Here is a 121,896-nt window from a genome sequence, read left to right as displayed (position 1 = left end):
GTCATTGTCCCTGCATTTTCTCACTTGGGAGAGACAAGAGGCCTGTAGTAATAATGAAACAAAATTAAACTGAGCTATTAAATGAATGAGTGACCTTATTAATGTGAAAGAAAATGATAACAGCAACAACCATGGCCAAAACAACTGCAAAGCAGATCTTCAGATAGCAAGAATTACTACATTATTACACTTTTAATTTCTGATGAACCAACATTTTCCTATGAATTACTGACCAAAACATATTCAAATTCTAGGGCAGGAAGTCCTTCTAAGCTTTCCCTTAGTCAGTGGTGCCACTAAACACATTCAGAAGACGTTTGAGTTTACACTCCTTTCTTCTCTGACCACAAGCGCGTACAAAAATCCATACCACAACGGGCTTGCATCAGTGGGAGTTTTGACCAAGTAAGGGTTGCAGAGTCAGGCCCCACGATGAGTCCTAGACACAGCCTTGCTCTAATTTGGGATAAAAGTGAATGCATTTTGATGAGCTAAGCAACCAAACTGGGTTAATATCCAGTTTGTCAACAAACTTGTTTTGGCATGCTGGCTAGACCATGGCTGTTTACCCTGAGTAAACCCAATCTTGGATTATTTTGTTCCCAGAAATATGAAGGACTCTGAAATTGCCCTTGCAGTCGGTAGTGCCAGCTATGTGAAGAGAGAGCTAGGAGCTCACAGAGGCCCTTGCAAGGATTTGGGAGGCTTTGGGCTGAGGACTAGCTGGGAACCTCTATCATTCCAGACAGACAAATCATGCTTGCTCAGAGCAACGTGATGCTGAATGTGCAAAGAGCGAGTCCAGTCACACTGCTTGTACAACATGGGGATGTTCTCTGCCTGTGCCTGCATCAGCTACGGAGGAAGAGCTGTTTTCCCAAACATCTGGAAAACTCCGCTGTAGGCTGACCAGTGCTGAGGAGCTGGGGGCACCTCTTGAATCACGCCAGAACTAACACAGCCAGAACTAAATATACTCTATGTAGTGTGTTTACCTATGAACATAGGCGCATATATATATTACCTCTCTATATAGGTAATAAATAACAATCCATGCACTTTCGCAGGCACCTAAGGGCTTCCTGGAGACAGACATACAACCCATCAGGTGCCTTCCATTTTTCAGAAGGAAGGTCTCTCAGAACAAGGATTGTGTTTACAGCATTTATGAAGATGTTTACAGCCTCAGCTACAAAAATCTGTCAAAATACTGCAATGGAAATTCAGGCACATTGTTTTCGGTTTTGGTGCAGGGGAGGTTATTTTTTATTTTTACAGATTTAGAATTTGGTGAAGGGTTTGGCTGGTTTTATAGCAAAAGCTGCTGTCATGTAAACACTAGTAACTTCTCTAAGACAAAAATGTGTGTATGGTTCTAATTTTAAGTACATGAGGTCACCGATTAAGCGTTCGAGGACCGCGTGCTGGTCGGACATGAGCGGATAGATGCGTCGCACAGAGTCTTGTCGATCCGATCTCAGCTTCGAGCAGGTAAAGAAGGCTGGCTGTCTCAGGCGCACAAATAAACGGCTCGATGTGCAGATGCTGACACGGGGTTTCACGAGCCTCCAGCAAGTCTGTGACTCATGGACTCGAAGCCTCGAAGCCGTGCGGGAGGTGGCCAGGACTGCCCCACCACCCTTTCTAAGGCCGACTCCTCGTCACGGGCGAGTCCCTGTGGCAACCCACTCGCCAAGCCGCAGCGGGCCCCAGCACCCCCGTGGGCCCCGTCCCGCGTCCCTCACGCAGGGGGCTGCGGGCTCCCCAGGCGACTGACTCCCCGAGCCCCGCTGGCCGCCTCCCGAGGGGCCCCCCATCCCGGCAGGCTGAAGGATGCGGCCGGCCCCGCCGGCGGGCCCTGACCCAGGGGCACCGGGACGCCCTCCCTCCTCGGCCTCCCTCACGGAGCAGCACACCTGCCCCGGCCCACTTCACGTCGGGGCCCGGGCCGAGCGCGCCCTCCCGGCCGGCCCCCACCCCGGCTGGGCCCGGCTCGGCGCCACCCGTGACGGGTGCCCGGGCGGGAGGGACGGTGGCGCCGGCGGAGGCCGCCCGCCCGCCAGCCCGCCCGCGTTTGCCGCGCCCGCCCGCACCGCCCGGCGCTTCCTGCGGCGCGGCGGAGCCTGGCCGGCGGGGCCGGGCCCGGCGCGGCGGGGCGGGGAGGAGGAGGAGGAGGAGGACGGGAGGGGAGGGGAGGGGAGAGACGGGGCAGGGAGCGCGGGGCAGCGGCGGTAGGAGGAGGAGTCGGTGCCGCCGCCGGATGCTGCGAGGAGGCGCCGCGGCCCCCCTGCGCTGCCGGCCGCTCACCTGAGCGGGCAGGAGGGAGGAGGAGGAGCCGGCGGCCGAGCTGCGCGGAGCCCGGCGGCGGCGAGGCGGGCGGGAGCGCGGCGGGCGGAGGGTCGGCCGGGCGAGGCCATGGCGCCGGGCGCCTAGCGGGGCCGGCAGCGCGGCAGGAGGCCCGCGTCCCGCCGTGTGCGCCCGGCTGCCGGCGGGGGCAGCCGGCGGCCTCCGCCGCGGCCTAGGAGAGCGGGCGGCCTTCCCCTCAGCGCGCCGGGCGCGGCGCCGCCGCCGCCGCGGCCCACAAGATGTCCACTCGGACGCCGCTGCCCACCGTCAACGAGCGGGACACGGAGAACGTGAGTGCCGCGCCGGGCCTCCCTCCGCCGCGACCCTTCCCCCGCCCGCCGGCCCCCCCCCCCCCCCCCCTCCGCAGCCGCCTCTCCCCGGCACCTGGCGGCGGCCCGGCCCGGCCTGTCCTGCCGCCCAGGCCAGGTGCCCGCGGGGTGGGCGGGCCGCGGCCGTCGTCTCGCCCGCCGGGCCGGGCGCTCCCCAGCGCCGGGCCGGCACCGCCGCCTGTCCGCGCCTCAGGCTCCTCCATGCGGCGCTGCCGGGGCGGGTCCGGCGCGCTGGGCTCCACGTCGCCCCAGCCCGCCCGCGGCCCCGGGCCTCCCGCGGGGTCGGCGGGCGGCTGCCGCTCCGCACGGCGGCCGGGCAACCGCTTCCGCGCCTTGTTGGCCGGGCCGGGCCGGGCTGGGCTGCCCTTATATGTACTCGGCTGGAGCCGGCGGCTGTAGGCGCGCACAGGCAGTTGGCTTCGGTCCCCCGCCGGAGAGAGGCCTCTAGCCCCCGCGGGCTGCAGGCCGGGCTGCCCTGCCTTCACGTGTGCCCCACGCCGGGCACCCCTGCGCCTGGGCCGGGGCACCTACTCGTGAGCCTTCCAGCTGCCTGGTGCTCGGCCCCGTCTCGCCGTCTGGGATTCAGCCGTACTTGCTCTTTGTCTGGTTTGCACCTCGAGGATGGTCCCCGGCGTTGCTGTATTCCTTCCTCTGGTTTGCTTTGTGTTGTGTCTGAGAGAGGCTGTCGTCGTGTCCTTGGTACCTCCCGAGTTGATTGTTTGTATCTTCCTTTGTGCTCTGTTTAAACATCCTTGTGCTCTTCCTCTGCTCCGCCCGGACTTGGTGGAGTAGAAGCATAGTGGTGTTCTCCGTTGTGGTGGTCTCCCCACAGAAAATAACCAGTCTTGGTTACGATAGCGTACCTGAGAACTCTTAAAGTCCTAGACCGTGTCTGGTCCTGTCCATCGGTGGTGATCCTTTAAATAGGTGGTAATATGGAAGGTGTGAAATTTTCATCTTAGGTGAGGGGACCAATATTGAAAGAGCTACGTTTGGAACGTGTGCTAGATATTGTTAGTTGCCTTTGGGAAGGTGGCAGAAGGCACAGGAGGGAAAAAGGAGTCGTTCAAAATTTAACGCATGCAATCACACCCAACTTCTACTTGGGTGGAAAGTGATCAGTAAGAAACGAAGGAAGATGGCCTGGTGGGTTGAAATGGGTTGAAGAAGATGCTTGTTTGTATTGCACCAACCTATAGAGGTTCTGGCCAATAGTAGGAGCTCATAATGTTTGTTACTGTACAAGCCAAAGCAGCACTGTCTGCTGAATAGATTATTGAATTATATGAAATGAAAAGTGAATATGAGAAGAGGGTTTGGAAGACAAAGGTAACAGAAATGAGATAATATAGTTAAAGAAGTGAAACCCTAGCTTGATGTCTTATTATAATGAGCTTTTAGTATCAGTCGCTCACTGGAAGTTTAATTGACATAGCAATATCAGTCTGGTTACTCGTTAAAGCTCAAAGCAAGTAGACGCGTTTGGTCTGTCCTTATTCTTCATGGACTGATGAGTCCTGTGTTAGTGTCAGAACGAAAGCAAGTCCTTGAGATTAAAATGAAAGTTTAAATTAAATGACAAAGTCCAGGTTTGAGTGATACATGTTACTCATGAGTCTCCATTTCAAATATATATAGGAATGTAGATGAGAGATAGATGACAGGAAGGGATAAGAAATATTTATGCATATATCCAGTAATATAGTACATCAGACTTGCAAAGTACATTTACACAAGGCAAATGGAAATATTCTCAAACATCATCAACTTCTGTAGAATGAAAACTTCAATTAAAGTGTTAGTAGTTCATTTAGAAGATATTGTGCTACTTTTGAATGCTCTATTTTGACACCTAGAGATGAGTAAGGATTTTTTTTTTTAATTATTATTATTTCAGAGAGTGCATTGGGTATCTAAAAAAACCCAGGTTTGTACAGGATATCAAAATACTCAAAATTGCATATTTGCTCCTGAAAATCTTGGTATAAGTCTGCAGCCTGATACTAATGAATATGATCCTCCAGTCAGATAAACAGTAAAGAGCCCTGCAGTAGTAAGTTCCTAAATCTGCACAAAGTAATTCTAGTGCTGTGATTAGTATGGCATCTGCTGGGTTTTGGAGCAGAGATGTCGAGGTTGTCGCTTCTGCCTGTCAGGGAGCCTCGGGAAGCCCTCTTTGCTACCTGTGGTCTCCCTTACGTAAGACCTTTTGCTAAAGCTGCAAACATGAGATGGAGGAGGAGGTGGTCCGTTGCTGACCTCCCGAACAGCAGCATTCCTTGATTTAAAATGGATTCTGTCAGGGCGAGGTGAGACTCTTAATTTACTTTTAATGTGCTTTCCCCTGCTAATAAACACTAATGGACTGGGGAAGTGTTTATGCTGATAGGTCTTGATGCACACAGTTCAGCTAGTAAGCTCTGAGTAACTGAGGAGGTAAGAAATTGCAACTAAAGGGAGAAGTTATTGGAAAGAGTGAGGAGTTAGAACAGCCTAAGTATGACTGGGTTTGGCCTGGTAAGTAAATCTATCTTTGTAGTGCATATTTCCAATTCCCGAGTAAGTATATTAGCGCAGCTCTCCCAAGTTCTGCAGCTAATGGTGATCTTCAGGAGAGCGCTCTTTTCTTCCATCTCATACGCGTGGCTATCTCAGCAATGTTGCTCCATTGTGTGGCTCTCAAGGGACAGACTGTAGCTCTGTATCCCGGAGCAAGCTGATTGATGGTTCTGAGTACAAACCTATGTACGCGTCCAGCTGTGCTTTGCACGTGGCGTGAGGCCGTTGCATGAAATCATGGGGAACTACCCTACCACCACCACCCCCTGTCTCTTGGCAGCTGCTTTCAGTGCTCTTTAAAATAGAAAATAAATAAAATTTCAACGTATGCTTTTCTCAGTGAGTATGCAAGCATGTGTTCTGTCACTTGGAAAAAAAAAAAAAGAAAAATCATAATAATTTGATATAGCACCTATCATAAGAATATACATTCCTTGAGGAATTATGGGTGTTCCTGGTGGGATGGGTGAAAAATATGCATATTTCCATAATTCTTTGTGCCTTTTATCCCACAGCACCCTTTGAAAATAGTCTAGAAGGGATAAGATCATGCAGCAGATTACTTGATAAGGTCTTATCAGAAAGCTGGAGTGAAAGGTACAGGGACTGCTGACAACGCACAAGCAACAGGTGGAGGGAAACTGGTTGTGAAACAGTCAGTATGTGTGTAACTGATAGGTCTGTGTTATAGAAATTCACGCCCTTTTTTTTTTTTTCCTTTTTGCTATTCTTTACATCTCCCAGTGCTGTGTTTAACGTTTCTAGCATATGTCCATAAATATTTTTCATGGAAATGTTATTTCTCTTTCATGAAAGCTATGTTTAAGGAAACAGAATATGATTGTCAAACGCTTATTCCTAATGAACAGTTTATTGGGAAGCTTGGGGAAATTCATGGGTGGAGGCAGTACAGTAAAGATTATTTTCATGCCTATTACCGGATTTATTTCTTTCAAGTGAGGGGTAAGAGTAGTATTCAAAATCATAATTTTCCTGTGTTTTGATTTTGTACAATGTAACTATTTACAGCTTCCTCTTGATACATTTTACGTAGGCTGTGGTAGGTGATGTTTCAGTGCATTCAAACACTTGCAGTTGGGGTTAGTTTGGGTGAACTGAGCTTCCCATCTCTGCTGAGGCTGGAGGAGGAGAGGGACAGGAATCAAAAGCTTTGAGCTAGAGTAGCTCTTTTGTTTTCATTGAGTTGGTATTAATTGACGAAAGAGGGGCTTTTATGTTTTTCCCTTCATACTGTGTTGTATTGTATCATGTCATTAAATTGGGGAATGGTTTTCCTGAATTAAGGCAAAAGAAAAAAAATACGTTGGTAATACATTCTCTTAAATGTTTTTGGGGAGCTCTGTATAAGAAAAGGCTCATAGAGATTCAACAGTTGGCTCTATACAACTTGCTTTAATAAAATTAATAAAAATGAGAATGCTGTAGTTTGCTTTTTCTGACATAAGGACCTCTTAGTCTGGCATAAGAATACATATACTTTTTTCTATAGTAAGTGTAATTTCATCTTTTGAAGGCATTACTGTTATTTGTGAAGGTATTACTATTTACTTGTATTGTGGTGTCACCCATCTAGCTAAGTTTTAAGGTATTACTTTGCTTTGTACTTTTCAGGCACATAAAAGTTGGTTAATTCTGCTGCAGAGATCTTGCATGTTTACAGTGGAAAAAGGAACAAACAAGGCAGGAGTGCTGGATGATAACACTGGCCAGAGTTGAGGAGGAATGTGGGAGTTGTGGTTTATCTTACCTAGCCAGTGCCGTATGAGAATGATTAAGAGATGTTATGGCAGAGGGAGTTTTAAGGAAGGGTAATACAGTGACCTATGATCATGTGATTTCCTTCATTATCATACAAGTGATTATAATTTTGACACATGCACACCCATTTGCAAGCTAGGGTGGGAAGGGTGATGGCGGATGCCAGCTAAAGTGAGTGTGGTTAAGGATGACTTTCTGATAGGGGAGGCTACTAGACAGCTGCATTTTAAAGAGGAAAAAAAATTGAACAGGGCAAGAGATGAGAGGATGGAATGGAGCAGTCAGGTTGGGGTAATAATAATTATACCATGTTTAATTTCTTTCTGTTTTTTTTTCCTTCTGGATTTGCTTTTGCACAATAAGAACACATGGTTTTGATTTGGACAGAGGGGGCGTGGGAGAAAGTATCTGACAAGAATTCTTTCATTCAGTGCCTTAAGCAGAAGAATGGCCTAATTTCCAAACCTTATGGGTTCAAGAGTACAGCTGTATCTTTCTTATCCACAGGAGATGGGCTTTAGCAAAGTGGAGAATGCCTGTGTTCTTTCCTTGTGAGATTATTTTCCTTGATCATAAATACACCATTTGGTCATACGTTTGTTTGAATTATAAGAAGAGGGTATGTTCTAATCTTGTTTTGAAGGTTTGTGTTTTCTCTATGCAGACTTTTTGGTTTTTTTTGGTTCGGGTCTTGAGCAAGCTCCGATGTTGTGGGGAAAAACATGTTGAGCTAGAGCATTATGCATGGAGAGAGGAAGGTTCATTTTGTTATGAAGTATGTTGTCCATTTTGAAGTTAACCTTCTGTGTGAATCGTAGAGAGTCATGGGAGAGGTGATACAGATGTTTAGTTTCATTTTCCTTCTGTAAAGAGAAATATTTTGGAACAAACGAGTGAAAATGTAGCTTCATGCTTCAGTGTTTTTTCTAGGCATTGTAAAAGAGTATATAGTGTTAAAGTTCAGAAAGAGTTAATGCAGTTTGATTGTACTACTTGTTTCATTTCATACTTCATGGGGTTTTTGAGGTTCATAGGTAAACATAAAGTCGGATTGTTTTTGGTTGGCGTTCTGAAAACTGTACTTACATGGTCAGTGAAGTTAAACGCTGAACTAGGACAAGGAGATTATGTTCCATGGAGCCTTGTTATTGGTGGGGTCTCTACCATCATATTTTTGTGATCATGCAGACTTACTGTTTATATTAATATAGCTTTTTTAAATTTTCTAACTCTGCACTTAAAATGTTTTAATCATCAGTAAAAGCAGGATTTTTTTTTTCCCTGTGGCACTCAATTATAGTTGGAAATTAATATTTCTACTATAAATGTGGTAAGTTTGTACCATCGCAATTGCTGTTGTTAGCAGGAGCTCCCTCTGCTAAACTTCTAATTGATATCAATAGTTTAAACACAGAAAAAGTAGTAATTTTGTTTTTCTTTTAAGTGCAGATACAGTGATTTCTGTAAAATTATGTTCTCGATCAGTGATTTGTATTTGCACTTGCAGAGTATGTTTTTCTTATTCTGAGAACTTAATATAGACCTAGCCTTAATAACTTACTGATGTGAGAGAGAACTTTAAACACTGTTTTCCAGTAGAGCAGATTTATTGAGAAACTATCCTGTAAAAAGGATGGACAATTTTACTGTTAATGTGGAGCTAGAAATCTATGGTGCAACTAAAGCCCTAAGACAGATTTCTTACAAACTGGCCTGCTAACAACTTGAGAGTTTGAGCAAACTTTTCAAATGTTGTGATATCGGAGCGAAAGCATTTTATTGCTTCTGTTTAGATACTATCTTTTAGTAGCTTCAACCTTTTTTTTTTTTTTTTTCTTTTTAATATACATTTATGCTCTGTGCTGCCCTCCAGGTTAAATGTACTACTTGTACGTTGCTGCAGACAGTGACATTTTTCGAATTTAGCTTATTTGTGTTGTTGTCATGACATGATCTATTATTTTTTTTGCTGTTGGATACACAATGCTTGCTTTTTGTGATTGGTTCGTTTTTTTTAATCTTTATGGAATTTCAGAATCACTGAAAAAAATTGTTTTTATGACTTCACAATTTTTTCTGGGTCTTCATTCTCAAATGTTTACTCCTCTCTAGGTAGTGGTAAATTAAGAAGAAATGTTCTCCACACTTGACTGTTTCTGAAAAAAACTATGAAAGCAGGAAAGTTCCATCAAAACATTCACATTGTTCAGTGTAATGAATATAATGCAACTGAATCTGAGTTTTAATAATAAGCTCTTTCTCCACATCAACTACCAAGCCTGTTTAGTTGTTAACATTTTTCTACTTTTTTCACATTCAAAATTAATATTTTTTTGTGTTCTCTCTGCTCAGTGCTAAACTGAGCTTTAAATTGGGCCAGCTGTATTTCATCTAAGAAAGAAAATTTCTCCTTTTTTTTTTTTCTGTGAATAACTTAGTAAAATAGTAAAAGCAAATGATTGCTGAGTTTGCAAGGTCAGTTTAAGACTTCGTAGCTGTTATGTGATGATGCAGCATAAACAGTTTTGGTAAGCATCCTGGCAAATCTAAGGTTAAAAATTCCAAGAGGATAAGGTGGTCCTTGTTCTTAAGGCAGGCTTCCCTGTGCTTGTTTCATCTTATTTTTTCTAAGTAGTGACCAAACATGCTATAGCTATCATGGTAAAATAGTTCAAGCCAGAAGCATTGGAAAGTACTCTCTGTGTTTATCATAATCCTGCTTCTTTCTGAACTGAGATGGCAGTTGGAAAAAAAAAAAAATAGTTTAGTTGTTTCAGGTTTTGGGTTTGAGGTGGTTGTTTTTTTTTTTTTTTTAGATGAGCATTTTGTCAGGGATTTCTTTATATATGTTTTCAAAGGAAACACCAACTTATGTTGAAAGACATAGGTTCACAGTCGTAGTAAGGCGTCTGCACAGTTAAATTCAGTTGGGCTACAATTAACCTTTAAAGCAATGAACTGGACATGCTCATGGGAATGATTGATCAATAGAGTGTATTTATGTAAAACCCAAAAGCACTGGTTTTCTGTGCATCTCTGTAGAGTGGAAGATCATATGTTATTCTAAAATTCTCTATCTTACCAGGACAGCTGATCAACTGTCACTTTATATCCCTTAAATCATCATGGAAAGCAGGCTGTCTTCTGCTAGAATGAATGCATTGTCTGTGTGTTTTCAAGTTCTTGTATTCTGTTGTTTGTTGTATATGGAGCCAGAAAAAAGTAATTTTCCTTCTTTTACCTTGCCGTTCCTATGCTTGTGGGACACCTTAGGTGTAGGCTGTGGCTGTCACAATGAGAAGTGGTCTGCACTCCACTTGTTTGGTTAGCATTAACGTGGCTTATGATCAAGATGACTTTTGTAAAGACTTCTGCTGGGCTGTATTCTAGAAACCTACATTTGTAATACAGTAATACAACGTTTTGGGAGAAAAAAAAAAAAAAGGATTTTCTTCACACTTGCATTCTTCAAAAGACTGGCAATATATCAGAAAGAGGACTCTCGATAACAGTAAGCTTTAGCCAGTTTCATTGTTTTAATTTCCAAGCTGTATACCAAATCTAAAGAAGCACTTGCAAAAAAAAAATTGAGCGGTAAATTGTTCTTTAAATTCTTCAGTCATTTTGAGTGCCCAGTAAGTATAATACCCTGAAATGTGTGTTCATAGTCCTAATGGTTTCTCAGGTAAGGATTGATAAACATAGTTGAGTTATACTGGGGAGAGAATGAAACATGTTCATGACTTCAGATCAGTGTCTGCCTTGTTCACCATGACCCTAGTGGTGTGTTGACATTAAGCAGAATAATAATCCTGTTTTATCTTTAAACATGTGGCCTGTAGATTTCACAAAAATAGAAAAATGTTAATCATGTTAATCAGAGGAGAGAATGATATCCAAACTTACTATATATTTTAATTGACTCAATGTAAAGAGCTTTGTCCAGTTGTGTTGCAGAACTGTATTTTAAACATACGCACTTGTGATATGGATAGCTTGAATAATAAGATAGAACTTCATTTCACCTCTGATGAAAGCACTTGTGTAGTACATCAATGTTCACATAGCTGAACATACAGAGTTCCTGGATAGCCCATGGCAGTCTTTTGCAAGAGCAGATAATGATTATATTACTGGTGACAAAGTCTAATTGTTTTTGTATTATAAAGTAATAGTAGTGCATGATAACTTTTAAAATCTCAAGCAGAGACAAAATTAGACAAGGTTGTTAGAGAGAAGTGATATCTTTCATTAGACAGATGTGGTTGGAGAAAACAGATTAGATTTGGATAGATAGGCTCTAGCAGGGCTTACTGTAAAGGCTTCTGCCCAAGGCTAACCTCCTGGTAAAACCTGTAGTGCCTCTGCTCCGCCGTGCTTCTGTAGGAGGACCCACGCCTTACTCATGATGCAGTAAAAGACGCATCTTCTTGTAAGACACAGCCTTAGTCACTGTGATTGAGTGCTATTTTCAGCTCTTTTGGAAGCTTTCCTCCTGGCTTCCTCCTTTCCCCACTGTTGGTTCTTATCTTTTCCATCTTAGCCCAATACTTAGGAAGAAAGTAAAAGAAAAATAAAGTAAAACATCTTTGCTTGTCTCCAAGCAGCTCCCTTTTTCAGAGGGGAAAAGGCTATTTATTTGTAATCTTAAAGGTTATCATGTAGACAATTTTTCTTTAGTCCCTCAAATATTTGACCAATTTCGTTTTAAACCTGATGATAGTCTATAACGTGCCATCACAGCAGCTTCATCCTTCCATACTTCCCAATATCCATCTTTCTGAGATTCCATTTACCCATGTTCATTAAGTTGCTGGCCATTTCATACCTGTAATTTCCTACCTTATCACATTCTTGCCCTGACCCCCCTTGTTTTCCCCTACATTTTGCTTACTAATGTGCTTTAGTGCTTGAGCTTGCGTACTTGTTGCCAACTTCCTTATGCTTCTCACTCTTTCTGGGACCTTTTCCAGTTTTGCTCATTTAATGACATAAGCAAAACCAATACAAAGCTTTACTAAAGCTACGTAGTTGTAGCTCCTGTTTATCCTTCAAGTAATATCCTTTTGTATGAATCCCAAGGAGCATTTTAGTATGGGAATAATCTGAATTGTAAAGTTAAAGGGAGTGAAGAAATGCTTTGCTGTGGGTGGGTTGCGGGGAGTTGTTTCTGTTTTGGGGGCTGCTCTTGAAATTATTAGCAAAAAGGGTTGTTATAACTTCAAATAGTCATCAGTTAGACTATATTTTCCTGTGCATTTCCTTCCCTCCCCCTAGTAAAGTTACTGTGCTTTCTTCCCTCAGATAACAGCAGAGGGTAACCAAAGTTTTATAATGATCACTTAGAAAGGACATACAATTTTATAATGTTCTTTGTAGAGAGAGATTTTCTTCATAAACTCAGTAGATGCACAAGGAATTTAACGTGCGAGAATGGCAGTTAAGGAAGCAAAGTGTAGGGCGCACTGCAGTATGTGTGTGTAGCAGCAGTGTAAATTACTTGTGCTTAAACAGTAAATATCTGAAATTCCTTTTGGGAGTGCATGCTTGGCTTCAGTTGTATATAAGTATTTTTCTAATTCTTAGATGTTTCTGTCATTACTTAAAATAAGCAGAGGCATAGCTCAAAAATTCAGAGAATCTTGCGCGTTAGGAGTCTGATTTTAGCCATGGAAATTACCTTAGCCTGTTAAATGCTACGTTGAGCTCTTCCAGAGGATATGGTTGTTTTCCACAAATGGATTACATGTGTAATGTATTTACTCATATCTCTATTCCAGATAGTATTATCGATTGAAGGTAATAGAATTCTTTAAAGCATTTGGGTTTTTATTTAGTAATTTTTTTCCAACAGTAATCAGATTTTCTACCCCCTGCAATTATTACAGTAAGGACTGTCTACCAGAGGCTAAAAAAAACTCAGAAAAATGTCATTACTTGGTGAAGGACTAAAATAGTATTTTCTCCTTAAGATCAGACTCCAGAAGGAATAACAATTGTAATCATTCAATACAATGAGATGTATACAGGAAATATTAATAATACTGTCTCTGAGTCGTCTTTACCAGGCATACCTATGTATAATAGCTTTTCAATTTTGTTTTTCTTAATTTGATATTAAATGAACAAAGCTGGCTGATTTTTAGAGTTCTTTCTTCCAGTGATGGACATAAGATGCACATGAACAAAGAAAATTTATGAAAGCACTTCACAATGAAACTCTTGCTCCATCTACTGCATAGTCCAGAGAAATCTTATCTACAGAAAGTTGGTATGAGCAATGAGGGCCGATCTAATATAGATGCTGCAATTAGTCAATGGAAGACATAATTTTTATCAGAGAATGTATGCCTACAGCAGTGTTCTTAGACAGGCTAAGCGAAATCTAATCCCTCAACCTGTGCAAAGCAAAGTGGACTGATAAAATAAAAACTGCATTTAAAGGTCCTTTTTAAGAAAACTATTCTTGCTTATCCAGTGATTGTAGAAGTGTAGCACTCATATCAAAATAAAATTTGATGTTTTCAAAATACTACAAGATAAAATATTGGTGATTATTATTATTCTTGCTGTTGTTATTTGTGTGTGTGTGTGTGTGTGTTCAACCTTTTGTAAAACTTTATATTTTGGTATTGTGTACAAGCTTTTTCACCATTACTTGTTAAATCCATTTCCTAGTTGTGTGTAATTTTTTGTTTGAATAGAATTATTTTCAAAGTGAGTGGTGTCAAGCCTTCTGGAGTAGCATGGGAGAGACAAACTGGACTCCTCTATCCATCTGTTTGTTTTCATTCCCTTCACATAATAATTACTAACCTGAAGAAGCTGAATTAAATATGGCACTTGACTATTAGACAAAAGTTATTATGATAAAGTGAAATATTAATGGTGCATGAGCCATTTTCCCAATATTGTCTTGATTTAATTGAAGATGTTTCTAAGACTAGGTCAGTGGGTGACAGAAAAAAAGAAGAAAGTAAACCAGGAGACTGTCAGGTATATTGGCAGGTAATACAGTTGTCATATATTGGAGTTAAGTTTACCTCCAGATAATTTCTGAGAAGGAGTAGAAAGCTGTGCCTGATTGCAGGTCAGCTATTGGGTAGTAGGAAGATGATAGAAAATTAATAGATTCTTTGTTAGCTGCCTGGTGAAATGAGAAAGGTATTTAATGCAATAGCTTTCATCCCCTGGGATTGGAAGGGTTCTAGTTGGTTTGGTAAATTAAGGGAAAAAATTACAGATGGAGTTCCCAGTGAGCCTGTGATAATTTAGGGATCGCAACATTGCATAAGGGGATATGTGATCCTCGGTCCTACAGTGCAGTGGTTTTCCTCATCTCTGAAGAGGCAAGGAACATCTTAGGACTGTGGATGGGAGAGGGACCATTGGCAGGCTGATGGTGGAAGAGAGAACATAACATTGCTGTCTGACCATCCTAAGACTTGGAATAATTCAGTGATGTCCATTTGGAATCTGCATAAGGATGATGCTCCTTTAAGGTTTTGAGGGTGGATTGCCAGTTGCTGGTAGGGAGACTGATAGTCCCTGTCACCTGCTGACGTTGTCTTCAGGTTCCCATGACTTCTCTGCTTTCCTGACTTTCCCTTCTTTAAGACTGAATCGAATTAATTCCTGTTTCAATATGAAGCAGCATCTGATTAAGTAAGCCACCTCAGTTGGGGTTTTCCAGACTGTAAGACACATTGCTCTTGTGTTATCCAAACTGTTTTGATGTCCAGCTCAGGACAGAACCAAGAGTTGCCACTGCTAATAGTAAGTTGGAGGCCACCATTGGCTGCTACTGGTTATTTGCTGTACCTCATCATCTAGATATAGAAGTCTGGAAATGCCTGACTTTGACAGCTTGCAGGCTGGGGTACAGTCTGAAGACCATTGCTGGGGATCTGGGATTCCTCACCCACTGATTGTCAAGGACTCAAGAGAGAAAGTCATACTTTTTTTTTTTTTTGTACTTTTTTTCTTATTGTTGGATTGGCTGCTTGTTTTAATGACTGTATTCATTTTTAATATATATTAGTTTTGTTCAACTCTTTAATCGTAGATTCTTTGGCTTGTATTCTTAAGCTTTAACCATACGTATGTGTACATTATTTCTTCCACATTTTCTTACCTTTTTATTTTAATGGACTGGGTAAATCCAGCATCTATTGTTTTTAATATTTTCTTTGTGTCCTGTGATGTTTTTTCTTTCGCTTCCTTTGCTGACTTATCTAACATGGACTATTTCATTCGTTAGTTCATTCTTTTTCTTGTGCTTGGTTTTACATCTCAGCTATACTCACACATGATTTCTGTTTATGATTTGAACTCAGTACATTGACAGGTAACCATGGTATATGTGTGTGTGATTGTCAGTATTCATTATCTACTGTATTACTGGATCTGCCAGTTTAAAGCGTATAAAGAAATATATTTTTTTTCTAGCTATATTACATTGCAAAATATTTGAGGAGTTTGCTTTTTTTTCCCTTTTTTTCAATTTATCTTCCTAGTTGCATATATTTCTAAAGTGCTAAATTATGGTAGTTTGTGGTGATAAATAATTTAAGCCCAAAGGTTAATATAGGTGGCTGCATGAGTTTAGAAACAAGGGGCTCCAAGGAGATTGTAGTCTGAGCTCTGTGTAGAGCACATTCTTTGATCATAAGATATGAGCTGGTCCAAGGGGCATACAGTGTTTGGATAACTTAAAGTTAAGCATAAATCTGTGCAAGGTTGGGAATATATTTGCAAAGTTGAAATGTGGTGTAGCATTATCCACATGAAGGTAAATAGTTACTACAGCCCAACTGAGGACATTTTATTTGATCTGTTAATTAACACTTACATGAAAAATAGGGCAGAGAGCACTCAGCAGAAGACTCTCTTCATTTTGCTTTATTTTTTTTTCTTTCAGTTCACCATGTCCCACTATACCAGCTGGCTTGGATACATCATCATAATCTTGCTCTGTGTGTAAAACGTGGTTTACACTTTCAGAAGACCAAGTTTAGTGGTGTCCTTGTAACTTGATCTACAGCTCCTACCATCAGATCAGACTCGGCTAGACTGTTTTCAGTAGACAAAACCACTGTAACTGAATGCTGCTTGAGTGCAGGCTCATTGGTAGAAGTGTCTTACGCCATCTCAGGTGCTTCCTCCCCTTAGGAGGGTGGCTGGTTTTCCTGTGCCAAAATATGCATTACCTCTCAAAGTCAACCTTTGTATCAATGCTTATGAAAAAAATTTGTCTGCAGAACACTAAGTCTGATTATATCCTGGCTTAAATATTAAAACTGCATCTCCTTGGCAGATGGGGTCCAGTAGGCACTCCACACTTCAGTCTTCTGAGGCAAGACTTGTTAATGACATCAGAAGGCCTTGCTGCAGAGAAATGGATCAGAAAATATTATCAAGCCTTGAAGCTGAGCATACTAGCTTAGTTTCTTCTAGTGCAAGAGGCCATGACAGTGCTTCCAGGTCAGGAAGGATTCCCTGCCCTTCCTCTGAAGGCTGCAGCTCCTGTGAAAGGGCATGAGATAGGCCCTAATAGTCTGCCGTAGGTCCATGCATTTTTTTTTTCCTCTTCTAAGTCTCAAAATTAACTGATTGCCCAACTACTTTTAGATACATTTGTGTTGTATGTACTGTATTGTATGAAGGGAAATATTAAGATGAGTCTCCACACCCTTTAGATTAGACTTCCAAGATCCCTAAAAGGTATATGTCAAAAGAATATTGGAAAATCCTTCTGAATATTGGGTAACTTCATTTGAAACGTAGCTTGACATGATCCTCAAACATCGCAGTCCTGCACTCCCCTACAACTTCTTTTCTAGGACATGTGTGCATCAATTAGTATGTATTGCTATCAGGTTGGATATTCTAATTGGTCATCTCACCACTTTTTAGAAGCAGGCTTTACTTCAGAAAGTTAATAAGACCTTGAGGTAAAATAGTCTTCAAAATAAGATGGTGACCTGTCTTGATGGATTCATCATTGGATCCATTGGATGAGCCCACTAATGGGGATGTAAAGACTTTAGAAATGCTGTCCAAGTTGCTAAAGGAGTAACTTAATTTTCTCTTTCATGTAGCAGAAATGTTAAGGGTCCTTTGTCCATGGATGTCACTCCTAAAGGGTAGCTTCTTAAGCTCGCATTGTGTGCTTTTCTGTCTCACACACCCAGTGCAGGTAAACAATACAAATAAGCAAGTCTACTTATTTGTTTGTGGGATTTCTTTGGTTTGGTTTGGGTGGATTTTTTTGTTTTGTTTCCCCAGTCCTTCTGGGTTTTTTTACCTTGTTGTGGAATGGGATTAAGTATCTCCTAGCTAAAGTTTCACTACTTGTGTCGATTTGCCTCTGGATTATCAAAAGTGGTGTGATCAATTTCTTTTCCATGTTGTTCCTGTCCTGACAGTGTGGTTCTGCGCGGGCTTAACATGGAGCTGATGTGGCCCCATCTTCCCAGTGCTGGGTGTTCCCGTTCCTCCTTTGGCCTGTGCTGATGCTTGGGAAACTGTCTGGGGGTACACGTGTTCCGGGAGCTGGAGGTTACCCTGGCAGAAGAGTTGCTAGGTTTTGTCTGGCTTGCCTTCCTGCGTTGGCTGTCTGTCCTGCTGCCCCAGTGGTAGTGCGGTTGTAAGTGGGTGTGGGCATGGGAGCAGTGTTCAGTCGGCTTCAGCAGCCATCGTGCCACATGTGGACTCTTCCAGAGTTATTTTAGGTATATGATGGGCAAGGACAAAATTCCCATTTCATAGACTTTGAGCGAAAGAATGAGTTGGGATTCAGAGCCTGGTCCCAATTAGCTCTGTGTATGCTTTCCTTCTGTAGAAAAAAACCTCAGCTGGCCTAGAAGACTGGTTGTTTGATCGTGAGTGTCAGAGACACTTAGTGCTGTAATCTGGTCGCTCTTTTGTGAGTAAACCTTGCCTCTTGCTGCTGTTCTCCTCGTCTGGAGGCAAGCCTCAGGTTTCCAGATTGTAGTCTACAGACTGTAGAAACAGCCCTTACCCCTCAGTTTTGAAGTTTGATATTAAAGCATTTTCCACTTCTTGTACTCCTGCAAACATTTGAGAAGCTCCATGTGCTTGACATGATCCTGAACCGTAAGTTGTTTCATGTCTCTTCTCCTGCCTTTCATCAGGCCGGTTGAAAAATGATCTGGCTGCATCATTTATAAGTGCAATAAAAACTCCTGCCAGTTTCCTTTGCCAGAAGTTTCGCTTTCTGGGTGTGTTCCTGTTCTTGTTTGGTTAGTTCAATTAATGATCACCATGAGCATTTTGTTTTCTTTTTGTTTTACTGAGGGGTTTTGAGCAAACTGTGAGTGCCATGGCATTCAGCAGCAGCACCCCGTAGCTGCCTGCATCTCCAGGTGCTGGCAGGATGTCGTGGGTGAGCTGGGAACGCTCACGGGGAGCTCTGTGCTGGCAGGTCTGAAGATCTCATGAAATAAGTCAAAAAAGATTGGCAAGGTTAAACTGATCACATCCTGGGGAAAGAGCAATGGCTGGCAAGAAATGTCGAAAGAACTCTCAGTGTGAAGGGCAGTGTTTAAATGTGTCCAGGAGGCTGCAGCAGGAGTAGCCTTTCTCCTTTCCCCCTCCCATAAGTGCTTTTCTTCAAAAGCATGGTTTTGTGTTAGGTTTCATGAGTGAGGGACGTTAACCATTTTATTATGACAAGATAGGAAATGTTTTACTCTTTTGCTTGGTTGGGCTGACTGTAGCTTCTAGTACTATACCAAATGACAAATAAGAATGAGTAAATGTAAGAGGATTTTAGGAAAAACTTTTTTTTTTTCTTTCTCTCTCCTCCCCTTGGTTCCACCTGTGGTTTACTGCAGCAGCTTTTAGTTGGCTTGTCTCAATTTTCACTGGGGCTACAGGGAGGGTTTGGTTTTGTCATAGCAATTAATGGAGATGATATGGGCAGACTGTCCTGAATTAGCCCTGGAAAATCTTGTTTGTGTGTTAGGGATGAGTCAGGAAAGAAAGTGCCAGGTTGAAATAACTGTGCCAATTCTGAGTGAAATGGAACAAAGGCAGGAAGGTCCTGTTCTTCTGCACCTGCATGCCTGGCTGGGCTGAGGTCTTCAGGCCCAGGGAGAGGAGGAAGCATGTTAGCTGAGTTTGGGTTACAAGACCTCATTTAATGCTGTGAAGGTATTTGTTTTTCTGAAATGTTTTGACTGACTTCTCAGGGGAGGACCAGTGCATTACTTTTTTTTAACTTTTAAATAAAAAGTATCTGTGATTCCATGTGATAGTGAACTCCACACTTCCGTATGACACTACTGCTGTGATTTAAAAAAAAAAAAAAAAAAATTGGGAGCAAGCTTACTTTAACATGGACAGGTTTTACAACAGGTTAGTGTCACCATATGAAAATTACAAATATTCTGAAGAACCTTGTGTATGAACTTTTGAAACTCATGTTAGCTGTGTATGGTGCTGCACTGGTAGATCATGGGCTCTGTTTTCTATCATAGATTGCTTCAAGTACAGAGCTGTAAACATTGCACCCTGTGTAGTTTGTGATGTGAAAAACAATTTTGTCTTGAAGTTGGCAAACTTATTTGTGATATGTCTCACAAAGCTATGTTGAGCACTTAAAAAACAAACACCAAAAAAACCCCACCAAACAAAAGACCCCACCAAAATGTCTAAGAGGCTTAGATACCATAGTAACAAGCACAGAATAAGATTTACCCAATGCTCGGCGTAAGTTTACCTATCACCAGCATATATGTATGCTTTTCAAAAGGAATCTTTATTGTGTATTGACATCAAGGGATTGTATTTTACCTCGCAATAGAAATGTTTTACTATTAGCTTTGAATTTTTTTGAAATACAGAATATTGGGAAGAAAAGGAAAGAAATACTAAGAGATACTATATATATATATGAATCCAGTTTGGATTTTTTTTAAAAGAGTTTTTATATAAAATGGTTTTCAGAGTTACAGCATCAGTTAATGAAATGTTTCCATATGCTTGACTGAGGTCAGCTTTATTCAAAATCATTGTTTCTTATTGCTGATAGCTTCAAGCTCTTTCAAAAGTTCATGCTTGGGATTCCTACATACTATGTAAATCTGATATAAACAGAAAGGTGCACATGCATGCGTTTCATTATTTTTTTTGTGCACTTCTGGAAAGCCTGTGTGAGTAGGCTCAGGGCATGGGTACAGGTTAAAGACAAATGTCACAATTTTCTCTGATTCTTTCCTGTCTCTGCCATGCATTGATCTTGGTATCTGATTTAAAATCTGTATATACTTTCTCTTTCACTCTGTGTGTGCGTTTGTTTCTTGGGATTTTCTGAGCTGAGTCCTGCATATTACCCTTTTTCAGTGGAGTAGGTTGATTGCTTTGGATTTTGGTTGGTTTTTTTAATAACAAAGTTTCTATCATGTATTCCCAATCTAGTATGCATTTAATTGCTGATAAGAAATTATGAAAAGAATCATGTGTGCATACATTCAGTCTTTTTAATTACCCTGTCCAAATCACTTTTTCACGTGTCTGAGAGATGAAAAATTAGAGTAGATGGTGCTCTATTAATGTTTTGATTGAGATCAGAGGTGCTTTAGTAATTGTAGTATGATGCAATGGGTACATGTGGCAAGAGTAAGCTGTGGTTTTGTGCAGATGCGAGGCTTACCTGGAAGAGGAGTGAATCCCCTTCTTCTGGCAGTAGCTGATGGATCAGGTACTATCATCTTGTGCAGTTCAGAGTTGCACCATGCTTCGTACCTGTAAACCTGGACCTCTGGGTGGCCTTGGTACATGATGCAGAACAAGCTGATCTGAATATTTCTGTTGGTTTCTATATTGAGATTTACCAAGATCTTTCAAAAAATTGGACTCTTCTAGTTTAGTTTGATTGTTACTTCAGCAAAAGAAATTTACTTGCTTGATGTGGTTTGCTAGAAGCTCCTAGGTCCTAAAGGAATAGTTGCAGACAGCAAGCAGTTAAAACCTGAAAACAGCTGAACATGCAGGACATAACTTCTCATCTTTCTCCCCTTTCCTTCTCCTGTATTGTGAATCAAAGCTGTTGCAGATCCAAGCTGTTTAGAAGACTGTCTTCTAAACCCTTCAGACTCCCTCTGTCTGGGCTAGCTGTTTTGACTACCTTGCAAAATATGACAGCTGTTACAAATGTTCATGTCTATGGCACGTGCTTGAAAATATTTGGAGTTATGAACATAAAAATTGGCTGCAAGAAACTTAAGTTCAGAACGGGAGACAATATTGAGAGAGGAAGTGTGATGATGTGCCTTTTCTAGCACCGCGTGTGCATACTTTACTTCCATGGGCTGACTGTACCAAGGAATTTGCCTTGTGGGAATTCAAGAAGGGGAAAATTCAGGACTAAGATGTTTGTTTAATCAAGTGAGGTGTGTTTGTAGGTAGATTGATGTGTGGAAGTTACCCTGTTACTTAGAAGGACTATAGAGGCATTCGGTGTTGTTTGATTGAGAAAGACTGTGTGGTTTGGTGGCCAGAATGGTTTTGGGGACTTTTTAAGACTAAGCTGTAAGAGCAGTTAATATATGTGATGATGTAAGTTTAATTACAGTGTATAATCTGTGAGAATACTACTCCAGTGGCTAGCTGAGTGGCTAAAGAATGCTGAACAAGTAAAGCAGTGGAACATACACTTTGTATCTACTTGGTAGAGTTAGTTCTTCTGCACTTTCTCGAAGATAACGTGTCTGGGCATCAGGTCATCTTGCTTTTGCAAAGCTGCCTTGGGTAAACAAGAAAAACGATAGCTTTGAGTCTTGGGGAAGCAATGGGTCAGGTTAACTCTTGTGATTTTAGTACCATTGACTTTCTGTAGTAACTAATGGAATGTGTCAGAAATAAACCTAGTTAGAAGTAATAAGTGTTAATTGAGCTCCCTTCAGTTGCAATCTAAAATTGAATGCTAGAATTACTTCCTTGAGATTTCTGAAAAGGTGGTGAGTTTTGGTTTTATATGGGGTTTTTCTTGGTTTTTCTTTTCTTTTTTTAAATACTTGACTAATGTGCAAAATAGTATATTAGAGCAGCCATTTAGGTGTTTCAGCTCTAAACTTTTGTTACTGCTGCACCTTTTTTGTTTAAAATTGCATTTTATTTTAAGAAATACCTAATTTTATATGTTGATTTGTAGACAATTTATTTAACACTGACATAAACTGAACATACAGGGAGTCATGTTTATGATGTACTAGCAAGGTAATGTTTCCCACTACATTATATATATATATATATAAAGATACATTATCAAGGTATCTAGAGAAATACCAGAATCCCTAATTAAAATCTTGTGTAGGAAATGCAGGTTATCTGGAATTGTTTTTAGATGGCAGTGAACTTCAAGGATAGTGTTGGGGTTTACAGCCTGCATGTTTCCAGCACCCTGAAAAATTTCTCAGAATTTAGGGATTGTTCTTCTGAAATGGTATTTTTAAATAGCCACGTAGTAGCTGATGCATAATGAATTAACATATTGTAATGTACCAGAAAGATCTTAAAACTATGTAGCCTGTCTTTCTAGACAGTGTGGATATTGCATGCTTCTGTGGAATTCAGCTTTAGCATTGTTTGGAAATAATGTCTGAGATTACTGTTATTTGACCCAACTTGTTTGGTTTTGGGGTTGGTTTTTTTTTTTTTTTTTCCCAACATCTTAACCTTGTTATGTTTCAATTTCGTTGAATGCTGATTTTTAGAAGTTGATGAATTTGTAGTTTAAACTCCTCTGTACTTTCCAACAATAGCAAGCTGTTTATGTGCAAAAGAGAGGCCTATTGCAAGACTTAAGAAGAATAATTTGAATTTCGTTCAGTGCTGTTCAAATTCAGAAATTATATATATATACATATATGCGGCTCTCAAACTAAGAAGCTTGACCTTTTTTATGCATGTTTTCTGTCATCCTTGGGCATAGCTGGGGAGAATGGTTGACTGAAGATAATCTGTCTAAGAGGGAATAATTAAGAAACTATCTGGAGGGGCTTATTTTTTCTGTGCAAAAAGACCAAAATCCAGAATCGTCATGACCATGTACTTTTTTTTTCCTCTTCAGATTTGGTTCTGTGTTATATTTTCATTATGATTAAATAACTGCTTTCCCTGTTAAATCTGCATTAAAATGATCTAGCCTGTGAAGCCATCTTTTGCTTTGCCTGTGGCATTGGTTTTGCTTGCCTATCCAACTGTTTATCTAAAAGATCCCTTCAAGTATCTACTGGAAGTAGACTAATCCTATGAAGCGTATGAAATTGGCAATTGATATTAGGGTTGCTAATGCTTCTGGTAGGCATTATATTTCAAGTAGTGAAGATCTAATTGTGTGCATAAATAGGCTCAAAGACTTAAAACTTGCTTGTATAGCATAGTGCTGTAGCTCTGGACGGAGTTCTAGGTACAGCTATAATATTCATTATTAGCACCACACAAGTACTGATCTTGTGGGGTATTTTCTTAGGTGAGACTTTTATTTGGGCTCTGGTTTATCACATGTAGGACTAGTGTCCAATGTTGAAGGAATGTTTCAAAGCCTTTTTGCCTGGAGCTGTCCTTCTGATCCTCTTTCCAAGTCCACAGAAACTATTTTAATTATGTGCTTCTAAAGGATAAATACTATTGCTAGCGTGCTATTTCATCATTGAATAAATTTGTCTGATATACGGAATCTAAACATGCCTGGCTTGCTTGGTTCTGCAGTAATTTGGAAAATGGTTTAGCAGTGGGGGTAAAGTAGTATTTTGCAGAGAGACTCAGGTAATGAAAAGACAAACAGAAAATTATATTTAGGACCGTTCTCTTGGCCATAGTGAATAATTAATAATGCTGGAGGTGATGTAAGCAGAGTTGTGCTACATTTGGGAAGAACATTCTGGTTGTGGTATACTCCTTGTTTTTTCCGGTTGTGTTGCAGCTGTTTGCTAGTTTTCCCAATTCTACTAGTGCTTATGTCCTGAAATAACTCTGCTCAGCTCAGTGGGACTATCTGTAAGCCTGGGTGTTTACAGGAGGTCATTGACTTCAGTCTATAATAAATGCACACTGAAGTTGGAAGCACTGCTTTAAATTCCATTTTGTATAAGAAAATAATTACTTGCATAAGGAATGATGGGTGAAATCAGCATAGGCAAACCTTAGGCTGGGTATTGGGAGAAACAGTGAAACCTCCCACTGCCTTCTGACCCTGCTTTCAGCTTAAGGTCAAAGATCTAGAAACCTCTGGTCTGTAAAGAAACAGGCTCGGTTAGTGCTCTGTACAAAGATTTCAAGATAGCACGTTTTGATTGAAGCAGCGAATAATGGGAAAATACTAAGGTGTCTTTTGAGTTTTGTTGGTCCTTTATGCTTAGCAGGAACTGAGTGAGCATGCCTTTTTGTTACAAAATCTAAAAACTGGTCTGAGAAGACACTGTTTCTACCTACAGTATTTGCTTGCCTTAAAATCTCTAACTTAAAAGATTAGAGGCTAAATTTTACCTGTTAAACTTTTGTACCCATCTGCCACTAATGTTAGAAAGCATTTGAAATACTGAAACACTTAACACCCCTCAGGCATCTTCCGTTACTTTGGTTTCTTCTTGGAACATTTCCAGGCCCCATCTGTATCTTGCCCCTTATATATACTTGGAAGTTAAAAGAGTACAGAAGCACTGCAGATTTCAGTGACTAACATTTAATGTGGGATGATGTGTTGGCATGCATTAAAAATAACATCCCTTTAGTTCTTCAGACTTTTTGAGATTTCAAATATATTTATGAGATATCATGGAGTTTTCTTTTAAAAATAATAATCTATTCTTAAAATAAAAATGTAGATTGTTTGTTACTGGAATGAGAACTGTGACTTACAAAAAGATGCAAACTGGTTTGGGGAACAAAGATTACTTGAAAAAATACTTTTCTCAATGTTATTTGAGTGAAGAAAGTTAAGAAAAAAATAGAGTGAAACCTTGTTTCCAAATACGCCAAAGTACAAATATTTTTTGTACTGTGTATTTTTAAAAGACTAGATTTGGTTATGATTAGACAAGTTTATTTGCAACATAGTGGTGTAGCATATACTTTGGCATAGTGTATACTTTGGCATATTAAAAAAAAAAGTCTGTAATGTTTTTTTCATTACTGCTTAGGTGTCTCTAGTTTTACTTTTGAAGCTGGTAAAAAATCTTTCTGCAGACTTTTTTCTTGAGACACGCATCAAACTCTGCCCAAAGACAGCATGTTCTGCTTAGGCTACCATCGAAAGTTATCAGTTATATTGTAAAAGTAAATAAATTACCCCCCTCTACACCTTTTTATGCTTCTAGTCTATTCTGCTGCAACTGTCTAAAATCCAAGTAGCTAAATTCCCAACTATTTTATCTGCCTTCTAGCACACCTCAGTGGATGGATACACTGAACCACATGTCCAGCCTATCAAGTCAAGTAGCAGACAAAACATCCCCCGATGTAGAAACTCCATTACATCTACCAATGAAGAGCATCCTCACATTGGAAATTATCGGTTACTGAAAACAATAGGAAAAGGAAATTTTGCCAAAGTGAAACTGGCAAGGCATGTGCTTACTGGAAGAGAGGTAAGCCTTTCAAAAAAAAAAAAAAAAAAAAGCCTGACTGTGTTTTATATTCTCTTTGGCTATCTTTGTAATGAGTTTTTCTACTATTCTTTTACCTTTCTCTTCTGAATAAAAAAGCACATTGTTTTTTGTCATCATAAAGGAAGATACAAAGATGCTGTTTCAGGATATAGGAAAAGTTACCTGAGGTGCCCCGCGTTTTCTCTCTCTGACCACTCACCCCTTTTTTTAAAATGTAACTTCTTGGTGAAGAGATCAAAAAGGTTTTTTTGTGCATCAAGGGGGATTCGGGGGCTGGGAGAGGGTCTGTTCATCCCAAAGCATTTCCAAAACCATAGAGAAATTTGATAGATAGATTTCATTGATATTGAAATCTACTGATAAATAGATCTTGTGTTTGGAGGGCCTGGTTTTGCAGTGGACAGGATAACGTTGTTCTGTCCAAACACTGACAGAAGTATAAAACTGATTCCTTGTTGGTACCACCTGGTGGCAAAGTTCTGAGCTCCTGCTGGTAGATCCTGATAGGTGAGGAAATTCTGCTTGATGAAGTACATAAAAGCAGACATATATGCATGTCTTATAGGCACATCTATGCTTTTGCTCACAGAGATGTAATATATTTCTGTTCAAACATTTTTCTGAGTTTAATAATCCATGGTTGGTTGTTTTTCCCGAGGTTGCTGTGAAAATAATAGATAAAACCCAGCTTAATCCTACTAGTCTGCAAAAGGTAAGAATATACCATAACATCTGAAATTCTATAAACAGTTGAACTGTGATCTTTTATTTACTTGACAAAAATATTTGGTCCGTTTATCTTGCTAAACAAACATCTTTGTCTATGTATGTCCTTGGGAGACAGTGGTATCCTACTGTCTTTGCTATAATGCACATGTGCAATTTGTCTGAGGGCAGTTACTGTATGTGGTTCCTATCTAAGCATTGCTGCTTTGCTCTTCCTTCCTCCTCCAGCTTTACTCTTTGCTGACAATAAAATTTGTATCTAATTAGGTACACAAGTAGTTTGTCTACTTAGTAAATTTAAGACGTAATGGTGTAAAGGGTACTTTTCCTGGATTTTGCTTTAATGTAGTAATTGGGTTTTGTGGACTTAAAATGGCTTCAATTTTTTTTTAACCTTTGTTTTTATATTCTTTCAACTTTAATAAAATATTTGTTAAACTCAAGGGACATTTGGCAATTACTTTTTGCGTGTAGGATTGACAAAATGATTGAATGTAATCAGAGCATTCTTGTTTGTTTGTGCTTGTAGATAGAAATTCAGAAGTCCTTCATAACCATTGTGATAAGTGTTTTAACAGAACCCTGGCTTTTTTTGTTTGGTTTGGGGTTTTGTGCTATTTAACTATGCATATATTTGGTTTTGGCTGAAGCATAGAAATGTTGTATTGTCCTACTGCAAGTTGTCCATTATAAAAATTTGGGACATTTTTTTGTTTACAAATACTAGACTGCTGCTGTCTGCAGCTGTAGAATGAGAGAAAGAGGCTAGGGCTTACTGCTGTTCCATTATCTCTGGCTGCTGTTACATTTATTTTATTGTGTAACTTTGGTTATGGGGAGTTATAAAGAATTTTGCTTTGATTTCTTTTTCCTTTGATTTCTTTTAATTCTATTTATTTGCTTTAATTTCTCTTCTGTAGTATTTTTGTTTGGGTATGGGTTCTTCAGGATTTTTTTTTTTTTCGATTCAGCCTGCTGCGCAGACTCTATGCAAAAGCTTTGCTATCCTTAAGTCCTATATCCTATATTAATCAAATCTCTTTGCTAATATTTGAGCTAGTGAAGAGAGACCCACAGAGGCAGTACGTGACCAAGCATATTGGGCAAATCCAGTGCTGCTCACGTAGCTTGTTTCCTACCTAGCTTGGTATTTATACTTGGAAAGCTAGGTGAGTTTGTTGCATTGTTGAGCAATGAGAGGGTAAAAAACATTAAAACTTTCTGGAAAACTAAGCACGAAAAACTTACTATTGGGATAATTGCTTTAATGATAAATAAGGTGTATTTCACACAAAAATATTCAATAATAATTCAATAAATCATTCCAAGTATAAATGAATCTTCCATAGCCTACAAAAGATGCTGTTACACTGCACAAGTAGTACACAAAATACTCATGTAATAGGACATTGCTGCTGTTATTTGGGTTTTGAGTGGGAAGCTGATAACAGGAGAAACATTTTTAGGTACAGTTAGAAGCAGGGTATAGCAGAACTAAGGATAGAAGTTAAATTTCGTGATTTAACTACAATTCTGTCCTTCAATAACTTTTAGAAATACTTATCCCATGCATCTTCTGCTTACACTGGAAAGAGTGTGATAATTTGTTGGTATAAAGTTTTCCTTTGTAAAGTCTTGATTGTCATTTTCAGAAAAAATAATCTTGGTTTTGAAGCTCTAAATGTCTTTTCGGCTTCCTACAGTTTTCTGAGAATTTTGAGTGAAACTGAATATTGATTTCCTGAAAGCTTTTAAGTAAGCTTAAGCACAGTTTTTGCAGTGTCACTCAAACAACTGTAGGTTTTTTTTAAGCAAATAAGGATGGGAGGATGGTTCATCAGCATGCTTAGAATTACTTCTTTTGTTAGTATTTTGATAGGTCATTTGTGTATTCTAAATAAAGCAAAAAAAAATTCTTGTTCTATGAAATCAGTCATCTTTATTTTTCTTTCTGCACTGAACTATTACATAAAGTTTGTGATTCTTTATATACTGTATAGTATCACTGTAATGTGAATTTTTACAATTTTTTTATCACGGTTATACTGTACGTAGGACTGTTAAGGAGTCAATTTTTTCTTCAAGGGATAATATTGGGAATGGGAAGTGGTGATAGTATTGTTTTAATAGGAACAGACACTCTTCTAATGAATGTTTATAGAGGAATACTGGAGTATGTTACTGTCACAAAAATACCACTCCTGAGTTTGAACCCTTCTAAATTAACATAGTTGAGAAGACAGTCTCTAGAACTTCCAAGCTGGTAAATTGTACACAGGTCAGCAAAACTTTTAGGCTTTCAATCACTACTGATTATTATTGATCAAACAAGACAAATATGTAGTGATCTTAGGCACAGGGTCATTAACAAAACCATCCCCTTTCCATTCACTATAATATAAAGGGTACCAGGTGTGAGTAGGTTTTACCATAGTACTTGCTACTGACCTAATGAAGTAAAATGAGTTGAGCCATCATAGGGTCTCATGCACTGTTCTGTTTTGTAAACAGAAATATTTGAGCACATACTTCAGTTGCTGAAAGTGTCATACAAGCTAGGTCTGTAGTTAGTCATGGATGTGGAAGCAAGGAAGTGTTTAGTTTGTTCTTAGCCACTCTCCAATGTTATTTATGCCATATAGTTTGGATGGGGTACTTCTCAGACATAGTTATTTTAGCTTAAACCATCAAATGTTAGGAGATAGACACAAGTAAGCTGACCTTGTGAATTTTTAATTTTGCATCCTTGTGCATGCAATGTGATAGTCTTAAGTTCTATTTCTTGCTCCAGGACCTCTACCTCTTTAAATAGACAATGTTGAATTGAGGGCACTGTCTTTTATTTTGTTTTCAATTTGTTCAGTATGTGGTTCCCATCTTACTCGGTGAGCACCTGTTCAGAAGACAGAGCTGGCTTTTTTGTGAACTTGCTATCTTGATAGTAGCATATTACACTGACTTAGCTTTTTCCCCTGTCATGATTGTAGTTTGATCCCAAGTGTAAGTATTTGGGTTTCATCACAACTAGAATTTATATCAAAATAGCTGTTCTATTTTGTGCGTGTCTGCTACATTGAAAGTGTCGTCTTGGACTGGCTTCACTAGGGATGTTTCTGAAATAGCGTTCTGTTGCTCTTCTGCAAACTGCTAGTGGAACAGAAGGTGCCTTTTTTTCACTTAGCAAGCGGCATTTCACATTTTCCCTTTTTGGGGGTCAGCAGACTTCTTTTTATTCCTTAAACATATCTAAAGCCTTAAACTTAGGTTCTTTCTGTTGTTAAGAAAAGCAGAACAGAAATAAAGTAGAGGATTTGGAACAATTTCAATATTACCTATTGAAAGCTATGCTTTTTTGCAACATCCCTTCTCAGTAATGATTTAGAAACTAGAGAAGCATTCAAGCACATCTTTCAAAGCAAGAAAAGGCCTTGGTTAACTGAAGATTTTTAGTTCGATTGCAGTGACTTAAAATAGTTAATCTTAATCATAGATGTCAACCTGACAGCAAGTAGAAGTGTTAGCAATGGTGTGACAGAAGATCTTTGCACTTTCTGCAGTCTGTGCCCTGAAAAATGAAACCGGAAAAGCAAGAATCAAATTCTCAAGCCTTGTGCCTTTTCCATAGGTACAAGTTCTACGAATTGAGTATGGTGCTGGCTGTCCTCTACTATAAGTGAAGCTATTGAAGCTACAACCTGTTTGCAACAAGATGCTTGTTCAAGAGCTTTCTTTTTGAATGATAGCACTTTGTTAAGAAGGAAGAGCGATCCTATAAATGTGGGGTGGGGGGAGAGGATTCAGGGAGCACTTAGACCTTCCAAGAGAGAAGTACACTGCTGCTTAAGAAAATAGAGGTGTGTGTGAATTCTGAAAGTGCTATTTTTTGTCAGTAAAATAGATCATTATATAATCCTGCAGCTCGCCCTGTCGTGAAAGAACTAATTTCACTGTTCTGTCCAGATTTCTATAAAATTAACAAACTTGGCTTTGTAGGAAATAACAATGGTCTTGTTGCTTTAATACATCTCTTCCTTTGCATATAGAGATATCCTGCGTGTTATTGAGGGGTGTAGTGGCTGTTGTTTAAAGATACCTCTATTTGTAAATACATAGTTATTGACACAGCTAGTGTTAATGACCAATATGCTTCTGCAAGGAGAAAGGGCGGGGGATTTATCCCAAAGTAGTGCTCCACAGAATGCAGAGTTGCAATGTAAAATAATGTATTCTAATACTTGAATACTGTTAATGCTTTTATTCAAGTGTTATCCATTGTTCAGAGATTTTCTAGATTGTTTCTCTCTTGTGAGAGAATATCGGAGGAGTGAACATTGGCATTTTCTTAACTTGTATAAATGTGCATTTATAGTGGACCAAATAACATCCTGAATATACGCCAGAACTCCAGGGAACAGTTCATTTGCCGGATTTCCATCCCACTCCCTCTCTGCTCTTTTGAACATCTGTATTGAAATAACTTTCCCTGCTCTTTCTCCCCACTCTGCATTTGAGACACCCTTATACACCCCCTTGAACCGTATGGGCCAGGAACTACACAAGGTATAATGTGGCTGTGTTTGTGGTCTCTACATAGTGCTGTTCCATTATTTCAGTTCTTTCAGCACTTTACACAATTTCTTTCTTCCTGGGTTGGAAGGTATCTGTCACGCCAAGCAGCCTTAGCAAAGCTACTTGACTTAGTTATGTAGCAGTATTACGGAACATGTAAGTTAAATCTGCCTAATTTGCAAGATGCCTATACCTGAGTTACTTCAGAAAAAGGTCTGAAAATGTCAGTTTCCAGGTAAACAACTGCTGGAAACTTCTCAGAAGCTGATAACAGCTGTAAAACATGAACTCTGAGGAATGTGGATCTCACCATGAAGAAGGCAACCTTGCATGCTGTAGTTTCAGTAGTGGGCAGGTAGTTGGGAGAGGAATATTGTAGGGAGTACAACCACTTAGGGTTTTTTAATCTTTCCTCAGAGCAAGTCATTTAGTCAGCAGGTACCTGCAGGTAGATTCCAAGATTTCAACTATTCTTTCAATTCTTACTCTGCTGATTTCTCTGTTTCCCTGCTCTCATATGTTTCTAGGGAGACTGACACCATCCCATCTGTAAAATAAAATAGCCAGTTTCTGTTCAGCTTATGCTTGACATGACTTGTGTGGATGAGCATCACCTAAGATAACTTCAGCTGGTTCAGCCTTGTCCAGTTCTTGCTCTAAGCATGCAAAGGCATTTCCACCAACATTAAAAGTGCCTTTGAGTCAAAATCCCCAAACAAACAAGAAGCCCTCCTCAGAGCTACTAACCAGCAAGAAAATACCCAGATTCACCTTGTGACTTTGAATTCATTTAGAATTTGCGTTAGAATAGCTGCTTGCTTTCAAAAGGTTGAGACTTACTACTTTCTCTTGATACACTCATGGTGACTACCAGGACTGCGTACCTGCTTTTGTATGAGAACCATATGCTTCACTTTTCTGAAAAATGTCTATTCAACAGGGTATATAATACAAGGTGTTGTAAAAAATTTGATTGGTGTTTGTACAGAATAAACCTAAGCCCATACTTTGGGTCTTGGTGATGTCTTCTGTTCAGAACCGGAGCAAGTAAGTGGTTCTTTCGTATAACAAAGTATCTGCGTCAGGCTAGAGGTCAGTATCGTTGTGTGTTGAGGAAAAGAGAGTTTTATTTCCGTTTCCTAATAGGCTTTTTCCTTTATGGAAGGAAAAATTACATATTATGTGGAACAAAATTTCATGTCACTGTGAAATCCATTTGAATCTTAAACCAATTAGTAAACTTCTAAATCCTGTGAGAATAGTAAATAATCCACCTTTTTTTCCCCCCAATTACTATGTGCTTCATGTTACAAGTAAAATTGTTTTTCTTAATGATCTTTTTTTCTATATTTAAAATTATTTTATTTATAGAAGGCATGCATTTGTTGCCGTAACTTTTATTACTGGCATTAATACTGTTAAGTTATGAAATATCTTTCCAATCTTCTGGCAAGAATTAGTTTTCCACATACCTGCTTAGAAGCTGTTCTGAAGCTGTACCATCTATTGGTTTAGATTTGTTAGCTTCTGACTAATTGATACTGATTTAGCTGGGAAACTTTCTTGTGCAACAAATTCGAATACTTAAAAAAAAATGCACAAAGAACAGTCTAATATGTTTTTTCACGGGAATAACTGACTTTATGAGAAAACAAGAATATTTGCTAAAGTTAATTCTAGTGCATAGTATTGCATACCCATGTGTCACATTTTGAACACAAGCAAACTGCATCATACTGTTCGTGTTTTCTCAAAGAAATGCTTTTATAGTCTTTGCTTCCTTCTGAAATTGTTTTAATGGCAATTATAAGGCAAGTGGGTAGTAACTAGCTTGAAATACTTACGTGAAGTAAATGTAGAACTGCAATAATATTGATCAAAACCTGAATTACAGCAAGATGTTGCTCTATAGTCTTAACTTGTAGAATAAATGCAGAATTTTAGAAATGTTATGACTAGGTTGCACAAATGGAGTAAAAAAGTCAGTGTTATCTAAGCAAAAGAATTTTAATTTCTCTTAACTTGTAGCCTCAGCCATCATAAAATAGAAACTAAAGTGCTACTCTTTGAGGAGGTGTTCAGTCTCTGGCTTTTATCATTGTACCCTTTTACAAAGATAGCATCTGAACAAATGGGACTAATTTTGAAAATGGAGGGAGAGATGTCCTCTGAGACATTAGACAAGCAAAACAGCAACAACGCACTTCTGCGTTGAGCCAAATTTCTCTATAAGGAGGACTGTAGTGCTAAGATGTTTCCAAAATGTCTAAGCGTTATGCTGAAGCCAGTGAGCTTTTCTTCCTTCATTTCAGCATCCTACTTCAGCCCAATATGGGATTAAAGAGCGTGCAGCACAGTAAATAGATTTGGCGATGGGGATATGCTGTTCACTTGAAGTAAAGCAGTGCAAGCTTATCAGTATTGACAGCCTCAAGTATAGAATAACAGAACTATGTAGCCATTTTGGATTCCTTTTGTTTGCTTTCTTCCCTTTGAGCCCCTAGGTTAGTCTTGCTTCACCTCTTATTCAATCAATAAACCCATGAATACTAGAAATTTAAGAGCAAAGACCTCTTGTTTCTGGTTTAAAAAAAAAAAAAGTAAACCCACCATTGTCTTAAGTATATGCACTTAGGGCTGTAAGTTTGTCCAGTTGTTTTTAATTATGTGACTCAGGATTATAAAGCAGACTTTCATCAATCATAAACCTTCAGGCCTTGCCAGAGGGAGAGGGGACATCACTGCTTGTGACTCAGTGTAAAATTTGGTAGTTGTGAGGAAAGTGAACTTGCCTGCTTCAGCTCCACAGAGCGGCAGGACTGGGGTACGTCAGGATTCCTGATAATCTAATTGCATTTTAACATCTGTGTGTTCGACTTTTCTGTAGTACTACACCTTGTATTTGCACCCACAATTGTGTATGTGTTCAGGGTAGTTAGCTGAGCTTGCTAGTCACCAAAGAAATTGGAGCAAAGAGATAACAAAAACTTGTGTGAATAATCCATTGGTTTTGGTCAGTGTGAAACTCCAGAAAGGGCTATAAAACTTACCTGTGTCTGTTTGTGTAAAGCTTAAAAATTAGTCTGGTTTTGATATAGTTGGTAGTGGTTATTTTTATAAAATGTACAAGATGTAGATTATGTTTTCTGGAGTTCACTATTTATGATTTATGCTAATGCTATTTTCTATGGCTTATCCTGCTCCTTTTTGCCATCTAAAATTGCATATCTTTTGTACCTTTTCCCCAATAAACACGCTCTAAGAAAATTGTCTTGCTTCCTTGACAGTTGTTTCGAGAAGTACGAATAATGAAGATACTGAATCATCCCAATATTGGTAGGAGCCCTGCATTTCTGCAAACTTTTCTTTTTATTATACTGTTCACATTTTACTCTGGCTTTATTTGAATGTACTTCACTGCTATACTTTTGTTCATTAAACTTTTTTGAGATAACGGGACAGTGAGCATTCAGTAAATGCTTCATTGTCTCACCTCCTTTATTGACTTTGCTTGAAAGAATAATTTTTCTCTGAGGAGATAAACTGCTCAGTCCAGGAAAGCCTTAATACAAAGTAGGCGATGCTGAGCACTTCAGTCTATTGAGGGCCCCAACTCCCCTCTTCCATTGAAATTACTCTTGAGGCTAAAAAGCATGAGTTTCTTAGGTGAAAGTAGCAAAACTCCATTAGTTCAGTGTAGGAAAGACTCCCACTGACTGATATTTCCAGAAAATTAGAATTACAAAGTATGTAATTTTCCCTTTCTGCTTTAGTTCTTTCACCTACCCCACAGCTTCAGGGCCCTACTTTGTGATGACAATTCTTCTGGCTGAGGAGGGCTGGACAGTCTTGTTCCAGAGACAGTTAATGGTCCTGAATTGGCCAGAGGGCTTGTTGCATACAAGGTATGGTTGAGGTGTACAAGTTATTACATGCTAGGCACTCCCTTCTCATCCCTTGAATTGTTTGTTGCTTTTCCAGCATTCTTAGCTTCTGCTGTTTTTTGTTTTCTTGGGGGTGGTGGGGGGTGTGTGTTTTAAATGAGTGGTTACTATTACAATCTGAGGACAGTCTTCCAGACTTGATGTTTCTGGTATCCACTCGGTTTTCGGTTGGTCAGAACCTCAGATTTCTAACTGGGAGCAGTTTACTAGCAAAACAGGGAAGGTTTGTATGATCTTAAAGATGTCTGTGTCAAATTAAACACTAATTTCAGCATGAACTTGTTTGTACACTGTGCATAAACTTCTGAGAAAATTATGAATTAATATGCTTTATTATCAACTGTGATTTAGAAATTAATTTTGCTTTTTTCCCCCTCAAAAGAATGCTAACCTAAAGGGCATAAAGTTTTCGTATGGTTTAGTGTTATCACTGGCCATGAATTATACTCACTTCATGAGTATAATTTTTTGTTTGTGCTGTGCTTTTGCTCCCTGCTGCAATATGTCATTCATTTTTCTTGCAGTAAAATTATTTGAAGTTATTGAAACTGAAAAGACATTGTATTTGGTAATGGAATATGCCAGTGGGGGTAAGTGGATTCTTAATTCTGCTTTAAGGATAAACTGAAATATGGAAAGCCGTGCCAGTTGCATGCCTAGGAAGAATTTAAGGATTTTATGGTTAATGGGTTATTCCAATCTGGCCTTCACAACAGTCCTAGCAGACCTCCCAGGGCAGACTTTCCTGCTTGCATCACATTCTGTTAAGTAACCCATTCTGAGGTTTCTGCTGGAATATCAGGAGATAATCTGGTGCCGATTCTGGCAAAAACTTGATTCAGTATTTATCCGCTATATTTAGGCGAGCACTGGTGCCTCATTTTATCTTGAAAATGTGTACCAAAGCACTTGGAGAGACAGGTCCGGGGGATGGGAATAAGGAACACTGGAAAGGGGACCAGCAGGATCATGAGTGAGAGGAATAGTGGGTGGCTGCTTGAGAAGCTGCTTAGCATCTGAATGGGGAATGTTTGAATGTGGGAAGGGAATCTAGCACAGGGTTAGTGACCAGCTAGGAAAGGTTGCTTGTCAGACAGTGCAAAGATGAGGATCTGAAAGGCATTTGAGCAGCTTTATTAGAAAGAGAACAAGAAGATAAAACCTGAAGTAAGACAGATACTGTTAAGTGAAGCTGCTAGGGATATGTGAAACAAATCTGGTACGTAAGAAGTTGCCTGTTTCCCAGTGTGTCTTATGTGCAATATGAATGTTTTTAATGATTAAAGTCAATTTTTTTTTGTTTCACAGTGTTTTTTAAGTGAATTTATTTTAAAAATTCAAGAAGCCTTAGTATGAAGGGTTCCATTTTTGTATTTCTTGACTATTACATGTCTGAAAAATGAAATCCAATGCAAACAGTAAAAAGGAATTTTTCCTGGCTGCTTCTATTTCCTTTCCCTTCAAGAAGGGGTGTGGGGTGGGTGTGGGTGTTGTCTTCAAGCATGATTTGATTGTGCGTGACAGTCAAAAATAAAACCTGGGCAATATGACTGATGTTTTGTCCTTGTTATGGTCAGGAGAAGTGTTTGACTACCTAGTTGCACATGGAAGAATGAAAGAGAAAGAAGCTCGTGCAAAATTCAGGCAGGTATGAAATTAACATTTATTCTTTTTTTTGTTTCTATTTATGGTGTTTTCAGATAGCCATGAGTGTGAGCATACTTCTTTTACTTTAAAAAAAATATTCATTGTTGTGATAATGTTTATTAAAGCTGGAGTGGAAAAAATCCCTGAAGAGAAAAATATCTGCTTCCTACGTACTGTCTAAAAATAGTAAGACTGTTTTACATTCTTTTTTAGTGGATGTTCCTAAGAGCCACATTTTTGTATTGTGACTCACTTGAGGTTTTAGTCCTTTTCTGAATATTTTAGAATTTAATGGATGTATCTAGAGATGTTGATATGATGATATGTATTGCTGTGTCATGTCACAGTGTTTTGTATGAAGGGTATTCTGTAACAGGTTTTTATATTCTTATATGCATTTATATTACAGACTTTCTCATCTTAATCTTTCTTACCCTGTTTTTAGTGATTATTTTGTGAAAAGCTTTAATTAGATGTACAAAATTTGGTATTTTTCAGAAATAAGATATATAGTTAACATGTAAAGAAACTGCTTTTAACTTGCTGATTCAGACTTGTGTTTCATTACAAATACGTGAAAGATGTATATGAAAGTGTTGAATGAACTATTCTGTTAGGGATGAATTGCAGAGATATGCTGCAAATATTTCAGAAGATAAAATCTGAGATGGTACATCCAGCTATTGGGTTGGGGGGTAGAATAATTCCTTTTTATAGTTATTGCTGTTGGGTGATCTGCATTTAAGAATAGATGTTTCTCCTATTACCTTGGGGAGTATGTATTAAACTTTTTTTAATAAGAAAAGTAGCTGCTTTTAGGGACTTTTTAGTTTTAGTATTTGAGCTTCAATGAAACTTACATGAATATTTTCGAAAACAAAAGCTTTATTTATTAATTTCTTATGTTCCACTGAATCATATCAGGAGCCAAAATTACTAAATTGTATACAAAAACTTATACTGAGATTGAAATAATATTTCACTGATCATCTTGGTGTTTCAGATTGTATCTGCTGTGCAGTACTGTCATCAGAAATGCATAGTTCATCGTGATCTTAAGGTAGGCTATTACTTATTTTTCATTTTGCTGATTGACAGTATAGTCTTAATTTCATTCAATATACTTGTCCTTGCCACTGTCTCTGAATGCCTCAAAAATGTGAATGAGGGAACTATCACTTGTATTTTATTCTCAATTTTCTGAAGCAGAAAAATAATGTAGCTTGCCTGTTGGAACAGGGGAGAGACGAGAATAGAACATGTGTTACTTTCATTACAGTTTTGGCTTTAAGAAAAGACATGCTCTCCAAAGAATTACATCTGCTGGCATGCAGATACCTACACACTGAAGCTGCAGAAGTTCAATGATACCAGTCAGCACTACTTAATTAAAATATTTTCAGTTAAAATATATTGCAAGATATATAAAACAGTCTTTCCTTAGTGATTCATAAGGAATATATTAGGTTTTTAATCCATTTGAACTTCTGGTTTATACTCTAGTGTTTAATTTGGGCAGAAAAAATAAATTGAAGGTAAACAGAAATTAGTTGAACTTCCTTTTTTTTATGTTTTCTAGTCATCTATCTGTATAAACATACCAGACCATGTTAGAGTTCAGCAATTGCAGGTACAATCTAAGCATTCAGTGTGTAGTTGTCTTTGTGCCAAGTTTAGATATCATGGGACTTGGACACAATATCTTCACCCACTTAAAAGTTGGCTTGTGCTCTTGCTTTGATATCTTTGTACGTTTACAAAGAAAACACTGGTGTATGTTCTTTTCTATTAATATATATAAATACTTGTGAAAAGCTGAGGTTGAATAATTCCTAAGGGTTTTTTTCACCAGTATCTTTTGTCTTAACTTTCTTATAATACACTGCAGCATGCTCTCAACCTCTTTCTTACAAATCTGTTCCCTAATACCTGTCAATCTGCCAGCTCTTGCATGTGCATATGGTGCTGGATAATACACCCTTTTCTGCTGAGTCCTCCCTGCCCCAGGACCATTGTCATCTGATGATGGAGGTGCCTGGCCAGCACTCTGAAGTCAGAATACAAGGAAGGAAAGGGCTGAATCTCGTTGAAATCTTGATTTAAAAAAATTCTTCCCCATCTTGCGTGGTGGTTTGGAGCCCACGAATGTTTTGTCGAGCTCCCTGGAGCTTACTGCAGCCACTGTTATTGAGCTTTCCAGAGGACTGCACCTAGGGACCTGTTGGCTTGGCTGGACAAGCCGCTTTCACTGGTTGTCTCAGCCCTATACTTGACTGGGAGCCAGCCATCTCCTGGTGCTTCTCTGGCACTGGCGTGCTCAGCCCAGCTATATTACTGAGTCTTACTGCATTAACCCCTGCAGTTATTTAGCATCCTACATCTTGCTCTTTCTCACAGAGCCCATTACAGCCTCCAGCCCTCATTCATTTCTTAGTTCCATAGCACGCATGCAGCTCACTGCATTGCTCACAGGACTATCCAAAACTGCTTCGCAGCATTCATGCGGGATCCCTTTTACCATCTGTCACAAGTACTCTGCTGCTGATCTCCTTCCTATTTGCAAGACAGGCAGGCAGGCTCCAAAATAATTTCTTTGTTTGCTTTTCTCTCTCCATCTTCTCTTGGATGGAGTTATGTTAGACTTATTTGAAAAGTTCAGTGTTAGGTGTGATTGAGAGCCAGTCAGCCTAGCCAATAAAAAATATGTTTCCCAGAGAAAAAAGGGCTAAATGTATGGCTTTGAGGAGGTGTTCTCACTTCGTCTCTTCTTTCCAAATGTTACGTGTCATCTCTGTTTCACTTAAAACTCTTCTCATGGAGCTGCAGAGAAGGAAGAAGCAACTTTAAAGTTGTGTCTGCATTCACAGCTGCTTCTGTTGACTTCCTCCACGGTATCAGCACGCTGACCAATTGACATTGTTAGCACAGCAAGGCAGAGGTCTAGTGCCACTTCGGAGATTTTTTTGTAAGCCTTTTTGGCTTTAATAACAGAAAGGGTAAACTTCATCAAATACAAGTTACTTCAGACTAAACTAGGAAGACATGTAAGAAAATGTGCATGTTTGTCCAGGCTTTTCTGGCAAAAGGGGAGGGAATGCAAGGCCAGTGGGTACTTAAACGGTCTCCTTTTAATTTTCTGTGATTATAAACAGCTTGCGCAGAAAGGGCTATAACCAATTCCAACTTTGCTCATCCTGTGATGCACAAAACTTACCTTGCCTTTTCAGTGACTGTTAATACTTTTTGCTCTGAACATGTAATCAACAAGAGCATAGTCTTTCTATTTGGCATATTAAAAAGGTTTTTTTGGTGTGTTTGTCTGAAGTAAGGAACCTACAAACATGGGGTACTTGGGTAGCAGAGTACTGTTGAACTAGGAGGACTATTGTAATGGCAGAGCAGCTGCGCTGACAGTGATGTTTTCACCACAAGGAAAATGAAGTCTTTGTGCAGTCATGTAGAACGCTGTCAAATCTGGAAAATATCTCTGTGAGTCTGTCTGCAGGCACATCAGCTGGAACCAGCTGAGATTACAGGTCATGATTTGGGAAAATAAAATATTTTCCAGGATAGTTAGTTTGTAAAAATGGTCTCTATTTTACTCCTGATAAAGGCTAAATTCTGTTGCGCAGCTATTGGCTTGATATACTGGTAGTTAATTGTCTCCTGTTCTGTTCATTGAGTGCAAGTGAAATTATTAAAACATAAAACCAACAAACAAAAGAACCCAAACAAAATCATGTTTACCCTTTTAATCAAAGCAACTAACAAATTGATTGCTGCTTCTCTGATCCTGAACTAAGGCTTTTTTTTTATTTTCTGGGCTCAATTCTGAGCACAGCATCCTATGAGATGTCTGTGTTTGCTATAAAACTGATGTTTGGCAATTAGGTGAATCATTTGCTCTGGCTAATGTCAGTCCTCCTGTTGAAAAAGTATTCCTGCACTGCTCAGTGCTGCTCCTGTGTTGCTGATATGCAAATCAGGAGTCAGGCTACCCAGTTAAGTGAGTAAACGTTGCCCAGTTCTGCTGCACTCCTTGCACAGTATTGTTGCATTTTGAGAAATGTATTTTATTTTTTTCCAGTAATGGATTAGTATTTCTCTAACCTTGCTCTTTTAATGTTCTGACCTACCTGTGATACTAAGTATAAGATACTGTTTACTGACTCTCCCAGGTTCCTGAATACTTGCATTTAGGTATATGTGATGCATTGCATTCACATGATGATTGCTGCACAGGCATTAATATTCTTAGATGTATAATACATGTGGTTTTTTAATATTTAGTAGCAGAGTGTTAAACACCTTTGTGTTGTTATTGCTCAAGCAAACTCTAATAATAGAGGAGAGTATTTTTTGGTACAGAGCACTAAGATACAGCACGTAGCTTATGCACATAGCTTACATCTTGTAAGCGGAAGAGATCTTCTTTTAAAGTCTTAAATCCCTTCTAATGTTTACCCCACCAAAGTGGTACATGATGTCTGGGATTAGATTTACGCTCCTTGGCATCAGAAGTTGGCATGAACCTGTCAAAAGCTGAAACTGCTATTCTGAGATGTCTAGATACTTCAGCCTGAAGCTGAACTAAGTTATTTCTTCCAGAAAAGAAAATCTTCATAGTTGATTCACTAGCTGACTTTCAAGTCTGTTTAGCTGCTTTTAACAATTATATTTTCCTGAGTAAACGTAGTTGATTTTCAATCTTTGTAATGTATTCAGGGGGATTAGTTTCTTTTGTTCTGCAGGATACAGATGGTGAACCATTTTAGAAAAAGAAACATTTTTGCATTTATTGATAAATGATAAAGTGTAATATATTGATCTTATTCTGATACATAAATTGTCCTTTTCCTCTTTTATTTTTCTCTTAGGCAGAAAACCTTCTACTTGATGCAGACATGAACATTAAAATTGCAGACTTTGGTTTTAGTAACGAATTTACAGTTGGTAATAAACTGGACACGTTTTGTGGAAGCCCACCTTATGCCGCTCCTGAACTTTTCCAAGGAAAGAAATACGATGGTCCTGAAGTGGATGTGTGGAGCCTTGGGGTGATTCTGTACACACTAGTAAGCGGATCATTGCCATTTGATGGTCAGAATCTAAAGGTACAGTTATAATATGAAAGCTTGGCTTTTACTCTCTTTAAATCTTCTATGTCATTAGTAGGCTCACCTTTTAAAACTTTATTTTAAAGGAACTGAGGGAGCGAGTACTGAGGGGAAAGTACCGTATTCCATTCTATATGTCCACAGACTGTGAAAATCTACTGAAGAAGCTGCTAGTACTGAATCCAATAAAACGAGGCAGCTTGGAAGTAAGTGAAAAAAAAAAAAATTAATCCATCTTGGAAAAAGGGGGTTTCAGATTAAGAAAGAATAAAATACAATAATTGCTTAAGACTTCTTTATTTTTCATGATAGTTACTTTCTTCCTGTTTTAAGGTCCCAAAAGTCTTGTCAAAAAAAAATAAAAAGCAGAAATGTCCTAGAAACAGTGCAGCTTGAAAATAGAAAGTGTTAATGAATGAAAGTCTAACCTTAATTGCAGCTGACTATAGACTATCATTTAAGAGCATTTCAAAGTGCAAACTGCTCCCGTTTGTTTCGGTCAGATAATGGAGCTAGTTCAAAAATGTGTGGAAAGCAGGACAAGATTGTACATATCTTCTGCTTGGAGTTTTTCAGGAAAACAAAAACAACAGCAGACGGTACCATAAGCATTTTTGACTTAGCTAACCATTTCCAGCATGACTTCTGAAAAAGGACAGATACAAGAAGAATAACTGTGATAGAAAACTATGTGGGTGTTTTGTTTTGTTTTAGTGCCATAATACAGATAAACACTAAGAACTCTTTGAATGATAAGCTAATAATTGCTAGTTACTTCTCTTCAGTCCACTGTTTCCCCCCTTCTGGTAGCTTTGTTTCTGAATAGCTGGAAAATTCAAATATGTAATAATACCTGCTGTGTCCTTCAGCTAAAATCTGCTTTGAGGATTTCTACTGAGTTATGATTTTTATTATTTTTTAATTAGTAAACTAGGTTTTCTCTTCATGGGATGCAGAGAATAGCTGTGCATAACTTATAAGGTGTCTAAAAGGTTCAGTGTTTTTAAGGGGATCTTTTGTTCAAGATTGCAGTATTGGCATGTACTTGCTGGATAACTCTGGAGCTGATATTTAACAAATATTTTGTGTAGACTTCACTCTAAATGCTGCTCTGTTCTATTTTGTGAATTATTTAACAAAGAGAGACTTTTTGAAATAACATCTACTTACCATAGAGATGAAAGTAGAGCAGAAGATAAATGGAATGGTTTTAAAATAGTATTTGCATGAGTTAATCACCAGTGACTTTTGTTTCATCTTTCTGTGCATACTTGTGCAGCAGTGGATGGTGTTCCAGAAAATAAATCCCTTTTAAGCAGCTTTTTATTTGTAGTGGCATGATTTATGCTTCCTGGCATGGATGCTACCTGCGCAAGGAAGCATGCATTTACTGAGCTCTGTCTGCATGCAACTTATTTCAAGCTGATGCTGGTTTGTGACTTGTTTATAAATAGTTTTAACTTGAATAAAATCTGTGCTGAAGAGAATAGTGAATAGTGGCTTCTACTTTACTGATATTCATTAATTATATTGCATTTATTACTGTCTAGAGGACATAATAGTAAGAGCGTAGTCACTTGAAGATGGTGAAAGATTGCTTTTTTTTTTTTTTCCTGTGTTGTGATAAGTTTTAGGAAAATAGATTTTCCTTTTATTGAACTTCCCTCTGGATTTTCAGCAGTTTCTCTTCAGATCTAATTTCACTTTCATTCTAGATATTGTAGCGTTATCCAGTTCTTAAAAAATTCCTTCCTGTCCCTGGAGAGAGGTGTTGGATAACAGCCTCACTGGAACAGCATAGTTGTCAGATTGTATGGAAGAGACCGAGTAAATGTTATGTGTGACAGGGGAGCGTCTTGTGCCAGTATGAAAATACTGGTGATAATGGGCATTGATCAGTATGCTAATCTGAGGGAGAGACACATCACAAATTTTTTTAACATTAGTGTTCCTGAAATCACATGTTTGTCAAATTAGAAAGCTATGGTACATGGTTTGAAAAGAAATTACTATTTCTTCCGTCTAAGCACTTCTAAAAATACATATTTAGAATGAAAGTATATATTTATTGGAAGTTTCTGAAAGTGGAAAGACAATGTCATCTTAGGTGGGGAGGATTTTTGTTTGTGCTTTGTCTTTTAATTATTTGCTCAGTCCCAGCCATATACCCGCTCAGTTCCCATGCATGTTTTTCCCAGACAATCCAATAGGATGTTTGTCAGTGACATTAGCATCAAAGCTGAGACTGACACAGGATCAGCACTGTATGGGTTAGGCTTAGCACTTTTCCTCTGGTAAGGACCAGGCAAATTTTTATTAAAATGGCTCATCTAGACTTTTTCACGGTTGCAACAGAGAGAAAATATTTTAGAAGCAAGAGAATGTTGTTGTAAAATAGTAAATCTTTGCAGGAAGAGATGGGAAAAATGCATTGTCAGGAAATATGTGGATCTCTCTTAACCATTAGGATTTCAGCAAAGTCTTTCTCCCCACCCCCCAGTCTTCAATTCTTTGCAAAGCAACGCTATGTGAGATTCCCACAGAGCAGATTTATGCTTACAAAGAGTAATATATCAAATAATTTTGAGACAGACAGGTCTTGATCCAGGCCAGATTTTTATTAGATAGTTTTCCTGAAAATTGAGGGACACCTCATCGATAATACCTAGTTTGTTGAAATTCAGTTTGGGTTATCTTTAAGAAATACCATTTGGGTCAGATGTTTAAATACCCTGATCAAGGCTGCTGCTCTTTAATCAGCTGACTGGAAGCCCAGCTGAACTTACACAGATGTAATATTGATCCTGGAATTGGATCATTTGTGTCACTTCAAAATGCTTGATTGTAAGAGCCTGTTTTAAGAGTTGTACAATAACTCAGTATGCCTATGAGATCATGTATTTAAAAGACAGAAGCTAGCAAAAGTTTAAATATTTAACAGATGGAAACTTAGAGCAGATTACATTGAACTGTAGATCCACCTACTGAAGAGACATGAAAAACTGTAAGTGGGAATTGTTGGGTTTGCCTGTTAATTCAAGAAGAATCAAGAAAGGGAGGTAGGATTTGAGCACTGTGCTTCCTGTCATCCAAACACCTCATCATGCTTAAACTTTAGATTTAATTAACAGTATCTTTAAAAAATTGTAATTGTAGATACTGCGTAGTACTCTTTGGGGAGTCTATCATGTTATTGCAAGGCTACAAATACATAACCAAAGTCTATTTTCAAATGGACTCATGCTTTGTGTGCCAGAAATGCAGTATAGTAATACGTGTTCGCAATCCCTTCCCTTTTATCCCCCCTCAAAAGCTAAAAAATCAATTCTGTGGCAGAACTTGGAACAAATCTTTAAGTCTTATTGTCAGCAAAATGTTATCTGGCCAAAGTTGTATCAGTACAAAGTTCTGTATTGTTCTTGTAAGGATACAGCTACTTGGGTCTGTAATTTGGCAGCAGCACTACATACAAAGAATTTGGTTATATCAATGGAAAATTGAGTCTCTTGCTCTTTGTGAGAAATAACTTAATTTGTTGTTTTCAAGGCATATTTGGAGGCTGTGGGAAACTTGACTTGCTGGCACTTGTTTCACTCTTCTGTCAATCTAGTGAGCGATATTAGCATCTGTCCGTAAAGAGGCATGTGTGCCTGTTGCTGTAGGAAGGAAAATGTTTTTAGCTGTTTTAAGAAAGATGAATATGTCCTTAGGGAGAAATTGTGGTGGTGGTTAGGGATTCCAGCTGATCAATCTTGCAGGCATATAAAACATCCAGGCTGCAGCAGAAGGAAATTTTCCAAAGAATGCAGCAGAAATTTTTAAAGTAAATATCTGCATGGCATAGAGAGAGTTAAGAGACATTTCTCCCTCCAGCCAAACTGTGAACGTATTTAGGTCAAGTGCAGTGAGAAGATCCATAGGAAAAAATGACCAGTTGGCATCACAATCTTGAAACAAATGACTGTAGGAAGCATCGGCATGCTCCTGAAATATTCCTTAGTTTCTAAACGCTTCCTTTGTTGTTATTTGAAGGGGTTATTTATTGTGATGGAGTTGGTATTGTAGTAACATCTAGAGATCTTAACCAAGTTTAGGGCATGAGTGTCAGGCACTTGGCAAGATGAGATTAAGAGACGGTGGAAGTGAAGGATACAAAATGAAAGATTTTTGTGTGTTGGAACTGCAGGTTTTTTTCTTTCAGTAGTTTTTGTCATATTTTTGGTGTTGGGGGGGTTTGTATTGTAAAGGGTAGATAGTGGGGGGGATGAACTAATGGAAACAAAAGGATATGAAAGATAAAGGAAGAAACTGTAAGATGTGAGGGGAAGATGTGTGAGGGGAAGAGCAGCATTCAGATTATTATGAATTTTAAGTTGTTTTTCCCCAGCCCAGATAGCACAGATTTAATCGGGTATGGTAAATGGCATATTGACCTAAGGCTCATTTCTTTTCTTAGCAAATTATGAAGGATCGGTGGATGAATGTTGGCCATGAAGAAGAAGAACTAAAGCCATATACTGAGCCTGAACCAGATTTCAATGACACCAAGAGAATAGGTAAGACTTCTACAAGGATGTTGCATCTGATGCACATAGGCAATTTTATCTTGTAAGTCAAACTAAACTCTTTTACCAAATTTGAGATACAATCTCATCATACAAATAAAATGTTTTCTTTTTATTTAAATGAGAAATTTCATTACAATGTCCTCCTTATAACTACTGCTGTGACTTCACTGAGCTGATGTGAATCTCTACAAGCACAGCAAAAGACAAGTAAGATTACAGAATTCAACAAGCAGAAGGAAACTTTTTTTTTTTTTTTTGAGGACAATTATTTTTATCCACCGTGGTTGGAGAAGGATACTCTGTTGGCCCTGTAGTAGCTATTCATGCTTTCTATTTGCCAGTGTTTTATTTGGTTGTTGAGTAACATTTAATGTTGAATAATGTTGAGCTATGTTGAATAACATAGCTGAGAGTTTTCAAGAAGAAAATAACAATGAAAGAGGGAAGTTTATAGCCTTTTTAATTTTGCACAGCAAAGATGATGCTGGTTGAGTTGAATCCTAGTTACCTGTTAAATTATAAGGATTTTTTTCTGTTATCATTGTTCTTAAGTTGTCAGTAAACCCAAGCACTTATTCTGCTAATGTATCTAGCTTTTTTTACTTCTAGACATTATGGTCACAATGGGCTTTTCAAGAGAAGAAATCCATGAGTCTTTAGTAAACCAAAAGTATGATGAAGTCATGGCTACTTATCTGCTTCTAGGTAGAAAACCACCTGAAGTAAGTGCTACCTAACTTACATCTTCCCTTTTGGCCTTTATATCTGGCTGGGTTGAATATTCTGGCTGTCGATGTTCTTATGAACTATTTTGTAACATCTTTTTAAAAAAAATGGTGATAGATAACTTATTAATGTCTTTCCCTTTTCATATCTTCTTGCATATCTTGTTAGTTCCCATATGAAGAAATAGATTGAATGTAGTATCTTCACATTTGCTTGTAAATATGTTTAATTGCTTTTTAAAAAAGCTTGCTGTTAATCTGAAGTGGCATGACTTCTAAGTGCTGAGTCTTCTTCCTGTCATGTGTTTACAGTTAAAATCTTAAATAGTTAATTTGACTAGAGCAATTATTCTTCTAACTACTAAGATGTGACATCCTTTATTTCTCAGAAATGTACTCATGCTTTCTCACTCATATATTATAGTATATTTTATTATTTAATAAATAATTGCATCGTAGTCATTAATAAATTTGTGATAGAAAATCTTTTGACTGTTTTGTAACTAGAGGGATCTGTAGATCTTTTGGGACCACAGGGATTTTTGAGAAATCAAGCTGAGACCAAGGCTTGCTTTTTGAAGGAGGTTTTTTTGTTTGGTTTTTTTTTTCCCCTGCTGCTTCATTGGCCTTCCTTCATTTCCAAGATAGTGTAGATCTGATATATGCATCTTTAAGTGCATTTTCCCACAACATCTCTGAACCAGTGTTCCCTTGTGATGGCAGAGCATGGAGGGAATCTGTCTAAAATGATTTTGATTCAAACTGCTTGGAAGAGGGTATTTGTCTTTTCTACTGCTCTTACTTACAACTTAGGCTTCTTAGATACCAACAAACCAGTGGCTGAGTTACATACCTTATAAAGATGTGTTGAAGGCGATAAAGAATCCTTGAATCAGTAGTACTTGTTTTTTTTATCCCTTCTGACTCAATCTGATGCATTTTGAAATTGTTCTGAAGCTAAAAATGCTCTTTAAGCTTAAAAAAAAAAAAAGGCAAAAAAAAAAAAAAAAACCAGCCAGGGGAGCCATTCTTTGGCTTTGGTTTTAAGATAGCACAGTTTTTGTTATTTTGAGCATTCATTAACTACTTAGCTTTAGCTGTGTATTTTTAAAGCACATTAAACACAGATGAAGTGATAAAATTAATCTTGAAGAAAATTAAACTGGATACAATTTTAAATTTAAAAATAAATGCCTGTGATTGGAACTCTTCACTTTATTTATGCCATAAAAGTACCAATAATATTGAATTTTGTTTATGCTTTGAAAAACTGTTTTTCTTGTAGTTTGAAGGAGGTGAGTCCTTGTCCAGCAGCAACTTGGGTCAAAGGTCTCGTCCTAGCAGCGACCTCAACAACAGTTCTGTGCAGTCTCCTGCTCACCTGAAGGTCCAACGGAGTATATCAACGAATCAGAAACAGCGGCGGTTCAGTGATCATGGTGGGGATGACATTCCAACAAGTAAAGTAACATACACAATTTAAGTCTGAATGTGCAGTGTTTTGCGAACCTGGCAGGTCCACCACTCTGTGCATTTGTTGTGTATCTCATTGTGCTCCGCTGTGATGCTTTTATTTGTATGAACGCTTCTTTGGTAAATCTGGGTCAATGTAATTTACTGATTTAATTTTTTGGACTTGTTACTTGGTTGACTCACTAAATAAGAGCTTGAGGATGTTTCCTGTTTAGGAAGTAATGGCAAAATATTGGTCTGGATAAACTCAAAGGCAGCAAACCATTACGTTCATCACTACATTTGGAGTTGGGGCCAAATTGTTTGTTTCCAAGAGACAACAATTTTACCAAGTATTCAGGAAACATTTTCAGGTGAAAGTGATTACATCAAAAAGGAATGCATATTTAAAACATTAAATGAAAGGTGACTTTTTTTTTTCTTGGAGAACTATTAAATTACTAGAAATATTTGTAAAATGTTTGGCACTTTGCCTAATTTACATTGTTATTTCTAATTTTTTTCCCCATTTTTTTTTACTGTTTTACTCTGTGTTAGTGTGGTGATGGTGGTGTTCAAAAAAAGTAACCAATATTGTGAAGATCATCAGCTGATGTGATTTTATTTCAAGGAAATGTAAAATTCTACTGATGGAGGTTTTGGCCCAAAGCATTTTAAAGAATGATGAGGGGGAGAGAATTGTAATTTTTCCAAGTATAAACATGCTTTTAAACAAAGTAGTTCTAGGGTTTTCAGGGGAACAGGATTTTTCATTGTGTTCAGAGGAAAAGATATGAGGCAAAAAGTACCAAAAAACCCCAATTTGAAAAGTATCCTCTAATTCCTTTTTTAATAGTATTGCACAAATTGCATGGGTTTAAAATGAGAATTAAAATACTCTTCTATGTTTTACATATTGATGTGAAATGGGAACTAATTCTGAACTGCAAATTGGTAATGAAGACAGAGTGGGTAAAAAGAATATAGCCTGTCAAAGCTCAATTTAATAGGTTGGTATATTTGTAGTCATAGTTGTTCAAATGCTTTTTTTGGACTCGGGAATTATATTTAGACTATTTTGGCCAAGAAAAATGCAGTGATTATTTTTAGATATTTATTAATACTGTTTTTATTTGGCAGTCGGTCCCTCAATTCCTCCTGCTGTGTCATACACAAAAAGGGCTCAGGCAAATAGTGTGGAAAGTGAACAGAAAGACGACTGGGACAAGGATGTCTCACGCAAACTTAGCAGCACTACAGTGGGATCCAAAGGGGAGATGGCTGCAAGTCCACTTGTAGGTCCAGAAAGAAAGAAATCAACTACAGTTCCCAGTGTGAGTGTGTGTGCTTTTGGCTTGTTATATTTATTTTTCCCTATTTAAACAAAATCTGCAGTATAAGGTTACTATAGACATAATGGTTACTGAATAAGCCACTAAGTCTATTTCTGGTAACTTTTGCTGGCAGACAGAAATAGACTACAGTGGATGTCTTTTAAAATAAACCTTTCCCTTCCCCCACAACTTTACTTTTTCTAACACTAATATAACAGTGAGCACGAGAATGTCTGCACTTGAGTAAACTGAAGATCTGTCAAGACAAATAGTGGATATTTAGGGAAAGAACGTAAGAACAGAGCCAATACAGAATGCTCTTTTTCTGGTTTCTAATGCTTGTGTATCTACAAGGAAGTCAAGGGACTTCCTCAATGAGAGATTTCATCTGAATAATCCTACGTAATATCCCTCATGAACTTTTTCTCTGTAAATTTGTCTGTTTAGCTTTCTGAAACCACTTTGTTTTGGACTTCAGAAATGGGGTGAGGTGAGGGAGAACAACCCACTTGTTCCCTGGTGTGTGCACCTGTTGATGTTATGAATTACAACCTGGTTCTTGTATTAAGAAATTATTAATTTGCTAGCTCTTCTGTTATGATATCATTCGTAGCTTTGTAAACCGCTATCATATTACTGCCTCAGACATCTTTGTTCCAAATAAGAGAGTCTGTCTCCTAATGTGAAAGCATCTGTTTTGCCTTGTAGAAGTTCCATGTGCAGTAGTATTGGTGTTTAGGATACACAAAGAAAAAATATTGCATAGTGTTTAAACAGCAAGAGTTCATGTGAAGAAAAAAAAAATATGCATGAATCATAATTTTAAGATTCAAGTGCACTTTTTGCTATTTCAGGGACATGCTGTATTAAATACAAAAATTCTGGCCATCTTTTAGTGCAGTTGACGGGCAGCAGAATTCTCATTGTCCTTTGGGATTCTATGTGCTTGGATATTCTGGGATGATGATATGCGTTTCTGCTAGTATTCTCTTTAAACAAAATAAATGCTGAAGTTCATTTAACTCTTAATGTTCTGCAGGCTGTGTCTGCAATACATCCACAGATGCTTTAAACATTTTTTTTCAGATTTTATGTAGAGTTTCTTCCCCCCCACAAAGAGTCTATGAAATTATGGCTGTGTGGATTGCATGCAGGAACTTTGAATCTTCTAAGATTAGATTTCATATCTGAGCTTTCCCAAAACTATATTGCCCCAAAGCTGATTACAGTCATGTATGGTACAAGCCGATATGTCAACAGCATTTCTCTGCTTTGTGAGAACTGATTAAATGGAGTATCTTTGCTATGAAAAATGAGAAATTTATTTACTTGCTAATGGCAACTTCAGTATTTGTACATTTTTAGCTCTGTTACTATTTCGGGGACTTTGTGATGGGCACGATTAAGGAATAGTGGTGTCTGATATTGCAACAGTAGTTAAGGTTGAGCAGCTTACACAAAAAAAATGAATTTGTTTTTTAAAACTCAAACATTTAAAATGAACAAAGCTAATGTGGATAATGTTAAAGTACTTCTATGTAACTTTGAGGGTGATACGATGTTAGGGAAGGCAGGATTTCTTAAAAACATACTTATCACCTTCATCATCATATTAGTCTAACTTAGGAGAGTTTAATTTCAGAAACAGTTACTGCAGTTGTTAATCTTTACGAATTGGCTTTGAAGCAGTTTATTCAGTAGTCTCTGTGGGGTGATACTAATGCTGAAAAACTGTAGATGAGGGAGAACTAAACACACAGTAAATCTTGCAGAGTTCATGATGTCCTGCAGTACCCAAGTTTAGTATATTTGAACTCTTTTGCAAGCATGCATCAGTATGGAATGTTAGCAGTTTGCAAACCTCTCCCACCCCAAATTCAATGTGTAACGTATTAAAAACTGAGAATTGCGTGTCATATACTGAAAGCAAGTCTTCAGCAGCTAATCTGTGCATGGCAGGGGGAGGAGGAGAATGTAGGTATTTTATGAAGTGTATGCAAACTGAAATTAGTAACAGAAGGAAAGTCCCATCAGTATTTGTTGCTACAAGACCTTTTTGCCATGTTATCTGCATCATAATTTCTGGGTCGACTGACACACATAGGTAATCTTTTCATTTTTTTCCTTGAAAACTCTTTTGACAGGGGGTAGCAAACTGTAAGGCTGGAGCTCTAGTTGGCAACTTAATCTGCACAGGGAAGCCTGTCAGCCAGCCAGATAGATGTGTTCTCTGCAATTCTAGTTTGTTCCTTTGATCCCAGAGACAAATAATTCAGTAACATAGTATGTGGGAATTGGATAATACTACTTAGTAAAGCAAGTGTCAGCAAAATTAAATTTCTCTGCATTTTCTTTTAGCATACTCTCAAAGGTACAGTAATAAGATGGTGAATGAGCTATTGGGAAAAAATAGCTGATGATATAAATGATTTGTGTCAACAGATTAACTTAGTACGTTTGAAGACATTAAGAATATACATAAATGGCTGAAACTCTGTTTTGATTTGCTTCCAATGCTTACATTTTTGTACAACATAACATACAGTAGAAGAAAGTATTTAATTTAATTTTAGTCCTAATTTTATTCTAGAATAATGTATTTTCTGGTAGTGGAATGACAAGGAGGAATACTTACGTTTGTGAACGTTCTTCAGATCGCTATTCTGCAATACAGAATGGGAAGGACAACAGGTATTCTTCAACTTTCTTGCTTATAAATTTGGGTACAAAAACTGAGGCATAGAAAAAGAAGCAGGTTATGGAATTAATCAATACCATTATGAAGCATGGTGTGAAATACATAAAGTCCAACTGTGTGTTTTCATCTCATCTTCCAGCACAGTTTCTATGTTTCTGATGAAGTTTATAACTAAATGTGTAGATCTGGCTTTGCCTCTTTTTATGGATTCACATTTATTACCAGGGGTTGTCTTCCAACACAAAGTAACTATGCTCACAACTAAGTAGCCAAGTCTGCTGGAGACGTCAGATGGATCACCCTAACAGTGATCCTTTTTCATTTCTTCTGGTAATCATTCAAAAAGTTGAAATTGTTAAGACTTGATGATCCTTTTCGATATCATTTTTTGGCCTAAATAATATTTTAGTAGTGATGGTAACCAATTTGTATCTGTATGTGGGATGATAATTACACTCCGTTTAGTATGTTTTGTTAAATACTATTGTATTTAACACTGCCACAATTACTGGTTTTTAAAATATGTTCTCTGTTCATCCTTGGTGTTAACCCCTGTACCTGACTGAAAAATAAAACATTGGCTTTAATGGAGAGTAATAAAAACTTCTTCATTTTTTTTTACTTTAAAGTAATAGATCTTATTCTGATTTTTTTTTTTTAGGCTATTTAAATAAAACAGTTACGGTAAAATGAACCAAAAAATCCCCTAGCATGAAATAACATAATCTAGTAAACTAGTTTTGTTTTGTTTTCTGTCTTAGTGTTTGAATTTTTTAACGATGCATTTAATTTTGGAAATAGGAAAAGTATAGAGCTGTTGATATATACTAAAATGATGAGCTATGGAACATGTAAAGTACAGCTATTTAAAGTGCTTTAAGGAGGTAATTTCAAATTATTAGATGGGTGCTTTCAAAAGTGTCTTTCCAAATTTTTGTGTATAGTTTAAAATATTTGAACAAAGTTTGTAACAATCCTTTTTTAAAAAGAAAGAAAATAACATATGTTCTTTAGATTTAGGGTTAAAATATATATACTAAAATAATTTTTCTGATCTTGCAAAGATTGATAAAGTTTTTATTTCAATAGATTTAATACCAAGACCACTATAATGAGAATTATATTTTATTTCAAAGTGTTTCATTTTACAGTTTATATTTAAATTTTTTTCTATAGTATTGAAAAGACAGATGATTCTTAATCCCTGTTCCTTTCATGAGTGCAATGAATATGCTCAGCTCTTTGAGTGTATTCTGAAAAATGAAGGAGAACAATTTTCTTTTGAGTTGTGTATTTGCCTTTCCTACAATATATTGTGTTACAGCTGAATTTGGATTTGGTGTAGCTGAACATCTTGTGTCATTGGATTATTCATCCAAAATTTTTACCTCTTTGCTACAAATATTATTTGGCTTTGGGACTGTTGTTGCTAATACATTATTAACGCAATTTTGTTTATGCTTGTAGAGGCAAAGCTGTAGTTTGGCTTAAGTTATTTGACTTTTGTTTTAAAAATTAATAACACAATTGTTTTGCCGCTGCTTTCATTTTCTTCCTCGCCACTTAGGCAAAGCAGAAATAAAAGTACCAGTAGAAGGAACTATATTTTGAAAGGGTTGGCTCAGCCTAGCAGTGGCTGGGATAGTCCAGAGGAGGTGCTTTAAAAACACAGTCACTTCCAAGTGATAATATGACAGCAGTTCCAAATGTTTCAAATCTTAGGTGTTTGAGTTTTAACTGAAAATAAGGGCATTCACTTCACAAAAGGAGATTCTATTCAATCAGTCTATTTGTCTTTTGCGAATTTCTTTTTCAGTATTTTTTACTATTTCCATGTATTCTTTGTAGTCTTTCTTCACTAGTTTGAATAATGTGTGTGTAAGCTTTAATCTTGGGAGGAATGAAAAGGCCTAATTTCACATATGGTGATTTGATTTATGGATGAACATAATTTTCTCAGAATTCTGTATCCTTTACTTTAGCTGACTAAGGCAGCCCAGTCACTCTGTCTTCTGGTTATTTAAACAGCACTTGCTATGTTCTAAAAGAAAAAATTAGTTGTTATTTTACCTGTTTTCTATGGGTTTTTACACTAATCTCTCTTTTCCCTTTTCATTTGTCTGTCCCTCCTGCCTTGCTGTCGTGGTAAAAGCCTAACAGAAATGTCTGCAAGTAGCACATCTTCTGCAGGCTCTGCAGTAGCTTCTGCTGTATCAACACGGCCTCGACATCAAAAGTCTATGTCTGCCTCTGGTCATCCTATAAAAGTTACACTGCCAACCATCAAAGATGGCACTGAAGCTTACCGACCAAGGTAACAAATTGATTATTATTTCTTTAATGCTGTGCACTTTAAAAATGTTGTTCAGTTCATGATATACTTCAGTATGTTTGTAAGCTATTCAAAACTGTCATGTTGCATTCTGTTTCAAAACAGTAGCTTACTCAAGTAGTGTGGGTATTACAGATGACTGAAGCCTGATTTTGTTCATCACACATGTTTGCATACAGTTAAAGAAGTTCCTTGACTGCCTCCCTCTGGAAGCTTCTGGAAAACTTAAGTAGTTAAAAATTTAACTAATTTAGACAGGACTGTTCAACACTGGCCACCATAAATTCAAATGAAATACTGAAATGTTAACCTCAGGATTTTGTAGATTACTAGGCTCATTTCTGTCTAAAAGCACCATAGTATAGTTGCTCTTGCTATTAAATACCCAAGTAGCTTTATACATTTATTTGTGCCAGATAATTACTTAAGAAGTATCTGTTAAGTTTTTGGAGTGCTTGTGTGTTAAAGGTTTTGATGAACATATTTTTCCGGAAGAGGGCTGGGAGCACTTTCAGATCTTACTACAGACTTTTCTACCTTTTTCCTTTGTCCTGTTATCTGTGTATACTTTTTTTAACTGCTCTTAATACTTGAGATAATTTGATTTTACAATGAAAATCTCTCTTGATTATTTCTAAGTAAGAATCATAGAAGCAAATCAGTAGCAGATTCAGGTTTTAAAAAAAAAAAAATAAAGAGCGGGGTTTTTTTTCCTATCTTTGAAAAATGGTTGTCATGTAGGAGGGTTTCTAGCATAGTCTTTCTCTTTATTTATGCTTCTGTTTTCCCAGCAGTGCAACTCAAAGAGTGCCTGCTGCTTCCCCGTCTGCTCATAGTATTAGCACTACCACTCCAGACCGAACCCGCTTTCCTCGGGGGAGTTCAAGTCGAAGCACTTTCCATGGTGAGCAGCTAAGGGAGCGGCGTAATGCCACTTACAATGGACCGCCCGCCTCACCATCACATGAAACCGGTGCTTTTGCACATGCTAGAAGAGGGACATCAACTGGTATAATAAGCAAGATAACTTCCAAGTTTGTTCGCAGGTTAGTACCTCAATTTTTAAGAGAAAAAAAAAAAAAAAAAAGCCCAGCCTATAACTAGGGCCATAATTGCAAAGTCATTGAGAATTTCCAGTAAATGTAAATTTAGTTAGAATGCTGCTTGTTTTGTGTGTTCCTTCCAGAACCTGCTTTGTTTTACTTCTCTGTGTATATTGTAACCATTATGTTTCACCAGCTATTCTGCTTCTTTATCTTAAAGGAGCAAGAGAACACTACTCAAAAGGGGTTTTTGCTCGTTTTACAGCTAAAATACAAAGATGCTACAATTAAGTTAAGTTCATTTGATTTTAAATACTGAAAGCAGTGACTTAAAAATGAGTCATTATTTAACATTAACAATATTTTACTTTTTTAACTGGGTGCAGTTTGTTGCAAGGGCTAGATTTACAATTATTGCTGTGCTTAGAGGGAATAGGTATTAACAAATTATTTCAGGGAATTCTAAAAGTTGTGAATAAATGAGAAGCTTAGAAGTGGGCAGAAGCCTGGATGTCTGGAAGTACTAATATTTCAGTATCCTGCAGCCTCTCATATCATGTTACCAGATTCTTCAAACCTAAGTTCAGGATTCTGAAAGAAGAAAACCCACACATCCTGGAGCTGCGTTCACTCCTGTGATGATGCTAACAGTAACAATACTGTGAGGAGAGGTGCTGGGAAAGATTTTTCAAATACACTCTTTAATATCAAGTGACTGTTGACTTAGCAGTCACAATAGTTTTCCCAAAAGGGGACTTAATTTTCAGTTTGCCTCTTTCTAATGGTGATATATGTATAATTCTTAAGCCTACTTATGGATGTGTCCATACTGCATTATTGTCAGTTTTACAACAGAATTATATCTTGGAAACCTCTATTTTCTTTGCAGAATCATGCTGTTATGTACTGGATTCTATCATTTATGTGTTTAAAAAAAAAAAAGATAAATTCAAAGCTAGGTTAAGCTAGTAGTTGCAAATCTGTAAGTAAAATATCATTGTGTAAGGTGATATTACAAGGGAAAAGGAGAGAAAACTAGAAATGCAGTGATGTTCCTCATAAAATTGATTTAACCTGGTGAGCTGATAGTGCATCAGTGTGTGTCTAAGTAATACCTCCTATGATGACCTAAAAAAAAAAAAAGTATATGAATGATTTTCTTTTTTCAGAAACCTGAAGATACAGGACTATGATCCTCCGTTATTGGGATCTCCAGCACTTACATAGTTGGGGGGAGAGAGTTTGTTCTCTGCTTTCTAAAAAGGAAAAAAAAAAGTTACAGCGAAGTTAGTCAACTGTGTTTTCAGTGTAGATTTCCGAATGGGAAGAAAGGTATTTCTGCTAAGTAACTAACCAATTTCAAGAGCACAGGCTGTTTTTTTGCATTATAGCTCATTGTTATTTCAAGGAATGGTATCTTGAATTTTTTTGAAGTCAGATCAAAGAATTAATATTGCCATTATGTTAAACTACAATATTAAAATAATATTGTAAACTATGCATTTAGAATTAAGATATTATAAATTGATGTATTTTAAAATGATCCTTTCTATAGAACACTTTTATACAATTTCCTATTGTGTTTTATACTGCTAGAAATACATTTTCCTATAATGAAGGCCTTGTAGGGTTTTTGTTTATTTTATTGCTGGGGGGGGGGGGTTGTTGGTGTTTGGGGGTTTTTGTTGGTTTTTTTTTTGTTTTTTGGGTTTTTTGTTTTTTTAACTTTGGGTTGTTTGAGACTTCTAGTGCCTGGGTTTATTTACATGGGTGGAGATTCGGCAGGGGGTTTGCTGTGCTTTTAGTTGGATCACATAACTGCATGCCTTTTAACTTCTGTACTGTTCAGTAAATAATGGTTTAAAGAATACTTTGATTAGAAAGTGTCATGAAAGACTTTTTTTACTATCTTTTGGCAAAGGTAAATGCCTTTTCTGGTAAGTATATAAAATAAATGCATAATGACTATGCTTAATGAATAGGGTATCGGAAGTATTTCATATCAATGGTTTATGTCAAATGATACTTCTCTGATGTTAGTTACTAAAGTATTTGTGTTTTGAAGGTATTAATTAGCTAATTGAAATTTGGTGCTAAAATGTTTGTACAGCAGCACTAGGAACGTACGTAAGTGGCTTATACAATCTATGGATATTTTTCAAGCTGCTTCAGACTAAAAAGGCATAATATTAAACTGTTCCTTGGTAAAGCACACCTCTAATTCAACAAGATAAGAAGATATGTTTAAGCTCAAGCTCACTGGTAATCTTACCGAAGTCAATGTAACAGCTCATTTGCTTAAAGTTAAGCAGATGTGGAAGTAACCTTTCTGAACTGGGCTCCAAACATTTGGTCTCAGAAACTCTTAGGCATGTCCTGTCTTTAATTACTTGAGTATGCTTAAGCATGGGCATGTACCGAAGTGGTTTCAGGACTGAGGTCTAAAGGCCTGGCCCAGAAGGGTGCAGAGTGGAGCCTTCCTGGACCACCTTGATCGACTGCTCTTCGGTGCTTGCTGGAATTACATGTGGCCATTGCTCTGTCTGCAGTAGGTTGAGAACAAAGTGTTAATTTTACCATCAGTTTAAAAAAAATTAAACAATTACATGTCAGAGCTGAAAGAAGTTAAGGTACCATAATGGGAAACTAAAATTACAGCTGTGAAAAAATACTATTAAACAGTATTAGGCTTGACATTATTATACTGATTTTTTTTTATTTATTATTTTTTTTGTTCAGTAGCTATCTAACGTTGTTCTAGATGTAGGTTTTCTTAACTTTTATTTTTCACCTTTATCATTGAATCTCAACCTTAACTTTGTTTTGAGGGATCCAAGTGAAGGCGAAGCCAGTGGCAGAACTGACACCTCAAGGTGAGGAGCCACTATTAATACTTCGCTCCTAGGTCTTTCGCATCAAGGTTTAAGTGATTTCTTAAAGATTTTTAATCAGGATGTAAAATAGAATAGTGCTTAAGTAATCTGCATTTCAAAAATGTTTTTTATTTGGGGGGAGGGGGTTTTGGTGAGGTCCTTTATTCCTCATTTTTGCTTTCTTGCGAAGTATTTAATATAAAACTTTATTTAAGCATATGCCTTTGAATAATAAAGCCCCCTGTAGGAGTTAACCAGTCATTTAGGCACTTAAAATCATGTTTTGGCTTACAAATATTTAATGGTGTTTACTTTCGGTTTCAGTGGAAAATGTAGTATACTTTGTGTGTGTCTGTGTGTATATATGTACATATGAAATTATTACTATAGCTACATACTGTAGTTCATTACTAAAGCTGCTGTTTGCCAGAAGTAAACACCTTATAGTCCCTGAGAAATGAATGTCACTTTGCACTGAGAAATAAAGTGACATTCAGACAAAAAGGGTGGTGACTGCTAAATACTGAATTTGTATGGCAACCACTGTACACAGATCTATAGATGCTTTGTTAGTAATAAAGCATTCCTTCATATGCTCATTTTCCAGTATATCTGCTCTTTTGCCATGTTTCAGCATTTGGTTCTGCATATTTGGTGTGCTTAGCACAGTGCATAATTTTTTATTTTTATGCTCTCTTAATGAACAGGCATTGTAGTTTGCATTCTAAACTGGTCACTTACAGAAAGTATCGACTTAGTTTTCAAAACAGAAAGCCTTTATTTAAAAAAAAAAAAGCAGCACATTCTTAACAGGATACATTGAATAATACACAATGCATTTTATCTACATTAGCCCTTTTCAATTCAAAGTCTATTAGCTGTCGAATTCATGATGTGGAAAGGGAAAAGAGATTAATCAAATGTTCAAATGAAATGAAGTGTGAAGTTGCTTTCAGCTCTTGCTTTCATTCTCTAGCTTCCTCTACTTTTTGTCATCCTACAGTGTCTGTTTTGGGCTAAAAGTCGTTTGGGATCTTATCCCTGCCATGCTCTATCCCTTAATATCGATGTGGTTCTCTGGGGAGCACACAAAGTTAAATTAAAATACTTGTTTTGACTCCTCTCTGAATAGCGACAGTTTATAGACTATCAAAATGAGAACAGCACCTTTCCCCAGTGATGGATGGGGAGGTATCGGGCATCTTAAGTACCTGGGACAAAAACAGAAATAGTTGGCTGTGGAATTACTTTAATTAGTGCTGTTTCTCAAAATGCTTTCTACAATGGAATAAGTAATCTATTCAGTAAGGAAGCGTCAGAGTAAGAACATTCATTGGAAAGTACTCCCTTGAAATTTTGTCCAAGTCATTGCATCAGCTAAAATACTTTGCATCTACATGTCAGTGTTTCTTCTGTGAAAACGCTGCTGGCTGTGTACTCAACTGGTTGACAAACCAGCAGTTTAGAACCAAATTTGAGCACAAAATTCTGCTTCATCAGTTAAAATAAAGCCCGTTATTATAGGGTCTTTTTACACAGAGAGAGGTCAAAAATAAATAATAAATGCAAAAGGGGGGAAAGGCAGAAAAGAGGGGAGGGAATTAACTGAAGACTTGTGAATCACAGGGTGGGATTTCTTCCTCTGCTGCTTTTACAGTATGATTTATGCTTCAGGATTGTGTCCCTCAACTTCAGTTTTGTTGGTGTATGGCATGCTCCAGACCATGAAATCAGCAGAACTTCAGTCATGCTTTCACATAGATTCCACTTTCTTTGGAGCAGTATGGAGTAACGTGTGTCTGCTGCAGTTACCATTGCACATGTTGTCATCAGAACATTTTAGAGCAGGGGTTTCCAAACTTGCTTTGCTTGTTTGCCACTGCACCAGGGGCACACTGCACACTTGTGTGCCACTGCACCAGTGCTGGTAGCAGCTCCCAGTGCTATGCCAAAGCACACATGCGTGCAGGAGAGGGTGCAGAACTGTTCCAACAGTATCCATCTAACTCTTTGAATTAGCTTGTGTGTGACTAGTGGTGTGTCAATTGCAGTTTAGAAACCCCTGTTCAAGAACTGTATTTCTCTTCTATCTGTTGGTTATACCGCTTTTATTTTTGACTGTTCTGTATGTCACTTCTTCCAGGAGTGCTTCTGGGGAGCCGAAAGACAGAGAGAAGGAGGATAGCAAAGATTCAAAGCCACGCTCCTTGCGGTTCACATGGAGTATGAAGACCACTAGTTCTATGGACCCGAACGATATGATGCGAGAGATTCGGAAAGTGTTAGATGCTAATAACTGTGATTACGAACAAAAAGAGAGGTTTTTGCTCTTCTGTGTTCACGGTGATGCACGACAAGATAGCCTTGTTCAGTGGGAGATGGAAGTCTGCAAACTGCCACGATTGTCGCTCAATGGAGTTCGGTTCAAGAGAATATCTGGGACTTCTATCGCATTTAAGAACATTGCATCCAAGATAGCAAACGAGCTTAAGCTGTAAAGAGAACCTAAATTTTTTGGGATCAGGGAAGATTCATACATGATCTACACTTTGAATGTACTGGTTACGCCTAATGTGATTGGCCTGTGAAACTCCCCATGTAGAAATTGCCCTTATTGCAATAAGGTTATACATAGTTATTCAGAATTGTAAAGTTAAATCCAGTATGACCTATATTAAATAACTGTAGCTAAAGAAGTTATGTTCACATGTACAGGTAAGTATATAGAGCATTCTGTTCATTTTATGTTCATAGAGTTGTATAATAAAAAGATGACTGCTTAAATTCAGATCTTGTATAGTTGTCTAGATTTCTGCACAGAAATGTATGTTTGATGCTTTGAGTTGGAAAAGTTCTTCCCTATCATTTACATTTTTGGTGGTTTTTATAAGTCTTACCTCTATCATGCGTTTTTTAAAAAACTTGTGTCCCGAGTCAAATGCACAAAAGTAGTTTTCACAACCGTAGCATGACCATTTTTAATTAAAGATTGTTCATGATTTGAACCAAAAGTCGATGAATAATTGGCTTTTGTTCTATGCGAGACTGTTCCTGCTTATCTTTGGCTCTTATCCTTGTTATTGGACAGTGTTTAGTTGAAAAAAATACAAACATGTTTACAGTGTTGGCACTTACAGTTTAAAATCTTTGTTCTGCCTTGGGCCAGCTCAGAGCTGTGGGGGAACAGAAACCAGATGTAAGTGATGTTCTGTCTGCAAATTACAGTGCTTACTCCCATGGCCCGTTAATAAATGTAGCACCAAAATGGAGAACCGTAATTATTTCATTTGAATATCATGGTGTAAAATATCACTTGTTTGCTGCCTTCAGAATACTATAAATTCCATTTTATGGAAATACATTAATATTGGGACTGTTTAATAGCACAAGATAATCTGAAGTGTTGACCAATTGTGTAAGTTGATAATACCACCTCAGGAATTAGCTTGGCTTTTGGAACATGTGCCCCCAAAGAGTACATGAAATTCCACATAATATTTTACAGCTAAACATACCTTGTTTATAATGATAAATTGTTGATTTATGCTTTCGTGGTTGTACAGTTTGTTCCCATGTAACCTGTTTGTGTTTAATATTTTACCAGATTTCTTGTATTTATTCCACATCATTATGCCTGTAATGTGCAGCTTTGTAATTAGGCACTTGCCTACAGAAAAGAAAAGAAAAAAAAAAACAACACGTTTTTTTCCTTCATGATTAATGATTATTAACTATGTAAAACCACTAGTACTGGTACATTTTAATACTTGTTATTTTGTACTGAATTAACCATAGAGGTTGGTTGTGCAATGTTATTTAATGTCGTAATTACTGTAATATCAACATATGGGCCCCATCTGCACACTCTTGTGAAGAATAGAAAGTTCATTAAGAAATTGTCACTTTAAAAAATAAAAATCAAAAAAAAAGCTGTGGTAAACTCTGTAACCCTAAGTTAGAAGGCTGTAAGTGTAGTAAATGTGCCATTCTCTAATGGCTTCTTGACCGAGATGGACTTTACATACTGTACTGTGATGTAGCTTTCCTATGTAACAGTTATGTTCGGAAATGGACGTGTATTGTTGCCTTAGAAAAAGGGTGGTGTTTGGAAAGAAAGAACTGTAGCCCCTTTTCTTTTTTTTATCTGATGTTCATTGAAACAAAATCTGATGCAAGTCATCTTGATTCACTGGTGCACTCTATTAAAACTTACTTGAACAGTTCTCATACTAAAATACTTGTTGTTTGCCCTTTATACAAAGTGCAATAATTACTGCAGGTAGCAAAATAGTCGAAAGGTGTACGGGCTTCATCTTCCACACTGTGTGAATTCAGGATTAGCGTTGCATCGGTTCTGTGGTCCTGCGCTGTCCAGAAAGTACCAGTGGTTTAGCACTTCTTAGAAATGGATGTCCAGGAGCTTTTCCAGAAATTCACCAAAAATTAGCGTCGGGAGGGGTTTGTGTGTCTGCTCAATTTACCTGTAAATGTCCATGAATGTTCAATGATCCTTGAAAATACACCACTGGAACATAACCATGATGTTTATACATTATCTTGGATTAACTTAGTCATGAAACAAAACCCCTTGCCTTTTTGGAAGGTTCAGTGGAAAAAATATAGGTCACGCTGTGAGACCATAGATTAAGTACTTAAGATAGCTTCCTGCTTTGCATGCTGTATTTTTACACGGCTAACTTTGCCCTGGATTGTCACTGGTTTTCAGCGCTTGATGTAACCAGAGGTGTATTAATGTTCCATGAAACACAGATAGCATTTCCAGGGAACAGAAGTTACAAATTTTAGTTCAACTCTCCCACAAAACACTGCACCCCAAAGTGCCAATTCAATGTTTCTCTATAGACAGTTTGCAAACGGTATTATTTCCAGTAACTGCCAGCAGTGTGAAATTGCCCCACTTCCCAAACCCTGCTGACCTCCTTCCTCCTTTTGCCCTGTTGGCAGGTGAGCTGTGAACCACCTTACACTCTCCATAGCAAATACACCAAGTGCTTCAGCAAGGGCACAATCTGAGTGTGAAAGGTGTAGCTGCACCCAGACACCTCATTTGGTTTTCCAAATCTCCTCTTTGTGGCAGAAGTAAGATGGGAAGATCTAAGAAAGATACTTTTTTCAGAACCGCTGGCTTTATTGGCAAGCAGAGCGTAGTTGGTATGGAAATCAGTGAGATGTTGCATGCTGAATCCTCAATGCCTGGTTTTTGGGTCCTTCAACAGCTGACGTGTTATGTACCTGTTATGTGTAAGTTACTCTGGCTAAGAGGGGGATAAGAACATTTGCATCCGAAATGCAGCTTGACTTTCATGTGGGAGGGGATCAGTGGCATTTTATCAGCACGGTTTTAACTTGAGAAATCCGAAAGACAGTTAAATGCCACATCAAGTTCCACAGCTCCAGGAAGGGCTGGGGATGTCTTGGATCTTCAGAGGGCTTATGTGTTCAGTTGTAATTTCATGGCAGCATTTCCAGGGGGTGTTTGGGGTGGGGGCGAGCAGTTAGACTAGTGCATGGTTCTGCTGTTTTGGGTGGGGGCTGTTTTTTTCACTTTATTTCTTTATTTACGGTATACAGACACTTCCAAACTAAGTAGATCCCTTTTCATGAAGTCCAATTTAAAACATTAAAATGTATATAGATCAATGAAAGGACTACAAACATTCATTCCAGCTTCTATGGATGAAAAGTAATGCTTGAGAACCAAGTGGCATCACTGCCATATAGTTACAATGATGCCAAAATTCCGTGAGGTGTTAGACGTGAGACTTTCGATACCTGGTGTCATATACCTGAGAGGTACCTTGGACCTCTTAATCTCAGAACATGGTTCCCCTGCTGCCATGCAAACGGAGACAGTAAATCTCAATTGAGAGATATGTTCTCTGGGGTTTTGATAGTTGAACTCTGGAAAATGAAACAAGCTGGTGAGGTACAAACCCAGTCTGTGGGGAAAGACCAGCCCCTCTTGAGAAGACAGATTCTCTTTCACCATCTTTGCACTTCTCGCTTAGGGGCAAAGTATACATTCAGTAATGGATCTATAAACAGAAAGCCTAGATGTAAACACCTCTCAAAGCCCCAGAAAAATATTAACGCATTTTTCAAGTTAGCTCAAGGTTAACAAGATGAAAGATCCCATTCAACAGCTGCTTACAGATTATTGGTATTTTATTTGTTGATGCTGCTGCTTAATCAGCATCAAGCAATTACTTCACCCCTCAAACTACCTAAGAAAGTAGCACCTTAAAATCTACAGCAATGCATTAGAGCATGCAAAATTTATCTCCTATACCTTGCTGCTTCAGGCCCTACCATGTGATTAATGTTAAAGCAGGTACTTGGGACAGGACCTACGGTGCTACTCAGTTTCACAGTCTCTGCAGTGTTTAGGACATACCTACACCTCCAGGACGTTGGCAAGTTGAGCATCTGGCTCCAGGAGGTGGGGAGAGAACTGGGTGGCTCAGAAACGGGCCCTTGCAGGCGCTGCCGCAGCCAGAGCCCAGAGGAAGAAGCTCTGAGGGCCACGCGTGGTCTGTGGTAGGTGTCCGCTTGGGACCGGTACTCGGAGCATGTCCTGGGTTTAGGTCTCCACCTCAGCCTTCTGTAGAGTTAAATTAAAAACCTGACAATGGTAACAGGAGTGGTGACGCCTTTAAATATAAAATAGGGGAAGGGATAGAGCACTTTTCCCGTAGTGACAGACCTGGGACTTAGCTCGCGTCTTCCACCCCTGGGAGGGCTGGCCAAGGTGTCCGTTACACTGCTTTCTGGCTGGAGCTGTGACGATGGCGAAGCACCATCCTTGGGGCGGGTAACTATGCTGGGTGCAGGATTTACTTGCTGAATGTTAAGGGCGCATCTCAGGGAGACACAGGTTCAAGGCTTCGTTCCTCAGTAAGAAAAATCCACGGTAAAGGATTAGTCTGTCCCCTTATCGCACCTGCTTGTCTGAACTATTTGTATATGCATCAAATGTTGATAAATATGCCACCTGGTTTAATAAATAACATTGATCCTCCCTATGCAATTTTGCATTTCTTGACGGACCCCAGCTACACGAACTCGGCTTAGGAAGTGCAGTTGTTAAACTGCAGCCCACCCAGCTACAGAGGCGTGTGGCCGTCAGCCTCCCCCTGCATCTGGGCAAAAACCACCGAGAAACTTTGCCTTTCAGTGAAGACTTCCATACCTTCCCCCTGGCCAGGGGTAGCAGAATGGAGCCCAGTACGCCGGAGATGCTGTTCACCCGAGGTCCTAGCAGGAACACCTGTAACAGAGGGATTACCAGGGAGCCTGGCTTTTGTTTCGGAGGGGAAGAGCTGGCCTCCCGAGGCCGCTGCCGGCGTGGAGCGGGGCGGGCGATGCCAGGGAAGGAGCTACTTCAGCCTTCGCCAGCGGTCGCGGCGCGGAGGCCGTAGCGGCCGCCTGTCCCACCGCTAGCGACAGGGTGGGCTTCCCCCCTGCGGAGCTGCCGCGGGGCGAGTCGCGGGCTTCCCCCAGCAAAGCCCCGCTTCCCCAGCAAGGCGGGACACGGTTTTCCGCGCCGGGGCCCGCCGCCGCGGCTCCCCCAGCCCTCGCCCCGCTACCCCGGGCCGGTTTCCGCGGTCACGGCCCTCACGGCGGCGGGGCCCGGGGCGCCTCTTCCCGCCGCCGTCCCGCCCCGGGGAGGGGGCAGCGGCCGCCTCCGGCCACACCTGTGGCGCAGCGGCGGAGGAAGCGGCCGGCGGTCCGCGCAGACGGGTCGGCGCCCGGCGGCACCATGACGGTGGGTGCGCGGCTGGGCGCCAAGGCGAGGGGCAGGTACTCCCGCCGCGGACCCGACGACGACCAGGTCTCCATCCTGCCCGGCGAGGAGGAGGAGGAGGAGGAGGCGGCGGCGGGGGGGGGCCCGCGGCCGGCGGCGCTGGAGGAGGAGGAGGGCGGCTCTGCCTCCAGGAAGGTGCACTTCGTCCTCCTGCCCGACTCCTACGAGCCGCTGCGCCCGCCGCGGGCCGCCGCCAAGCGGCCCTACGGGAAGCGGCTGAAGAAGTACGGGAAGGTGAGGGCACAGCGCGCCCGGAGCCGCCGCGGCTCGGGGCAGCCGGAGCGGGGACCCTCGGCGCCGGGCGGGCGGAGCGGGCGGGGGGGGTCTCGGAGGTCCCCCTTGTCCCTCAGGCGTTGTAGGCGGCGGCGCTGAGCCCCGAGGCGGGGGTCCGCCACCGGGCTGGCTCTCGGTCTTGCTCTTGCCGGGGAGGAGCCGGTGCTGCTGGGGAAGGCAGGACACCGACCCTCGCCGGGATCAAAGAGTAGAAAATCTGCCGTTCCGGAGCGAAAATGACACTAAGCTGGTCCATGTGACGGGTACTTTGCCTTTCTTTGTTCTGCATTTCCCTCGGCGTCATTGTTTTGACACCATTCCTTAAAACTTCCAGTTAATTGGCCTGCTTTTTTTTTTTTTTTTCGTCTGCTTCAGTGACCGAAAGAAAGGGTGATAACATCCCTCCGGTACACTCCTTTGCCAGTTTACCTTCCCGGTGTCCCCTGAAAGCCACTGGTATGAGTTAAAGAAAAAAATGCAACGTGTTCTTCGTTGTGTAACAACTATTTTGGATCAAAATTGTTCTTTTGCTTTCCTGTGTGGAAAGTCACAAGTCCGGGAGTCTGGTGGTTTGTTGGGTTTTTTTCCCCCTGGAGGGTGGGTGCCTTTGATTACAAAAGTGCTATTTGGAGGAATTCGATTATTTTTTCTCTTGTTATGTCACTGAAGTACAGCTCTGGTATGTCTTGGATATTTGTAGCAAAAAGTAGTTTCTGTGTGAGCAGGAAAAACCTGTCTGGTGTCCGGAATCTTTTCCTACTGGAGAGATTACAGATGTCAGCATGAGACATGACTTTCTACTGCATTCTTTAAAAAATGATGGTTTTGGTAAAGTTATGCTTGCTATCTCCGATATGCAGAAAATGCCAGTTAGTTTGGCAAAGTTACTTACTTTTGAAATTCACACAGTTTGCAGATGACAGCGTAGTCATGAGCTGCCTCACAAATACTACTGTTTCATAAAGAGGAATAGAATATTTCATTCTTTCATGATGGATTTGATACTTTGAGTTTCCAACACGGATTTCCAAGTCACAGTCAACACATGGAGTATGAAGCAGTGTCAAGTCTGTTGTCTCGATTTATACAGAGCAGTTCTGTGAGCACGGTTATGTCACAGCAGTTCATAATTTTGCTATTGGTGCTATTGCTGTGTGTGCTCTTGGTATAAGGGCGCTTGTAACTGTGTTTAGAGCACAGGCCAGTGCTTGGACACTGCGTATTCCCTTTTGTATTGGTCAGACGACATCCCCACGGGGAAGGTTTGCCAGTTTGGCTTTGGCAGTAAAGAACAACTTGTGAAAGCGTTGGTGAGGTCCGGGTAGGTAAGTGGCACGCAGCACAGGAGGGAGGAAAGAAGTCGCCAGTGTGACATAGTAGGACAGGGCAGAGGTGGGAAGGGAAGGCCCTGCATCTCCTCCTCCATCCTCAGGCTCTACCCCCAGGCTCGAGCTGCCCTTTTATTTTGCCATCTTAACTCCCTTCAAGTAAGTTTCCATAGGAGTAAATGCAGCAAAAATCAGCTATGTGGTGGCATCGTGACAGCTGAAGGTTTTCATGTGCCAGTGCCACTGTAATCCAGCTTTAAGAAATCCTAGGAATATAATAGATACTGACTGGATTTCACCAATTTAAAAGTTTATCCTCTGTTTCAGTGTTTTCCATATTACAAGAGATGATTTTGATATAGTCCCACGCAACCATAAAGAATTAACTAACAGTTAATTCTGATATTCCTCCCAAACTGACCACACTGTATTAATTCCCCAGTCATGACCAGCCATATGAGCAAAAACTATCATGAGTGAAATTAAAATTAGATTAAGGTTTTTAGTTTAAATAATCTGCAGCAAGTTATCTCTAATGCAGTACATAGATGAGCTCTTAAACCTGTAGAGATGTGAAAGTGGGTCAAAACATTCTTATTTTGACCAAACATATCTTTGACAAAAAGCAATGAAATTTACATTAAAATATTCTCAGTGGTTTACTGCCTTCTTGTTCAGCACCAGTTTTAACAGCTTATGTGCTTTTAAGAGTTACTAAGATACTTAGAACATGTGTGTGGGGGAAACATGTACCTCTACAAACTAGGTGTGAATTTAAACTAATTTTATTCTTGAATAGAAGCCCACGTAAAAGCCTGGCTTCCTGTGGAGGCTGCACCTGTTCAGTTTAACTATACTCTGTAGGTGTGTATTTCTATATAAAAATAGATGATAATATGTTGTTCTATGCTCAAGCCCTCATTAGCTGTGGGAGAAGTTCATTTTCTGGGTTGGTGACATTGGCTGTCGGAACGATTTTACGTGAAGGTATTTTCTATCACCTCTCCTTTTTTTATCCCCTTCTCCCATCTCTCTCCGCAGAACGTCGGCAAAGCTCTGCAGAAGGGATGCCGCTACTTGGTGGTCGGCCTGCAAGGATTAGCAGCAGCCTATTCCGCTCCTTTTGGAGTGGCAGCTCAGGTGGCATCCTTCGTCCGCTAGCGCAGCTCCACGCGCCCCACCGGGGAGGACATGAGGCCATCGCTGCTTTCTTAGGATTAAATCTGAGACCTGCATCTGAGAAACCTCTTGGACAAACAGTCCCAGCCCCGAGCCCCTCCACCAGCCCCTTCCCCAAGACTGAGTGCTCTTCTCTGCAAAAACTTCCGGCGCTTTATAAAATCAGGATTGGGTTGAAGAAATACAAGGATGAGGAAATAATCTTCGACTAATTGAGCTGAAGTTTGTTCTCGGACATGAGTTGGTTTTCTAGAGCTTTGTGCTATGTGTGGAAGGGAGCCAAGGATGGATGGAAAAGCAAGTAGATGAGGGAGAGAGAAATGAAGGAAAATAGAAATAGCGGGGGGGGGGAGTGGTGCAGGTAGGGAGGTGGGGATCTGGGTCTGGCTAGTGAGAGGAATTATCAAAGTAGTGGAGGAAACAGATAACGAGTGATCAGGAAAAGGTACTCTTTGGTTTTCTGAGGTCTTTTTTGTTGGTTTGTTTTTTTTTTTTTACCCTGAGAGGTTTAAGATTAGGAGTATACTTAAAAATACACTTGGATATACATGGACTATTGTCTGAGACAGGGAGAGCTTTGCTGCATCACAGTTGTTCATTTCAAACTCTGGACGTAATGAGCCTTTAAATCTTAAGACTGATGTAAAAATCCAGAAAGAAAATGAGGTGTGTTTGTCTTCTGATTTTGGGGCATTAAAGGTTCACTGCTGCTGTGAAATCTGCACATATGTTTTTTACTGAGAACAGAGTTTATATCTGACACACCTGATTCTGGAAGCTGGGGCATAAGAACACCCAGTTCTGTGGTGTTCACCAGGAAAAAAAAGGGATTACCAGCTGCATCTGAAAAAAACCTACATGCAGTGTTTCGTATAAGAATGTACAATGGTTTTGTATAAGAATGGGGCCAAATAACCTGCCAGCTCCATCTTCATTTCCGTATGTGGAAGCTCTAGCTAGAGGATGTCAACATCAGATGGCTCAGCTCAGTGGTGCGGATGCAGCAGCTTCCATGTGACACCTCCAGGGATATAAATCTTGTATTGATGACACAGGAACAAGGGGGTTTATGTGCCTTCAAAATTCTGGGGGTTTGGGGTTTTTTTCCTATCAGTCTTTTGTGGTAGCAGTAAATGATTTCCCTGCTAGCACTTTCTCTGTATTATAGATCTTTCTAGTTCTGATAGTGTTTTTGTAATCGAGGAGTTGACTTATTTGGAAAAAAAATGCTGTTCGTTTGCTTTCTTTGCCTTTTTTGAATGAAAGGGTTTGCATGTCTTAGCAAACCACACTATTTCTTTTAAGTGTAGCAAATGAAACAAAGGTGGATTTTTTTAATAATAAAAAAAAGTAATGTGATTCATGTTGTGTGTTCACCTACACACATAAGTAAGCGCACAAAGGAGGAGGTTCTCAGCGGTGGCCCAAGCAGCGGGGGAAGCTGCAGTGTAAACTTCCCTGTGTTGTTCTGCCCATGGCCTCGGTGCTCCTGTAGAAGGACACGGTTGTAGCCCAGACTGCATGGAAACACTCGGGAAAGGCAAGGTGTGGAGATGAGGCTGCAGAGTATCTAAGGTTGCATGAGTTGGGGTAGGAATAGCCACAACGGGATTACAGTCATTGATTTCATGCTTTTAGTTGTTTCTCTTGAGCTTTCTTGTGGGGACAGACCTGTCCCTCCCATCTGCCCCCCCAGCATGCCAGAGGCTATGGGTAACTGCTGTGTCTTTCGCAGTAAGAACAGGGCTGTACTAACACCCACATGCCACACGAGCCTGCACACTTTGGGATTAACTTCAAATTTTGTTACACCACTCTTATGTTTTACAGTGCTTTTACAGCGTGAATCGTTAGAGCTTTTTTTAAATGACTAAAGCAATGCAGGGGAGATTTGTATCTCCATTTTCCTGTGTGAAATGAGTGCCCATCTATTTTTCTGTGTGTCCTCTGAATAGAAAGGCTGCTCCCTCATTGCAACACCCAGGGTCCAACCCGTTCAGTGCAGGGACTTTCCACAGAGGTAAACATGAACTTTAGCTCATGAACCACTCAGCACAATGGTTACCACTGACTTTTGCCTGATGACCTATGGTCTCTGCTCGCCTGGTGCACCTTTAAGGGAATAACCTGGTTGCCAGTCACGCAGAACCCGAATGATATGCAAATGGTGTTTCTGTGCGAGCCTGAGAAAAGAAAAGCTTGATGCATATTGGTGAGTCAGCTTCTGCTAAACAGTGTTTCTAAAATAGACCAAAAACAAAGAAGGAAAGAGGAGAGAGAAAGAAAAAGTAAGCAAGTAACCTACACCGTTTCTCTGAAACAGCTGGTGATTCATGCCCCCCTATTTTCCTTCCTCTAAATGAACCGATGGTTCTCACTGAGGCTACCAATTAGTGCTGCTTATCAGTTCTCCTTGAGCAGTAATTCACTCCTCAGCTGGTGGAGTGCCTTTGTGAGGCCAAGCCTTGGCCTGAGGGTTTGCTTCTCTCTTCACCAGCCCAGCTCACACAGCAGCATCTAGAAAATCTGAATCTGGGGGGTGAGGTTCTTTTTTCAGCGGGGTGCATGGCAGAGGGCTGTAGTTCCTGTCAATCGTGGCAGCATCCCTGCCATGCCAGCTCTGGCTTAGCTAAGATGCAAAAAGGTGCGACAGGGCAGATCCTGCAGCACTGTTGCTAAATGTTGTCTGGCTGACATAAGAGAAGAGGAAATATTCCCTGACTAACTCAGCCTTGGGTGGCAGGTCATCCTGCTCAGCCGACAAGAAATGGCAACCTCCGTCTGAAGCAGAACCGTTGTGCTGGAAGTCTGCGAGTGACTTGGAGGAGAGCGAGCTGTCGGTGACGGTGAGGATGCTGGGCTTTCCGGGGCAGCCCTGACAGTGTGCCAAGCCAGGAGGGCAGTCCGGGATGGACTCTCGGCTTCTGCACGGCCTTTCTGTGCTCTTGGCGAGGTGGGCCTTGGAGGAGCCACCCCAGCAGGGAAAGCTTTCAACCCACGGGTGCAGGCAGGCTCCTTTATTAAAATGGGCTTGTCTGCAGCATATCTCCTGGTTCTTTTGAGGAACAAAACAGACATTTGACCCTCTCATAGACAAAAGCGGGATATGGTGGATATTACGGTACAGCAGGTACACGGGGAAGATTTGATGTGATGTTTGAGCTGGATGAAATACGTTCCTCCCTTCAGGCACTTGCTTGGCACCTCTACCCATCGCTTCACCTCGCAGGTTTTTGTGTTCAGTGGCGTGTTACTGTGCTGACTCCTTTCAGATTTCTACCCGCCTTTCACCATGTTTTGTAACGAATGGCAGGATAAATAAGTTCAGGAAGCTGAATACATGCAAGAGTGGCAAGAAGTAGTCAACTCGTCCAAGCTTCTCTCAGGAATGAACTCCGCTAACCTGACAGCCTGGCAAGTCACTTTTAAATTAAATCCCTGGCTATTCCTAGTGCCTGCTCAATGAGTCACAGAGCAGAATAAAGCTTGTTTCTGCTGGTTTTGCCAGAGCATTTAATTACTACTCTGGCTTACCGTAGGCTCTGAGGAAATGGCAGAGGACTCGCAGCTATTGTCCTTTGTCCTGCAACATTAGCAGCAAGGAAGCGCTCTTGCACAGCTTGCTTTTGAAGTGCTGTAACTGAGGAGAGCCGTACCACTCCACGTCACTTCGTCACTTCGGTGTTTCCAGGGCTTTGCCAGTCCCGGGCCAAGGTTCGCTTCAGGCATGAATGATCCCGTAAGACTGGCAAGGCGGCAGGTTTTGAGTTGGTGTGCTGTAAAACTAGTCGTCTCTTTTTCTGTATCCTGAGTCCCTTGTTAGCTAGGCACTGGCCTCTTCTGAGGAAAAACTGGTCCTAAAATGTGTACCAAGTTGCTGCAGTTACCTGTACAGAGCGTGCTTTGGAAATCCTTTTTCTTCAAGGAGCAGTAGAGAGCCTAAAGAGCTTGTAGATTAATTGAGATAATTAAATTAAAAGAAAGTAGAGGAATCAAATTCTCCCCTTCCTTCTCCTTGTAGGAAGTAGTATCAGGCTGCCGGGCCTGTTTTGGGGCGAAGTCTAGAGACTCTGAGCTCAGAGAGGGTGGTGCTCCTTCCCAAATCCTGCATCGCCTATGAGGAGAGGCTCAGGGCTATGGGCTCGTTCAGCTGGAGGAGGGAAGACTTAGGAGGGACCTGACAGCAGCTTTTCAATACCTAAGAAGGGGTGGCTAACAAGATGGACCCAGGCTCTTTACCGAGGTCCGCAGCCAGACAGCAGGAGGCCATTGTCATAAATTGAAACTGGGGCGTTTCCAGCCAGATACAAGGTGGGGAAAACCACTAGTATGATTATTAAGCATGAGAAGAGGTTACTTCAGGAGGTTGGGGAGTGTCTGTCCCGGGAAGCTCTCAAGCCATGACTGTACAAAGTGGAGAGCAACGCGGTGCGAGTTCAGTGTTGACCCTGCTGTGAGCAGGAGGCTGGAGGAGAGACCTCCTGGGGTCCTTCCAGCCTGGGTGACTCTCTGAGGCGATGAGTGGGATCCTGCCATGATAAGCAGAAAGCTTGTATTTAGCTACTGTATGGAGATGTAAAAGACGGATACCCTCACCCTCGCTAAAAGCACAGACGCTAAGAATGAAGCTTTGCTCTTTATAACAAGGAGCGACTTGCGATGACGCAAACTGCCTAAAGAACAGTTTGGCCCCCAGCGAAGTTTCTGCTGCATTGCACTATGCCGGCTGAAAGGCAATTGTCCTTTAGTGCCATCTCCTGGGAAAAAAACAGATTTCCAGCCTTGTCAGCCTGCCTTGTTCTGCCTCATCTCCTGCAGGGATTTTCTGCCCTCCCCTAGGCTGGCCTCCTGGTTTGTCCAGACCCATCTTCAGGATGTTGGGTCCCAGCAGTGTAATGTGTGTCTCCACATACCAGTGTTTTCTACCCACTTGAGTCCTGAGCCTCCTGTTATGCAAGTATTTCAAATGTAAAGCCACAGAAACATTGTTCTTGTGGTGTTTTTTTTTTTCTTCAACACCTAAAAATGTATTATGCTTTGTCCTGAGGTTCTTGCTGTGCCTTAAAAACATTTATTAAGGATGCTTCACTGGAGGAAAGTCAATGAGTCATGGCTTCTTGTTTCTGAATCTCATCCTCTGCTGGAGAAATCACAGCTGCTTAAGACAGGACATGTAATTTCAAATGCAGCAGGAACAGAGGACAGCAGACTGGAATGACCCCCACAGGAGCTGCCTTGGACCCCAGCTCCAGCACGCCATGTGTACTTGCCTCCTCATGCTTTCTGTATTCCCCTATTTCTGCTGCCCATAAAAGAATCCTTGCTCCTTCCTTTCCTGGGACACTAAGCTAGCATCAGATTGCTTTTTCAGCTGTGCCTGAATTAGGGTGGGGACTTTCCTGTCCTTGGTGAATCCCATCCTCTCCTGTGACAGCTGCTAAACCACAGCTGCAGAAGTGCATTAGTCCTTGTGCTGCAGAATAAATGCACTGCTCACCAGTAAAGCCTCTCCTTTGGTCTTTACCTGCTCTCCCAGACGACATGCAGCTCTACCCTGACTATTCAGACTCCTAAAGCTGCCTGACGGATATTATATTCACCTGGATAATCGCATTTACGGAACATGGGGAGAACTTGTAATGCATTAGCCTGTGTTAGTTAATACTGGGCCGAACATTTGCCTGGAACAACCATTTCTGTATTGTCCTGGTGAATTTAGAGAGACTGAAGTTTAGCATTTGACTGGAGGAAAAAGACAATTTTCAATTCATCTTCCTATATGACTGGACAGTGAATGAAGGAGCCTACCAACCTGCCTAGCTTTTATGTATTTATGATTCTCTGTGTAGGAAAAGCCTCATAAAAAAAGATCCCTTTATCTCATTGCTCTGGCTCCATTAAAAGGCATCTATCATTAATGACTCTATTTTTAATTCTATCATCGCCAATTATTCGCCTGAGATTTTTCCATACATTAATTTCACTGAGCTCATTTCTAGTGCATGACTCACTGAACTCTGATTTCCTTGAAGATTTTAAGAGGAAACGGCAATGCTTTTATCCTCCCCTCCTCTCTATGAAGGAATCTTTGGAATTTATTGTTTGTTCTAAGTTTGGAAGAAGGATATAATTTTTGTGGGTGCGTGGGTGTAATATAATTTTTATCATATCTTGTTGAAATCAGCATAGGATGGCTGCATACTTGGCCATGTCATCCCCTCATCTCTGCCTTTTGCTGAATTAGAGAGTCACTAGAAAAATAACTGTCATATCCCTGGTATGGGCATTTAACCCTATTCCTTCACTAAGACAAGCCCAGCCTACATTTAGCTCCATCCTAACACCCTGTCACCTAATCTAGGCCAGCATTTTGCTGTCTTTGTCACCGGGATTTTTTTTGTAATGTCCATCCAAATCTCCCCCTCAGTGCGGTATTTTATGCTTTTCCAAAGTACAGCACTGTGCACATATTGAAGACCTACAAGATCGCCAGTCACTTGTCTTTTTTTAGTGGAAACATGTAAATTCTTCAACTCTTTCCTTGTCATTCATCTTAGACCTCTGATGGAGCCGCTGCTACAAGAGAGTCTAGGTCTGCCTCTAGAAGAATTATCTCCAATTGCCCACTGCATCTGAAAGCAGCTATGTCATTACTTTTTCCATAAAATTTGTTCCACCTGCGCATTTGTCATGTGGATTCTTCTGAGCTGACACCGTGCTTTCTCAAGATACGCCAGCATCACCCACTTTCATGACCAAGAGAGCCCGGCTCCAGTTTGCTGTGGGATTGACACTGCGAATCCTTTACCTGATCAGACACATTCTAAGGAGCCTGAGGCAAGAACCTGGTGTGGAGAAATTCAGTACAACTGTCCTGAAGTTTGATGAAGTTGTAGGCAATTGAAAACACGAGCATTTCCTTTTAAGTGCAGGTTTACTGTGCCCACTCTGGCTACAGCAAACACAATTCTGTCACACAAGAGGCTGTGTTTGGATTGTAACAAAAGCAGTACCTACATTTTGTGTGAATGGCTCTTATGCATATTGCTTTACAGCAGGAGTTGGTGGCTCCTAGGTAAGCACAGGTGTGCTGGGGATGGAGGATTAAACAAACCTGCTGGTGAAGCTATTTACTGGAGGCTTTTTGAGAGGTGCCGGGTGTATGGGTGAAGAGGGCTTTTCTCAAAGGCTGCAGTCTTAGACCTGAAACGTTAAGCCACAGCCATGCTCTCTGCAGCTATTTCTAATTTTACGTTCCTTGTATCACAGCAGGAGAGGAGAGATTATACAGACGCTGCTGCCTTCTGTTATTCTTCTTCAAGCTCCTTCACACCATAGTCTCCAAGAAGAGTCAGGGCTGAATGTAACAGCTGCTTTTCGGGGCTGGTCTGAACAAAATCTCCTTAGGCTCCAGGCCAGTGGATTTAGGGAATGAAAGTTTAAGGTCCTTCTTGGACTTAGAATTATTTTTTTCTCTAAATTAATATGCAATCATTAGCAAAGGTGAGTTATTCCTGAATTTAGTTAACAAGTCCTTCAAACTGAAAGAATCTGGTTTTGTACACCATGGTGCTGCCCATCATGTGTAACTAGGGAGGAGCTGTAGCTATTCACACCACCATCATGCTGTATAGGTTCATACTTCTCCAAATTCTCATGCTAGGGAAGTATATATACACTCCAGACCTGTTTTCTCTGGCACCCAGAAGAAGGGAGCAAGTAGTAAATCACCCCAAATTTTTTCCTCTTATTCCAAATCCTGTCATTTTGATGCCTCGTAGACTGAAGTTCAGAGGACAAAAGCTTTCTGCATTTTATGATTTGCACAGCAGAGAATACTACTGTATACAGTGCTCAAGAAATCACAGGAGATAGTTACTCATTTTTGCCTTAAGCTTGTGAAAATAAGCATCCATGTTTGTCAGGAATGCCTGTGTTTTTAAAAAAACTTGTGGCCAGCATAAATATTAATATATTTTTTCATTTACTGCATTTGATGCGTTGCTTTTATTGTTAGATTCTAAAACCAGGTTGTATTTTTGTTTTTATCCGTTTAGTACTTATGTTAATTTGTTGTGATTCATGCTTGTAAGCACTGCTTATCAGACAGTGCTTACTAATTAGACAGTCATTGCAGTTTTGTTGAACTTTTGCTAATACATTAGATGCCTGGTTCCCCTTATAGTGTTTTTCTGCTCCTGTGGGTGCACTTGCAGATCAAAGATCTCTGTGTGAATTCAATGAAATTACAAAATATTGACTCCATGTTAAATGAGAAGATTAATGGTTATCAAAGAGCGCGCAAGGGCTCTCAGTCTGCTCAGCAGGGCTGGCTCTCCTCTCGTGTCTGTGGCAGAGTCATAAAAGTCATCACGAGTAATTATTTTTGACTCAGTGGGTCAACGATTTGAAGGTGGTGGGGGAGGTCTGGTCAAACCAGACCAAGCAGTTTAGCACCTACGATTTACCTGGCACAATGCGGGGGGGGGGTCCCAGGGGTATGGAATACGGGGTGTCTCACCGTGGTGAGTCGCCGCAGCCGTCTGTGCTGCAGTGGGACAGCGTGAGGTGGATTCAGGCTCTCTGCCAGGCAGCTGCCACGGCTGCCAGGAGCAATGGAGCAAGGAAAGCTCACACATGAGGGGATCGGCCCTGCTGGAGATACCCCTTGAGCCTTCCCTGCATCAGTCCCATCTCAAGCGCACCAGTTCTGCCTCATTTCAGACTGGCCATTTAGGGTTACAAGCAGGAGCAGAAGGAGAGGGCTGTATTGTGGTGAATGGAGGAGAAAATCTGCAGTGTCGGGCACAACTTCACATTCTCCTACGGGGGCTTACAGGGACCTGTAACCTTGAGGGCAGAGAGTGTGACTGAGCAGGATGGAAAGGAAGCAAACTTCAGAAGATGCCCATGCCACGGATGCAAGACAGGTAACTTACCTTGTAGAAAACCCAATTTGCTCAGTAAGGTAGCGTAAGAAGAGGTTTCAAATGATATGGAAGGTGAGCAGGTGGCAGACTATCTCGGCACGTGCCTCCCACACAGTCCAACAGCAGCGCAAAGCTCTGCTGATCAATAGTTAATCTCCAGAATGAACTGGGCTTGTTCCAGGGGCAAATTCAAAATATACACAAGTCCTGCTTATCCTTAGTGTTGTGGCCTACTTGTAGAAGGTAGGTCTCAAAAACCATGACTGGCATTAGGGCATGATTTAAACAGCAAAGTGGCAAACGAGAGGGCAAAGGGATTGCCCTCCCTCCTGCCTTTTCTCAAAGCTAATGTTATCAGAGACCTTCACCCCAAAATCAGTCAGCAAAATGAGAATAACAGGGAGCAACTACCCAAGATGGCTGGGAGACCACTTAAGTAATACCGAGCATTCTGATGAGGAATGTACATGTTACTCCCTTCTGCACCACAGCTGGTCAGGCAGACTGTTAAGTGTCCCAGCACTGCTGCCTGCCCAGCACCCCTCCACCTGAAAGAAGCAGGCAAAGACACCTGCAACAAAATCAGGTTTATTTCCCTTCTCTGCTACAGCAACGACTGTGCCCCCGTGCTCAGGCACAAGATGTCTGGCACTATTTGCTTCATGCTTTCATGCCCACAATCATATCGTGGACCTTTTGGTTGAGGGCTCCTCCGTGGACTCCCTTCTTGCCCACGAGGAAGATCAGGGCTTTGGGGGTCTTGCCAATACAAATGGATCTGCTGTCACTGCCTTTGCTTCTGACATCCATCATGTTGTCTTCATCCACCAGCAGGCTGTCACGAATCACACTGCACTTTTTGCCAGCTATGGTGATTCCTGTTAGCAGGAACGTTTTCCGATCCTGGCCTGTGATCAAGCCCACTTCTTGAGGCGAGATGGCTGCGAGGAGCCCTCCTGGCTTGGCCGCCCACACGCACTTATTGTCAGAGAGTCCCACGACAGCCACATCTTCAACGTTCCTGTCCGCCAGGATGCTGTTGACGTAGCATTTCCAGTAATCCATTGTGGCCCGGCTGCCCGAATCTCGGAAATGCCCAACGCTGAGCTTCCCCGTCTCCTACCTGCTGGGACTTTGGTCTCGGCACACTGGTCCTAAAAATTTCAGTCTGTGAGTTGGGCCTCCAGATCCCTGCAAGCCTGAATGGGGGAGCTGGGGGAAATCAACAGCCAAGGCTCTTGCTTTGCCTGCAAGGAGCGACCTGTGACGACAGCAGCGTTTGCCACTCCAGCCTGTTCTATGATGTCATATTTCCCTCGCAGCCGGGTGTCCCACAAAATGACTTCCCCGCGACCCTGCCGACCAGAGGGAAGCTCTCAGAGGGGGTCTCATGAATTTGGTACCAGGCACCTGGGCCAGGCGGAGGCCGCAAGGCAGCCGAACGGCTTGGGACCCCCCACCCCAACCTCAGGCGCCGCCACTTGCCGCCCCCCACACCAGCTCTTCGCCTCCAGCCACCCGTGTCCCCCTTCTTCTCCGAGTCACACCAAACGGCTGAATTTCACCTGCTCGGGCAGCCCATACTTTTTCTGCAACGCTGTTTTTAATGAAAGCCCAGATGTTAGAAGAAACGCATTTGCTGCCCGTGTTTCGTCAAGCTGGCCGCTGGCAGCGAGCGCTCAAACTTTTATTTTCCACGCTGCGATCGCACTCTTCTTCCACCGAAGCCCTCGGCCCCGCGGAGGCCTCGGCCTGGGGCGGCGGGCAGGTGCCGGGCAAACCCCCGCCGCCCGCCGGCGCGCTGCCCGCAGCGAGGTCCCTCAGGCGCCAGGCGCGGCGGGGCCGGAGGGGGGCGGCCGCCGACCCGCGGCCCGCCCCCGGCCCCGGCCCCGGCCCCTGCCCCGGCCCCTTCGGGCGCCGCGCCGCCGCCGGCGGGGCCCAGTCGCCATGAGCGGGGCGAGGGGCGCGCTGGGCCTGTCGCTGCGGGCGGCGCGGCCGGGCTGGCTGTGGGGGGCGGCGGCGGCGTTGCTGGCGCTGGGCGCCCTGCTGGGGGCCTGGCGCTGGGCCGGCGGGCGGAGGCGGGCGGCGGAGCGCCGCCGCCGCCGGCTGCAGCGGGTGGGGACGGTGTTGAGCCTCTTCGTGTACCCGGTGAAGTCGTGCCGGGGGGTGGCGGTGCGGCGGGCGCAGGTGACGCCGATGGGGCTGCGGAGCGGGGAGCTGCGGGACAGGTACGGCGGGGGCGGGCTGGGCGGCGGGGCGAGGCGCGGCGCGGTGCGGCAGTCCTGCCCGGCCCGAGCCGGGGGCAGGCCCCGCTGCTGTCGGGCCCGGTTCTGGCTCCGCGTTTGTTCGATGTGTTGTTCTTCAACGCCTTTGAAGAGGCACCTGTTGTGGCGGGCGCTGCCGTGCCTGGCACTCCGCAGTGCTGCGGGAGTAAGCCTGAACCCGGCGCCGGCCTTTAACCTTGGTCGACGCGTTTCTGTCCCCCGTCACGCTACAGGTTCTGGCTTGTGACCAAGGAAGATGGGCACATGGTTACAGCTCGCCAGGAGCCGCGGCTGGTCCTCGTTTCTGTCAGCTGTGAGAATGGGCACTTGGTCTTGGAGGCCCCAGAAATGAAGAAGCTGTGCTTGCCTGTAAAGCTCCCCAGGAAAAATCCCGTGCAGAACTGCAGGTAATGAAGGAGGGTCGTTTCCCCTCCCTTCTCTCTAAATACCGCCTCTCGCTTACATGCTTTGCTGTTCAAGACTGTGTGATGGTTTGCGTTTTCTTTTGCAGAAATTGGAGGGTGAAAGTTGGGGGCTTCTGCTTCTTTTCTGGGAGGGTCTGTCTCCCCATCTCCAGAATGGAGAGAGACTTCAGGCTAGGGCCTGTACTGACAGGACAAGGGACAGTGGTTTTAAACTAGAAGAGGGTAGGTTTAGATTAGACATAAGGAAAAAACTTTTCACAATTAGAGTGGTGAGACACCGGAGTGGGTTGCCCAGAGAAATTGTGGGTGCCCCATCCCTGGCAGTGTTCAAGGCCAGGCTGGATGGGGCTTTGAGCAACCTGATTGGACTGGATGATCTTTAAAGGCCCCTTCCAAGCCAAACCATTCCGTGATTCTGTGAAATTCTCTGCTGTGTGTTATACAGGAGGCCAGGATTGATTGTCATAACAAAAGGTCTAGTTTTAATCTGCTAAACGCTGATGGAAACAAATCTCAGGAAAAGATGACACAGTATTCAAAGACCATACATTTTATATCTGCCAAATGAACTGTGATCTTCAGTCTTCATAGAATGTCATGTTTGCTCATTTGTGTTTACTTCTAGTGTTTTCATTTTTGTTGGAGTGAGCAATTGCATCTCAGAGCCTCAGTCATACATACTGGTATTTCTTGCTCACCACTAGTAGCGTCAGCATTTTTGGATACACACTGGCCATTTGGAATTGGTGAGATGTAAGGGTTTAGATTTGCTCACCCCTGTCTGTAGGTGTTTAACTGAGGTGCCTAGATTAATAACTTGGTTGCCCGAGGCTTACTCTGTGGTCACTGGGGAAAGATGGGCATCCCCAGAGAGCAAGTAATTCCCTGTAGGTGCTATCTCAAAGGGGTTTCAGGTGAACGGGTTACAATTGTAGTCATTTAGCTGTGTGCCTAGAGTTATGCCAGATGAATGCAAGCATAGTTATTTTATCCATGTATTGAAATCCATGCTGGAAAATTGCCGGGGGAAGCAGAAAACCTTTTCCCTGTTAAAATGTCAATTAATGTGTAAGACCATTTAGTAACTGGAGATGGTGTTAGCCCATACAGAGATACTGATAAGTGTTTTTCCTTTGGGTAGCAGAGAAGGTTAATGTACCAGCTGCTATAATTAAAACTAAAAGAGTGCCGGAAAAGAAACTGCATTCACTAGCTTTTAGCATAAATCTGTTGCTGTGGAAACCCTTGATCAGCATAGCTCAGTATCTCTGTTTATACAGGGCCAGTGCAAGTTACAAGTCATGGAGAAATAGGACAGTCTTTTAAAAATCTGTCTATAATGTGTATATGTTAGCTAATGACACATACACTACAGAAACATGCAGTTTTCAAGATGTTATTTTTCTAAAATTTGTTGTGCCATTAGAAAAATATTTAAATAGACTAACTGCATTTCAGTAATGAAAAACTATCTTAGATTTTCAAATTTTACATCTCAGTGATTTGTTCTTCTCTTGATTTTTTCTTTCTTTGCCTTAATAAACTATAGCACACTCTGGCTTTAAAATTGCTGGAATTTGGGAATGCAAATAAGCAAACGTTAGATGCATGTAAACAGACTTTAAAAATTACCGAGTTGTTTGGTAATGTAGGTGGTGTCATAGGATATGAAATTAGCAATACCTATAGTTAAACATAGCCTCATACTTTTCAGGAGGAAACCTGAAGTTTTGTATGACTCTGCTGTGCTTAAACAATTTGCCATTTGTCAGCTGAAGGCTGATTCTTTCTAATCCATTCAGCCATTCGTAAGAATGAGGTTTGGGAATAGTACTATATTCAGGCAAATGAAGATTTGGTTTTTGCTCCTAGATTCTTCCCTTCCAGCTTGTGAGTAGCAGTAGCTGTCTTACTGCACAGTACACTCTGCCACCAAGGCTCGTTGCACAGACTTGTATTTATTCCACCACTGGGCAAGCATGATGCCTTCAGATTGGTGCTGGCTCATGCCCAGTAGTTGGGAGCTGAGGCAATGCAGTAGTGCCTCTCACTGCAAAAGGCTGTGCAGATGCTAATCTTTAAAACTGGTATGTCCAGCTGCAGACTTTACATGGCTATTTAAAAATCCTGTGTTGGGGCGAGTCAAAGGTAGGACTGAAGCCACTGTGTAGGCATAGTTTCTCTTTGTGCAAATGTTAGAGGGTTTCTATAGCCCTCTGGTTAAGAAGCGTGTTCTTCATTTGTGCCCTTTGTCAGTATGTCAGTTTGTGTTGCAATACTTAAATTGCATGATCTAGTCCCGTGGATCCCTATACCACCGAGTGCTCAGGACAGATCTGCTTCCTGGGTGGAAAACAGTAGTGTTGGAAGCTGTAAGACACTCACCTCTGTTGTCCTGCCAGCCAGAAGGCATGCAGACACTGAGAGAATGGAGGGAAGAGAAAGGCAGTTGAATGCTGTCTGTGGCAATGGCATTTAACCCCAACCTGTACCACAGCATTGATAAAGGGATCCCAGCAAATAAAGCAGAGATATTGCTGCCAGCACCCTAATGATTCATCTCTCCCCCAGATGAGTAAAGGAGGGCTCCTAGGAGCTGGGCTCGGACTAGACGAACTGCCTGGGCATCTCTATGCTTTAAGCTATCCAGGGTATGATTGCAGAGGTACAGGAAACTGCAGTGCATTTGGGTCAAAATCGCTACTTTTAATAGAGTAGTAAAACTATTCATGACTGGTGTTGGAAGTTTATTGAAAGGTTGAGTTGAGGTTGACCTTTTCTTGCCAGGAAAGCGTTCCTTGCGTAAACTTGTTTGTATTCTGCTGCCGGTGGCTTTTTATGCCACATGGACTTTGCTTCCATTATAAATCTTTAACCTCTATTAAGATACTGAGCTATTCTATATGCTAAGTTTGAGCTCGAGAGTTTCACTCAGCTCTGGCTAAATTTTTACAGCACTAAAATCTGAAGGAGAGCTTCCTTAACAATCAGGGACACTTAAAATTAATAACATTTGTAAATGTCAATTACAGTAACTAACCACATCCTTTCAAACTATGATTCGTTTTCTGAATTTAATTACCTTTTATCTTTTGGTGTTGCAATCGCGTGCAAATGCAAGAGTAGACCCTTTTTTTTGCTTGCAGGTATGGCAAACATGTAGGTTTGTTACTGGTCATTGATGTGACATTTAGCCCTGGGCACCTAAAGGCTATTTCACAGCTCATTCTTTTACCAGCTGGTATTGTCTGGCCATGTCCATATTACTTAGCTTTCAAAACAAGGTGGCCACAGAGACATTGCACACTGGGAATGACCCTTGTGCCAAATTCAGAAACCAACTTCCACCTCATTATAATCCAGGTGGTTTGTTTACTGTATCTTGCTACTAGTATTAAACCAAGTTGTTTGCCTTTGAACAATAAACATCCTTGAGCCTTTGGCTTTCCAGCTAACTTGCTGATGCGTCTTGTGACTCTTCAGGCTCTTCGGACTGGATATCCAAGGCAGGGACTGTGGAGATGAAGTAGCTCAGTGGATCACCACTTTCCTGAATTCAGAGCCGTATCGACTGGTGCACTTTGAGCCCTCCATGATGCCAAGAAAGTCAAAGGACGTAATAAAACTTTTCCGAACCACAGATGAGGTAAAATGAATGTTTATTTTCTCAGAAGTACTTTCTTTTAACCATTTCCCACCCACCCATTGAAACATGCCCATTCCGTCATTGGTGATTGATTGAGCCCAGTTTAGCAAGGTATGTAGTCATGTACTTAAACTACATGAATATTCTTTTCTATGATGAGATGACTTGCTTGAATTTTACTTTAAATCTGTTCTAAGCTATTGACCATTCACAGCTAAAGAGTCTGATGCTGATGTTTGAAGAGGAACTATTACATTGCAGAATAGCATTCCTTTTGTGCCTCAGTAAATATAAAAAAGTTATGTTTTTAAAGATGTTTTGATGGTGTAATCTGTGTTGCATAGAAAACCTCCGTTCCCTATCCCTTGTTAGGTCTAGGAGTGTACTGATATGAGTTGTGTTACCTCGTATTTTGTTTAAAGGAACGATGCTTAACCCAGGGCTCTGTAGTTGTGGGCCTAGGAATTAAAATCCAAAGAAGGTTACAGAGGTTTCATATCTATCTTTTTCTGTGGGAAGAGGCTTGAAGGTGTGTGATTAGATAAAGTTAATGCAGGCAGGGAAAGGGGTTGCTGTGCTCATCCTCATGCCATTGGAGCCACTGATGCCCTTCTTTCTGTCTGAACAACTCTCACAGGAAGATGGTTTGAACTGTACCTGATGAGTGTAAGCTTTTTAAGCAAATGCAAGTTGTGAATACCTTGCCTTACTCATGTGATGTTATTACCTATAGGGCATCAGTGTTTTGCTTGTTGTTGCACAGAGGAGAAGGTATATTCAATTAGGGACTTCTATAGATATGCGTTTATTATGTAAGGGCACTGGGACCAATACAGAAGACTAGGTTTCAGCAAAAGGGATGTCAGATTAGGAGGTGTGACATTCAGGAATCCTAACATGAAAAGAGGGCAGAAGCGTTTGTACAGGTATTTCACCACTCATCTTCTGGTGGTTGTAAAGGTATGTACAAGGTGGGGGGTGGTGAAGGATAATGTAAGAGAAAGACAGGAGGAGAGGTATGCACTGAAATTCTTGCCAAATTTCCTTTTTTTTTTTTTTCTGTAGAACTAGCATATATAGGAGTTTTCTTTTAATACTGTTCATTGGCCTTGTTTGCTAAAAGGGCAGCCCTCCCACTTCCAAGCAAACTTAGACTGACAAATGGACAGTTGCAATTTGGTATTGCTGTTCTGTATATGAAACTCCCTCTGGTGTTGTGATAAGATAGATTCATTATATAGAAAAATCCAGTTAGTGGATTAGTCAACCAGATAAATTCAGCAGGTCCATAAACTTCTTAATTACCTTTCATAACTTACCATAACATGTTTTACTGATATACTTAATTCTGTCTGTAACACCTAGAATAAATGTCTGGGACATGCATACAATATTATTTTGTAAGAAGATGTGGTACCTTATAGAACTTTGGTTCAATTTTATAAGTAGAAGTTTAGTTTTACAGTTTGAGCAAATGGAACTTGCCATGGTTACTGAAATAGGAAAGCGCATGTTATTTTACTTGTTAACCTACTTTCAGGAAAATTAAAATCTGAGTGCAGCAGCCTAACAGTCCAGCTAATATGTGGCCACTGGTTCCAACATATCTGTCCTTTTGCTGTTCAGTAACTTTCGTCCCGTGCTCTTACAGCAGCCTTAGGATTTGTTTGTGTTTGTGTAGGTTGCCTATCCTGACTGTAGCCCAGTCTTGATCCTCTCAGAAGCTTCACTGGAAGATTTAAATACCAGGCTGGAGAAGAAAGTTAAGATACAGAACTTCAGGCCAAATATTCTTGTGACAGATTGCAGTGCTTTTGAGGAGGTAAAATAACTGTCTTAAATGTCTTTTGGAAGGCTTGGTTATGTTTCTTTGTAACTCAGATTTCCTTATGTGATGGTGCCTACAAGGATGAGGAAAGCTGCTCTTCTGTGATTTTTACAACTGGTTTCCAGAGAGATACAGCTTCTGCTCACATCAGTGCATGTGAAACACTGAGGGAGGAGACAGGTCCGTGAATGCTTATTTAGCTTAGCAAAGGATAAAATAAGGGTATTTAAATGACAGGCTTGCTACTGAAAGCTCATCTTAAGTGTAAAGTAGGGAAAGCTACGCATGCTATAATTGATCAATTAATGATACAAATGAACAATTTGTAAATTGACAGTTTTACAGCCTTTGGCACAAGAGTAAAACTGACCCTTGCAATACTGCAGTCTATCACTGCATCTCTGACAATATTCTGGTAGTTCAAAAAACACTATCTAGGAAGGTACCTGGTGATGAAGTGAACTGGTAATGGTGGTGTTTACATGTTTTTATGTCATGTTGCCGTTTTTCCAAAGAATTTGCTCTGGATAGATCAGATAATTTCCCAAATCTAAGAAGTTCCTAAAGTGGGAATGGGTTTTTGTCTTCCAAGAGAGATTGCAATAGGCAGCTTGCGTAGATGAGAAGTGAAAACTTAGTTCCACTAAAAATTTCCTTTCTGCAAAAGCGGTGACTTATGAGAGGTCACAGATCAGATTATCACACATACAGTAAGAATAAGCTTGCTTTAGGTTCAGACAAGTCCATGCTGCAGAACGGGATTTGTTACTTGTGTATCTTCCAGATAAAATTACTAGTGGATCCTGAATTGGATGAATGCAGTGACTGCAGGTTTTTCATTAAAATAGTACCATAATATAACTGTACTTATTTTGAAGGTGCAAGTAAAGGTGATCATCTGGAATGGTACTGCTTCTTCTAGGAATGACTGTGCCACTCCTGGAAAAATGGTTGCATGTGGATATGTCTAATCTGTGTATGACCTTCCCTCAGGACACCTGGGAGGAGATTCTTATTGGCGATGTGGAGATGAAAGGGACAGTGTGTTGTGCCAGGTAAACATTTGATTATTTTATATAGATGTATAGAGATTTATGATAAGAAGTTGTTATTGATTTGGCACTGTCTGTCATTGCAGGTGTATTTTAACAACTGTTAACCCAGACACTGGGGTCCTGGACAGGAAGGAGCCCCTGGAAACGTTGAAAAGGTTGTAAAAATACCAGTGCTTCTTAGGCTGTGGGAGTGGATTTAGGCTAGATCCCAACAGATGTTAGACTAGTATTTTAAAAGTGGTTTGAATTATGTGAGGGGCATAATAATGCAGTGTAAAGGTCTGTGTATATTGGCTTCCATTCTACTTTCTGCAATTCTATACGGTAAGAAAATTGAGGAAGTTCTCTCTTCTTTCTTGCAAACCTTACATTCCCTGTCCCTTTCATCTCTGCTAGGGCGAATGCCTGGGCTAACAGGTATTTAAGGTATTCAGATGTATAACTTTGCAAGTTTGGCATTTCTTTTTAAAAAGTCTTTTGTATGTGTATTATACACGGATCTGTGAATACAATCAGGCTTTTTTTCTCCATTTGAACTCCTTGTTTCTCTTAATTACAATATTTATTTAGTCTAGTGTGATGACCGAAACAAGGCATCACTATTCAGGTGTCGTCTCTCTCATCACTGATATTTTGATGTTCACAATTTGTTACCACCGATTCTAAAGAAGTGCTCTCTCTCTGCAGTTACCGCTTATGTGATCCATCTGAGCAACACATATACAAATCCAGCCCTCTCTTTGGAAGGTACTTTGCCGTTGACAAAACTGGAACGATTCAAGTTGGAGACCCTGTGTACAAGATGGTCGAGTAACGAGGGAGACTTTGATCAGAAGATGCTTTTCACTTTGATATGCGAATTGTTTTCCCATGTACTTGGTCACCAGCATAACTTTTTCTTACTCCTTGCAATATTTTTTGTGCTCTGTTCCTTTGTAAGGTGCAGGAGGTCTCTGAGGCTGTGAAGTGCCAGTCATTTCAGATCATGTCATCTACTAGCATGGCTGTAGCAACCATGTCTTAAGATTTTCTGGAGGCTGTGATAGAAGAAACTCTAATCCAAGACTTCACAGCACTGCTGTGAGTATCGCACCTCCTAAAATTTTGTGTCAAGCTCGCTGTCGGAATCCAAAATTATGTACAGGGGCTGTGCATTGTGTATTAGTTGCATTCAGTGCCTATAAAGAACCACAAACACAGTCATGCCAAGCGTAAAGTAAATATATTGGTCACAGACCTGCCTTTACAAGTGAACATGGAGTGCGGATGGCAAGGCTCTGTCTTAGATTCCACCCTTAATTGGTCCTAATCATCTTACCCTATCTGTGTCTGGAGGTACTTTTTTGCAATGTTTCTTATCCTGCGGTCGTTTCCTGAAGATTGGTACTGTCTTTTGAGATTGGAGCAGTATCAGAAGGAGAAGGATTGTGACCTGACTAAATGCTACTCTAGTCTAGGGGTGGGAACACTGGCCAATGATGTGTAAGACTGTGGGTTTGTTTAGTTTGACCTCTGCTTGATGGAATTTGAACCATCAATTTTTTCTCCTGTGAAGCATACTGTAACATTGAGGCTGTAGAGCAATGATGCATTTGCAATGATGCATTTGCTAATGTATCAGTAGAACTTCCAGTTTGACTAAACGAATTAGGTGTTCACTGGATCAGAGACTTTATGCACATTGGAGGGGAAGAAAAGCTGTTGGGAGTGATCCAGTTCTGAGCCTGCCCCGTTCAAGCTGATGTCCAGGCCAATATTGTAGGGCTCTGCGTTCATGCTTGGTTCCTCTCTGGCTCAGTGAATCTCTTACTATAGAAAGTTAGGCTGCTAAGCAGATGTTTGGGAAGCTGTGGTTTTAGACTGAGCATGTTAACATTCTTACTGGTTACGCATTTAGATCTCTGGTTGCCCCCCACCCCTGCCCCTGTTCTAACAAAAATGTCACCCATTTTTAGGAAGCTGATAATTATATTTTCTGCTATATTTTATACTGCATAAAACAGATAGGGGAGGAAACTAGTTGGATTATGGCACTAGTATCTTTTCTTTAAAAGTTACATGATTATTTTTTACAAAAGAAAGTGGACTCCAAGACAAAAGCCAGCCATCTTTCAAATGCTTGTCTGCCTGTTGCTTTGTTATAGATTACTAGATCTAGAAAGACTGTTGAACTAGCCAAAAAGAGGAATCTAATTAAGTGTGAAGAAGGACAAATATGACCCAATTTGGTGTTTAGATTCTTTGTTTTCTGTTGCGAATATGAAACTGGAATTGTGCTACATGTTCACAACTCAGACCTGTAAAATGAAGAGCTGTCCTGCCTTTGAGCAAATTCAGACAGATGTATGTGGCAAGCCTGAAGCAAGCATATGGGGAAGGTAGATTTCTATTATTTGTGAACTCAGAGTTGCTCTGAATATCCTTTCGCTAGCAGAGTGCTCTTTAAGTATTGAGTTTTCCTGTGACAAACAAGTGCCCAGTTTGGACTGCACGTTGCGTATTTGTGTATTGTTATGCCTGATGCAGCAACTAGTGGGAGGAAGTGAGAGAAAAAGAATCTTTTGAAAAGAAAAATAATCCTGAGGTTCACTTTTTAGAAGTATATGTTGAAGATCCTTAATATTAGAAGCTGAAACCTTGTGGAATTCCTAATGGTATTATTAAGCAAAGACAGCCTGCTGGCCTGCCAAAGCAGTTAGTTAAGTGTGTGTCTCTTCATTAAGTCAAAGAAGCGGAAGGAAAGAGAGCTGAATTTTTGCCTCTAGCCAAACATTTTTTCACTGTTGTTTTAGCACCACATTAGGATTTACGCAACACTAATTGTGTGGTATAGATCATGTTGCCTCTCGTTAGGCTATCGTCAGTTGGGCTAATTTGGAAATAGGGCTGTCTTTCCAATGAGAAACTGCATCTGCATTCCTGTTAAGAAAATGTCATAGATCTAAACCCCTGATTTATCCCTGTAAAAGCCCCTTGGAAAAATTTGGCTAGAATGCTAAAACAGGTATGTGTCTGAGTAGAACACATTTCACAAATGACACTTAAATCAATTATGTGATGAAAGAGGGCCTTTCCAGGAAGTGGAGAGCATAACTTACGAACATTACAATATAAATATCTACATATAAGTTTTGAATTGCTGTAACTGTAGGAATTGTGCTTGATTTTGCTAAAGCCATTTAGGAAATTGACTGAAAACATGTCAATCATTAAACACTATTTTTTAAATTGTGTACTTAAAAATGTTAATTGCTTTTTTAACTCTAGAGGAAAAAAACAAAAGTATAAACTTCTATTGAATCCAAACTCTTGTGAGGTGTAAAATTTGTGAATCTTCTTTTTTCTTTGTTTTCTGTTTCGGCATTTAACTTCTGCTCCTGTTTCCAGGACTTAATTTATAATTAATACTTGTGATTTTTTTTTAATCTTGCCTCTAAGTTCAGGAAAATACGCAGTTAACCAGAGGAAGCTATATGCGTAAGAGAGAAGTACCATCAGATGTAAGTGGTCTTCAGACTCAATTTTACAAGCCTTATGATCTAGATGATGAAAAAGAGGTTTACAGACTATCCACTTTTTTTCTACAGACATATGAAAATAGGGCAAAATGGGTTTGAAAGTAGGAAAGTACGGTACACTCAAGTCAATGCAAGGTCGTGTTTCCTGTTTCAGGTCGCTAAGTATAAAGCCAGAACTTTTTTTACAGCACTTACTACACCAACATAGTTCTTGCAGAAGTCTGTGTGACAGAAGCACAGTCTTTGCAGGCAGAAATTTCCTGGTTGCTTTGAGGTGGGTACATCTTCAGCTAAGTCTGCCCCCGCCGAAAAAAAACACTGAGAAAGATCCGTGCTTCTGCATCTTAAGGAGAAAAAAAGCCTTCCAAAGGCATTGCTCTGCTTCTTCATAAGAAGAAAAGAGATTCCTGGCCCTTGCCACTACAAATGGCAAAGGTTTCAAAAAGGGCTGCCACAGGGTGTTCATTTCTTGTCTATTCTAGCACCTTAAATTGCCTTATTCTCATTTGAGATCCGTAAGAAATCCCCTGTGCCAGGTAGCTGCAGGGCTGAGGACTACACCTGCAAAGTCTTTGTTTCTTCTGGACAGAAGGTTCTTAAAAAATAATGCGGGCATCAAAACCACATGTGTATTAGTCTTTTCTTCAGCTGGAAGAGAGGCAGCATTCATACCTCATAAAGGTTCCTATTAAGCCATTGTGTTAATATTAACAATCTCTACTTAGAATGTCGCTGTTACTAGTAATTATTTTTGCATTTTGCCTGGAGAAATTGGTGACGTCAGCAAGGGTTTCAGACACTGGGCCTCTTCTGAAACAAATGTGTTTACTCAACATGACAATATTTGGATTCTGGAGCCAGAATCTTCACTTGTATTGACATTCCTGGTGTGGGACAAGGGTTTTCACCTGTAGATGTACTTGTGATTTTCTTCACTTTTATTTATTGGTGTTCCTTTTCAAGTATCTTGAAACAGTGCCATGCCTGTCTGCTAGCAGAGCTGCTTCCTGGGCAGTGTATGAAGAAGATGCCCACAGTGGAGAGGGGAGTGCTGGATGCTGCTGTGTGACTGCATTGTGTTGTGTGGGAGCACACAGTACTGGTCAGTGCTGGTGAAGCAGGGGTTAATATCTCTTGGCTACTCAGCTGGTAAATGTGTGTTTGGGATTGTTATAACCAGTCAAGCCTAGCAATGAAGCTTGGACTGAACCTGTGGTGAAGATGGGTATCGTCTGCCACAGCTGAGACTGGCATGAAGCCATGAAGCAGAGAGAGCTGAGGAGGTGCCCATCTACAGCGAAGGGAAGGATGGTGTCAGCATGGCAAGTGCGGTTTGCTTGGTCAGGCAGACCAGGGAAGGGGAAAGGAGGTGAGGAAGGCTCAGGTATGTAGAGGGTGTGTGTCGGGGCTGGAGCTGCAGGAGATGGGGCTGTGAATCGAGGCAGGGAACTGGGTGGTTGCATGTTCTCAGGGTGTTTCTGTGCAGACGGATTTGAGAATGAGCCTTAGTTGTGGGGTAGCGTCGACTTCCAATATTCATCACAGCCACTTGTAGCCTGGCCTGAGAAATGCCACACTCCCCAGTGGGCAACAGCTCGTCACGTTGACTTCAGGAAATCAAAACCCAAGTAATTGTAGCCTGAGCTAAACAGCAGGTAGAGACTATCTTCTGTCTGTGCAGTCCATAGGCACAGAGAATGCTGTAGTACGTCGTCGTGAAGAATTTGGGTGGGAACCTCTCTCATTTTTCTGACCCCACGTAAAGCTAAAGCGTCTCCCCCTTGTTCTTGGACCATTATGCACTAGGCACCTAGCTGACTGAAATTGCGCTTTCCTCCAGGATCAGTAGTATAGAGAAGAATTGTATCTCCACTAGTGCACAAAATTGCTCTGACAGCTTATCACTGCTTATTTACCAGCTGACTGTTCTCACTTTCTTTAGGGGCTAGATAATAAGCACAGTGAAACAATTACTGTGCTTCATTGATGTGCTAACCCTCATAAGCCTCTTTGTTGTTGAACTCCAAAAACCAGCTGCGTTCACTGTTAATTGAGGTTTGTCTTCCACAGATAATGAAGGATGATGATTCTTCAGTCATAGCAGGCATGATTATATGCATTGACTCATGGACAGTTATTTTCGACAGACCTGCCTATATCACCTTGGCATAAGTAAAAGGTGATTGCTAAATGTCTTACCTCCACTTTATCAAGATTTCACTCATAGAAGTGTAGGACTGAAAGAAAGCAGCTGGGTCAGAGCGTGCAGTCTTCTCTAACTGCAGAAAACAAAGCAATAGACATTAAATTCAGACTTGGAGAATACCTTCTTCATCTGTCTTTACATACCATGGGCCACAGGGCACTTCCTGTTATGCTTCGAAAACTTTACATTTTTAGTAAAAGATCCAAAGCAACAGTGATAGTTGGACTACAAGAAGATGATGGAAGAGATCAAGAGTACCAACAACATCCTAGATCCTTTCAAAGGTAAAGACTGAGCTCCTCAAAATATAAATCTTCCACTGTGTTTACAGCTGTGCAGTTTGGCGGTCAATGTTAACTCTCCATTCCTTGGGTTTATGTAAGTTAGAGCAGAATATCAACCTCTTTCCAATTAGCTCGAGACAGGTGACATGAAGTTTTGTTTCCCTCAGCTCTCCTTTATTCCTTTATTTCTGTTTAATAGTCCTAAAGCTGTCAGATAAGGGTTTACTGCATCCCAGTCTGCGTGGCCTTCAGCAGAACTAACTCTTCCAGCTCATGTTCATGTGTTCAGAAATGTGAGTCACAAACATCCTAATTGGGTATATGAGGGTTGCTGTGTCATTAATCCTGGAAGGGCACCAGGAAGCCAGATAGATCCATTGATCTAAACATAGTTGTAAAAAGTGGAAAAATACCCGATCCTTTCAGACTTCCATGGAAAGTATCTGCTCAGCCCTGGAAGTGGTTATAGGAAAAGGCTGAGTTTACTTGAAATGCAAGGGCACACAACTTGAGTCTTTGAACAACCAGGTCAAAAAGAGAAGGCTCTTGGGCAGTGTGTCTGATGGAGCAGAAAGTCTATGCTGAACCTCACTTGCATGCAACCCTATGTGTAACTGCTCTCTAACTGGGCAAACTGTACCATGTCGTGTGACCAAAACGTGTGTAAGCGGTCAGCTGGGATCTCCCTCATTGCAAGACTCTTCATCTGCTAAGTAGGGTGGCAGTGCTGGCTGTGCCCTCTGGGAGGTCCTATTCTGGGAGCAGCCATGCTCCAGGAGGCCACTGAGACTTACCAGCCCCTGGGAGGATGCTGAGAGCAGATACAATATAAGCAGGTGCTGCTGAGAACCTGGCTCCATTTATCTTCTGGACTCAGCTTGGCCTTGCAGAGTCTATCTTTGAAAGCGGTGGCAGCAGTGCTGGAGTCAGTGTTGTACATCCATGAAGGGTTAAGCAACGTATGTACTTATTTTAAGATTGCCAACAAGAGCAAAGTCTATCTGATTTCTTTAGTTTGAACATGCAGCTGGACCTGAGGGAAGGCAGGCAGTGCGGCAGACAAGGGAAAGCTGCTAGAGTAAATAAAAAGATTAATGTGCTTTTCCCCTTTTTATTCTGTTGCACTTAGCAACTATAGAGAAACTGCGAACATGGATGGCATAGCTAAATATTCTCCTTGCATGGGGAGAAGAGGTTAGCTCCTGCACCCAGAGAGGTTAGAGGTAGCAGTGTGTCTGAAGCACTGGGCTTCCAAACTGTGCCTGCAACTCTCGCACTGCTGGAAATACTTTGGAGCCTCAGTGTCCGTGGCCTTGGCCGAGAGCTTCTCAGACCCAAACACCACAGGAGCTACAGGCAGGGTGTGTGCGAGGCAGGTCCCAGCTGGAGCTTCTTTGGATGCTTTTGAGTATGGCAGGTTTCCTCCAGAGTGGCAGGATGCTGAACTCCAACTATAGTCCAAACTAAAAAGGGGCAGCCTGGTACACCTCTTTTCCCATGGTATCTCATTTCCACACAAAGACTTCGTTACTTAGTCTGACTACGTAATTCACTGCCATTAAAGCTTTTTTTTACGTTTGTTTTTCAGGACAGCAACAGAAAATTCTCACTTCTTTATTTGCACAGGTATGTTAAAATATGATTTCATTTAACTTTAAAAAACCCCAGAACATCTCCCCCTCCCCCCAAAAAACCCAAACCCAAACAGAAAAGCCCCAAACCCTAAAAGCAAAAAACCCTGGGTTTTATTTTTTTGTTTGTTATGAGAAAGGTTCCCAACACCTCAGTGCCAAGCAGTAGAAAAGCTGTATTGCTGATCATCAAGTGCAGTCCTTTACTTAATATGTGTAATCATTATGGAGCCATCTACCAGCATCTCTTTATTAAAAATGTGTTTTCCTAAAAAAACCTGTCAAATTTAACATCCTTACAAGAGCCTTGGAACACCAATGCTTGTCTTGCATTCCTCTGACCTTTCTGCAACCCAAAAATAGATGTTCCTACCCCACTGAACTTTCTACATACATAAATACATTTGATGCCAGCTAGTTTGGAATAAAATAGGCTATATTTAAAGCAGATAGTTCCTGCCGTCCCCAGTCCCCCTGGGATTGTTTGCCCTTTTTAAATGGAGTAGGTTTGGATAAAGTATGTGTCTCTGGTATGCCTGTTCTGAAGGGGCCTCCCACAGATGCTATTTAATATATCCTCCATTAATTCAAGTAGGAGAGGTCAGTGTATTTTATCTATTCATCTAGATGGAGCTGTCAAAGTGGATTTGGAGCTGGATTTGAAGACTTCAAGATATGTAAATTTAAAAGAGGGGGAAGCATGCCAACAGGTGAGTCTGAATACAGCCACACTTATACCAAGCTCATTTATTGTTTTAAAAAAATAAAATTTGATTGTGCGTTGTTTATAATAGACTTCAGATAATGCTTTTGGTTTTGTTTAGGGTTTATTTGTGGAGTGTCAATGTTTAGTCTGCATATTCTCCCCCAAATTACAAAATCCTGAAATTCTCCACAAAAATCATACAACACAAATGTGGTTTTGAAAAAACCAATTGAATTCCTCCTGTCCTTTCTCACTTTCTTTAGGGGGAAATGCAATACGGACATTGCATTTCCTTTCCTCTTAAACCCTTACTGTAGTCAGCTGTTCATAGAGCGTGTGTGTGTCTATGTGTATATACGTGTGCATGCATAATTGTTATTGAATGTGTAAGAAATCAACCTTTGTTTCAAAATGGTGGTGTTTGCATTTATACTCGAATACTTTGTTTTGTCAGGCTCCCCTGCTCCAAACAAATGTCTGAAGGCATCTCAAGTTGGCAAGATAATCAGCTCTGACCACTTTATTTCCATTCCTGATTGCTTACTTTTTCCCATGAGAAAATCCTTTTGAATAACATATTTAACTTGTGTAAGGGAATGGAAGCTCCATTCCTGCAAAATGTGAAGGTTCCCTGGCTTGCTATTCTTGTTTCACGTTCACCACAACCTATTATAGATGTATGCATGGTTTTTTTGGTTTTTTCCCTGGCAGGTTTCCACCAACAAATGGAGGCATCACTTTTGGTGCATCCTCTGGACTAAAAGGCTCCTGGCATCAGGGAAATAAAGCAAGATGGTACATAGTGTCCCAGCCCTGGATGAAGTTGTGATAATTAGCTTTTGAAGCTTTAAAACTTGTCTTTCCCCCCACTTCCCTTTATTTTTCTTGGCTTATTTTTCTTTCTCCTTTCTTTCTCCATCTTTAGTGACTGGAAAATGACCTGGTGTAAGGGACCTTAAAGGAAGCTTTCTCTAAATGTCCAGCCTCAGTGCTCCCTGCTGCACTTTAAGTCCCTCTCTATCATACAGATGGTGCATCCCTTAGTGTATTTGAGTACTTGGTCACCTTTTCTGCAGGTTGAACACCTTTCCTAGAACTACAGTGGCTCTTAGTCCCGTTGCTCACATAGCCTTCCGGGGTGTAGTGCAGCTGGATGGGAAGCGGGCGATGGGATGACACTGGGACTCTCTGCTCACCTTAGTGTGTAGTGAGGTCAGGGAAAGGAAAAGGAGAAGAAGAACTATCGTAATTCATTAGAATGGTAAATAGTTCGGGATTTCTGTTTGCCAAGGCCAAGGGGATAATGTGTTTCTGCTGCATAAGGGTAAGTTCTGTGAGAACGTAGGACCCTCGCCATTGCTCCCAGGCTTCCACATTTTACCCCAGCATGCTCAGCAGGTTCCTAGAGAGACCAGTGCATGGTCATAAATGCAGCCCTGTCTTGAAAACGCCAACCTCCAGTGCATGGTGGTGTGCACCTGGCTGCATTGCAGGTATATGCACTTTATAGGGTGTCTGTAAGGCTGGGGTGGGATGGGGTTTCCACCAACTGTGCCAGCGGTGTTTGTGAGGGAACTATGCAGGGAGGTGGGGAACTGAGCCTGCAGCCTCCCTCTGTGCCGCAGAGCTGGGTGGCAGCTCTGGTGTGTGCGCATCTATGCAGCCTTATAAAATAAGCCTCTGCATGCTGGCTGGCATCAGGTGGCATCCACTGAGGTATCCGGTGGAATTGGAAACCAGCCTTGTGTGTGTATTGGTGATCCACTGCAGCGTGTAGTCTGCTTCAGCTTTTGCTATGACTGGGAGGTACTCTCTGCTGAAGGCTGTCTTCTGGCCTTCTCCGGAGAATGATGTTGCTTCTCTTGGTTTTGCAACTTCAGTAAAGCTTTCACTGTCTTTTCCAAGTGATCTCTTAGGTGCACTGTGCTGGGATACGCGGGGTTTTCCAGTGTGATGCGCTGTCCTGCGTGTTGATTGTGCCTGTGCTGTCACAGAAGCTTTTGATTAATGTATCGCCTGGCTTTTCCATAGATGCATGCCACATATCTACTTCTTGAAGATGATATACTGAGAAAGAAAGATGCAAAATCAATTCGGGATGTAGGATGTCCCAGGCTTATTGGGTTAGAGTGAATGTATTTATGTCTAATCCCATGGGTGTCGGGAGTTCTGTTTCTCTGCTTTGATTCTTCACCCCATATTGAAATTAAACTCTTGGCAATCAGCTGTGCCAAGAAATAAATAACTGACTGACATTCCCCCTTCAAACCTGTCCCAAGTGAAGTTTTGTGCATGGTTATTTTTGTTTCAGTTGCATCTGTGACTGGAACCAGTCCCTGCCAGTGGCATGGCTGAACAGCAGCCTGTGCTTTAGGGAGCCTTCCATCAACTGTGTGGGACAAGCCCAAGCCAGGCAGGAACACAGGGATGACAATAAGCACACGAAGGTTTCACACAGATCAGCTTCTTGAGAATGCTGTGCACGTTGTCAGTCTCTGAGAACTAATAAGTACCCTAGGCAAAATCTTGCAAGCTGCCTCTCTGCTAAAATGCCCTCGCCAATTCTGCAGCAGGGACTAAACGAGTGGGAGAACAGTTGCCTAGGCAGGAAATCTCTGGAAGCAGCTCTCAAGGCAGGCATGAGTGACGTTGCAAAAATGATGCCTCATTCAACAAAGCAGTTATTTCAAGGAGTTTTTTCTAAAGTCAGGACAGGATTTCTTTGTAATAACCTATGATTGCTGAACTGACATATAAATAGTTGAAATAACCAAGAAGCTATCTGTGAAGATTAACATGTTGAATGACTGGGCAGCACACCCCGAGTGAAGGTGCTGTGATAACAGCGTTCCTGGGGTGTGCAGTACTGGCAAGGGAGAGAGCGGGGGCTCCTGTTTTCAGGAACACAGCTTCTTGAAAATGGTTTTCCTTCTCATATGCCTTCCTTTTGGCCACAAGTTCAGTATTTTTAACATTATTCTTTTAACATCCTTTTGATGCATCAGAACAAGTAGAAAAAAACACGCTTCACATGTCACAAAAAAACCCTCTCAAGTGCTTTCACTATGTTTTGGAAAAGGACTGGGGAAATCCCTCCTCTGAGCACTGGGATGCTGCTGCTCAGCCCTGGGCACCAGCCTGCTTTGCAGGCAGCATTGCTACCCTGCAGTGCCGCAATAGCTGTGTGCAATGGAGGTGGCACCGGCGAGCGGTGGAGGGCACTGAAAGTCTCCAGTCTCGGTTTTTATCACGTTGGTAACAAGCTCATGAAAATGTTGTTGAGTGTTGTTTCTGCAGCCAGCTGGCGGAGCAGGAAACCATTTCTGAATTAGAGCCAGGAGTCGCTTGTAGAATACTCCGGTGGCCGCCCTGCGACGGGCTTGCGGCACCTCGGGCGTGTTAATTCAGCACCTGGCAAGCTTCAGGCTTCTTACAAACCCCAAGGGGAATGGATAATCGTCCTGTCTTTCTCAGAGAGGAGCAGAGTGAAACACGAGAGGTGAAATGCTTTGATAATGACAGTCAGCTCCTGCCAGCATTTCGCAGTCAGAAAGCGGTGGCTCCTGGAGGGCTGCCAGGCATTTCTCAGAGACAGGCAGGAGCCTGTGTGTGCCGTGCAGGGCATGTACAGTGAGCCTGCAGCATCCAGGAGCCTCCGGCGTGCCGGCCGGCAGACTGCACGTAACCTGCGTCTGGAAGCCCCATGGTGGTGCGGGCCAAGGAACTCCAAGGCAACAGCGGGTGAAAGCTGGCACGCAGGGCTTTGCTAGGTTGAATCCAGAATGGAGATAACACGTGAATCTTGCTGAGGACTATCTCTGCTTGGTGCTTGGCTGTGCTGTGAGGAGCTTGGGTTGGTGCTACAGGGGGTATTTTTGTCTTATGCTTGGCTTTGTGGGGTAGAGACGCCTTTAGCTCCTCTTCCCTTGAGGTATTGGTTGTAGTTATCTCCCTTTCTGAAGCAAAGACTGGTGATAATGGTGTGTTACCATCACGGGTAGTCAGGGTTGATCCACAGCTGCAGTGGAGGCAAAACTGCATTTCATTCCTTCGAGGAGGAGGGCAAAAGGCTCATTCAGGATCTAATGTTGCCTGCTGGAACAGCAATGGCTTCTCTGTGAGGCATCCCATCTTCCTAACTTTACTGCAGCCCACACAGTCTGCCCTCATGAACAGATAGGATTTAAGGACACCCATATGTACGGCAGCCCTCAGTTTGTGGGCAGCTGACCAGCAGAGCTCGTCCAGGTTAGGCATTGGGAAAAGCTTTCTGAGTGGTAAATAGGGGGAGAAGCTGGACTGGATTATGCAGGCATCTGGAGAGGCTTTGCTATTGGAGATTTTTAAGGACAAGTTGGACAAACCTTGCGCAGAAATGGTAGCCGATCCTGCCTTAGGACAGGGATTAAATTGGATGATTTATCACAGTCATTTCCACCCCCTTGTTCTGTTTTTTTTGCATGCTGCTTTAGTCTGTAAATTCTTTTTAGATGTGTAAGTGCAGCACCTATGGTGGTGATGTCCTCTCCCAAGGGTGTTGGCAGCATAGACATGTTATGACCTCCCTCTTCCCTGCTTATGAAAACATGTTAGCCTGTGCTGATGCGCTCTCCCATACAGAAGTGGTCTTTGGGAGATACAAGTAAGAAGTATGCATAGGTATAGCACAGCAGGCAGGGCCTGGAAGGGTGTTTAAAACATTGTAGCCTATAGGTTCAGCCACTTACATTATAGATCTGGCATTTTAAGTCATTGAAAACAAATGGCAATTCCTGCCTATGCTGGAATAAATAGCTTTGGATAGAAAACTCTGTACAAAGAATAGACAGCCTAAAAGTGATGTAGATTGTTATTGAACTCTCCTTACACCTTCTGGGAAAAACAAAACAAACCAAAAAAACCCAACCTAGGGCATATGTAATCTGTGGACACAATGAAAAGCTGAATTAGCCTCACATATCCGGAAAGCGCAACAAACCTGCGTGGTTTCACTTAAGTTTTCATTTATACTTGTCAAAACTCACAGTGCAATATGTTACATTTTCACCCTCGATTTCCACTGGAAATTGCTTTTAGAGTGACTCATTCCTTATTTGTATTCTTTTTGTGGTTCCTGACATGTTCCACATTTCAGTAGCTCTTCATTTGAATACAGACAGCCTTAATCACTGGCATTATTAGTTATCTTCTTTGAACTGTTAAAGTTAAGGGTTTGTAAGCCCTAAGAAGCCATACATCCAGCATCTCCAAGAGTGAGACCTGAAACTGAAGAATCATTTCACCTGAATAAGGTGAGTAGGATTTGACTTGAGATGTCAGTGTGCTACAGCTGATCTTTGCCTTTCTCCTTTCTTCAAGACATTTTTGTTGAACAATACTGCAGGGATTTGTGCTGCTGCTTCTTCAGAGCTCTGTTTTTTTGTGTGAGCTGTTTATCCTGATAAACTTTCCACACAGGACCATCCCTGGTTTTGTTACCATGTTATTTATATATAAAAACGCAGCACTGGAAACATATCACTTCTGCCGCTAGACCTGTTCCAGTTGAAGTCCACATCCAAGAAGTCCCGATGCGGCCTGCTGCCGTGTACCTGCTCACTGGGATGTCTGTGTGGATAAATGAGAACTGTGTCTATAAGGGACTTCAATGCAAATAAACTGAACTCTGCCCATTTTCAACCATCTTACAAAATTTAGAAACTTCTCCCAGATAAAAGAATTCAGCATGAGCTCTCTAGCCTGTCTTAGGACTGTGCATGAACTTTAAGCTCCCATAAATATAACAAAGTGTAGGTTTCCAGGAAAGGGAATCATTAATTTGAGGGACTGATGTTCTTTGCTGCATCCCAGAGGACAGATCCAGCTGAGGATCCTTCCTTCACTATTGCCTGGAGAGGCTTTCTATTTGGCAACACTGGATCCTAAATCTGTGCTAGCTCTACAGTTGTCAGCAAACTATTCTCCTAATGCTGTCCTTTTCCAGATGTTCAAGAAGTAAAGCTGCATTTTACTCTTATTGTCAGCTGTTTGACAGTGCTGCTGCTTTTTAAATAAATACAAAAGTTAAGATCTTAAATCGCTGATAGAGTATAAATACACTTTAAAACCACATTTGAATAGAGTCGCTGTTGCTCACCTGTCAGGGCTCTGTTGCTATTACTGGAGCTCAGATCACCCTTGGCTGAATGTTTCAGGGAGCTTTGATCCCCTTAATATTTGGGTGTTTTGGTATTACTGGAAATGCAACTCTTCGGCTGGGATCTTGGGAGAGATCTCCCTCTCCCATGTGCTGCTTGTGGTGTGTCCACAAACACACTGCTGGTTTTACAATTGAATTGCCTACCCTGTGTATCAGTGGAAGTTTTGCCATTGTTTTCAATAGAAAGAGGATCAAGCCTTTAACAGTTCAAGACTTTATGCGCTTTCCTTATTTTAGAGCATTTCAATTCACTCGTTGAACCCTAGGAAAAATGTATAATAAAACTGGTGAAAGAGGCCACCCATACTAGGCAACCTGTATGCTTACAGATTCTCCCAGATACACTTCTCTGCTCCTTGCAAATCCAGAAAGCACCCAGCTCTTTTGGTACCAAGTGATGGGTTTCTAATGATGAGCTGGGAGAGAATGCAGAGCTTTGCATATCCACAAACAAGCATTGCAAACACATTATACTGCAATGTATTTTGCCCTCTTTTGTTGTTGGGGGAAGGAAAGTGTCGGCTAAAACCTGTGCTTTAGAAACAGTGTTTCTGCTTTTCTGATGGTGAGTTTAACTTATACTGGTACTTGAGGCACAACTTAAATGATCCCTCTCTGAATCATCTTAACAAACTGGTTTCAATTCCAGTGAGGGTCTGTCTTAAAGTATCAGCTGCTTGGAGATGCATTTCAGTGTGGAGATGCCTTCCGGAAAATTTTCCATCTAGCTGCAGGGTCCAGCAGAGGAGTCTGGAGTTAGCGGGGCCAAACCACCCTCAAGAGATGCCTCCGTCTTTCCCCTAACTATGAAGAAAGCAAAGAAAATCTTGTCCGTGGAGTTGGGAGTGGGAGGAATCCAGGCTCCCACTTACAAACTGAGCAAGGGAATACATTTTCTCTTTCAGCTATCTGAAAATATTTTTTTGCAAACCCATATTTCTGAAATAACTACCATATTCCCTTCTGATTTGTGTTTTGCATCGCATAGACCTCCGGAAAAATATTATCCGTATACAGATCTTACGACTTGCCGAACTTTTATTTGTTCTTTCCTCTCATGTCACGAGGTGATATATAGATGTTCGATCTTCAGGTTTTCTTTACAGCATGAGCTTACTCCTTCTAATAGAACAACAGTCCCGAAATTAATATGAACTATATTTTAAACCGTATGGTTTATCTGGTCGGCAGAGTAATGAAGCAGAAGGAATATGACAAGGAAGGCAGTTCTTGTTTACTGTACTTTTTCTAGCAGACCAATATAACTAGTACACAGTTAGGTTAGATGAGAGGGATGGGTTGGCTTTGCTTGCTTTTCTCTGTAATTATAGCTTGAACAGTGTCCTGAAAAATTATTCTCAAGCAGAAGGAATGCTGTAAAATGGCTGTGGCAAGTCACTTAGTCATGAGCCTCATTATCTGTATTGTGATAGTCTTTATTCATTTGCTTTCCTTACCACCTGTCTGCTCTCTGTATGGTGATGGATAATCCCTGCTCAGACTCCGACTGACTTCGACAAGACCTTGTTTTCACCTGCTTTTCCTAAAGGCACAGATACTCTGGCAAGTGCTAAGGTGACAGAGAGCAAGTACCACAGCGCTGGGCTCCGCTGCCGCCTTAGCGGTGCTGAGCAGACCCTTGGGCAGGACCTGGCGAGCGGCGAGCTGGAGCTTGCTGCACCCGTGTGCAAGCGCGGAGAGGAGATGCACGCTCCCACAGCCTGCCCGTTGCTGCCTGTTTGTAAAACCCTAAAGCAACGAAGGTGGCTCTGTCTGTGAGCACGACTGTGTGCAGGAGAAGGGAGGGAAGAGGCAGCGTGTTTTAGCAACGGGATATTTAAACAAGCAATGCTGTGTCAGCGTTTGAAATCTAGCGATTCTGCTACAGTGATTATAGGATCAGCTTTTGTCAAAAAAAGGCTGGAAACCGTTCTGAGAAGGAAATTCAAAATCAGGCTTCATGCTGAGGCCATGGATTTAGGATCTCCCAGAGTCAGGAACCAGCCCGCAGTGTGGTGGGGGGGGCGTGTGTGTCAGTGCTGGTTTCCAAATGAAGAGTATGTTGGGGCAGCAGCTGTCTCCTGCTGTATCGCTCATGTGCCACGTATAGTCAACCCTTTCTTGAGCTGGGCTGCTGGAAAAGAGCAGTCAGAGTACCAGGGGAGGTTTAATCATCTGTGACAAAAATGGGTATGGGAAGGTGAAAGAAATCAGAAAATGGGGATTTCCTTTACATTACTCTCAGTTAGCGGTTTTGGGCAAAGAAAGTGAAGGCAGCAACTTTACCTTCACGCTAGTGTAGCTGTATCAGTGTTAGCATTATTTGTTTCCATTAACTTAGTAAAATTGTATAGAAATAACATTGTCCAGTCATTATTACCATTGAAAATTAATTAATATATGGAATCAATTTTCCAACTGACTGGATAAAATGGTATACTATCTGCTGCAGATAGGACTGTAACTCAGATATTCAAAAGGTGGAGACTCTTTTGAGGATAGGTGACCTTGGGAAGGTTTAGCCTCACTTTTTACTCATGACTGCTTCATTCTTTGATCTGAATGAGCAGCTCAGACCTTGTGCAAATGAACTGTGTTTCCACTGAGTGTGTATATTTACAGTGCATTTCATGTATAAGAGCTCAAATCAACTGAAATGCTAAAAAGTTTGTTTAAATTTTCTTTTTTTTTTTTTTAAAGGAGTCTAGATATACATGACTTCATGTTATGGGTTTTCATTTTGATCAGCTCCTGGTCTTTGTTGTATGTGTTTTGTACACCTCCATCCCTAAACTCATGCATGCAGCCACAAAAAAAACCCCAAACAAACCACAATTCTCAGGTGACAGTCACACACTGGAAAGAAGAGGTGATTGCTTTTAGAGGTATGTCTATCAAAAGCAACGTTGACTAGATTCCTTTTGATTAGATGGTTAAGTATCTTGAAAAGTAGCCCATGGTAAGAGATGGAAATGTATTGGAAGGGTGGTGATGCATATTTTATCCATCTATTTTCTGGCTGTAGCTGCATGATGGGAATCAGGATTTCCCTGTTCTGAATTTCCTCTTTGCAGTGGCTAATGCAGAAGAGCTGATACTCTCGTTCACTTTTGTTTTGTTAATGGTTATCTCTTCATTTGTCTGTTAGTGAAAGTAGACAGGTGGGATTTTACCTATAGGCAGCCTATAGCTCACAGGACTGACATAATCATTTAGAAGAGAGTAGTGGAGTGAAATGGATGAGACTTTTGTTTAGACAGGATTCTGTTCCTAGCTCTGCCTAAAGTGACCCTGCTCAGCCTTTCTGAGCCTCCTGTATTTTATCTCTGACATGGGTGGATTGATAATTGCTACCCTCATAAAGTAGGAAGATGGAGTTGTGCTTAGTAATAAACTATCTGAAGTGTCAGTATTGTTAGGTGTAAGCAGGGGAAGAAGTAAAAGTAGGACTCCTGGGTCCCCTCCAAGCCTTTCCCTGGCTAGTGAGGCACTCTAGCAATCCCAGCTGCTCTTCCAGTAAGTGCTAGGGCTTGCTGGTTTTATTCAGTTGTTTTTATAAATGATGGAGGAGGGACAGTGGGTTCAAGAAACATGGGTAGGATGGGTAGGTAAAGTCTCTTTAGAAGTGCTAAAAAAGCATATGAAAAGTGAGATGGTTCTTTTTTCAGTGAGCGGATTGCACAGCAGTGCCACACCACCTCTCAAATCCTGTTGGACTCTTCTATTGCCAGAATCTGAATTCTTACTACAAACCCTAGAAAAACAACAGGCTTTTTAAAGAATCATAGAATCATTTAGGTTGGAAAAGACCTTTAAGATCATCTATTCCAGCCGTAAGGTATGCTATTAAAACAGTGTAGTTTTTACTACCCTTATTTCTAGAAGTAGGTGCAGGTCAATGTAAAGGCTGAAATGTTTCCTAAAGTATGCACATGTTTTTTGCATTCAGTCTGAAAAAGAAAACAAAATTAAACTGAGGCTGATTGATCAGGGTAAATATCAAAAAGTTAAGAAAAGGTTTTTTATTTGCTATCAATTTTGAAAAACCAGAATCTCCAACTCCATAATTGCTTCTTTTTGGTATCACAGATGGCATCTTCAGAATCTAGCCTGAACACAATGGGAATGTCAGCGTGAAAGATTTTACTATTTCAGGTTTTTCTCAGTTTTGTTTCATCTAGAAACATTAATGGAGTTTAGATGTAATTTGGTGGAGTCCCATCTATAAATATTTTCTGCTGTCTGCATTTATCCTAAGCTTTAGTGTTGCTCATCAGCTTTAGCATGTAGAAGAAATTGTTTAAAAAAAAAATTTTTAGCTCCACTCAGATCAGCTCTTTTTATGTGCTTGCTTTGCACTTGATTGCACTGTGTTTATGTCCAGATTTTCTCAGTTCCTTTTGTATGGCAGTTTTCCCTGGTTTGGATGTGCCTTTCAAACCAAAAAAGGCAAAAAGAACATAGATTAAAGAGAGTTGAAGGTGTGATATTTAAACCTGTTTAAATCTTACTCATTTGTGGTTGAAAAAGATTTCAGTGTAACAACTTTGTTAGGGTCTAGGGTAAGCAATCACTACAAAATGAGAAAAATGTAATTTAATCAGAGCAGATTAATGACGTGTATTAATGCAGCCAGAATGTGTATGTGTAACCTCAATACGCCACGTACAGGAAAGCTTACTTGGGATTTCGTGTACTGCATTTTGAGCAGTAAGCAACTAGATTTTGGTTGCTTGAACGTCATTTCCCCTGCCCCGGTCTCCCATCTGATCATCACCCCAGCCCTAGGTCTTCGATATTTTGACACCTGCCAGGTCTCAGGTTGAACCCAGTAAATTAGTCCATATGTTGTTTATTTCAATAAAAATACCAGATTACTTACAGAGAAATTAAGCAATCTTTTCAGCCTCTGAGCACAGCCTCATGGGACAGTCAAGGACAGCTGTAAAGTTCTTCTTTTTAAGAAGTTCTGGTTAATGTCAGCTGAGAAAGCTCTTGGTAAACAAATGAATAATTGATTGCTCAGCTTTCACATAGCTACTGCGTTTCTGGGCTCACATGACTCATTTGTGAACCATTCCTGTCGTCCTAATGCCATAACATTGGAGAAATGATGATTGTTTCTTGGAGGATTCTTCTGTGGACATAGTTGCCAAGACCAAAGCTGTAATGGTTTGTTATTATGACCTTTGTTATTCCATTAGGCTCAATAGCTTTAAAAAAAATGGTGTGTGCATACTTTAGGAAAGTTTTTACCCTTTACATTGACCTGACATCATAGTTTATGCTACAAAATGTATTAATGACAAAGTAGTGTTTTCATGTCAGGAGGACAAATTTTAACAACTATAATCTGCCTTTAGTCATCATAAATACAAATGTATTGGTAAAACAGACCTTGTTAACGCAGCCAAGACAAATGCTAGACCATATTTCAAACCAATTGAAGCACTAGTCTATACACTCCACAATTTTTTGTGTAGCTTCAAATACATTATTGTCAAACTGCTGTTAACATGCGTTTTCCAGTGGGTATTGTAGAACAGTAATGACCCATCAGATGCAAACAATCCAGGTCATTTTTCTCAATTACTTGAAGATGTGTAAATATCTTTGAGGATATGGACGGGCATAGGGAGCATTCAATTAATATTGTTTTGATGGTTTTTTAATACTTGAAAAATCAACAGTAAAAAGCCTTGTGAGTATGACAATACTTGCAAATTGCCTTGTACAGTAAACAGTTTAAGTTGCAATAAATTCTGTGCATTATAGTTAACTGAAGTACACCCTATTCAGTACCCCCTGCTAACTGCAGTGATGATATAAAGTAGGCTCGCTATTTTCAATAGCTCTAGTGCTTCAAAGCCAATACGCTGTCCACAAGTGCTCATTTCTGGTTCTGCTTCCATAAATTCATTAACTATATGCAAAGGCAGGTTTGCTTTCTTCCTCGACTTACACCCTGTCTTGGGCACACGGGTCTCTCAGGGGGCAGAATGGGACCCTGGAAGAAGCTATGAATCAGAAAGGCTACCTGCTTTCTTCCAGCTCCCGTTCGTGTTTTCTAGCTAGTGTTTGAAGAGCTCTTGTCACGTGGATAGACTTGCTCTGAGAGGTCCTGAGGAAATGTGTAAGAAACTCTTGGTCTCTGTTTTTCCAGTGCATTTCTGGAGGGCAACTGCCTGTCGCTGTACCTATCTACAGCATGCTACCAACACAATCGAGTCTCTCCTTGTGAAGATTTTGCTGTAAGGAATTCACGCAGAGAAAGGAAATAATGAACTTCAAAACTCTCTCACAGATTTGCAAGGAAGCACAATTGAGGCAAATCTGGATATTTGTGCGTGGGGTTGGGGCGAAGGGAAGTTTCTTCACTCTGCTTGTAGGAGATGTTGAGCTCACCGAAGAGACTTTTACAGGAGAAATGCACCAGGTCTCACTCCTGTTAACAAAGGTAGTGAAGAAATGTTTCTGTCACTTAAAAGGACACTGCAGTAAGGCAAGTTTGAGAATAATTGTCCTATCCAGAATGTAAGCTGAGGAACAGGTATTTACTGCTACAAAAAGTAATGAGGAATTAATGTCAGGGAGCAAGAAGAAACTTAACTCAGCATCTCTCTGCAAGGAGAAAACATCCAGTGCGTGTTGTTATCCCATGCAAATGGATAACAGCATATTTAGAGACTCGTCTTTCTAGTTTTAGACCTAAATCCTTGTGGAAAACAGTATGCGTCTTAGGAATCCTGGATGCAAAATTATCATGCTTCTGCTTGGTGCTGTTTAACTGCTGAATTAATCAAGTACAATTGCTTAAGGCCCTGGAGGGAAGGATGTAATAAATCTTGGGAGTATTTGTTCTGGTTTATGGCTGGGAGAAGCTGCGTAACATTAAATCAGATGTTATAAACATTTGCGATGGCACATTTTCCTTACTGGGGGCATTGTGGCATGAGTCCTGAGAAACTAAAGAGGGTACGTCCTAGAGGCTGGATGCATTTCTTCTTCTTTTTTATCATTGACGGCATTGCTTTGCGAGGCCTGGCGTTGGGGTGGGTTGCTCAGCCAGCCGCACGCTGTAGGTCCCGCTCCGTCGGGTAGAGGGCAGTCGGAGACAGCAGACGGTGCGGGCAGCCCTGCTGCGGGCTGCGCCCGCTGCCCGCTCCCCTGGCCTGCCTGCCCTGGCCGGGGGTGGACGGTACCCCCCCATCCCCAAGTAAACTGTCACCGAATTGGAGAGACAGAGAGCCATTCCTCTGCAGTTGGACAATCTGCTGATGGTACGCGCAGCTTCTCCTTTGTGTTGGGAGCAGGAACTGCAGAGACGTGCAACGACCAGTTGCAAAAATTGTCCTGCCCTAAATATGAGTTTAAAGTGGAGCTGCCTTGAGTTGTTTTCCTCGCTGCAGTGAGGGACTGTCCCAGCGCGCTGTGCCGAGCAGAATGCGTGCTGTTCTCATGCACGGCACGTCCTGCCCTCTGGGACCTCAGTCGCTGGAAGCAGAGCGAGGAGGCAGATCCTTTTTCCCCAGAAAAGACACGTGCCTGCCATTCCAGCAAAGGGAGCTTTGTCTCCAGTTTAGGGGAAAATGTCCTGAGACAATTGTGGTGTCTTTTTCTCTTAATTTACTACTACCTGAACACGCTGGTTGCACCGTGCTTGCTCACGGCATGCTTTGCTCTGAGCCCTTCAAGGCTGCTTAGGACCTTTGGGAAGTGTAAATGGTGTCAACCTGGACGAGGGGCCAAGGCTGGACCCCTCTTGTTCCAGGGAGGGAAGGGTGAGCTGAAGTGTCTGGGTTGAGCCCTGAAAGACTAGCCCGGCTCCTTCTGCTCCAGCCACGGATGGGTGAGGAGCTGCTGCTTCTGCCCTCTGTGCACCGGCCTCCCTCCGCAGGAGTCGCTTGCTGACTTGCTGGGTAAAGCAGACAGAAGGGCTGTGATTATTGCATTGCCTCGGTAGTCTGCAGCCCTAGACCTGGTGCCAGGAGCTGGTGGTGGTTGGTGCTCTGAGGTCAACACCAGAACTGTGAAGGCCTGGGCTGTTCCTCAGGGAGTACCAAGCCCCTGTGGTACAAGGTTGTCTTCTTGCTCAGATATTTGAGAGCGCTGGATCATGGGAGGATGCAGCTGCTTGAATTGCTGGAAGGGGTCCCTTGTGAAATGGCTGCAGAAGCTGCATTGCAGAATTTGAGCTTTTATTGTTCCACTTGTTTAAAGAAAGGCAGAAGATGAAAGGCAACCAGGCTTTTGTGGTGGGGAAGAACATGGTGATCCCAGTATAAATCAGTGTGTTATCATAAGTCTGAGTCTGCAGCCAGCCTGAAATAAGAAGCGAGCAGCCCTGTTTACCTCAGGGCTATTTAAAAAATGACAGTGCTGTCCCTTGGCTTACTGCTGAAAGGTGCCGCAGTAACTTCAAGCGTTTTGGTATTTCATGGCTACATTGTTGGCCACAAGGTGGATGGTGGGCCGGGTGACCAGGGACAAGTGTTGGCTGCCGAGGCTGAGCAGGTATTGTTCACTCGTCCCCTTGGACTGTAAAAGCCCAGCAGGGACCGGTGGGACCGCCTTGCCTGTACCAATATCGAGCCTGGTCCCTGCGCTCCTGTGTGCACTGCGCCATCTCACTCAGCTTCTATGGGCTCCCCAGACCTTCCCAGTAGGAGCTGCACGGTCACTGGGCAGTATATCAACAGAGAAATCAGCCGTGCTTTAAAAATGCAGCTGAAAATATAAACGACGCGGGACAGAGGTGCGTCTGGGGAAGGGGCTGGGGGCTCTTCTGCTTCTCGTCTTGCAGTGGTTGCAGCGTAAAGCACATCCCCAGAGCTGCACAGGGCGGGAGCTGCCCGCCGCAGCAGCCTTGCAAACACCCTGGCCCGCCGGCTGCTTCCCAGCTGGTGTTGGAAATCTCATTAGGAAAGGGCTCCAGCTGAGGGGCTTTTACTCATCAGAGTGATATTTTTGTCATGTTTCCTATTGAGTTGGTGAGAGCGTGCCTCGCAAGCATCTGGATGTGCTTGGGCAGCGGAGGGACCTTCCCCTCTCTGGCAGCGGCGGCCGGGCGGGAGCTGCGGTGCTGAAATGCCTCAGGGTTTGCCTATCATAGCCTCAAATCCAAACAAACAAATTCCTGGCTCTGGTGCCGGCAGTGCTGGGGATGCTGCCGGTGCCCATGGGCACAGCCTCAGCCAGTGCCTCTGTCTCTCTGCTCCCCGGTGCCTGCCCTCCCCGTGCCAGCGCATCTGGGCTGCCGGGACCACGCGTGTGCATCTCACGCGTGGTGCCTCGGACCTGACAGCTCAAAGCCGCACAGGTTTTGTTTGCAACAGCTGTAGAGAGCAGCAAGGCCACACCATAAAGTATAATCATTTTTTTATTAGAACAATTTCCTGGAGAGCTTTTTTTTTTTTCCTTTTTTTTTTTTCCTCTTTTTCCTTCTGTAACATTGCTTTAGGTTTTAAGAGGGGAAGGAAAATAATAAATAGTCTACAGAAAATAGATTGGCGGGACCGTGTCGTATAACACTGGAACAAAGGGGCATTCAATGAAATTAGAAGGTGGCAAATTCAAAACAGATCAGAGGAAGTATTTTTATACGACATGTGTCCAGGCTGAGGAGCTCCCCACCACAGGAGAAAGCAAAGGCCAGCAATGCAGCGGGTTTTGAAAAGGGCTAACGTTTGGATGGGCACTGTGAATGCTGAGACTTACTGAAGTCAAGAGAGGGCACGTTGCATTAATTGGGTAGAAATACTAAGCTTTCAGGCAAAAGATGACCTCTGATTATGGCAGGCTAGGATCTGAAGTGGGACAGGTTACGTCAGCAGTTGGTGGGACTCCAGGAGCAGATCAGAACATCCCGGGACAGACCAGTGGTGCGGAGAGGGTCATGCAGGGAGCCTGCAGCAGCACCAGAATATGAGTACAGGTCCCCTGAGTGCCAGCCACAGGGCCACCCTTCCTCTCGCAGCCAAGCTCTGGCTTTCAGAGGTGCTCTTCATGTGAACAAGGTGAGCAGGGCTTGGCCATGGACACTCTGGGCTTGCCTGTGGTGAGAAATTGTAATTGCGAGTGTCAAGAAACTTGGGTTTTATTCCTCTGCTTCAATGTTGTTATAAAAATAAATCTCTTTGGAGATATTCATAAAAGTTAATGGAAGTCTTGAATAGAGCTTTTTTTTCCTCCTACCAACCTAATAAAATGTATTGCTTTTTCTACCAAGTATTTTTATATTAGCAGGCGGTGGCTGCCGCTGGAGGAGAACCGTTCTAGTGCTATAAAATGACTCCAGATGGAGACCCTCTCGTCGGCCGCTGACTTCAGGCTCAGGCAAAGCTGAAACGTAATGCTTGTCCCAATGGTCACCATCCTTGGCCAGGAAATACGGGAATGTGTTTGGCTCGGGGAACAGCAGCATTCTCCCCTTACGACATCTGATTTATTGTATGTCTGTTAAAACAATAGTTTTGGAATAATTTTTAAATTTGCTTTAAGAAAAGGAAGAAAATGAAGATGAATGAAATGGGACTGGTGCTCTGGGCTTGACAGGCATAGCACAGAAATCAGTCCCCACAGACTTGGTGCTAAAAGTCACACTGAATGTCTGGATCCAGTGCTCCTGGCAGATCATTTTTCCATCTGCTTGGGAAAGTCACCACCGCCGTCTTCCAACAGCTGAGGCGGGGATACAGCCAAAGCTTCCTCCTGGCAGGCTGAGCCGGCAAGGGATGTGGGTGCCCACCACCATCAGGACCAAATGCCGTCAAAAAAATTAAAAATATAAAACTTGAGCGGTGCCCACTGTGCAGGGAAGGAAAAGAAACCTTTTTCCTGCGTGCGGAGGGTACGTCACTGCTGCAGCGGCAGCGAGGCGAGGGGCTGAGCAAGCCCAGGGCTAGCTCAGCCCTGCTCAGGACATCTCTGCAGAGCATCTGGTGTCCAAACGTGCTGCTGCAGCACCAGGAGGGCATCCAGGCTGGAAAGACGATACCACCGCCAGGATATGCAGCAGCAGTAATGGAATAAGGATTTTCTGTGCCTTAGTGCTGAAATGCTTCAGGGTTTACCTGTCACGGTCTCAAATCCAAACAAAGAAAATCCTGGCTCTGGTGAGGCAGCGAACAGATGCTGCCTCTTGTTCCTTCTGCTCTGGAGGAGGCAAAGGAAGTTATCTATTAGCTGATCCAAGCTAAGGCGTATAGTACAAAGAATCTTTGCGTCATCCCCCATTTTTACTCTTGCAGAAAACCCACCCTTTCTCGTCTAGCAGATAATTTGTGCACATTGCCTGTTTTCTTTGGAAATGACTTGCACTACACTAAATTTTGATTCTCTCTTTTTCTGTAGTCTGCCAGGTTTTCTGCACTTTTCTAAGTGACCTGCACTTAAACAGCTTGTCCTGGCTGCTGTGCTATTGTTCCGCACGCATGCGGTATCGCTGCTATTGCTGCCGGACTGTTTGTCTTTTGATTACGTGTGGCTTGAAGATTAAGCCTCAATGAGCCGGCACCGTTAGGTTTGCATGAGTTTTCCTCTCCTGCAGCAGCCCAGCCTGGCAGGTGACTTTGGCATTGTTGTGCCGTGTGGGGCTACGTACACACGTAGGAAGTTCACAGGGGAGATTTTCTAAGCTTTCCTTTCCTGGTGAGTGATCTGTAAACATGCTCTCAATGCCAAGCATTTGATTTTTCTGTTGTCCTCGTGGCAACATGCTGAGGATCAGCTGTGTGCCACCTTTTTTTCCCCCTTCAGAAAAATTGGAGATTTCAAGGAGGTGGATTGTAATCCATTGTTGGATACCAGTTCTGTCGGGTTTCCTTCTCCGCCGAAAACAGCCAACAGGAAAGTAATTACAGGAGCAGATGTGACTTGTGACGTAAATGTTACTTCTGGCCTTTTCTTCCCCCCCTCTTTTTTTTTTTTTTTTTTTGAAGTAATCCGACGGGGTGATTGCAAAGCAACAGTCAACCGGTACGTGAAACACGTGGGCCTATGGTGGTCATTTCAAGCTTTTCCTTGACTCAGTCAGGTCCAGGGACAATTTGCAATAGCTTACAAGTCACTTTTTCAAGTGAAATGAGCAAGTAAGACAAATTTTTGGAGCAGCTTCAATATGTGCGTCCTGTGTAACTGCCTGTTTGAATCCCGCTGCTCTATCCACTGACTTACTGATGTCTCTGCCCTAAGTGAGATACTGGTGTTGCTTGTCATTCATTTGGAGTAATAAATCAGTGAGTATGTCGCATCTCATGTTTCTCTTAAAGACAAGTTAATTCTGTACTCCAAAGTCTGGAAATGAAGATGGATTAAACTATTTTGGTCTTTTAAATCACCTCATTTTCAGGACATCGTATAGTTTCTGCGGAATCAGATGCAGCTGTAACAGAGTAAGTGTTGGTAACCTTTCTAGATGCTCGCTTGCCCAGGTGTTTTGTAAGGATAAGCCCAGTGAGCTGTCACCTTTGATCTTCCTCTGTGCCCTTGTTGACGCCAGCAGTCCAGCCAACCACTGGCCCCTTGGCACAGCCCCTTCCCTGAGCGGTCTGGTGTCAGTGGGTCACCCCGGGGCTGTGAACAGTCCCCCCAGGCAGCTGCAGCCCGAGAGCTTGTGTCTTCCTGCACCAACAGCTGGATGTGTCCCTGAACTTCCTTGGTGCCAACACAGCAGCGTCTTGGTGTTGTCCTCGAGCTACGTGCCAGCCTTGGGGCTCAGAGAGTGGTAACCACAACTGCTGGAGCCCCAGGAGTCGGGCCCTGAGGATGCTCATCTCTAAACACAAGACTTCAATTCTTCCCAAACTCACCTGGCAACGTCTGCCCAAAGCTCGCGTGTCAGCTGGAAAATGGACGCGCAGGCTGTTACCGACCAACAGACCATCAGCCAGTGGCAGAGCCAGGAGTAAGGGGTACACGTCTCATGCGGGGGCTCGTATCAGTGCATGTCCCGGGGGGGAGAGCACGCCTGCTGCTCGCCCAGCCGCTGCCCAGCGCCGCGGGGTCCCTCTCCCTGCCCGCAGCCCCCAGGCGCTGCAGCCGTGCAGCGACGGTAGAAGTAGGAGTGGACATTATGCCCTCCCATGAAGTAGGGCACTCTGAAGCTTAATTTATTTTGTGCCCTTTTGCTGGCAAAGGTTTTGCTTTCATGTTCTGGAAGGGTGGCCGAGGAAAGGATGTTGGCAGCTGCAGCTGGCAGGAGTGGCCACCGGTGCGCTCCAGCTCCAAGTGGCACCTGTTTATATGAGGGCTGACTTTGTGTCATGTTAAGTTATTCATACACTCTTATTTCTGGCCAGAAAAACTTTCTTCCAAAATGTGCCCTGCCTCATCAACAGTCCCCACCCAGGGACCTCCTTTGAACTTTGCCAAGCTTCCCAGCACCTCACCGCAGGGACTGGTTGGGGACACAATAGCTCCGGCGTGTTTATTTCATTTCACTTTTCCTCTCCACTTGGCTGGCAGCCAGCAGAGATGTTCTTTGCAAAGATAATAGTTTCAGCTTAATCACTCACCTCTTATGTGGCTAAAAGGAGTTAAGGAGACTGGAAGTTTCTAAGAAAAATAAATGAACAGAACTCATTCAAGGGGGCCTCTTTAAGGCTGTTTTATTTAAAAAAAAAAAAAAAGAAAAAAAAAAAGAAGCAGCAGCAAGCTGTTCCTGCACATCACCCATGCCCTATTTATTTTTTAAATGCATGTTTAAATTTGGAGGGACAGTCATGAGTAGAAGGATTATGAAGTGTTTCTCTTTGCAAAGGGATTTGCAGCATATTTGGAGAGATGGCTCCAATGTGAAATTCTAGTCATGTTCATTTGGGGAGTTGTAGAGCTGCATCTGGACCTTGGGGGACTCCTTCCTAGGCCTGCATGTGGGTGATAGGCAAAACCTCACCCATTTATTTGGTTTTGGTTGGTTGGTTGGTTGTTTTTAAGGGGACTGTGATTCTTTCTGGTTCCTTTTGGGGTTGTTTATTTTGTCACACCCTAAAGGTCTGATGTTTCACAAAGTTGGAGGACCCTGTCCCTTAATGATGGATCCCATTGTGTTGTCTCTAGTTAAGCAGCCATGGTCAGCAATTTCTTTTGGAAATAAGGCCTTCGTTTATAAGCCACAGGAAAAACATCTTCCTTCTACCTGGCCTGGCTGAGGGACAGTGATTAAAACCCATATCTTTCTCGCTCACATATCCTGTCTGTAGAGCTGTAGAGAAAATGCATGTCCTTGGGAACTGTTGATAAAAATGGAAGGTTTCTCCTTCAACAACATTTAACATGGACACTTTCCAGTTTTACTGAAAACCTGAAAAATTGGATGTTTTTGTTGAAGAAGCAAGAGAAATTCCTGCTCGCTTGTAGCTGAGGGTGGATTAAGACACCAGCAGTTAGCTTGAACCTGAGGAATGAGCTCCTAAATCATACGACTTCAGGGGAATCCAGACTTTCATTTAACCATCAAACCAAAAGCAACATTACGGTTGAGCCTAAATCATAGGAACGTGCCCTAGGAAGAAACGAATGCTGGCTGGAAAGGCTGGAAGGACCCGGCAGGTTGCCCTGGGCTCAGGGCAGGGAGCCTGGCCGTGGGGGCTGCTTTTCTCCCTGCTCAGGTTTCCCGGCTCCCTGGAGCAAGGTGGTGGGTGGCTTCTCCAGAGCATCTCCAAGAGGATAAATTGCTCCTGCCGTTACTGTCATTTCAGCCAGAGGTGGGAGAGGCAGGGCCTGCCACTGCAGAGCCACGGCAAGAGAGCAGCATGCAATCCACAGCGGGGATCTACTGTAATCCAGTCAAACTGGTAACATGGACAGATGCCTCCTCCCCTGCTGTGTCTCTCTGTGTTTTTCCCTGCCTTCAAAGCAACTCCCTTCTGAAAAACAGTGACGTACCTGAATCCATTCCTCCCCTTTCATCGCCTCGGCTCCATCCTCCAAGCAAAGTGTCTGTGCAGGGCTCTGGGCTCTCTGGTGCGGTGCTGGCCTTTGCCCATGCATGCATATGTGTATGTGAACATATAGGTACTTAGCACCCTCTCCCCACAGGTATGGAGGGTCTCTGCCTGATCCCACCTTTGGAAAGTGGGCTTTCTTGTGGCTACAGATTGAAGGACTCACTTAAATTTCCATTCAATAGTGGAAAAAGGAATAAAGTTGTAAACTGTCGTCACCTATTCAGAAAAATTCCTGCAGCGCAGACACCCATTTTCCAGCCTTTGATGACTAGGGGAAAAATTACCTTGCCAGGTGGAGTGTGATTTCTAGTTCTTCAGCAAACGAAGGGCTGAATTTAGCAAGTTTGGAGTGAGATAGAAGTAAAACATCCCTCCCTCTCCTCCCCCTCTTCTTCCTTCTCCCTCTGGGCAAGCAGCACCCTCCTCATTAGAGAACACATCTTCACAGATGTGTTAATTTTCGTAAGGCCAGGATGAGGCTTTGGGCTGGGTGCTTGTTTCCCTTCCCCCTCGCCGAGCGCTCCAGTAACCACATATTACCCAAGCCGAGCACTTTCTGCATGACTCAGATATTTTTTTTTTCAAGAACTAGAATCCAATGGACGTTTTCCTAGCTGATACCACTGGGACTAGAAGGTCTTTTTTTTCCCACCAACCTTAAAAACATGCTGATGTACTGCAATTTTTTTTTTCCTTTTCAATATTTTGTTTTTATTATTATTAAAACAGCACCAAGTCCCACAGCACCAAAGGATGGGATCTCTCCTGCTCTCTTCTCCCTTCCTCATCAGCTAAGAAAAAAAAAAAGGGGGGTAATTATCCATAAAAGAAAACACTGAAGGACACTTGGACCATCCCTGATGGCTGGGCTGAACTGGGGGCACTGGCGGTGCAGGATGGGGCCATGGCACAGGTCCCCATCGCCTGCAGCTGAACCACCCCCACCCTGGGGTGCAAATGCAAGAAGGGGGAACAGCCAAGGATTAGTGTCCCATCGTCACTGCCATCCTAATGATGGGTCATGCTGGACACAACCTGCACTCTTCTTAGACCAGAAGCATCCGACTGAGGCTAGGCGCGTGTTGGCCGATGCCAGGTGAAGAGTGGAAAATGCCTTTAGTGAAGGCAAAGGTAGCGACTTGCAGTCCCTCTGTAATCCAGAGCCTTGGTCCCAAATACAAACAGAAGTGCTGCGGGGACGATTAGGTTGAACAGCAAGGGAGCGAGCTCCCACACAGAGGTGTCTGAAGCCACGGAGAGGGGTTTTGCAAGGGCTAGCACCAACTTCGGTTGCAACATAAGGCGGCAGGTACAACCTGCATGACCTCCCGTGGTGGAAACATAGCTCTCTGGTGGGTGTCTGGGTGGGTGCACGCTTGTGCCTGCTCGGCAGCAGGGATGGCCCAGCCCTGAGCTTCCCCTGAGACCACAGGCGACATGTGGAGCCAATGTGTGTTTTCTCATGTGAATCCTGACGAGTTCAAATGAACAGGTTTGGGGCCACGGTTCCCATCTGATGTTGACTGCTTGATGTGATTATTCAACCCTGAATTCCTTCAATTGACAGCCACGCTATTTCCAGTCTCTTAGTCAGCATATACCACTCCGCTTCCCAGTCTGATGAGACCTGGATTTTCCCACACTCCTCCTTAAATGGAAACACATTGTTCATCTTCATTTTATTTATTTATTTGGTACAAAAAAACAAGATACTGCTATAACTTTGAAGTGCTGGCTCTACAATGGTTGGTTCCTTTTCGGAGCAATGGGTTTTCCTAAAAGCCACTCTCAGCAAGATCCTTATCAAACTTTCCTTGGCGGGAGACAATGAACATTTCACAGCATGAAGAGGAAAAAAATAAAAAGGTCGGTGAGAAGACAAATGCTCTATGTGAAGAGATAGCCAGGGTGCAGATGAGCTCCCCCAGCCTTGTAAACACAGATTATTTTCTGTCTAATCTACAGTTTCTGAACATTTCACTCATTGAGTCAGCTCCAGAGTTTATTGAGGGGTGAAAATGGGGACCTGAGCATTGTCTGGACACTTCCATCTGGGACCCATAAACTTCACCCTGAGGTGTCCAAATACCAAGGGCCTCACTGCCTGCAGCTGCCAGGGGTGGCAATTAGGATGGGATCTGGGGGGACACATGTGCCCCTGCAAGCTGCCGGCGGTGACTTTCCACGACAGGTCACACTGGGACCAGGTTGTTTTCTACTGGGCTGTAAAACCAGTGGGTGACCGGTGTGGGGGCATAGCACTTTCCCGCGGCTCGGGGCAGTGGGGAGAGAAAGAGGCCGAGGAAACCTCCTGGGGGAGCCTGGCTGCCAAACCTTGTAGTGAAGGGGCAACCGTCTTCTCCCACAGCCTGCCCAAAAACCTCTCCCGTGTCAGGCAGGTGCCAAAGGATGCTCTGAGCAGGGACAACCTGGGGTCAGCTTCAGACCTGACCTCTCCTAAAAATGCCAGCGCCACTGGATAGCTGAGCTGGCAGATGAGCAAGCATGGTAAGGGGTCATCCCCATCCAGGACCTGCCGAATTTGAACTGCACCCACCAGCTCAGCTCCACGAGAGCCTCCACAGGGGCAGGCACTGGGGGTGGCTGATGCTTTGGGTCTCGGTAGAGGTTCGGGTGTTGGTTTTGCTGGGAGCAATCAGTGCTTTGCTCTGGCTGAGTTGGAGCAGCTCCGTGCAGGCGGGTGGCAGCTTTGTGTGAAGGAAATGTGTTGGCTGGCGTCTGCTGTGGTTTTTTTTTTTTTCTTTTAGCCTAATTGTATTTTTAATTATTTGGCAGATGGTTTCAAGCCAAGGCTGTGCAATCAGTCAATGTTTGTTGGTTGAAACAGAAGTAAACACTAGGTTATATAAACAAAGGAGTGCTCTGGTTTATTGCCCAGGGATAACACCAGAATTGTTGCGTGGATCCTCATCTGAAGGCTTTGAAGATTGCTTGCTCTATTTATTTTTCTAAAGATGGGTAACTTTGTTGTATTTGCTCGGCTTCTTACGAGCTTGAATAGACAAGAGGCAAAGTGCGGTAAAGGTGGGTCTGGCTCTGAAAGGGCCTGGAGAGAAAATGTGTTTTTGGATTCTGATCTCATCCAAAAAATGTCCTGCATTTCACTACCCTTAGATAGCTTACATGTTGGAAATGCCAAGGAACCGGAAACTTTCGCTCCAAAGTCAACTCTGCTTTCATTAATAATTACTTTAAGACGGCATTCAGAGAACAAAACAGTACTATATGGAGCAGAAAGAGACCTGTGGGGAATTCAGGGCTGAGCAAGAGTTCAGCACACCATCCCCACTCTCATGCTGGATGTCAAGGATTAGCATCCTGAGATGCAGGCAAGGTGTTCGGGTGAGGTGACAGTGAAGGGCACGACGAAGGGGAGAAAGGAGAGCTGCTCTCCAAACGATAACAGCAACAGCAGAGCCCGGCCACTGCCGCGGGAAGGCAGGCGGTGGGACTGGCAGGGCTCTGGCCCTGGGGCCGTGGAGGGGCTGAGCCTGGCTCAGAGACCCCCGGCACCCACAGAGGCGAAGTCCGGGGAGCACATGTCCTCCTAATTTCTGCGGGTGGTAGAGATCTGTGCTCGACCCCATTTTACAGATGGGAAAACTGAGCCACAGAACGTGAAGATGCACATTTTATTGACAAATGTGGGACTTGACTTCTTCCTTTGGACCTGACCTGGTATCATCTCTCGCCTTCTTTTCCTGTCATAAAGTTGCCGCCTGTGCCTGTAATCTGCTTCTACAAATCCTGTAGATCATTACAAATAGTATTAGATTTAGCACTTCTGTACATAACGCACCAATCCTGGCAGCGCGTTTTGAAAGCACAACAGCAACAAGAAGCATATGTTCTGAGAGTCAAGTTAGTGGGATTTTTTTTTTTTCTGCCAAGGACAATAATTCCCCCCCCCCCCCTTTTTTTTTTTTTCCAAAATAAACATCACGCTGGAATGTGCTGCAGCAAATGGCTTGGGCTCTATTATATTTCATGCAGCTTTCTAAACAATTTTCAACCCTGCTGGCCCGGTGTCAAACAGAAGGCAACCAACAATAGCAAAATCCCATTAAAGCTGAGAAGGTTCCTTCCTGAGGTGAACACGGCCAGAAATAGTAATCTTGGCTCTCTTTTCAATTTGGCATTGGGGACTAATAATGCCTGTTCTCCTAATGGAAATTATCTAATTTCATCCAAGTGCAGCTCCAGAGAGAGCTGGGCTGACGCACAAACAGTCAATATAACAACATTCTTCTTGAAGAGCTGAACAATGGGGCTTTGGTGGGACCATGATTAACAACGTCAAACTAAGAACAAACAGAAGGTGTAAAAATAGGCATCTGAGGAGTTGACACAACGGACTATTTTTCATCTGTAAGGCCAGAGGAGAATAGCTTGTTAAATTGTATGCTTGGAGCACTTCATCAGATGTTGTGTGGAAGGACAAAAAAAAAAAAAAAAAATCCATTTCCCATCTGGGTCTGAATGTACTAAGGAACTGCACATGCCTTATTAATATAAATCACGCTAGGAATATAATTCCCATTAGCATTAAAGAACCATTTTTCAATGAACTACTCTTGCACCAGGAACACCTAACAGGAAATAATGATGTTTGCTTCATTTGAAGAGAATAGTAAAATACAGTGTGGAGACGGCGAAGGTAGAGAACCCTTTCTTCTCTCCAGCGCTACGGGTTTTCATGTGTCGTAAGATATCCCCTTCCCAGCCCCGCAGGGCCGTATCCAGCCGCGGTGCAGAGACCCCCAGAGGTGGTAGGGAATGGGGATGGGGGCGAAGGGCTGCTCCAGAAAATTGAAGCATCGCTACGGCCCGGGGGGGGCAAAGCGCTGCTGCCCTGTTTCCCGCAGGCCCCCGCGGCTGTCCGGGCTGGGCGAGGGAAGGGGTCCGGCCTCCCTCCACCCGCCCCTGCTTCCTCCCTAGCGCAGCCTCACATTTG

General features: G+C 41.8%; 4 protein-coding genes across 13 annotated transcripts; 3 read left to right on the top strand and 1 right to left on the bottom strand.

The window, feature by feature from the left end:
• The first annotated feature begins 2,196 nt into the window (after nucleotides 1-2,196).
• MARK1 (microtubule affinity regulating kinase 1) lies at nucleotides 2,197-62,911 on the top strand. 10 transcript variants are annotated; one of them, XM_052805297.1, is made up of 18 exons: nucleotides 2,197-2,636; nucleotides 25,424-25,627; nucleotides 26,307-26,360; nucleotides 34,231-34,279; nucleotides 35,412-35,477; nucleotides 36,465-36,535; nucleotides 37,538-37,594; nucleotides 41,412-41,648; nucleotides 41,738-41,857; nucleotides 46,108-46,207; nucleotides 46,829-46,941; nucleotides 48,230-48,404; nucleotides 49,537-49,730; nucleotides 52,321-52,421; nucleotides 54,581-54,742; nucleotides 55,552-55,806; nucleotides 58,632-58,676; nucleotides 60,820-62,911. In XM_052805297.1, the coding sequence occupies exons 1-18, from the start codon at nucleotides 2,586-2,588 to the stop codon at nucleotides 61,172-61,174; spliced, it is 2,409 nt and encodes an 802-aa protein (XP_052661257.1). In that variant the 5' UTR covers nucleotides 2,197-2,585; the 3' UTR covers nucleotides 61,175-62,911. The 10 variants fall into 10 exon arrangements, with proteins under 10 accessions (XP_052661257.1, XP_052661259.1, XP_052661256.1 ...); XM_052805299.1 differs by having other exon boundaries at nucleotides 2,198-2,636; nucleotides 48,230-48,383; XM_052805296.1 differs by lacking the exon at nucleotides 2,197-2,636 and adding an exon at nucleotides 3,282-3,374 and having other exon boundaries at nucleotides 48,230-48,383; nucleotides 55,555-55,806.
• A 3,432-nt stretch (nucleotides 62,912-66,343) lies between these two features.
• C13H1orf115 (chromosome 13 C1orf115 homolog) lies at nucleotides 66,344-70,640 on the top strand. Its single transcript, XM_052805303.1, has 2 exons — nucleotides 66,344-66,735; nucleotides 69,144-70,640. Exons 1-2 carry the CDS (start codon nucleotides 66,457-66,459, stop codon nucleotides 69,261-69,263), a joined length of 399 nt encoding a protein of 132 aa, XP_052661263.1. The 5' UTR covers nucleotides 66,344-66,456; the 3' UTR covers nucleotides 69,264-70,640.
• Nucleotides 70,641-78,783: 8,143 nt separating this feature from the next.
• PFN3 (profilin 3) lies at nucleotides 78,784-80,058 on the bottom strand. The gene is made up of 2 exons (XM_052806055.1): nucleotides 79,777-80,058; nucleotides 78,784-79,566 (listed from the first exon to the last, which is right to left on the bottom strand). The coding sequence occupies exon 2, from the start codon at nucleotides 79,274-79,276 to the stop codon at nucleotides 78,872-78,874; it is 405 nt and encodes a 134-aa protein (XP_052662015.1). The 5' UTR covers nucleotides 79,277-79,566; nucleotides 79,777-80,058; the 3' UTR covers nucleotides 78,784-78,871.
• Nucleotides 80,059-80,143: 85 nt separating this feature from the next.
• On the top strand, nucleotides 80,144-90,735 carry MTARC2 (mitochondrial amidoxime reducing component 2). The gene is made up of 7 exons (XM_052806054.1): nucleotides 80,144-80,439; nucleotides 80,709-80,882; nucleotides 84,384-84,546; nucleotides 86,228-86,368; nucleotides 87,368-87,429; nucleotides 87,513-87,584; nucleotides 88,117-90,735. The coding sequence occupies exons 1-7, from the start codon at nucleotides 80,159-80,161 to the stop codon at nucleotides 88,241-88,243; spliced, it is 1,020 nt and encodes a 339-aa protein (XP_052662014.1). The 5' UTR covers nucleotides 80,144-80,158; the 3' UTR covers nucleotides 88,244-90,735.
• The last annotated feature ends 31,161 nt before the right edge of the window (nucleotides 90,736-121,896 follow it).

This window comes from Harpia harpyja, chromosome 13 (assembly GCF_026419915.1).
Source record: "Harpia harpyja isolate bHarHar1 chromosome 13, bHarHar1 primary haplotype, whole genome shotgun sequence".
NCBI classification, from domain to species: domain Eukaryota; kingdom Metazoa; phylum Chordata; class Aves; order Accipitriformes; family Accipitridae; genus Harpia; species Harpia harpyja.
This window is presented reverse-complemented; position numbering and strand designations above follow the sequence as displayed.

Coding starts and splice junctions, on each gene's coding strand:
- PFN3 (XM_052806055.1), bottom strand. CDS start 79,276: ATGGATTACTGGAAATGCTACGTCAACAGCATCCTGGCGGACAGGAAC.
- MTARC2 (XM_052806054.1), top strand. CDS start 80,159: ATGAGCGGGGCGAGGGGCGCGCTGGGCCTGTCGCTGCGGGCGGCGCGG. Junction 84,547..86,227: donor TTTTCCGAACCACAGATGAG/GTAAAATGAATG, acceptor GTGTTTGTGTAG/GTTGCCTATCCTGACTGTAG. Junction 86,369..87,367: donor ATTGCAGTGCTTTTGAGGAG/GTAAAATAACTG, acceptor ACCTTCCCTCAG/GACACCTGGGAGGAGATTCT.
- MARK1 (XM_052805293.1), top strand. CDS start 3,297: ATGGTCCCCGGCGTTGCTGTATTCCTTCCTCTGGTTTGCTTTGTGTTG. Junction 46,942..48,229: donor TAGGTAGAAAACCACCTGAA/GTAAGTGCTACC, acceptor TTTTTCTTGTAG/TTTGAAGGAGGTGAGTCCTT. Junction 52,422..54,580: donor CAGAATGGGAAGGACAACAG/GTATTCTTCAAC, acceptor TCGTGGTAAAAG/CCTAACAGAAATGTCTGCAA.
- C13H1orf115 (XM_052805303.1), top strand. CDS start 66,457: ATGACGGTGGGTGCGCGGCTGGGCGCCAAGGCGAGGGGCAGGTACTCC. Junction 66,736..69,143: donor GGCTGAAGAAGTACGGGAAG/GTGAGGGCACAG, acceptor CTCTCTCCGCAG/AACGTCGGCAAAGCTCTGCA.